The 144,179-nt window shown below is 40.9% G+C and overlaps 2 protein-coding genes across 2 annotated transcripts; one reads left to right on the plus strand and one right to left on the minus strand.

The window, feature by feature from the left end:
* Window positions 1-45,733: 45,733 nt before the first annotated feature.
* Window positions 45,734-48,874, plus strand: LOC309835665 (UDP-N-acetylglucosamine--peptide N-acetylglucosaminyltransferase 110 kDa subunit-like; the record flags this gene model as incomplete). Its single annotated transcript, XM_082675275.1, has 1 exon — window positions 45,734-48,874. One exon carries the CDS (start codon window positions 45,734-45,736, stop codon window positions 48,872-48,874), a length of 3,141 nt encoding a protein of 1,046 aa, XP_082531401.1.
* A 13,420-nt stretch (window positions 48,875-62,294) lies between these two features.
* On the minus strand, window positions 62,295-97,140 carry LOC309835249 (ferritin light chain-like; the record flags this gene model as incomplete). The annotated part of the gene is given in 4 exon segments (XM_082674663.1): window positions 62,295-62,764; window positions 62,767-62,837; window positions 94,650-94,886; window positions 97,010-97,140. Coding segments are annotated over 4 exon segments (909 nt in total).
* Window positions 97,141-144,179: the final 47,039 nt, after the last annotated feature.

Here is a 144,179-nt window from a genome sequence, read left to right on the forward strand (position 1 = left end):
TAAGAAGCACAAGGTTGAAGTAAGGAAGATCATTGTCAGTATAATGGAGGTGAAGTGGGTTCTGTTATATAATATTCTCAGCAAAAATTGACCTGCTTGGAATCATTGTGTTGATAATCCACAAGGATTCTCTTCCTCCAGAAGCCTTGATACTATATAAAACTTCTAAAGGACGCTGTCCTAGGACCCTTCTTTTAGTTTTCATATTTTGGGAAACATTTCTGGAAAATTCAAATGCTCGCAACCTGAAAGAAGCAATTATTCACCTGAAGCCTAACTCTGCTAAAGTTGAGTTGTCCGACCGTTACATGCTGATAGAACCCAAATAGCCTTGCAAAACAATGCTCTCTTATTGGATACAAGCATATAGATTGTTTAAGGTGTAGGTGTGTATGCAGTAAAGTGAACAAACAAAGAATCTTTGAGTTTCCCTTGCTGTTTTTTTTTATTTTTTCATTTAAGTTTCTATAGCGTATGCTAATAGCTCAGGGAAACCTCAGGTTAGTTTTAGGTCCACTCTTTACATAAATGTTGAAGTACTCGATACCCACCTTTTTTCTACCTTCCTTCTTTTCTTCCATCTTTCCTTTCTAACTTCTTATGATCCATTATACTTAATCCTGCATTTGCTGAGGTGGCAATTAGTGTAGGAAAATACTGTGAAATTTTGCTGTACAATGCATGTTGACCAAATTCTATATTGAGAAAAGGTCTGAATTTACCCAGAGTAACCCTTTCTCAGAGTCTTTGAATAAACGCCATAGAAAGTGGGCTATGTATAATATCCTGACAGGTATGTACAACTCATAGCAATTGCCCTAAAGAGCTTACCTAGCGTAGATGCATATGAATGCATTTAATGATTGTTTTATTGGCAGCAGTGCCAACATACACAGTCTGTTTTGTTTTATATCATTCTCATTACCTGCTGTTTACCACTGTATACATTGCTAATGGCGTGGTTTCTATGGCTTGTGAATTTCACGGCCAAATAATATGTAATTTATTCCACAATTCAGTGTAGAAGATGGAGACTCCATAGCTTTTCGTGTGCTCTTTGCCCCTTTGGAATGTATTACACTGAGATCAGGCAAAGTAATAAATTTATTTCAAATGTGCGTGATAGCTAAACATCAATTAGGACTGATGGGCAATATTTCTTCTTCCAGCAACATAACAGTTTTTAAAGTTTTTAAAGACTAAGCCATTGAACGTGGAGTCACTGAACATGGGAGTCAGTTCACTGGGATCCTTCTTAGAAAAATAAAGGACAACTTGAATTGGATTTGTGTGGCTTATTCAAGTAGTAACTAATCAGCTACATCTTGGTGAACTTAATTTGTCACAGTCGTTTGGTATTTTATTAACTCTCTTCCCCTTCTTCCCCCAACTCTCACGAGAATGGATCATGAATATCTTAAAACATATTACGTCATCTTCCATCCCTGTTAATCTAACTACAAAAGCACACTTTCCTTATCCAATGTAACTTACTGTCTTTTAGAGTGGCTGGGGTTTTAATTCTCTACAAAATTAAAACCAGCAAAGAGAAACATTTTCAAGGAGCCACCACATTGTAGCGCTTTAGAAAGAAGACTTTAGAATTAAGGGCAACTGTATCATTTTATAGCTAAAGCACCTGAGGCCTAAAGTAGGAAGGTAACCATCAAGGTCAGGGAAGGGGTGGAAGATCAGGTTTCAAGCTGAGGAAGAGTCTACAGGGACTCAATCTGAGCAGGTTGGAAACTGAAAGGAGACCACAAATGTTCTGGGAAGGCTGGCATCTGGCCTCAAGTGTGGGATTCAGACAGGGAGTGGGCCCGGGGGGGAACTGCGCTTCTGCAGTAGGGAGAGAAGTCCACCTCCCCTCCAGAAAGTGCCACTGACATCAGGGAGTTGAGGGGAAAGAGCAATGAATTCCAGTCCACCTGAGAGAGAAGGCCAGTTTGATTAACTCTGAATTTAGGCTTATTTCAGATACTTCTTGAGAAAGAACTTAGACAAGAGCAAGTCCCACGCAGCCTCTTTTAAATCCATGCCCAGTATTTTCTGGTGGAGCTGCTTGAACCCTCCAAGTGACTCCAGTATTTTAATTTCACTCTATATTTAATTCCGACAGTTCTATGATTGACTATTTAATGGTCAAATGAGTAGGGTCACAAAAGAGTGTGAATGTATTTTACAGGATGAGGATGGGCGGAGTGGAGCAGTCTGGAATAGGACACCAATAAAAACGGATCTTGGTAAAGAAGAACGTCTATTAGAGATGGAGAGGAATTCGCAAGGAAGTTAGTGCCTGACACCACGCCCTTCTCTCTGCAGGTTTAGAAGCTAGTTTCTAATTTTATTTTCATAGGAGATGTGCCTGTGATGAATTGTCTTTTACCTCCACACTATTTATCACATGGACATATTGTGAAGTTTGTGTGAGAGAAAGCAAGTATTAGAATGTGTCTTGCAAGGAGCTATAAACACTTCCTGGAACAATCTAGGGTAGAAGGAAAAGGAAAGGAAGGTGGAAACAAAGGAGAAAGACAGCTAGTGATGCTGGAGTCTCCCGCTGGGATTTGTGGTATCTCCTTTTGAAACTAAGTACAGAAAGTCAGACCTTGACTGATTGTTTCTTGATCGCGGTTTGTTTTCATTTTTGTTTTTTTCTTGCTCTCTCATCAGTTACTCCAGCCAGTGCCATGTCATTTTCAGTTTCAGTAAGCATGCCTGTCTTGTTTCCATTTGCATTATTCATGCAAACGTTGATTGAACTGATGACCCTGAGTTATCACGGAAACTTTAGATACACCAGTGGATACATTTCTTAATTTTAGAAAAAAATTACCGAGTGAAGGTTAAAATAACTCCTCTTAAATTTGTCATTTAAAAAAAAACTTTTCCTAACATACAATACTTCATTGCCTAATAATGCCAGATAAATGAAGAATTCCTATGAATTCATGAATGCAGGCTAGTCTGTATATTTTTTTGGCAGGTATGACCGTTACCGAGGGTAACGGCCTGGTTTGCTGGCCATGTCCTGTCTCCTAGAAAGTGGTACTTTCTGTTGTCTTTCAGTTGGTCCATTGGATATCAGAGGTGAATTTATAAAACTATACTTCCCTTTACACTTTACTTTGTTTTGTTTTGTTTTACTTGAAGTATAGTTGATTGACAATGTTGTGTTTCAAGTGCACAGCCAAGTGATTCAGATATATATATTTATTTTTTCAGATCCTTTTCCTTTACAGGTTATTACAAGGTGTTGAATATAGTTGCCTGTGCTATACAGTAGGCCCTCGTAGTTTATCTACTTTATATATAGTATACACTTACTTTGTATGATCCATGCTGGTCAGACCACATAATTATTTTCACTTCCGATATAATATTTTCTGGTCCAACCTCAAATCTTTGATGAGAAGATATTTTAAAATAAGTTTAGCATGTGTGTGCTCTAAATCCAACAGTAGTTATTAGAGATATGATTTTGCACTAGGTATTCCCCTCTTTTTTGTTCTTGGCCAACCTATTGAAAATTAGTTTTTATTTTCTGGTTGGTTTGCTAGATGTTTATGACTATAATAAAAGTCTTACATTTTGTCTCATATGTTAAAACACAATCTGAATTAGCAATGGATATTGTGCTATACATAAGGGCTGTGATATAAATATAGTTTCTAACTTCAAAAACATATAGCCTAGAAGGGAACACAGACACATATGCAGCAATTATGGCAACTGCATTTGTTTACTAAGTGAAATAGTACTGAGATGGATAAAGTGCTAGCAAGCCTTGAACAGCCAAATCAGCTTCAGAAACAGATGTGCAGTTCTTTAAAAAACCTTTTTAACATTTTTCCAGCTACATGTAGCATATAACTTAGCATAAAATCGGTATGGGTTTTATTTTAAGTAATTTAGCATTTTGACATCCTCATAATGAAATTAAATCCAAAAGGAGATTTCTTTCCATGATCTCTTGAAATGGTCCTTGATCATCCACAATATTTCCCATCATCACAAAGGTGGTACCAAGGGCAGGGAACTCCAACATTATTAAAGTTTCATAAAGCAAAGTGAATTTTAAGAATATAATGTCCCCAAACTGATAAAGGACTTGACAGATAATTTCAAGGGAAGCATAAATTATTTTCTGTTTGTCAGAGGGCAAAAATATTTAGGTTGCGTTAATGAATGGTAGAGTTTTTGAGTGGAGAGTGTCCTTAAAATATTATGTAGATCTGTACTGTCAACAGATGCTAGCCACGTGGCGTTATTTATATTTAAACAAATTTAAAAATAAGATTAAAAATTCAGTTCCTCATTTGCATTTGCCATATTTCAAAGATGTTTATTAGCTCCATGTAGCTGTTGAATACTGCTTTACATAGTACAGATATAGAATATTTTCATTATCAACAAAAATTTTATTGAGCAATACTAAAATTATACCCAGATATGCATAGAGAAGGCAACCAAGTCTCAAGGAAATAATATAACTTCCCCAAGATCACACAGCTGTGTTTTTAAAGAAAAACAAAATGACACAAAGGAAATAGTAAAAGAGGCATTAAAGAAACCCAGTAAGTTTCTGGAGCAGTCAAAGTAGGGTTTAAAAGTGCATACTTAGCTGTTAGCAGGGTTGAAGCTCTTGACGGTTGGTAAGATCTACCTGCCTTAATTTGGACATTAGCATTTTATGCAATGAATTAAAAGCAAAAAATAATTTCAACGAATGGCTACCAGCTCCATATTTTTAGCCACTGCTGTGCTTCCAGGTTATGTTTATCACTTTCATGTACAGGGCACCACTGTGAGATGTGACGGTTTATCTGACCCCAGAGAAATCAAGAAATCTTGTGGGGGTTATGGCTATATTTGAAAAGGTTGATTTTTAAAGGCATCATGCAGACTGGCCCTGTTTTAAAAGGGATTCCTGCCATCAAATAATCAAAATGTAAACTGTCTTCTCACCTTGCAAAAGTCAAAGATAGCCCCTGCATCTTTATTATTTCGTTGAAATCCAAATATTATTTTTCCATTCTCTAACTTGTTTTCCTCACAGTGTGATCAACTATAGCCAAGGAAGGAAAGGTTACATTTATCAGTCAAAGTTTGCTAAAGGCCCCCTAGGTAACTGAACCCTCAGGAGAAACAATCGTCATGTATTCTTTTTCTGTTGTTTCAGTATCTTCGTAAAGAGTCATTTCAATATGTTTATTTCTGTAGCAGAGGTTCTGTGAAGTACTTATCTTCATCAGAAGTGCAGAAAGCCTGCGAGTCTGTGGGTAAAGATGGGTAAGGAGAGAGAGGGAAGGAGGCTAGATAGAGGCTCAGTGCTGAGATAAGGACAGTGTTCTAAAGCCTCCTGGGGGTGAGGCTGGGGTGCACAAACACCCACGACTAATATAGACAGAAACTGAATCATCAAGGGGACGACCACTGTGAAGTCATGTGGTCACCTCTCCCTCTAGAAATAAACATTGCCCTCAGTAAGTCTCCCCCCTGCCCCAGAAGAGCATTAGGAAGGTCTGGAGAGGGGGATTATTGGCAGAAATGGAAAAAGCAGGTTGAAGGGATTAGCCTGGAGCAGAGAGCCCAAGAAACCCAAGCCAGTAGATGGAAGTCAGACTTTTCATGGAAGTCTCCAAGCCCACGTCAAGTTCTGGGACCACCAAGTACAAGTCAAAGAGTGCTCATTAAACCCCTTTGGGCCCCCACGGGAGTGGAGGAAGACTGGACAGAGAGGGAGAAGGGGCCATTGAAGGTACAGTATATACTATGGGATTTAACTCCTCAAAGGCCTCCCAGTACCTTCAGATCTGCTCAAGAATCCTTCATGTCCTGCTGGTTTGCAGTGAGTGGCTCACAGCTTCAAGGCCTCCTCTGCCAGATGGAGAACTATTTCAAACATCCTGCCTCTATTTTGTACTCTAGCAATGCAGACAGGAAACGTGACCCCATTTTCAGGTTCTAAAGAGAAATTCTAAGTACCTGAAAGACTGAGGAACATGGTGGCTTTTATTTAAGATGTGGAGATAGAGAGCACATACCTGGACTTGGGCCTGCAGCAGCACCAAATTGCACCAAGAGTTCCCTTTATTTTCTCTCGCATCTCTGTTCCTCCTTTTCTCTCTGCTGGATTAGCCATGGGGACTCCAAGTTCTTTCTTGTGTGGTCCTGGTACCAAGATTCTCCTGGGAATTATAAAGCTATTCACCTTCTACATCGAGCACTTCTTATTTTTTCCCCAGCAACACAAGTCATCCTTAAGAGGGGTCAGGGTGCTAGCTCTTAAATATATTTTAGGCATCCCTTTGTACATTAAATTCTCTTTCTTGGAGACTGCTCCTGACGTGGTGTTCACCGTGCTCCCAGCTGGCCTCCTGAAGTTCTGCCCTGCCTTCCCCAACAGGTACAGTTCAGGAGCTGCCTACCTCAGGGTGATAGGTTATCTTCTAGTTGCTTTATTCCTTTCCCTTTTATATTTAGAGAGTATAAGTGGAATACATAAACTTCTCTATGACCACAGCTTTATTTGCAACCCACAGGTTTTGTTATGGCATATTTTCATTATCATTGAATTAATAAAATTCTAATTCCCATTGCAACTTTATCTTTGACCTACATAATGATCAGAAGTATGTTTTTAATATCCAACTATTTGGTAAAATATTGGTTATATAGGTTTAAATTTCTTGCTTATTCAGAGTCTTGTGTTATAACCAGAATATAGTCAATTTTATAAATGTGCCATGTGCACCTAAAAATTTCTGCATAATATATATATTCCATCATTGTTGGTGCGGTGTTTTATGTAAATTTAGGCCAAAGTTTTTCATGATGGTATTCAGATCTCCTATAATCTGCTGATTTGTTGTTGTGGTTCTATGTTTCTGATCTAGGTAATTTAGATTTTTCTATTTCTACTTAGATTTTGGAATTTCCCTTCCTATATTGCATTGAAGTTTAGATTTATAATATATTCCTTGTAAAGTAACAGTGGGTTTTATTATCCTGCCTTATTGCCAGTGATACTTTTTGCTTTGAAATCTATGTTAACATTAAAAAATCTTCTTCAATTTTACTTATTGTTGTTATGACATAACTTTTGAATCCTTTCATTTTCAATCTGACTCTTGTCTTTTGTAGGTGGCATAGAATTATGTTTTTTGTTTGTTTCAATAATCCTTGTCCTTTAATTTGAGTATTTACAGTTAATGTATTTTCTTACAGACCGTTTACTCCTTGTTTACCGTTTGTCCCACCTTGTTATGTTCCTTTTGCTCTTATTTCTTCCTTTGAGATTTGTTCAAATTCCATTTTCCCTTACATTAGCTTGTTAATTTTACACAAGTAGCAGTTACACATGTACCATGACTTATTAGCTCTTTTACTGCTTCTCAAGCAATGCTGAGATCTTAAATTTCTTTTACTACTTTTTCTTCTTCCATTTGTTTTAATGCATTCTAATTTTTGATATATTTTATTATTACTCTTTTGTGCTGTTAGATTTTATTTAGGTTTATCCACTTATTTCCGTGATAACTCGGGGTCATCAGTTCAATCAACGTTTGCATGAATAATGCAAATGGAAACAAGACAGGCATGCTTACTGAAACTGAAAATGACATGGCACTGGCTGGAGTAACTGATGAGAGAGCAAGAAAAAAACAAAAATGAAAACAAACCGCGATCAAGAAACAATCAGTCAAGGTCTGACTTTCTGTACTTAGTTTCAAAAGGAGATACCACAAATCCCAGCGGGAGACTCCAGCATCACTAGCTGTCTTTCTCCTTTGTTTCCACCTTCCTTTCCTTTTCCTTCTACCCTAGATTGTTCCAGGAAGTGTTTATAGCTCCTTGCAAGACACATTCTAATACTTGCTTTCTCTCACACAAACTTCACAATATGTCCATGTGATAAATAGTGTGGAGGTAAAAGACAATTCATCACAGGCACATCTCCTATGAAAATAAAATTAGAAACTAGCTTCTAAACCTGCAGAGAGAAGGGCGTGGTGTCAGGCACTAACTTCCTTGCGAATTCCTCTCCATCTCTAATAGACGTTCTTCTTTACCAAGATCCGTTTTTATTGGTGTCCTATTCCAGACTGCTCCACTCCGCCCATCCTCATCCTGTAAAATACATTCACACTCTTTTGTGACCCTACTCATTTGACCATTAAATAGTCAATCATAGAACTGTCGGAATTAAATATAGAGTGAAATTAAAATACTGGAGTCACTTGGAGGGTTCAAGCAGCTCCACCAGAAAATACTGGTCATGGATTTAAAAGAGGCTGCGTGGGACTTGCTCTTGTCTAAGTTCTTTCTCAAGAAGTATCTGAAATAAGCCTAAATTCAGAGTTAATCAAACTGGCCTTCTCTCTCAGGTGGACTGGAATTCATTGCTCTTTCCCCTCAACTCCCTGATGTCAGTGGCACTTTCTGGAGGGGAGGTGGACTTCTCTCCCTACTGCAGAAGCGCAGTTCCCCCCCGGGCCCACTCCCTGTCTGAATCCCACACTTGAGGCCAGATGCCAGCCTTCCCAGAACATTTGTGGTCTCCTTTCAGTTTCCGACCTGCTCAGATTGAGTCCCTGTAGACTCTTCCTCAGCTTGAAACCTGATCTTCCACCCCTTCCCTGACCTTGATGGTTACCTTCCTACTTTAGGCCTCAGGTGCTTTAGCTATAAAATGATACAGTTGCCCTTAATTCTAAAGTCTTCTTTCTAAAGCGCTACAATGTGGTGGCTCCTTGAAAATGTTTCTCTTTGCTGGTTTTAATTTTGTAGAGAATTAAAACCCCAGCCACTCTAAAAGACAGTAAGTTACATTGGATAAGGAAAGTGTGCTTTTGTAGTTAGATTAACAGGGATGGAAGATGACGTAATATGTTTTAAGATATTCATGATCCATTCTCGTGAGAGTTGGGGGAAGAAGGGGAAGAGAGTTAATAAAATACCAAACGACTGTGACAAATTAAGTTCACCAAGATGTAGCTGATTAGTTACTACTTGAATAAGCCACACAAATCCAATTCAAGTTGTCCTTTATTTTTCTAAGAAGGATCCCAGTGAACTGACTCCCATGTTCAGTGACTCCACGTTCAATGGCTTAGTCTTTAAAAACTTTAAAAACTGTTATGTTGCTGGAAGAAGAAATATTGCCCATCAGTCCTAATTGATGTTTAGCTATCACGCACATTTGAAATAAATTTATTACTTTGCCTGATCTCAGTGTAATACATTCCAAAGGGGCAAAGAGCACACGAAAAGCTATGGAGTCTCCATCTTCTACACTGAATTGTGGAATAAATTACATATTATTTGGCCGTGAAATTCACAAGCCATAGAAACCACGCCATTAGCAATGTATACAGTGGTAAACAGCAGGTAATGAGAATGATATAAAACAAAACAGACTGTGTATGTTGGCACTGCTGCCAATAAAACAATCATTAAATGCATTCATATGCATCTACGCTAGGTAAGCTCTTTAGGGCAATTGCTATGAGTTGTACATACCTGTCAGGATATTATACATAGCCCACTTTCTATGGCGTTTATTCAAAGACTCTGAGAAAGGGTTACTCTGGGTAAATTCAGACCTTTTCTCAATATAGAATTTGGTCAACATGCATTGTACAGCAAAATTTCACAGTATTTTCCTACACTAATTGCCACCTCAGCAAATGCAGGATTAAGTATAATGGATCATAAGAAGTTAGAAAGGAAAGATGGAAGAAAAGAAGGAAGGTAGAAAAAAGGTGGGTATCGAGTACTTCAACATTTATGTAAAGAGTGGACCTAAAACTAACCTGAGGTTTCCCTGAGCTATTAGCATATGCTATAGAAACTTAAATGAAAAAATAAAAAAAAACAGCAAGGGAAACTCAAAGATTCTTTGTTTGTTCACTTTACTGCATACACACCTACACCTTAAACAATCTATATGCTTGTATCCAATAAGAGAGCATTGTTTTGCAAGGCTATTTGGGTTCTATCAGCATGTAACGGTCGGACAACTCAACTTTAGCAGAGTTAGGCTTCAGGTGAATAATTGCTTCTTTCAGGTTGCGAGCATTTGAATTTTCCAGAAATGTTTCCCAAAATATGAAAACTAAAAGAAGGGTCCTAGGACAGCGTCCTTTAGAAGTTTTATATAGTATCAAGGCTTCTGGAGGAAGAGAATCCTTGTGGATTATCAACACAATGATTCCAAGCAGGTCAATTTTTGCTGAGAATATTATATAACAGAACCCACTTCACCTCCATTATACTGACAATGATCTTCCTTACTTCAACCTTGTGCTTCTTAGTAAAGTTGAAAATACTGAGCCAAGAACAGACAGTGACAATGCCAGAGACTCAGATGTACCTATAGGTGCCTTCAGACAACATCAGCCACCCAGGCTAAAGTCCTGGTTTAAAACATCCCAACATGAATGCATCTCAAAAACCATATGCTGAGCAAGTGAAGCCAGATCAGAAGGGCACCTACTGTATTATTCAACTTACATGAAATTGTAAACTGGGCAAAAGTCATCTCTAAAGATAAAAAACAGATCCGTGGTTGCCTTGGGGTGGGAGATGGGGATACTTTTGCAAAAGCCTAGGAGGAAACTTTCTAGGGTTTTAGAATTGTTATCTATCTTTATGGGGGTGGTAGTTAAACAAATGTATACATTAATTAAAAGTCACTGAACCGTTGACTAAAAATGTCTGCATTTTATTGTATGTAAATGATACCTTAATAAGGTTGATTACAAAATGAACCAAAACCAAAACAAAGCGGAAGAAGAACCTCTCAAGACCTCAAAGGAAATACACTGTTTTCTTCCAGGGTACCAGACTGGAAATGAGGCATTGGTCTGTTCTACCCTCAGATTATCCCTAGGATTATCTAGTCTATTTTAAAGTACTAGAGTCCCCTATCGGGAAAACTCACCCCACGTTTAATTACTTTGATTTCTTCTCTGCCTCTTCTCCCAACACAGTGAAGCCATTCACGGAAGGAAAACCAGCTTTTTCCAACTTTGCATCACCACATATTCTTTCCAAAGCTATTATTTATGGAATGGAATTTGGCTACACTTTGTAAAAATCTAGCTTTTTGAGGCTTACAAATCTTAACAGTTAACCTATTGCCTCCACTGGAATTTGGAAAAAAATTATTTTGAAAAGGAATAGCTGAGACTTGACATTTTTTTTTTGTGATTTTCTCTTCCCCTAAGAGAGAGGTGAGTAGGAATGAGAAACACATACATAAAGAAAAATAAATTATCTTGCTGCCTTTGCATGGTTATAATTTAGAGGAGGCCCTTTTCAACAATAATCTATTATCAGAATCAATAAAATATAATCTCCATGAAGGCCAGGCCAGGATATTTGTCTCTTTTTCAGCAGATTGCAAAACAAACCACATTCATGGATATGCTTCTGGATGATCTTTGTAATACTGGAACAGTTGCCCATTTCCTCATGCCTCTTCACCTTAACTTCAACCTGGTTTTTCACCAATGACCTCACATTTCCTTCTCTATCACTTGGTTGTGGGCCTCTTTTCCAACTCCAACTCCAACTCACATTTCACTCTGGCACCAAAGGAAGACTCACACCTTCCTGCTTTTTAGTGATAACTCAAGGTCATTTCCATATTGTGATCACCCTGAAGAATAATAGCCAGACAATTGTTATTGCAGAGCCATCTGACAGTTTGTAGCTCTAAAAATTAACTAAGGACCGCATTTGTCAAAAATATCCTAGTTTAAGATTTTGGTAATACAGCAACAGTAATTCCGAAGTCATTTATGACAATCAGTGTGGGAAGCACCCTCCTTCAGGAAGATCCTTTGCCATACAATACTCTTTCCCTGTCTGGTAATAAGGAAGAATGGCCGTGGAAAGTAACCTTTTGTGGAAAGAAATACTTGGCTTTGAGAAGGCTTGAAGTTCATACATTTTTCTTGAATTAGATTCCCCATTAATTACTTTATCCACAAAGAGGTAATTATCAGAGTTATGTAAGCAATTAAGGAGAACCTACTCCACATTCTTTCAGCTTGTTGACCTTTCTCACTTTATTTCATGTGGCTATCTGAAACATCAGTGATTTACATGCCTTTTTTTTTTTTAACAGATTTCTGTGTGTGTGTGTCCCCATGATGAAAACATCATTAAAGTAAAATATCATGAATAGACTCTTAAGAAGCAGAGTGTACTTAAAGTCCTGGAAAATATGAAAGCACTAATATTCATGGACAACTCTACACTCTGAAAGTTACTCCAAATGTTGTTGATCTCTCTTTTGTCTAGGAGTTTTTCAAATTTTCTACCATGATCATTTGTTAGTTTTATAATTACATAATAAAGGCATTACATCATACAATCTTTTGTTATCCATTGCAGTTTTAAAACTATTCCTTTCCTTGTCCTCAGCAGATATGTCATAGATTTTTAGTACACAAGCAAAGACTTTCAACGTAACAGTACTTTATAGTGAGAAGAACTATACTGAGCTATCTCTATCCTAAGACAATACACTAGGAAAGCACTAGGAATTCTTAAGCACTAGGAATACAGAGACGATCAAGGGGTAAGTTCCTTGCCTTCGAGTATACATGATCATTATAGCAAATGCTTAAATAGCACTTAGTATATAACTCACCACAGCAGTCTTATTATCCTCCTTTTTAATAGGTGAGCAGAGGAAGCCACAGGGAAGTCATAGGGTAAAGCCAGAATTTGAACCTAGGTAGACTAGTACACTCTCCACGGCTTTACTACATTAAAAAAAAAATATATATATATAAGTTATATATATATATGTATATAACTCCAAGTATTCCAAAGTTACAAAACACTTATCTACCAAAACTCAAAAAGAAGCACACAAACTTGCATAGAAAATAAACATGTGGGCTTCCCTTGTGGCACAGTGGTTGAGAGTCTGCCTGCCTATGCAGGGGACACGGGTTCGTGCCCCAGTCCGGGAAGATCCCACATGCCGCGGAGTGGCTAGGCCCATGAGCCATGGCCGCTGAGCCTGCGCGTCCGGAGCCCGTGCTCCTCAACGGGAGAGGCCGCAACAGTGAGAGGCCCGCATACCGCAAAGAAGAAAATAAACATGTAAAAGTTCATAAATAAACCACAATATAACCTGCTCCACATAATATACTGACTGCAGTGTCCTGGGCCTCTCCCATCCTTAGGTAGCCAGAAATTACAACAAAATAATACTTTTCACCTTTGGAAGCCACACCATCTCTCATACCAACCAACCAGTTACTTCCTTAGAATTGGAAATTAACCTGAATATCATAAAATATATATATATAGCATTAGTGATGTAGAATCTTTGTTTAAAGACAATAACTTCAATAGCAGAGGGAACGTTACCACTGCAGGCTTCCGATAACCTCTATATTTCTCAGATTTCATGCTAAATCATAAAATGCCATATTGTGTCTGAAGCTATTTTTTCAATAGTCCATTTTCTTAAATGGACGAGCAAAGCCGTAAATACTGAGGAACATTTTGGCTCCCAAATCCTAAAGCCATTCTGATTATGCCTGGGTGATCATGGGGACGTCATCGGAACTACCAGAGGACTGGCTGAAATACCAGTGTTCTGGCCAGCTTACAAATTAGAAATTATACAGAATCCAATTTTATTTTTTTGTTAAGTAATTCCTATGAGGCTTTTAGGATGTCAGTGTAAAGTCCTTTCATGTGTAATCTTTATCCATTAGATAGGGAACAATGCCAATCCCTGTCATAAATACTTTCACAACCTGACACTGAAAATCCATTGCAGGGCATACGACCTGCAAATAGGATGTGAATCACACACATCCACTCATTCAGACAATCCACAAATACTCATTTTTAAGTCTACTATATGCCAATAATGTACCGGCCTCTCAGATGCTAAACCATGCTAAATGCTGAAACAGACATACTCAGTTTGGGCCCTCCTGGAACTTATTACCTACAGAAGTGCCTTCGTTGTAAATGGTCAGGTCTCAGCCAATGCTATTATCATCAGCAGGTGACCAAAGGATAGAGCTTGCTTCCCTTCAGAGGTACAAAACAGTTCTTACACCTGAATGGGATGCAAAGAATAATCTGACTTCTCTTCACCGGGGCATGAATTCAACTGTCCTTGCAGAAGAGATAACAGATGGTGTGAACCCCAGATCTAAGAAAAGGGCCAGGCACACGATAAGTATTCAGCTTTCAAAAACAAATGAACAATCACTTCCTCTCCTAGATCTTTACACCCTTCCTCTGTTGGGTACTTTCTCTCAGCTTATAAACATCCTCAAATATACCCACTTAAAAAAACTCTCAGACCTATGATTCTTTGGATATTCTTGTGGATAACCTAAGTCTCTACCATGCCTTCAAACACCTGTCCTCCCAAAAGCCCACATCTGTACCTTGGGCCCAGACCTATCTACCAGGCCCCTCTACCAGCACTGAAGATGAAGTAAGATCCTCTCGCCACCCCCAATCCCTTTCTACTGTGCTCTGTATCTCTCAAAAAGATGCAGCTGTAAACTGTCACCCACGCTTGCTGCCCTCCCTTTTCTAACTGGTCACCAGGCCTCACCCATTCTCTCTCAGATCTGCAAAACCCGGTCCCACCTTTTATAACTTAAGTGGGACCCTTAGATTACAATTCACCCTGCACCCAATCAACTGCCTTCCACATGGAGGTCCAAGTGAGCCTCTAAACCAGAATTCCATTTCACTGTTCTTTGGTGTTTCCCGCAGCCTTCAGGATAAACATCCAAACTTCTGACAGGACAAACAAGGCGCCTTTCTGTTGGGCCCCACTAAGTTTTCAGTATCGACTCTCATTTCTTTCCCAAACCCTGAGTTCCAGTCCTGTACATTAGTTTTGCCATATTTTCTTACATTTCTCAAACTTCAACACACACTGCTCTCTCCTGCCACCCCAGGAGCTTCTACATATCCTTAGAAAGGACGGCACTTCCTCCAGGAATCCTACCCTGAACTCGCCCTTCCAAGTTTCTGTGCTCTGCAAAGGGGAAAGATGGCAGGTTGGGATACATTAGGAGTTTGGCATTAACATATACACACGACTATATATAAAATAAGCAACAAGGACCTACTGCGTAGCACAGGGACCTCTACTCCATATCCTGTAACAAAGTGTACGGGAAAAGAATCTGAAAAGGAATGGATATATGTATAACTGAATCACTTTACTGTACACCTGAAACTAACACAATATTGTAAATCAACTATCCTCCAATATAGAATAAAAATTAAATCAAAGAAAAAAGAGATTCTGTGCTCTGTAGCAGCAGAACTCACTTCTTCCAGAGCACTGACTCCTGTGCTTGTGTTTACTTGCTGCCCAGTAGAAGGGGCAGAAGCATGGTCTCCAGCAGCCCTTGGTTCTGACAACTCATTCAAGTGCCAGGATACTTTACACACATAACCTGCTAAATTCTAAGAACCCACAGAAAGAGTGGTTTTTAATGTCATTTTACAAGTGTGTGGATTGTAGTGCAAAAGAAACCTGTCCAGGCCACAGAGAGCATAAGCTCTGGAATTCAAACCCTAAGCTGCCTTCACACCGGTGCTCTTTCCACTATATATGATACACCTATTGAAAAAAATTTTTTTTTTCCTGAGCCCCGTTTGAATGGAAAGGAAATGAAGCTGGGATATATCCATTTCCTAATCGCTTTGGTGTGTACCCGGCAAAGTCATTCAACAGACCAGGTAACATCTGTGCAACAATTAACAATGCTCCAAACTGTGCTAAGTGTTCTACTTTGTAGAGTCTAGAAGCATTAACACAGTGCATCCTTGTAACCGCCACGGAGGCTGGGTCCTGTTAAGCCCACGCTACAGATGAGAACACTGAGACCTTGAAGCCTTAAGGCACTCGGCCGGGGTCACCGAGCTGGCAGGAGTCCTAGGCCGCACGCCCCGTCTAGTGCACGCACACCCAGGCACTGGGCACCGGTTCTAGTGCCCACCCTCCACCTTTAACCATTTAAAACCCCGCTTCTCAGCGCCCACACGAGGGCCCCTGGAAGCGGGAAGTACAAACCTGTCTCGACAAGCCGTGGCTGGAAGAAGCTCTGGATACAGATCAGGGGCAGAGGGTGCTCAGGAGCGGCGCCCAGTCTACCCGCGGAGGCAGTCTGCGTTAAGTCCAGCAGGCCCTCCCTCAGGGAAGCCCACACGGAGGGCAGAGGCACTGAGTCCTGCAGCGCGCACAGGTCCTCAGAGCGCGAGAAGGAGTCGGCCGTGCTGTCCGGGCGCAGCTTCACCGAGTGTTCATGGCCTGAGCGCGGCCTCGGGGACGCTGGCTGCAGACAGGATGCCCACACCCGCCTGTGGGTCCCGGCTCGCCTCCCGGCCCCTCCGGCGCCCACCGCCCGGCGGCTGCGGCCCGAAGACATAGGGCCACGGGCCCCAGCTAGGCCGGGGCCTCCATGCCGCGCTCCGGAGCCCACACGCGGCCTGGTGTTGGCGCGGGCATCAACTGCCTCCCGAGCCGCGGGGTTGCGGTTTAAGCCTCCGGGCGGGCCCGTGGGGGCGGGGCTCGAAGACTTCTGCGCGCTCGCCGTGCGTCCGCACGCAGACCCGCCTCCCATGACGACGCGGCTTGAGGAGCAGCACGCAGACCCGCCTCCCCTGACGACGCGGCCCGGGGAGCTGTGTCAGCAGCTTCGAGACTACGGCAGCGCAAAAGGTAGGAGGTGTGGAGAATTTGGGGTTTCCAAAAAGCGTTTGCTGACTGATCCAAACAAAAGTGAGACATGGTTGTATCAGCGCATTTTAAAAGTAGTTAAACTCCCTCAAAGTGTCTCTGCTCGCCCCGCCCAGGAGAGAGCGTGAGCTCCGTGAGGGACGCAGGAAAGGCTGAGTGAACGTCTGCCTGTGGTCCCTTACCTGGTGCACGGGTGTGTGAATTTCTGCGGAGAGCTCTTAATTTCTGTCGTTTCTGCTGACTTGACACGGTGGTTGGCAAACGGTGACGTGTTCCGTGCATTCAGGACATGATCGTGGTTCCTAATAATCACTTTGTTTTGTCCTGACACCTCCACAGAGAATTTACTACTGAATATCCACTTTAGAGAAGAGAAACTGAGGCGTAGGAAGTGAAGTGACTGAGTAAGAGGAAGGACTCAGACAATTGGTGTTAGTAAATTAACCCTGCAAGGAGGCCGTTAGCCTGCGGTGGCTCTAGCGATGCGGCCGCCTACTTAAACCAACCAAAATCTAAGCCTGTCAGCGCCTCAGGGTGACGAACACCGCTGAGGACACCCAGTCACAAACCACCAACTAGGCGTTAAAGCCATAGCAAAAAACTCGTTTCCTTGCTTTGCTTCTGCCCTTTTAAAATAAACATCTCTGCAGGTCCTGTGGCTGGAGTGCTCCTCACCTCTTCCGCTTTGTGCTGCCTGAATTGAATGTATTTTTGCGCACATAAAGTGTTAAAATTTTAAATATGCCTCAGTTTGTCTTCTAAGATTGGCCGTAGAAGTTGGATTTGTGTCCAGTTTCTAGAGCAGTGGTCGTCCTCTGGTCAGGCCTTAGGCGTTACGTGTACAACGTTCCTCTTCTACCACCACCTTCTGGATGGCTCCACCCACTACCAGCTCCCACGCATCAGTTCCCCTAGGTGTGGTCGGCAATGGGTTTTACATGCAGCGTGCTCACATTATAACATAGCAGACACTCCTCCGTCCTCCAGCCAGCGTGTGAAGTGAAACATTACCATTCCTGTTGAAGAGTCTCTGGTGTGACCACTTTCCCAAACACAGCCACTCCCCAGCTGACCCTGGGTAACCACTCTTCTGAACTTAGTCTCCATCACTGGCATGGATGTCTTTCTATGTAGGCTACATGTTTAAGTATTCTTAAACTGCATATCGTATTCTATTTTGTTTTCTCTTGTTACTTGCTTTATTTAGTGTTATCTTTGCTAGGTTCATCCATGCTGACACGTAAAGATCTGTCTAGTTCATGTACTTTCCTCGCTACGTAGGATTCCCATGTAGGGAAATCCAATAATTTATATGTGCATTTTCCTGTTGATGGACATTTAAATTGTTTCGAATTTTAAGTATGAATTTCTTTTTTAAAAAAATTTTATATCCTTTTTAAAGGTTACTTTACATTTACAGTTATTACAAAATATTGGCTATATTCCCTGTGTTGTACAATACATCCTTGAGCCTGTCGTACACCCAGTAGTTTACATCTCTCACTTCCCCACCCCTGTATTGCCCCCTCCTCCCCCTCCGCACTGGCAACCATTAGTTTGTTCTCTATATCGGTGACTCTCCTTCTTTTTTGTTATATTCGTTCAATTGTTGTATGTTTTAGATTCCATTTATAGGTGATATCCTACAGTGTTTCAGAGTTCAAAAGACTCTCACGACAGAAGCCAAAAGGTAAGAGCCATTTTACATTGATAAAAGCATTTTAACTATGTAGAAGCAGAAAATGAAAAGAAAGAACTTTGCATTACATTTAATAAAAGCTTAGGGAGATCTTTGTGGTATATTAGTGAACTTATTTGTGGAAATTTAGCCATGTACATTGTGTTGGAGAGGCACCAAGAGTTCAAGGACTCTCAAATTTGAGTACACAATTGCCTTACTTGTAGGCATGGTGGCATCCATTTACATAACAATGACTTGGAGGATGTTGTGTTAGTCAGCTCTTGCTGTGATAATGCTTTGGAACAAATCGACCCAAAACTCAGTTCCATAAACAAGAATTTATTTTTCTTGGACCTATTGGCTAGCTGCAGTGGCTCTCTTTTAGACCTCTAGATGGCTGGTTTTGCCCCGTGTTTTGGGTCAGTTTGAGGTCTGTAACACACATGTTCCTCTGGAGCCCAACTGTGAGGCCGCAGCTCCCAGGCCCTGTCTTCTCACAAAGTTCACTGAAACATAAGAGGTGAGCCCAACTGCACAAGCCCATTTAAGGCCTCTGCTGCTCATTGAAGGCCATCATGTCTGCTCACACTTCATTGGCCAAAACATGTCACAGATCTAAGCTGTATTTAGAATATGTGTATTTGTTTAAAGTTGGGTGCCCTCACAGAAGAATATTGCCTTTTGGACAGTGTTACCTTAGCATTTTCATTGGCATTTGCAAACGTGATAAACGCCGTGTGCACTTTTTCACCTTTGAGAACTTTCTGAAATTGTGGGACCATTTCTATTGGAAAAGAGGAAGGTACACTTTAGAACTCAACTCTAGTTATGGCATTGTTGGGAGAAGAATTATTGAGATAAGGTCAATACAAGTGAAAGATTTGGGATCACATATTCATCATTAACATTAGCATTCTACAGAACATTCCTGGAGAATTGTGATGCTTGCTTTATGTGATTTCTATCATAAATCATTAGAATTTGACCAAGACACTTCAGTGAAACATACATCATACAGCACATCGCATTTTAGTTTTCCCTACCACTCCACAACTTGTCATCAATACTTCACCATAACTCAGAAACAGAAACTGAGTGAGTTCATTGTTAGCAGACGGGCTTCACAAGCAATACTAGTGGAAGTTCTTCAAATGATAGCAGACAGTAACTCAAGGCATACAAACAAAACAAAGAATGCTGACTAGAGCAGTTGTGTAGGGAATTATAAAAGATACTGTAATTTCAAATTTCTTCTCCTTTCTTCTCTTAACTAATTTAAAAAGTAAGTGCCTAACCAATATGACTATATTTGGATTGTTCTCTGTATAACATAAAAAATATCATATATTTGATGATATGGCACAACGAAGGCAGTGAGAACAAAGCTGTGTTAGAATAAAAATGACAGTAGATCATAAGCTGAATCCGCAGGAAGAAAGGAAGAGAACCAGAAATGGTAAATAGATTAACCCGACAAATTCAAAAATATTTATTTGCTCAACTTTCTTCTCTAAGCTCTTTGAAAAAATAACCTTCTGAGAAGTAATTATTATAATAATATGTTGTTAAGTATGTAACATATATAAATGTAATAAAAACAAAAAAGAGGGGAAGGCATACAGCTCTATAAAAGTACAGTTTCTGTTTCTATCTGGAATGAACCTAGTAAAAATCTGAAGAGATTCTGAGATGTATTCCATAAGCCCTAGTGCAGCCATTACTCAAACAATGTGGTTAAAAATCATTAAAGGAATTACATGTTACAGTAGGAAATATCTACTTACTATAAAAGGAAAATGGAGGAACAATAACAAAAAAGCAAAAACATGAGACATGTAGAAAACCAAAGGTAAAATGATAGACATAAATAAATCCTACCATATCAGTAATAAAAACTAAATGTAAATGAATTAAACAATACAATCAAAAGGCAGATATTGTCGAACTGGGTATTAAAAAATGTTTTCTATAGGAGACACTGCTTGGATTCAAAAGTCTAATGTGTACAAAGTAAAAGGATGAAAAAATATACCTCATGCAAATAGCAACCGTAAGCATTGCTGAAGTGGCTATACTAATACCAGAAAAAATAGACTTTAAAACAAACAAAAAGGTTACTAGATATGAAAAGGGACATTTTATGATAAAGAGAGGGAAGATACAAAAATCTTTAACATATTTGCCCTGAATAAGGTAAAACCAAAATACACGAAGAAGAAAATACCAAAATCCATGAAGAATTGAAGGAAGAAATAGATAATTGCACAACATTAGGTAGAGGCTTCAGTACTCCACAGTCAGTAATGGATAGAACAGTTAGGCAGAAGATCAACAACGATATAGAAGAGTTGGACGAGACTGTGAATTAACAAGACCTAATAAATGTTTACAGAACACTCAACCAAACAGTAAAGTACTCATCCTGCTCAACTACATGTGAAACGTTTTCCAGCATAGATGACATGCTAGGCTGTAAGAGAAGAGATTGAACCCCACATACATTGCTGGTGGGAATGTAAAATGGTGCGGCCATTTTACAAAACAGCTTGAGAGTTCCTGCAAGTGTTAAACATAGAGTTACCCTATGACCCAGCAGTTCCACTACTAAATATATACCTAAGAGAAATAAAAACTTATGTCTGCACAAAAGCTTGTACGTGAATGTTCATAGAAGCCTATTTCTAAAAACAAAAGGTGGAAATAATTCGAATGACAACCGGATAAATGAATAAACAAAATGTGGAATATCCATACAATAGAATAGCATTCAGCTATAGAAAGGAATGATCTATTGATCCATGTTACAACATGGATGAACCATGAAAGCATTATGTAAAGTAAAAGCAGCCACTCACAAAAGATCACATATTGTACGGTCCCATTTATATGAAATGCCCAGAATAGCAAATCTGTAGAGACAGGAAGTAGATGAGTGGTTGCCTAGGGCTGAGAGGGTTGAGGAGATTGAAAAAAGCTTGTTCATGTGTAATGGGTTTTTTGTGGGGGGACAGAAATCTAAAATTGGATTGTTGTGATGCTTACACAAGTCTTTTAGTGGTTACACTGAGAACCACTGAATTGTATACATTAAAGTGTTGAAATTATGGTATGTAAATTACATCCCAATAAAGCTGTTAAAATTATGATAATTTCATATTTATAAATTTGAAAATTCATCGAAAATGACAAATTCTTTAAAAATGCAAGCTAACAAGACTAACCCAAGAAAGAAAACATATCTCAAAAACCTATATCTACTGCAAAAGTTGTTTGTATAATTAAGTACCTTTACAGAAAATGATTTCCAGGGATAAATGGCTTTCCAAGTAAATTGTTCCAAATATTTAGGGAAGAAATATTGGTAATCTTACATAAAAATCTTCCAGGAAACAGAAAAGTATATATTGCTCAAAATATTTATAAGGCCAACATAAGCTTCAGCTCCAAACTGAAAAGAATATTACAAGAATAGAATCACAGGCCAGTTTCTCTTTTGAACATGCATGCAAAATGTGTAAACAGAAGCACAAACTGTATCCATGGTATGTAAAACAATCATATATCACAATCAAAGTAGCTTTATTCTAGTAATGCAAGGTTGGTTTAATGTTCAAACATGAAACTGATCCCAGGAATGAATTAGAGTGGGAAAAAAGTCATTTAAAACAGAAGTCTTGGGACTTCCCTGGTGGTGCAGTGGTTAGAACTTGGCGCTTTCACTGCTGGGGCCCTAGGGTCCAATTCCTGGTCAGGGAACTAAGATCCTGCAAGCCATGAGGCAGCCCCCACCCCCCAAAAAAAAGAAAAAAAAGAAGACAACCAGGAGAAGCACAAGATCGAATAAACATAACAGATAACACCTTATGAAAAGTAGGTGAAGATTATGGAATATGCTAAAATTTTAAAACAAAAAGAAACATTTAAAGATTCAAGAGGATGTGACAAATATTGTACATAGGCAAAAAATAAAATAAAATAAAATATACGGATGATGGGAGCCCAAAAATCCAGATGCCCATGTCCTGTCTCTGAAGATTCTCATTCCATGGGTTATGGATTTCCTCTATGTTTAAAAACCTACAGGTGTTATAAAGCAGAAACTAAACACCATTGTAAAGCAATTATACTCCAATAAATATATTAAAACACAACCAAACAAACCTACAGGTGATTCTGATATGATTCACAGACAATGTAAAGCTTCTGCTTTACAGGAAATAATACTTTTTATTATTTTGTTATTTTATAGTTATATTAACAGTTTGTACTATTGACCGGTAAGTCTGATGTCAAAATGCACTCCCCACTAGGGATATAAAAGGAACTAATAGTCTCTGCGGCTGCTTGGTGGCAGCATGCATGTATTGCAAGGGCAATTATTGTAGGAATCCAAATGAGTGGAACATTTTAGAATTGGAAGACTACATACAGATCATCTAGTCAAGCTTCCAACTATTATAGTTGTGAAAACTAAGGCCCATATAAAAGAAATGATTTATCTCCAAAGAGCGTTAGTGAAAGAGTATGAAATTAAAAATATCTCTGAACTTTTAATTTAGTGCTGTTTTTATTAATCTCATGTATTAGCTTAAACTTCAGTGTGACAGATTTGGGATTGAATTCTTGCTCAGATTTACTGATTGCATGCCTTTTAGTAAGTTACTAAAACACTTTTAAAAAAAAAGATTTATTTATTTATTTTTGGCTGCGTTGGCTCTTCCTTGCTATGCGCGGGCTTTCTCTAGTTGCGGTGAGCGGGGGCTACTCTTTGTTACGGTGCGCGGGCTTCTCATTGTGGTGGCTTCTCTTTGTTGCTGAGCGCGGGGTCTAGGTGTGTGGGCTTCAGTAGTTGTGGTTCACGGGCTCTAGAGTGCAGGCTCAGTAGTTGTGGCGCATGCTCTTAGTTGCTCCGTGGCATGTGGGAGCTTCCCGGACCAGGGCTCAAACCCGCGTCCCCTGCACTGGCAGGCAGATTCTTAACCACTGCACCACCAGGGAAGCCCTACTAAAACACTTTTAACTTCACTTTTCACATATGTAAAATGGTGAGCCTTGGCTGATATAGAATATGAGATAACCTAGCACTGTTCTTAACACATACACGTAGTTAACATTTTTTGGCTCTCATCCCTCTTAAACAGCCTCTATCCTCTTAACAATGAAAGTGTGTTTCAGCTAGCAAAGCACCCCAGAGCTGACCACATTCTGGCAAGAGATATAGGATTCTTTTTCTTGCTGGTGGTTCTTTATACCTGATATTTGAACTGCACTGAAACATGAACATCTCTTGTTTATACTGTATCAATGGATTGATGAATTTGATAGATGAATTTTTAAAAGTAATATGCAGGAAAAAAAAGTAATATGCAGGAATGGAGCTGCCTTACTCTCAAGAAATATAATTCGATAGTGGTGGCTAAAACGATAAACAGTGTTTGGACAGGGAGTCCATATTGAATGTGAACTACCTGTACTCCCATTCGTCTATTAAGAATAAATAGAATCCTTTCAAAATCTGTTCTAAAGCGCAGTTATTTCCTTCTGGCTCATTTAAGTTACCTGCAAGAAAAAGACAATCTCCTGAATCCTTGCTTAAAAGGCTTTTAATATAAAGCAGATAATTTTTTGCAACATTTCCCAAACTTTTCATTATCAAATTGCCTGAGGCTTCTCAACGATTATCATTTCACAACAATATCTCCCTTTTCACCTTTTTTAAAAGAATTGGCCTCGTAGATGTGCCCTTAAAACAGAGCTTCACTCTCAACTTATTTTAAATTTTGTATTCAAACAGTATGAAGAAAACAGGATCAGGGAATTCAGCCATAAAAGTGAATGGATTACTGATACGTGCTACATCATGGATGCAACTAAGTGAAAGAAGTCAGGCGCGAAAGGCTCTATATCGTATGGTTCCATTTATATGAAATGTCCAGCAGTGGCAAATCCATACACACAGAAAATATTATACATTAGTGGTTTCCAGGGGTTTGGAAGAGAGGGAAATAGGGAATGACTCCTCAAAATGGGTGTATGTTTCCTCTTGGGGTGATGAAAATGTTTTGTAGTTGGACAGTGGTGATAGTTGCACAACATTGTGACAGTAGTAAATTCCACTGAATGGTACAGTGAATTGTAAAATGATCAAAATGGTGAATTTTGTGTTATGTTCATTTTACTACAATAAAAAGGAGAAAGAATTAGGGAAAGACTTCGAGTTTGGGAAACTAAGGTGAACTGGTCAAGAAAAAGACAGCTCTACTGTTCAGTGTTCTCTCAGCTCTCCCAGTGCATTGATCCTCCGCAAAAAGTAGCCTGAACTTGTCGATGATAGTCATTCAACACAGTCCAGGGAAAAGTAAATAAAATAAAACCCAACTCTTCTTCTTTAGCACATCTATGAAAGGTTAACTTGCTGCTCAGCCACGTGGACATTCATGAAGACGTTTCACTTTAGGTGTCCTCTACTTCAGTACTTTACTCACAGCTCATTCACACATGTAGGCAACAGCATTCCTTAATTCGATGGAATCTGCAGTGCTGGTTGTGATGGGTCTCATGAAAAGAAAAGGGAAGGAGGAAAAAGCCTCCACATTGACTTGGTGGTCTTGACGAAATGGATGCAGAAGACAGCTTGAGTGTCAAACTGGAAACTGCTATTTTCCTTTTCCTTTTCTTTTTATCTTTCCTATCAGGTCGTCTGCCCACTTCCCACCCCCTTCTTTCAAACAGGAAAGACACTAATCAGCTGCTTTTTTGTGTTTTTGGCAAAACACCTATTGTTTTGCGTTTCTTGTTGTTCGGTGAACATTATTGTTTTTACTGCCAAATGAGCTTCAGTGGTTGATGTAGGGGGTCTCTTGGGAACTTAACTTTTTCCAGTTTAAGTGGAAAAACTTTTTTGTTTGAATTGGCTTTTACTGGGTGCTTCAAGGTTTGCTCTTGGCTCTTTGAAGGGGGACTGAATAGCACTGTGTTTCCTTTGAGGTTCCAATGAATAAAGGATCCTATGTCCTGGGCACTTTTTGTTGATTTTGCTGTGTGTCCTCTCTAGTAGCCAGATGCAGATTCCAGGAAAATGACATACAAATGAACATAAGTAATCTAATATTTTTACAATTTGCTTTGGCCATACTCCTGGTCTTACTCTACTTGTAGCAGATGGCTTTAAAGAGTATTAGCTATGTATATATTAAAAATAATATAAATATACCAATATTAAATATTATATTGATGTATAAGTGTAATATACTAATATTTATATTAGTGTATAACAATTATGTATTATATTAATATATATTTTTGCCTGGCATATATTATATACAAAATATATGAGTAATGAAATGTATTTCTATGGTTAATATGTTCATAATATTAATATGATATATCCTGTAATATTGATTATAAAACAATTATATCATAATATATAAATATATAATTATTATTATCTGATATAATACACTATAGTTAATATATTCTATATAACAATATATAATGTATTAGTATAATTGTATTATATAATATAAATATAATACATATATAAAACTATATATCTTTTAGTTATACATTACACATACGAGTATGTATAGCTATTTATAATTTTATTGACATAGGAATCTGGTCATCATAACAATTGATGTAAAAATATGCAATATTTTCAATCAAATGGGCCTTAACCTCACTACCTACACATAACTACTTTTAAAATCTTGAACCCTGTCTAACTCATGCTTCCATATCTGTCAACCCGCTTTTCTACACATGCACGTAGACACACGTTTATACACGATATATATGTATACTACCAGTTTTCAGTTCGATGTATATAAATATATAATATATAATTATATTCCTGTGTATGTATACAAATATAAATCAAAGGTATGTGTATAGGTATGTATTTCATATGTTTCTATAAATATACAAATAATGTATGTGTATATAAATACATGACTGTATACATACATACACAGAAATATACTTATTTAAACAAAAGGGACCTAAATATAGTTCTTTAAGAATAAAAAGTTATGTCTCACTGTTTCAGTAACAGTTTATAGTTTTCTACTGTATGTGCTTCTATAATTGTTATGAACATTTCGCATTTTTGTTGAATGTTGTTTTAATTTTTTGCCTTTTTTTGTTTTTTGTTTGTTTTTTTTTTGGTACGTAGGCCTCTCGCTGTTGCGGCCTCTCCCGTTGCGGAGCACAGGCTCCGGACGCACAGGCTCAGCGGCCATGGCTCACAGGCCGAGCCGCTCCGCGGCATATGGGACCTTCCCGGACCGGGGCACGAACCCGTGTCCCCTGCATCGGCAGGCGGACTCTCAACCACCGTGCCACCAGGTAAGCCCAGTTTTTTGCCATTATTAATGAAGTTCTGAAGAATACGGTGGGCAAGATTACTTGAAAAACTCTCCTAAAAGAAAAGGGTTAGGTATGCTAGGTTAAATGTACACAACTTATTTTTAAGTGCGTGGTTGATTTTGGAAGTGTGCAGTCGAAATTTCCAGGACCCATGAAGGAAGGGTGGTCCATGTGTGAGAGTGATAGCTCTATTAAGAGTGGATTGAAGATCTTGCTAGCTTAGAACAGAAGCTGGAAATCCTGTTTTTATGGAGCCAAATGGCAAATATTTTAGGCTTTGTAGACCAAAGAGGCAAAATTGAGGATATTATTTAGGTACTTAGGTAACCATTTAAAATGTTACCAGTTAAAACGTGAAAATTATTCATAGCTCATAGGCCATAAAAAATAGGCAGCTGTCTGGATTTGGAATACAGGCCGTAGTTGAATGACACACCTGGTGTAGAGACTTGTTTTTAAATGGCCATGACCACATGGGAGGCAGGAGGTAAGACTCCATCCCTACTAGATGGGAAGTTAGAACTAAACCTACCTATCCCTGGCTTCACCTGTAATGAAAGGGTGTGCCAGGAGAAAAAAATATCTGCTGGCAAAGGGAGACTAAGAGCAAATTCTCTTGGCCTCTGCTCTGGGTAGGAAACAGGTAGGAAATCTTGAGAATTCTGAACCGCAGATCTGTGTTCACAGTGTTTGGGTTGCAAATTTATTTGCGGTCTTGCAAACAGAAGCTAAGAAATTAACTTAAAATGCTCCCAAATCGGTGGTATTCCAAACACAAAACTAAACCCTTTCTGGAGAGGTAGACCTTCAACACAGGCCTATAGCGTTCCCACAGATAAAGTTTAGCTAAACGTGAGCTCATGAATGAAGAAATCAGCTACAAGTGGAGAGAATCAGCAAAAACAATCAATACCAGAATTAGATTCCCAAGGCCATCCATCAGATGTTGGAATAATCAGGTGCCAGGCAGAAAATATACATAAAACTAGAACTGAAACAAGGAGCGAGGATGTTTTAAAAGACTGGGTAGGATCTTTCAAACATTTTTAAAGTACATGTCATTGATAAAGCTAAAAACTCGAAGGTCGTGTAATACAGCAGATTAATCGTGGAGAAGAGTGAAATTATGCTGTTTTTAAAAATATGGCAGATCAGATTTCCTGCCTAATTATATAAGTTGATTTATCTTAAAAAATACACAGTATTTTAAAGACTTATTGGCTGTAAAATAAGTTAAGGGTATTTCAAAGGGCTTCTCTGCAAAGAGAAGTGAGAAGTAGCAAAACACAGAAAGTCGAGGGGAAAAAATGTCAGTATATACATTGCTATAGGGTCAACTAAGCCTTAGGCCAGCAACTGTGAGGAGGAGCTGACCCTTAGATACGTACAACTAAGCTGGAACCTTCAAAAAGTTCAACTATTTATAAGTAAAAAGATTTATTAAAATTAATAACCAAGTGTTTTAATTGACATCAGAAGAGTAAAACAATAAACCCTGAGAACATAGAAAAATAGACAATAAAGATATGAGCAGAACTTAATAAAACAGAAAAAAGTATAAAATTGAGGTGATTTAGTAAGTCAAAAGAATATTCTTTGAAAAGATTTAAAAAAACAAACTTTGATTAAGCAAAACAAAAATGTAAGTAAACAATATACAGAAAGAATCAGGACAGTGTTATAGCAGAGAGTACAAACAGAGAATATATGAAATGCCAGTAAATTTGAACATTTCTGTAAAGTGGACAATTTCCTAGCTCCTAAAGTTTACCAAAACTGACACAAGAGGAAATTTGTAGCTGGAGTTCTTGCACCAGTAAAGGAATTAAGTCAATAGTTTACAATCTTTCACCAAGAAAATACCAGACCCGGCCAGATCATTTGGGAGGTGAATTCTATCCAACTTCTGTTAAACAGATAACATCAATATTAACAAAGAAAAACTTCTAGGGAGTAGCAAAGGAAGAATGCTCCTTTATTCATCTTACGAAGTCTGTATAATCCTAATACTGAAAATAGATTAGGACTGTAAGGAAAAAGAAATTTACAGGTCAAATTTACTTGTAAATATAAAAGGAAAAATTTTAAACTATGATATTAGCTACCCAAGTTCACTAGAGTAAGAAAAAGCACGAGCAAGTTAGGTCATCCAATGTAGTTTAATGTCAAGAATATATATCAATAGATTGAAATCACCACATTTTATTTCTTTCATCTGTCTCTTTAAAAAATTGCTATGTACTTATATTGATCTCTCTTGTACTAGGCACTGTGCTAAGTCACTTACATATTTACTCCTTTAAACCTTCTATCATCCCTGGGGGAAAGTTCTATTTTGCTTCCATTTCTTAGCTAAGACTCTAACCCCCAGGAAAGTAAAGCAGCATTTGTAAGTTTTTGTGGATGGTCAGTGACGGGACCAGTACAGGAACATCCAAAGTCTGTGCTTGGAAACAGTGCCCCATGTTGACGCTCACATTACAGATGAAAGGAAAGGAACCATGCACTTACCATATAGATTAAATCTCACATTACAGGTTAAAGGAAAGGAACCATGCACTTACATTATAGATTAATACCCACATAACAGGTTAAAGGAAAAAGAAACATGTGCTTCTCTCAAAAGTTGTAAAGGAGGCATATCCATTTCTAAATATATTTCCCAATTTCTTTTGCTTGTTTTCTGACCTTTGTAGTGCATTTTGCCATGAGGAAGCTTTTAATTCTTACATAATTAAATGTATCCTTTTTTCTTTGTATCTTAGAAAGATATTCCTCATGAATAATTTATTTCAAGTCTCCCAGGTTTCTGATACTTTTACACTTTCATTATTTTTTCACTTTTAACTAGTTGCTGTGTCTAGAATTTAGTAATTCTATGATAGCCATATTTTCCCACTTTTGTTGAATAATTTTTGCTGCTGATCCAAAACGTGAATTTTATTTTAATCTCAATTCCCTTATGCTCTTGCATCTAATTTTAAGATGCTTCCTATTCCACTGGTTGTCTTGTCTATCTGAAACAAAATGCTACCTTAAAAATAATGTAATTATAATATAATAAATGTCATTAGTAAACATAATACAATATATAATAAATAGCATAATATAAAATAACAAAATATAATTTACCATATAACAAGGTCAAAGGAGAGCAAAAGTATACAATCACTTGAAATATCCCCCAAAAGATATTTTATAAAATTCAATATTCATTTGTAATTTAAAAGAAAGAGTAAAATAGGATTGATGAATGCTTCCAAAATAAGAAGAAATTATATGTCTAAAAGAGAAAGAGGTAAGTGATAGACTTTAGTAACACTGGCAATAAATGCAGGACAAGATGAGGATGCCTGATATAATGTTAAAGAAAAAGTATTATGTAACATTGTGTTTGCAGCACTGATGAGTTCAGTGAAAAGAGAATCTCATAGAAAAGAATATCTCGTTCTTCTTAATGTATGTACACTTGTCCATTGCATGAACATAACAGCTTATTTAACCAATATGTTACTGATCTGCATCTGGATTTCTAGGTTTTCATGGAATTTTATTATGCACAGTTGTTTCAAACACTAGGACTTCCTCTTATGTTTATATCTTCTGAAAGAAACAATATCTCCACAGATGATTTATCTGTGCTGGCTGCTAGCTGACTTTGGGTACTTCTCAGTTCTTCCCTTTACCTTCCTAGTCAATATGAAAAGGGAAGGCAAGAAGGTCTCCTGTTTAGAGACTGTAAAGATAGGTCTTGGTGATAAAGTCTTGGTGGTAAAGGCTAAAAGTATTAACCCAGAACAAATGTTTTTCCAGCTGTAACTGTGTGTGATTCCCTTGGCTTGATTCCATAGAGGATGTAAGACAAGACTGTAGAATCTGCCCTCAAAGTGCTTCCAGTAGGATGAGCTAAGTCACGTATGGTGGCATATCTAATTCAAGACAAAATATCACGTCTCCTTTTCTCTCCTGGCAAAACTTGGTGGAGTGAATGTAGAAGTCACTGTATGCTTTAAATTAAAGCAACACAATAAATCGTGTATTGGAAGGTGATTATTCTGGTCTCTTTGTGGAGACGAATTGGAAATTGTCTAGAAGAAGGAAAATTAGGTTAACCAAAGTTAAACTCATAAATAATTGAGCATTAATTAAATATCTGTGGTCTATGTTTCTCTTTGATCATAATTTCTCCCAGTTTATAGACCTCTCTGATACCTGATTAATCCTTGTCAAAGATGCAGTTAACAATGATTATTACTGTGTATTAGGTTTTGCCTGGGCCCTGAAGAAACTATCCTAAATCACCAGCTATGATTGTCACTTGATTTCCTCACAGAGAACAATTAGAACTCCTTGTCTTAAGTGGCTTGGGATGAGAAACTAGTTAGTCTCTTAGATACTGTTAGAGGACCCTACAGAGCCCATTGGTGAAAGTTTGGAAAACACTGGGCTTCTTAAAATTGATTCTTGTAGTGCTTCAGGAAAGATCACTGAACCAAAAGGATAACGGTATTTCTGGTTCTGTTGTTAGTGTTCTCCATGGAAACATTGCTGAAGCTTCTGGACTCAATTTCCTTCCCCATGTGTTAATGTCACTGAAAATATCCAACTCCATTCTATCCCCATATAACTTCAGAAACGAAGCAAAATGAAGACTCAAAATTCATTTCAAATAATGAAATGAATATATAACGTAGAATGGAACTGGGAAAATACCTGGTTTAAATTCTGGAAAGTACCAACTATACAATTCTGGATAAGTTGCTTCATCTTGCTTAGTCTTAATTTAATGCCCATCTCACAGGATGTTATGATGATTAATTTAATATCTTTGTATAACGTACAGTGTTATGTAATTTCTTGTTTTTCTTGAGTAAATTCATATCCTTAAGCAACTCACTGTAAACAGTAGTTACTTACTTGCTTAAATTACTCTTATCTTCTATTATCAGCTGAATTGTGTCCTGCTCAAGTTAATATGTGGACGTCTTAACCCCCAATACCTCGTAATATGACTGTATTTGGAGATAAGGCCCTTAAGTAGGTAACTGAGGTCAAATGGGTGGGCTCTAATCCACTATGACTGGTGTCCTTATAAAAAGAAAATATTAGGACGCAGACATGCACAGAGAGAAGATCATGTGAAGACAAAAGGAAAACATGGCATCTACAACCAAGAAGGGATACTTGAGAAGAAATCAATCCTGCTGACACCTTATCTCAGATTTCTAGCCTCTAGACCTGTGAGTGAGTAAATTTCTGTTGTTTAACCTCCTCAGTCTCTGGTACTTTGTCATGGCAGCTCTAGGAAACTAATACAACTTTTTATGGCCTCCTTGTCTCAAGTTGAAAGTTCAATATTTGGCATCATAGCTAGGAAACAAAAATATCATCTACATTCCTTGTTGTAGTCTTTCTTCCCCATTCTCGTTGCTAGTAATTTCCATATTTGGGTCTCTTTTCTGTGCCTTGTAAACAGAGCGTTACGCTCATTTCTGGTCTTACTGCTAATATACAGTAAATGTGCAGATACTGAATAGATTTTGGAGAAGTGCAGCATATAGTTGGCGCATGTGTGTATGTGTGTGTATTCATATAATTTATACTTTTTCTCAATTTTCTTCCTTTGGTGTGAGCTAAGATTCTCTGCTTTTGTGACGAGTACTCCTGAATACTAATCCCTGAATTTAATTCACCAAAAATTGCCAAAAATAATAATAATATGGGGAAAGAGAGAGTGATAGAGGGAGAACAAACAATCAGGCAAGGGCAGTACTGTGAATTATTAGGGTCTTATTAATAAGATTATGTTAGTCTAGAGGAAATGACCGTAAATATCATCAGTGAGCCCAGTTGGTCTTTACTGACTGCTAGACACATCCCTGAGTTCTGTTCTTAGTCTCCAACTGTATGATTACTACTGTCTGGAAGTATTATTTGAACAACTAAAGTCACTTAATGGAAAAGGAATATGTCTTTAGAGAATCAACAGTAATTTTTCTATCTGATTAAAAAGGACTGTTGACTGTCTGGAAACCTCAGTCATATTTGTAAGCAGGAAAGCATTGGCTATTAAAAGTGGATGATGTAAAGAGATGAGCAGAAACTTTGGCGATAGGTATACCTGGATTTAATTCTCACTTCTACCGCTTGGTAGCTGGATAGCCTTAGGCAGGTTTCATACCTCCCTGAAATTCACTTAATTCAGTCTGTAAAATGGCATAATAACTTATTATAGCATCCTTTTAGGAATTTTAAATCAGTTCTTGAAATAAAAGTACACAATATATAGACAAGTATGGATTCCTCAATAGGTGTTTGACCTTTCATTTCTCCAGTATCCCACCCGCATCAAATAAAGAAAAATACTTTTTAAAATTTACGAATATTTCATTGTTGTAAAGTTAAAGCCATAAAAATAATCAAATGGCCTACTATCATACCGTTAGAAGAAAAAAAAAAAAAGGTGTTCATGAGAGTTCCATATTAGAATACAAGTTTTCCTTAGGCACCTGTTTATGTATGCTATTCTGCTCTTTACAATAAATAATTAAATTTAAAAGACTTAATTCCTCACTTTTAAGACCTTATTAGTTTACAAATTACATATTGACCTATGCTAAATTTTATACCGACCCATGCTAATGAATTCAGTACAGAAAACAAAAAACACTGCACTAAAGCAAATTATATATATCTTATATATATATATATATATATATATATAATATATATATATCTTAAATGCATCTATATCCTACCGTGTCTCGTAAAGCATTGTGGTAACTCACCGGAATACAGACAATCAAATATAATGGCAAAAGCACTTAATATAAACAGTGCCAAGGAAACCTAGAAGATGAAGAAAAGATGAGGGAAATGTGAACAGGAGGACGTGTAGTTAATCGAGTTGTATGTTTTGACCTTAAGCTTCTCTGTGTGGGGACTTCCCTGGTGGCACAGTGGTTGGGAATCCTCCTGCCAGTGCAGGGGACATGGGTTCGGGCCCTGGTCTGGGAAGATCCCACATGCCGCGGAGCAACTAAGCCCGTGTGCCACAACTACTGAGCCTGTGCTCTAGGGCCAATGAGCCACAACTACTGAAGCCGCGTGCCACAACTACTGAAACCCCAGCTCCTAGAGCCCATGCTCTGCAACGAGAGAAGCCACAGCAATGAGGAGCCCGCACACCACAATGTAGAGTAGCCCCCACTCGCCCCAACTAGAGAAAGCCCATGTGCAGCAACAAAGACCCAACACAGCCAAAAATAAATAAATTTATTAAAAGAAAAAAGATTCTCTGTGGATAAAACAACATGTAAATAATTGGTTACAAAGCCACATTATTTGAAGGTGCCAGACTGCACATTAACAGTCTGACACAAAGGGACAGCACAGGAAAACTATTCAAAGACAAAGATTTTTAAATCTTTGCAGTTTGAAACCTTTTAGAGCAAGTATAATGAACTCGACACACATTTCAACACTCAACATGTTAATCGCATGTTCAAAGCATGTCTCAAAGTCATTGGAAATAGTTGCTGTCTCTGTCTCCGATATGTAAAACAGATCTGTGATGTGTAAAACTCAGGAGGTATTGATATCCACTTTTTGGCATCTGAACAGGAAACAAAGTTGTTTCGCAGTGATAATAAAGAATGAAGTAAATGCAACAGTCAAATAAAAGACAAAGTACTGAGGGAATGTATTAAGAAAACGAATCCAACTAAATTCTGGTGACCTGGGGCCTACGGTTGTACACACTGCATGGAAATACCCCAGCCTAAATACTGGCATAGGAGGAAGGATACTGCTAAGCCCATCACAGTATAATCCTTTTAAATGTCCCTTTCAAGGTTGTCTCCACTCAACACTGAGTATAGGAAAACTTCCCATCAGGCAGAAACACTGGCTGAGCAATGATTGACCAAGAAATTAACACACTAATGAATAAATGATGCTAATTTATTTCTATCCCTGAGAACGGGAAACAGCACACACTCTGTGTCAATGGTATGTCCTCTTTCCCACTTTTCTAAATGGTCAATTATGTTTTTCCCTTCATTGCTTTATATCATGTGTGGCAGGCATGATGGGAAATGCCTACCAATGGTTCTGTTATTGATTTCTACCTTCCTTTCACTGTGGCTAAAGAAGATACTTTGTATGATTTCAGTTTCTTAAAAATATATTGGTACTTGTATTGTGGCGTAACATATGGTCTTTCCTGGAGAATGTTCCATGTGTACTTGAGAAAAATGTGTATTCTGCTGTTGTTGAGTGGAGTGATCTATATATGGCTGTTAGGTTTAGTTGGTTAAATGTGTTATTTATTCCCCCTACCTCTCTACTGATCTGTCTAGATGTGTTATCCATTATTGAAAGCAAGGTATTGATCTCCAACTGTTATTTTAGAACTATCTATTTCTTCCTTCAATTCTGTCAATATCTGCTTCACATATTTGGGGGATGTTTGGTACATATATGTTTATAGTTGTTATATCTTCTTGATAGATTGAACTTGTTATCAACATATAGTGGCCTCCTTTTCCTCTTGTGATAGTTTTTGATTTAAAGTTTATTTTGTGTGATATTAACGTAGCCATCCCAGATCTATCTTCCTTCCTTCCTTCCTTTTTCTCTCTCTCTCTTTCTTTCTCTTTGTTACTATTTGCATGGGATATTTTATTCTGTGCTTTAACTTTCAACTAACTTGTGTCTCTTGAAATCAAATGAGTTTTTTGCGGGCAGCATATACTTGGATTATGGATGTTTTTAAAGTCCATTCTGCCAATATTTATCTTTTTTTTGTGTGTGTGTGGTACGCGGGCCTCTCACTGTTGTGGCCTCTCCCGTTGCGGAGCACAGGCTCCGGAAGCGCAGGCTCAGCGGCCATGGCTCACGGGCCCAGCCGCTCCGCGGCGTGTGGGATCCTCCACGAAACCGTGTCCCCTGCATCAGCAGGCGGACTCTCAACCACTGCGCCACCAGGGAAGCCCGCCAGTTTTTATCTTTTTATTGGAGAGCTTAATCCACTTACTTTTTCAAAAATTACGGATGAGGAAGAACTTAATTCTGTCTGTTTCCTGGTTGTTTTCTGTATGTCTTATGCATTTTTTGCCCCTCATTTACTCCATTACTGACTTCTTCTGTGCTTAGCTGATTTTGTTGTAGTGAACTCTTGATTCCTTTTTCATTTCTTTTTGCATATAGTCTATTGATATTTTCTTTGTGGTTATCAAGAAGATTACATTTACCCTTCTAAAGTTCAACCAGTATCATTTGAATTGAAACCAACTTCAATAGCACACAGAAACTCTGTTCCTCTACAGTTCCATTCCTCCTCCTTATATTATTGTTGTCACAAATTACACCTTTATACTTTGTGAGCCCAATAACATGGATTTATGATTATTTTATGCATTTGTTTTTTCAGTCATGTAAGAAATAAAAAGTAGAGTTACAAGCCAGTAGCACAATACTGGCTTTAGTATCTGCCCATATATTTATCTTTACTGGAGATTTCTATTTCTTTATACAGCTTCGAGTTGCTGTCTAGTGTCCTTTCATTTCAACCTGAAGGTTCAATTTAGCATTTGTCATAGGGCAGTGGTAGGAAGTTGTAAAACAAACGCCCTCAGCCTTTGTTCATCTGGGAATGTGTTAATTTCTCCCTAAGTTTTGAAACCAGTTTGGCCAAATATAGAATTCTTGGTGGACAGTTTTTTTCTTTCAGCACTTTAAATATGTCTGGCCTCTTGCCTCCATGGTTTCAGATAGGAAATTAGCTATGAATCTTTTTGAGGATCCCTGCTTTGTAACAAAGTTGTTTTTTCTTTCTCCTTTGGGAGTAAAGATTCTTTCTCTGTCTTTTGGCATCTGAGAGTTTGATTATACTGTTTCTTGTTGTGGCGTTCCTTGAGTTTCTCTTAGTCCTGAAATCAGGCAAAGATTTACAGCAAGCAAACACATACTGAACCAGGGAAGAGGCAATTTGAAAATGGCAGGAAAGCTTTGTGGCATTTTTACTTGCCCTTGCCCCATCTACTCTTAGTGTAGTGATGGTCTTAAAGTGGTGGGGTCTTAATGCAGTGATAGTCTTAAAGTAGCAGCAGACCATTCGTAGTATGGGGCCCTCAATCCTGCTTCAGGAGGGAGCAGAAGAGCCCATACTCTCGGATTATTATGTGTATCTGTTCTAACCTGTCTGGGAGCTACCTGAAGGACTGACACAAGATGCTTATCTCTGTCTTAGCTAACCTGGAACACAGTCTGGAAAAGCAGCGGTCATTGCTCAAAAAAAGTGCAAGGTGAACTGACAAAGCACAGATGGCTGGGGCGGAAGACTGTGCATTGAAATACAATAGACCACATAAGATGCAGGAGCAAAAGTTGGGGGAGATTCTTTGGGAACTTAGAACATACAAAAAGTACACCTGTGTCCAGAGAAATTAAGAAAGCCACATGCATACTCAAGATAAGATGCATGCTCTGAAAACACCAGAGGAGTCTCTAAGCTTTTACCATGGGCTGAGCCCTGAACTCAGTGCAGGTCAGCTAAATGTTGAAGGAGTGATCCAGCAATCTGCACAATGGGGAGAGGTGTGTGGTTTTGAGTGTGCATGTGGATGTGCTTGTGTATATTTGTTTTTGTTTGTCTTAGGTGCAGGAATTCAAGGACCTCTCTGTCAAAACATTAGCTAAACATGAACTAAAGGAACAGAGACTTCAGTGCCTACATACGATAAGGGGTACAGTCATTGCAAAACTAGTTTGGAAAGGTCCCTAAACAAACAGACTACTACAGCCTTCAACAATCCAAAGCCCAGAAAACCCTGGGAAAGTGGGAGAATCTGATTTCCATAGACACCACATTACAATATTTGAAAGCCAGATGTTCAACCAAAAAACTCACAAGGTATACAAAGACATGGAAAAGTATGGTCCATTTAAGAAAACAAATTAATTGATGAAACCATCCCTAAGGAAGCCCAGACTTTTCTCCATTGCATATTCTTGCCTCCTTTGTCATAGATTCATTGACCATAAGTGCATGGGTTTCTTTCTGGGCTCTCTATTCTGTTCCAGTGATGGATGTTTTTGTGCCGGTACCATACTGTTTTGATTACTGTAGGTTTGTAGCACAGTCTGAAGCCAGGGAGCATGATTCCTCCAGTTGTGTTCTTCTTTCTCAAGACTGTTTTAGCTATTCAGGATCTTTTGTGTTTCCATACAAACTTTAAAATTATTTGTTCTAGGTCTGTGGAAAATGCCCTTGATATGTTGATACAGACTGCATTGAATGCGTAGATGTCCTTGGGTATGATGGTCATTTTAACAATATTAATTCTTCCAATCCGTGACCATGGTATATCTTTCCAGCTGTTTGTGTCATCTTTCATTTCTTTTATGAGAGTCATATAGTTTCCTGGGTACAGGTCTTTTACCTCCTTAGGCAGGTTTATTCTTATGTATTTTATTCTTTTTTATGCGATTGTAAATGGGATTGTTTCCTTAATTTCTCTTTCTGATAGTTCACTGTGAGTGTATAGAAATACAAAATTTATATATAGAAATCTATTGTATCCTGCAAATTTACCAAGTTCATGTTTGAGCTCGAATAGTTTTTTGATGGTGTCTTTCAGATTTTCTATGTATCATGCCATCTGCAAACAGTGACAGTTTTACTTTTGCCTTTCCATTTTGGAGTCCTTTTATTTATTTATTTTTTCTTGTCTGATTGCTGTGGCTAGGACTTCCAAAACTCTGTTCAATAAAAGTGGTGAGAGTGGGCATCCTTGTCTTGTTCCTGATCTTAGGGGAAATGCTTTCAGCTTTTCACCATTGAGTATGTTAGCTATGGGCTTGTCATATATGGCCTTTATTATGTTGAGGTATATCCCTGTATGCCCACTTTCTGGAGAGTTTTTACCATGAATGGATAGTGAAGTTTTTCAAAACTTTTTCTGCATCTATTGAGATGACCGTATGGTTTTTAGTCTTCAATTTGTTACTGTGATGATAGGAGACCTAAGACAGCTACAGAGGCTAAGTGACCTTTCCTTCCCTGAATGGGTAGGTATCCTTGTTCTGCCTTCTAATTGAGTTAGTACCTGAGTAAAGAACTGCCAGGTGTCATTTAGTTCACAATACACTGCTGTGGCAATATAGAAATGAATTTGCCTAAGTCATTTGGCTTTTCTCAATTATAGTAAATGAATATACTGAATGAATACTTCAACTTAAGGAAATGTTCTTAAAAATATATTAATGTAGGCAACTTCAGTGGAGAACTGAAATCAAAACAAAACATTCAGATAAAGGGTTGAAATAAAAGTACACTCAGTTGTATCCAGTTTCCTCTTGTAAATCTCTCTTTTTAATTTGAGTGGACAGTCACTTGAGAATATCTGACTTGGGGCTAAGGAAATCTAAGCCTTCTTGGCCACACTGTATTCTCTTATGTCATTTACTAAAGACACCAGTTGGGTTGCTGAAAAAAGCGTGGGAAAAATCAATCCCTCACATCCAAAGGGCGGCTCTTGAAAATATGTGTGTTGTTGTAGTTATTTTGCTCTTCTGGCCTCAGAAGTTCTAATCTTAACCTTAGCCTCTCATGGAGAGAGACTTTGTAAACCAATTCCCACATGACTCATTATGTGACTGTTGAAAAAGAGAAACCTAGCTCTTTTCCTGTGCTTTCAACCAGTTATCTTCTTCAAAAATCTGTTTGGATTGTTATACCTTAATCTTGCCTGGCAAGGGACTTATGGGAAGGTTCTTATTGTTTGAAAGTTTGGTGCCAGTATCTGCAAAGAAAGAAGAAAGATGTGTTTATGAAACATCCCAATAGTGAAGGTGTGTGAAAGCAACTTTTGAAAAAGTTAATCTGTCAGAGTTTAGCCGTATTATTACATTTTATTTTATTCATTGAAAATAAATAATTATCAATGAATCCTTTCTAGATTTTCTAGTTTCCCAAAGTTCCCTGTATTCACATTCTAAGAGGAAAAACGGTATTTTAAGTCACTGCTCTCCACCTTATATTATTTATAATCACTCCTCGTGACCTCTTCCTTCCAAGAAACTTGATCCTGAGAAGTGTCCTTTGTTTGTCTTTGTGGAATAAGTGATGAGGATGCATCCTGGAGACCTGTGAGATGTTCAACTTGTGGCATAATGAAACTAGGATGGAGAGTTCTGGAAAGATCTGGAAAGGTGGCTGGTAGTGTGTGGCCAGATGTGGGAGAAGAGAGACGTACAGAGAGGGGGAGAGGAAATTTTCAGAGGGAGAAAATGAAACAAATAATTAAATAAGTTTTGTTGTGTGGTGTGGGACACAAGCCTTTCTCTCCCCCTTTCCTTCACAATGTCTTTGTTAAAGACTGTGTTTTTCATTAGTTTTACTAAGATAGGATTTGCCGTTTTGTTTGGATACTGAGAATGGACCCATGGAAACAGTTACATTTGGGTTATCTCTGACTGTCTTTAATGAAGAACATAAATATTGGCCACACTATCTATGCACATGCTATCACCATGCCTTTTTTGTTCTCTGTTCATATATCTAAGTCCTCTTCTTTCTTTAAGGTCAATCTCAAATCTCATCTGAAATGTACATTTATTGATAGATTCAACGCATAATGAACTGTCCCTTCTTTGTCCTCCTTAGGCTCTGATTATTTATAAAAACTCATTTTTGAACTTAGAGACTGTCCAATATGATATATTAGTTATTTCATCAGCATATGTTATATCCTCAACACAATTATACGCTTTTGTGGGGCTGGGATCATACATTCTGTAATTTTTCTCAGTTCTTACACTTACTTTGATAAAAAGCGCATTCATTCATCTAAACATCATTTATTGGGTGTTAATTAAATATCTCAACTCAGTAAATATTGTTTGAATGAATGCATGCATGAATGAGGGAGTGTGCAATAGGTAGCCTAATGTACCGCCCAATGTGAGAAAACCAAAAACATAAACACAAAAGCAAGCCAAAAAGTGGACCAGGACTTTCTGTAAAATATCCTGCTTTTTGTTGGATGATGCCATGAAAATCAAGATGCTCCTGAAAGGTCTTAATAGCTGACCAAGAATAGTAAACAATTGAAATTCTCTCAGGCTTCTTCAACCCTATCACTGGACACATTTATACCTCTCAGGAGTGGTATTAAAAGAAGAGATTAATAAAGCTTTTATAGATGAGTTGATAAATCTCTAAATATTTAAGTCTTCATTGCCTGCTAGGTTTTCTCTATTTTGGGTTTCCAAAAGATTTCAATAAACCACAGGATAATTAAAAATTAGACATTATCTTTCTTACCTTGATGTTTTTTGATGGTAAACACCTTTTTATTGTCTCCATAGTGCTGCCCAATTTCCACCAGTACAGTACTTAAGTGAATTTTGCTCTGGATGTTGAATATTACTTAAATAACTAAAGTAACTTCCTCAGAATTATTATTCTATTCTGGTTAGGATACTATCTGCTCTGGTTTGTTAAAATTTCCCTTTAGAGTGGTTTTAATTTTGTTTCTGATAGGGTCCTAGGATTTATTGCCACACCCATCCTGCATCTGTTTTTCTTTGAATTACTCTCCTTGCAGTTTCTGATTCATACAGGGCCTTACAGGTTAGTGACAACCTGGCCATCACAACGCTGGGAAGGAGAGGCCTACTTTTCAGAGGTGTTGATGTTTTCTGTACCTGAAGGTTTTCAAGAGATATCAATCTTCCTCACCACCTCCCTTGGCCCTCTTATTGGACTAAGCAGTTCCTCGTGAAATTTCTGTAGGATATCTGTACCAACTTCTCAATATTGTTCCATCCTGAGTCTAAATTCCTGGCCTCAAGGTAATGTTAGATTTCTAGCTCCAGCCCCTATTTACATAAGGCCTATACTAAGGAACGGAACCCACAGACATCAGTCCGCTCTTCTTTCTCTGGATTTAATTTCTCTGTTACTTTCTGAAACATGCAGGTGTTCCTTTCTTTCTTTTAATCTCAGCTATGTCCTTTTAACTTTTTCAAAATTGACCCAGAATTTACATGTGTCTTCAGTAAGAGTACATTAAATTGAGCTTAGTCTGCTATTCTACTGGCATATTTGAGATCCAGATAATTTGCTACTTAACTGGATTCAATGACCTGTATATTCCAGGCATCTAAAACTCAGCATGTTCCAAATTTCCCTCCTTATAGTTAGTAATTTTCTTGGGAATCTGGATGACATAAAATGGAATAAAGTTAGTGAGTGGCCCAGGAATGCCTGAAAGTTTGTTTGTCAGAGTGGCCAGGGAAAGTTAAGCAAGGAAGAAAAGCAAATGAAAAACAGAATCCCATTATTATGGCTGAGTTTACTCCCAGGATTCCATGCAGAGCTCTCTGTAGAGCTGGGTTGGGTTATAACTTATGCCAGAGCTCTACGTGGGGCTGACACCATCTCATGCCAAGCTCTCAGTTCTGGGCTAACGTCATCTCTTGTCCACTCTGTGGAGTGGAAACTTTGGAGGAATGGCCAATGTGTTCCGCGGTGTAGGAAGAGGGAAATTATGAATGTGACTTTCTAAATTGTGGAGGAACTAACCACTGTAAATGTGCCTTGAACTATGTTGTTTAATTTGACCAGTCAGATCAATGACTTCCCCTTGAATGAAATGCTGCTACGTATATGAGCAGAAAAACAAAACTGGTATAAGGAATAGATAGCTAGTGGGAAGCTTCCGCATAGCACAGGGAGATGCACTCGGTGCTTTGTGACCACCTAGAGGGGTGGGATAGGGAGGGTGGGAGGGAGGGAGATGCAAGAGGGAGGAGATATGGGGACATATGTATAACTGATTTACTTTGTTATAAAGCAGAAACTAACACACCATTGTAAAGCAATTATACTCCGATAAAGATGTTACCAAAAAAACTGGTATAAAGAGATGGAGAGACTGGGAGTCTTATTTTCCCACCAATTAACTTTGCCTCTGACCATGACCTTCCCTTTGAGTCTCCTAGACCTTGGGGATGATCGCAGCCCCTTGGGTTGGGGGACGGCAACCCCATCTTCACTAGAACCTCTATAGTTAACTTTGATTTTTCCCACTCCGTCTATCCATCCCATGTATGCAGTCAGACATTTGATCATGGACTTTTCCTGACAAAATATGCTTGAATATAACCATTTCTTTTCACTCCCACTGCTACTGCTATTGTCACTGCCTTAACTAGGGCTTTATCTTTAAGTTCTTTATATAAATAGATAAATATCTATATATAAATATAATATACAAATAAATAAAATATAATATTAATTCTGATGATTTTAAAGTCTTTTCTTGATAAAGACTTTTCCTGATAAAGACACACAATATCTTATATAAATATTTTTGTATTATCCGTTCTTTTCTTAGAATTTTAGCCATATGATTCTATCTCTTGGTTTGTCTAGAACTTTTTGATTGAATGCTGGCTATTTTATTTGGCTTTTTTTGTTTTTCTCAGTGCAAACGTTGTTTTGCTTCAAAATATTTTATTCTACCTGGAAGTAGCAAATCTTCAAATTACAATTTTTTAAATGCTTTCAAATATCAATACTATAGGTGTCACAAAACCTAGAAAAATGACATTTAAAAATGAACTACTGCCAGATGTGTCTCTATAAAACTTTTCCCCCACTCTTTTAGCTATATATTCTTTAACTGCCTCCTCATACGACAGTTTATGTATTTTCGAAATAAAATTTTAAGAAATAAACTTTGTAGTTTTTAGACATAGATTTCTTGTAGCATGGTTGATTAGAATTTGCTTCTAGTTATTAATAGTTTAGAAAAGTTTATTTCAGCTTCACAATTTATTATTGATAATGTCACATTAATTTTCGTTGTTAACTTTGAGAAAACCTCTATGGATTACTTCCTCATAAGTATTTACTATTATAAATGCATTACTGATTTCAGTACTGCTATAGGTTTGTGCATTACAGGGATTCTGATAAAATACTCATTCATACCATTCCATTGCACACATTGTTGATGGAGTATATTCATTCATTCATTCATTCATTCATTCATTTATTTATTTATTTTTGGCTGTGTTGGGTCTTCGTTGCTGTGCGCAGGCTTTCTCTACTTGCAGGGACTGGGGGCTACTCTTCGTTGAGGTGCACAGGCTTCTCATTGCGGTGGCTTCTCTTGTTGCAGAGCACGGGCGCTAGGCACGGAGGCTTCAGTAGTTGTGGCTCGCAGGCTCGATAGTCGTGGCTCACGGGCTCTAGAGCGCAGGTTCCGTAGTTGTGGCACACCGGCTTAGTTGCTCCGTGACATGTGGGATCTTCCCGGACCAGGGCTCGAACCCTTGTCCCCTGCATTGGCAGGTGGCTTCTTAACCACTGCGCCATCAGGGAAGCCCCTGGAGTATATTCTTGACAGAAGAAAATTTCCGTTTTGACTAAGCATTGATGAGAACTGAATCTTTGACTTATCTTTCACATGCCTGATGATTGAAATAATTTTCCACAGATTAGCTTCTGGTTTTGTACTTTTCAGTTCTTTTTTTCTTCTTCAAACACACATGCTTTAAGAGCTGTGAAGTGCAAGACATGGCTATATTGTAAGGTGGTTTTTGTCCTTATGCTTCTGTGTCTTGTGCTAGGTTAAGTCAGTAGAGTAGTCAGTATGAGTACTGGAAGTTATTCCTGTAATGCGATAGTATATAGTCAATTACATATGGCGGTGTCTGAAAATCACATAATAGCCTCACTTAAAACATCTCCTTAGGGCTTCCCTGGTGGCGCAGTGGTTGAGAGTCCACCTGCCGACGCAGGGGACACAGGTTCGTGTCCCGGTCCGGGAAGATCCCACATGCCGCGGAGCGGCTAGGCCCGTGAGCCATGGCCGCTGAGCCTGTGCGTCCAGAGCCTGTGCTCCACAACGGGAGAGGCCACAACAGTGAGAGGCCCGCGTACCACAGAATAAAGAAAATCTCCTTAGCCAGATTTCAAAAAAGCCTGTGGCCATTCCAATATGATCCAACATAGCGGAATATGATAGAAGGAAAATTGGCAAAGAAAGAGATGCTGGTCTTACCTGATGGAAGTTAAAATATCTCACTTTTGACAATTTTGCAAAAACTTATAATTCCATGAACTAATTTCTAGGGTTCTTCATAGGACCTAAAAAGGAACCCATAGAGTTGTGGAACAACAATAGAAGCTGCTGTGATAAGAAGCCCAGGCACCGCAACAAAGAGTAGCCCCCGCTCGCCACAACTAGAGAAAGTCTGCACGCAGCATTGAAGACCCAACGCAGCCAAAATAAAAATAAATAAATAAAGATAAATTTAATTTTAAAAAAGTAATACTCAGGTTTGGGGCATGAGAAGTATGATGAGGAGAAATTAGCTAATCCTTTCAGAACTTTTAAAATATCAAACTCAGTCTCTAAGATTTTAGCATTATATACAACATTGGTTACTTATTAGTGGTTTGGGAAGGCCAATTTAAGATTTTCTGATCTTACTGTATTGAAATTCACGGCCCTAATGTTTTCCACATTGACTATATGAATGATGAAGTAAAGTCAATCATGTATTTCCTTTCCAACTGGACAGAAAACAAAATTTTAAAAAGTGTTTGGACTGCTGACTTTTGATTTCTTCTAAGGCAAGTGTATAGGTAATTTTTATTCCCTGATTAGGAGAAAAATGGTGGAAGAGGGCAGGGTTAAGAATTTAAGATTTCAAGAGCGTGAGAGGTAGATGGCCAACCAGAGTTCCTAAGTTTCAGTGCGTGTAACTGTTGCTGCCGCTTAAGCCTGCCAAAGCAGTGGTATGGCTGCTGCCCTCGTATTTGCTACCTCTAGAAACATTCTTGCCAGTAGTGGCAGCAGCGGGACTCAATTACCCCCTTTTCTCACTCTCTCCAGAAGCTCCAGATGGCGTCTTCTGTGGGCAACGTGGCCGACAGCACAGAACCAACAAAACGTATGCTTTCCTTCCAAGGGTTAGCTGAGTTGGTACATCGAGAGTATCAGGCAGGAGATTTTGAGGCAGCTGAGAGACACTGCATGCAGCTGTGGAGACAAGAGCCAGACAATACTGGAGTACTTTTATTACTTTCATCTCTACACTTCCAGTGTCGAAGGCTGGACAGATCTGCCCACTTTAGTACTCTGGCAATTAAACAGAACCCTCTTCTGGCAGAAGCCTATTCGAATTTGGGGAATGTGTACAAGGAAAGAGGGCAGTTGCAGGAGGCAATTGAGCATTACCGGCGTGCATTGCATCTCAAACCAGATTTCATCGATGGTTATATTAACCTGGCAGCCGCTTTGGTAGCAGCAGGCGACATGGAAGGGGCAGTACAAGCTTACGTCTCTGCTCTTCAGTGCAATCCTGATTTGTACTGTGTTCGCAGTGACCTGGGGAACCTGCTCAAAGCCCTGGGTCGCTTGGAAGGAGCCAAGGCATGTTATTTGAAAGCAATGGAGACGCAACCGAACTTTGCAGTAGCTTGGAGTAATCTTGGCTGTGTTTTCAATGCACAAGGGGAGATTTGGCTTGCCATTCATCACTTTGAAAAGGCTGTCACGCTTGACCCCAATTTTCTGGATGCTTATATCAATTTAGGAAATGTCTTGAAAGAGGCACGGATTTTTGACAGAGCTGTGGCAGCTTACCTTTGTGCCCTAAGCTTGAGCCCAAATCATGCAGTGGTACATGCCAACCTGGCTTGTGTATACTATGAGCAAGGCCTGATGGATCTGGCAGTAGACACCTACAGGCGAGCTATTGAATTGCAACCACATTTCCCTGATGCTTACTGCAACCTAGCCAACGCTCTGGAAGAGAAGGGCAGTGTTGCCGAAGCAGAAGAGTGTTATAATACAGCTCTGCGGCTGTGTCCCACCCATGCAGACTCTCTGAATAACCTAGCCAATATCAAAGGAGACCAGGGAAACTTTGAAGAGGCAGTTCGCTTGTATTGTAAAGCATTAGAAGTCTTCCCAGAGTTTGCTGTTGCCCATTCAAATTTAGCAAGTGTATTGCAGCAGCAGGGAAAACTGCAGGAAGCTCTGATGCATTATAAGGAGGCTGTTCGAATCAGTCCTACCTTTGCTGATGCCTACTGTAACATGGGAGACACTCTAAAGGAGATGCAGGATGTTCAGGGAGCCTTGCAGTGTTATACTCGTGCCATTCAGATTAACCCTGCACTTGCGGATGCCCACAGCAATGTGGCTTCCATCCACAAGTATTCAGGGAATATTCCAGAAGCAATTGCTTCTTATCGCACTGCTCTGAAGCTTGAACCTGATTTTCCTGACGCTTATTGTGATTTGGCTCATTGCCTGCAGATTGTCTGTGATTGGACAGACTATGATGAGCGAATGAAGAAGTTGGTCAGCATTGTGGCTGACCAGCTGGAGAAGAATAGGTTGCCTTCTGTGCAGCCTCATCATAGTATGCTCTATCCTCTTTCTCATGGCTTCAGGAAGGCTATTGCTGAGAGCCATGGGAACCTCTGCTTGGATGAGATCAGTGCCCTTCATAAACCACCGTACGAACATCCAAAAGACTTGAAGCTCAGTGATGGTCGACTGCGTGTAGGATACGTGAGTTCTGACTTTGGGAATCATCCTACTTCTCATCTTATGCAGTCTATTCCAGGCATGCACAATCCTGATAAATTTGAGGTATTCTGTTATGCCCTGAGCCCAGATGATGGCACAAACTTCCGAGCGAAGGTGATGGCAGAAGCCCATCATTTCATTGATCTTTCTCAGATTCCATGCAATGGGAAAGCAGCTGATCGCATCCATCAAGATGGTATACACATCCTTGTAAATATGAATGGTTATACCAGGGGTGCTCGAAATGAACTCTTTGCTCTCAGGCCAGCTCCTATTCAGGCAATGTGGCTGGGCTACCCTGGGACCAGTGGCGTGCTTTTCATGGATTATATCATCACTGATCAGGAAACTTCACCTGCTGAAGTTGCTGAGCAGTATTCTGAGAAACTGGCTTATATGCCCCATACTTTCTTTATTGGTGATCATGCTAATATGTTCCCTCACCTGAAGAAGAAGGCAGTCATCGATTTTAAGTCCAATGGGCACATTTATGACAATCGGGTTGTGCTGAATGGCATCGACCTCAAAGCATTTCTTGATAGTCTCCCAGATGTGCAGATTGTCAAGATGAAATGTCCTGATGGAGGAGACAACGCAGACAGCAGTAATACGGCTCTTAATATGCCTGTCATTCCTATGAATACTATTGCAGAGGCAGTTATTGAAATGATTAACAGAGGACAAATTCAGATAACAATTAATGGATTCAGTCTTAGCAATGGACTGGCAACTACCCAGATCAACATTAAGGCTGCCACTGGAGAGGAGGTTCCCCGTACCATTATTGTAACCACACGTTCTCAGTACGGGTTACCGGAAGATGCCGTTGTGTACTGTAACTTCAATCAGTTATATAAAATTGACCCATCTACTTTGCAGATGTGGGCAAATATTCTGAAGCGTGTTCCCAATAGCGTACTGTGGCTGTTGCGTTTTCCAGCAGTAGGAGAACCTAATATTCAACAGTATGCACAAAATATGGGCCTTCCCCAGAAGCGTATCATTTTTTCACCTGTTGCTCCTAAAGAGGAACATGTTCGGAGAGGCCAGCTGGCTGATGTCTGCTTGGACACTCCACTCTGTAATGGACACACCACAGGGATGGATGTCCTTTGGTCAGGGACACCCGTGGTGACTATGCCAGGAGAGACTCTTGCTTCCCGAGTTGCAGCTTCCCAGCTCACTTGTTTAGGCTGTCTTGAGCTTATTGCTCAAAATAGACAAGAATATGAAGACATAGCTGTGAAACTGGGAACTGATCTAGAATACCTGAAGAAAATTCGTGGCAAAGTCTGGAAGCAGAGAACATCTAGCCCTCTGTTCAACACCAAACAATACACAATGGACCTAGAGCGGCTCTATCTACAGATGTGGGAGCATTACGCAGCTGGCAACAAACCTGATCACATGATTAAGCCTGTTGAAGTCACTGAGTCGGCCTAAATAATGACTGTGTGCACAAGAGAATTACCCTGTACCTGAGCCTCAACCTTCCGGGGGAAAGGGAACTACTTTTTCCTTATCTGTACAATACCATGCTGCAGATGGGTGACAGACAATGATAAGAAATAGCACAGCCAGACTTGCTTCCTGCATGATCATGATCACGATAGGGAGAGACACAAGAGATGGGAAACTGCTGTTCCACAAGGAGTCTCCATAGAATTTTGCAGCAGCCAGGTGTCTGGAAGGTCTGGAAGGTAAGTCTGGAAGGTCTGATCTCCCTTGGTCTTCCATGGGATGGATGGTTAGTGTGGAAGGGAGATAGAGATTGCCCAGCCGTTTTGTGATTATCATGGATTGATTGAGTCCTCTGAATTAATATTTTTCTTTATATTTTGGGTATTGGAGCTTTTAAAAATGTTTGGTTTCAGGTATTTTTATTCATGTGAAGTGTGTATGATTCTCTTGAGATAAGCTTTTAAGCTAAAATATTCCTTGTTTTAGTTTCTGAACTCGACAGATAAATGGGGACTTTGCTGGTATAGTCTTTTTATAGGTTTTGTAAACCACTTGAGCCTATATCAGTCATTTTAGTGTCTGACATAATGTTCGGAACTATCAGTGCTTTGTTGGTTTATAGATGATGGCTTAAATTCTTTTCCTGGTCCGTTTCCTTCTTCCCTTCCGCCCACTTTAAAAATTCTCCTGTAACTTGGCTAACAAAAAACCAAGTCTGATTCAAAACCTCCCAGAGTGTTTCTCTTAACCGCATCATCTGGTGCCAAATGAAGATTCTTAGGAGTGATTATTAATTCTGAAGGGCACAGTTGTGGTACTGTCACTGATGATAATAATAATGGATTTTTGGCCTAGAGTTTTGACCTATTTCACCAGTGTTTTACCGTTGACTGCCCCTCTATGCTGCTTCCAAAAGTCATAGTGTGTGTTGAGATTTTTACTTTCATTTCTAATGTTTGTTTGTTTGTTTTAGTGAGTCCTGTTCTACCTTTTTCTTTCAGCAGAAATGAAATCCCAGGTAAGTATAAGTATTCAAATATTTGATCAGTAAGTCACAGTTATCTCCAGTACATTAAATAACTTTCATCAAAAAACATGTTATAGGTAAAAAGCTCTGAAGGACCAGCTATGTATATGATAATTATGTTTCAGACCTTCTAGGGTATTATATATAATAACTTGTCTTCTGGACGTGGTCTTGAAGTCTTTATGGATTCAGTCTCAGTAGTAGCGAACTGCACTGCTACTTGGTTTGGAGTACAAATTAGACTTTAGCCCTCCTGGAGGTTGAGTTTTTGGTATTGAAAACCATAGGAATGAAATTATTGTATTTCAACAAAGGATCGAGGGCTTGAGGCTTAAACAAGGCAACATACGTGTGGGAAGCAGTCAGCCTTGAGGGCAGGTAAGGACATGCCAGGCATGCCGCCGCTGCTCGAAGGGACTGTCCCTACTTGTTCCCCTCCTTGTTCCATTCCATGGGAGATAAATCACCAGAGCCCAGAGATCAGAAAGAATGTAAAATGAGACAAGCAAAGCTGTCTCCCCCCTGCACATGCAGGTTATTTTTGATGCTTCTGGGTTTATGGGTTTCCTCCCAGGGAAGTTAACCTTGAGCCGAGACAGTCTGTAGATAATGTAAACCACCATCTGGCAACCTTCCGATTTCTAGTCTATATAATCTGCAACTGTAGCATAATAAAATTTGCCTTGCAACCATCAGTTGTCTTGGTCCTTCTGACCCCATCCGTCGGTGCTACTTCAGTTCCTTACCCCTTCCCTTCTGACCCTGGGCGGTGAGATCCTCTTTCTCCGGCTGGTCCGCGGCAAGTGGCACTCGAACAGGGACCTGAAGCGTGAAGGCAATTAAAAGAAAAAGAAAGTGCAGGTAAGAGAACCCTTATGCAAAATATGTGTGGCCACCAGTAAAAGTGAAACGAATAGAGGCATAAGGCAATAGTCAGAAGTAAAATAAGATGGGGCAAAAGGGCTCAAAGATGTATGAATTATTTGCTCAGGTTTTACTTTTGATGCTTAGAGCTCGGGGTAATAAAGTTTCTGAACTTTATTGTTGACTGAATTTTTACAGCATATCCATGGTGTATCTCCCTGGTTTCCTGATGGCGGCTCTGTTGACATAGAAATCTGGCAGAAAGTTGGAGAAGATTTAAAAAATTATTACGAGTCTCGAGGGCCTACTCATACTCCTGTTGTTACATACAGTTTGTGGAATCTGATAAAAATATGTTTAGATTCTTCTCATGATAGTGTTGATTTGAATGTAAAGTCAGAAAAACATAAGCCTCTGACAGAAGGAGAGACTGTATTATCAACTACTGTGTCGCCACTTCCTAAACCGAAAGAGCTAATTAATTTAAATATTTTAGATGAAGAGGAACATTTTGACTTAACAGATGAGGCTTGTAAACATAAAAGAGAGAAATATCCTGAGGATGATTTTCTAATGGCTGTGATAGATAAGTCAGTGAAAAAGCTGCAGGTTAATAAGGACTGTCTTCCTCAAAAATCTACATCTGTAAAAATGCTCAGTCCCTTGCAGCGCGCTGTACAAGGAGCAATAAAACGAGGAGAAGATCCTATTTTCTGTTGTCCCGTCATAGAAAGACCTGATCCTAATAATCCTCAACAAGCTACTAGGGAGCATCAGTCTCTCCCTTTGAAAGTTTTGAAAGATTGAAAATCTGCCTGTGCTCAATATGGGCCCACTGCTCCTTTTACTACTGCTATGGTTGACAGGAGAAGCTCTTCCCCCCGCTGATTGGAAGTCTATTGCACGAGCTTGTTTAAATGGTGGAGATTATCTAATATGGAAGTTTGATTTTTATGAACGGGCTGCTGAACAAGCAGAAAAGAATGCTGCCCATAATATTCCAGTTGATTATCATATGCTGATTGGGGAAGGACAATATCTTTCTTTACAAGATCAATTAACTTATCCCTTTGTTGCTTATCCTCAAATAAATCATTTGGCATTACAAGCCTGGAGGAAATGTCCTTCTACACACAAAACTGAAGATCTTTCAAAACTTAGACAGGGACCTGATGAACCATATGCTGATTTTGTAGATAGGGTGTCACAGGCGGTGGGGAGACTCATTGTGGACGGACTCACTGGTACAATTGTAGTTAAGCAACTTGCTTTTGAAAATGCTAATAATGAGTGTCAGGCTGCGATTCGACCTTGGAGAAAACGGGGAACATTGGAGGATTATATTCACCTTTGTGCAGACATTGGGCCTACTTATATACAGGGTGCTGCTGTGGCTGCAGCATTAACTAAAGTGGGGTTTAAAAACAATCAAAAGAAAACAAAGACTTGTTTTAAATGCGGAAAGGCAGGTCCTTTTGCTAGAGAATGTAGATCTTTTAATTCTAACCCTAGTCCTTCCTTCCCTACTCAAAAACCTCCAGATGGTCAGAAAATCCCTGGTTTATGCCCTAAATGCAATAGGGGAAAACATTGGGCACAAGATTGTTGCTCAGTGGCCCACAAGGATGGGCCACCACTGTCGGGAAACTCTTCCCAGGGCCTTCCCCGGCCCCAACAAATAATAAGCGCAATGTCTGTGTATCCTCCTCAAATTATCAATCAGACATTAACCAAAAACAAAAACATACAATATCCTCGCTCTCCAGAGCAACACCAGGAAGCGCAGGACTGGAGCTCAGTACCTCCGCCCGATATGTATTAACTCCTGAAATGGGTCCTCAGGCCCTCTCTACGGGCATCTGTGGACCTTTACCCAAGGGTTTGATGGGACTATTATTGGGAAGAAGTAGTGTCACCATGAAAGGTTTAACTGTTATGCCAGGAGTCATAGATTCTGACTACGAAGGAGAAATAAAAGTCATGGCACAAACTATTAAAAATATAATAACTATTTCTCCTGGTGATAAAATGGCACAATTGCTACTTTTGCCCTTTGTACCTCATGGACAAATTTTACAACATCAAAAGAGAGAAACAAAGGCTTTTGGATCGTCTAATGCTGCCTACTGGATTCAGAAGATAGGGAAAGAACGTCCAGAAATGAAATGAACCATTAATGGAAAGGTTTTTTCAGGTTTGTTAGACACTGGAGCTGATGTCTCTGTTATGACGCAGGTACACTGGCCTAAACGTTGGCCCATTAGTCCTACTATTACAGAACTTCACGGAATAGGACAAAGTTCTTCTCCTATGCAAAGTAGTCAGTTATTTTTATGGCAAGATAGTGAGGGCCATTCAGGATATTTCCAGCCTTATGTTTTGCCTGGGCTGCCTTTAAACCTCTGGGGCCGAGATATATTAGAAGAAATGGGAGTATTACTTTATAGTCCAAACTCTCAAGTCTCTAATATGATGTTGGATCAAGGATTTCTTCCCACAAAAGGGCTGGGAACAAATCAACAAGGAACTGTCTGTCCTATTGATGTGAAAATAAAAAATGATAGACAAGGTTTGGGTTTTTCTTAGGGGCCTTGGATTCTCCACTCACTGCTGATCCAATTACTTGGCTGACTGATGACCCTGTATGGGTGGACCGATGGCCCCTCACAAACGAGAAATGAGAAGCTGCAGAACAATTAGTACTGGAACAATTAGGGCATTTAGAAATTTCCAGTAGTCCTTAGAATACTCCTATTTTTATTATCAAGAAAAAATCTGGAAAATATAGGTTATTACAGGATCTAAGAGCTGTTAATAAAACTATGCTAATAATGGGAGCTCTTCAACCAGGCCTACCCTCTCCAACAGCCATACCACACAATTATCATCTTTTAGTTATAGATTTAAAAGATTGTTTTTTCACTATTCCTTTGTTTCCTGAAGATAGAAAACATTTTGCTTTTAGCTTGCCTGCCTTAATTTTTAAGGAAGCCATGAGGAGATTTCAATGGAAAGTATTGCCTCAGGGCATGACAAATAGTCCTACATTATGCCAAAAATATGTGGCTCAGGCCTTGACTCCTGTGAGAAAAAGGTTTCCATCGTTATATCGCATACATTATATGGATGATATACTTTTAGCCACTGATAATATTTCTTTATTAGAGACTGCTTTTCAATTTTTACAACAGTCCTTACAATCATTTGGCTTGGTCATTGCCTCAAGAAAACTTCAAAGACAATCTCCATTTTTATATTTGGGAAAATATATTGATAACACTACTATTAGGCCTCAAAAACTGCAAATTCGAGTTGATAATTTAAAAACATTAAATGCTTTTCAAAAATTACTTGGAGATATTAATTGGCTAAGGCCTGCCTTAAAACTTACTACTGCTCAATTACAGCCTTTGTTTGATATTCTTAAAGGTGTCTCAGATCCTTCTTCTTCACGCTCTATGACTCCAGAAGGATTTCAAGCTTTACAAATAGTCAATAGATCTATCAGTTCTACACAATTAACTAGAATTCATACTCACCTTCCAATTTTCTTAATAATTTGTCCAACTCCTCATGTGCCTACTGCCGTCTTATGGCAAACTGTTGGAATTATTGAATAGATTCATATGAAATCTACACCCTCTAAAGTTATTAACCCTTATTATGAACTTATTAGTAATTTAATAATGCAAGGTAGAACTAGATGCTTACAACCTATAAGTATAGAACCTTCTCAAATTATTATCCCTGATTCAGTTAGTCAACAAAATTGGCTTTTTCAACATAGTAATGAATGGGGTCTTGCTCTTGCAGGATTTTCAGGTACCTTGGAATGCCATTACCCTGCTGATAAATTGATCCAATTCAGCAAACTTAACTCATATCTTTCCTTCTATAATTAGGCAACAGCCTGTCCCTCATGTACCTTTGGTTTTTACGGACGGTTCTTCTTCAGGAGTGGCTACTGTAATCATTGACGACGGAACAAACCTCGTTAAAGAAACTTCCTTGACTTCAGCTCAACGTGTTGAACTGTATGCTGTCATTATGTCTTTTAAACATTTGCCTTCTATATCTTTTAATTTGTTTTCTGATAGTAAATATCTTATTAGCTTGTGATTTCTTCTGGAGACTGCGAGCATAGGACATACTAATGACCCTGAATTATCATCCTCTTTTCGTTTGCTTCAACAGCTTATTCGTTCCCATGATGATCCTGTTGCAGGTCTGTATATCCGTGCTCATTCTAACTTGCCTGGTCCATTGACTAAACTTAATGCGACTGCAGATGTTTTAACTCGATCTAAACGTGATCTTTATCCTGTACATTTTCCTCCCAAGAATAGAGTTGAAGTTACTCCTCCTCCTCAATCTCTTTTCCCTAAAACAGGACATGTCCCAATTTACCGTACTCCTCCTTTCCGTTCGTCATGCTGTCAAGAATGGCTAATATTCTGCATTCATTATCTCCATACTCTTGATACTCATGGTCCATGTCCTGGACACCCTCATATTATGGTAAGTTATGATCAAACTGCTTCACAAGCAGCACAGCAGTTGCACGCTTTACACCGTCAGTCAGCGGCTACATTACACACACAATTTTCCCTTACTGGTGAAGCCGCCCCACAAATTGTGAAGCAATGCCCACAATGCTTACCTCACCTTCCTGTTCCACATTATGTTGTTAATCCTCGTGGATTATTACCTAGACATTTATGGCAAATGGATGTTACTCATATCCCGTCTTTTGGGAAATTACAGTTTGTTCATGTCACTATCGATACTTATTCTGGTTTCCTCTGTGCTACAGCACAGACCGGAGAAGCTACTAAACATGTTATCACTCATTTATTACACTGTTTTGCTTTCATGAACCTTCCCAAAATTATTAAAACAGATAATGGGCCCGCTGCTTTTGCAACATTTTGTAATTCATTACAAAATTACCCATATTACAGGCATTCCATATAACCCTCAAGGACAAGGTATTATAGAACGTGCAAATAGATCTTTAAAGCTAACTATTGAAAAAATAAAAAGGGGGGAATTGTATAGAACAACGCCACATAACCTTATAAATGATGCTCTGTTTATTTTAAATGTTCTCACTGTTGACAAATTTGGCTGCTCTGCAGGGGGAAGGTTGGTGGCTGAGCCAAGATTGGTCTCTCAGTCTCCGGAGGTCCTCTGGAAAGATCCGTTAACCAGCACTTGGCGTGGTCCTGATCCTGTGTTGATTTGGGGACGTACGTGTGTATGTTTCCCAGATCAGCGCCTGGACCTCGCTGGCTTCCTGAGCGCTTAGTCAAGCAAATAGATGGCTCGCCACAGCTCACCTAGTTCAGAAGATGAAGAAGCTCTGCACCTCTCCTGAAAATTTGACAGTGTTGATTGAGAAAAAGAAGAAGAAGAGGAGACCACTTGCCAGGACGACTCAAAGGAGTGATGTTCCAACTTGGGGAAAAATTAAACAACTGGTTTCATGAGCTCAAGAGTCAGTGAAACAACAGAATAATCCTGTTACACCTGTAACTTTATTTTTGGCTATGTTGGCAACCATTTCATGTGTTCCCTCTGTTAATGCAGCAACTTACTGGGCCTATGTACCTGATCCTCCACTATTACAACCCATATCTTGGTCTGAAGCAGAGTTTCCTGTATTTTACAATGATAACTGTTTATGGGCCTCTTATTGGGAATATAAAACAAATCAATATGTCTGTAAATTATACTAACTGGTTTAGTACCCATCCTGTCTGTCTTAGCCCATTGAATCTGGAAACTGGATGTGTAAAGGCTATTAGTTATGAGCATACAGATGTTTATGAGGGAACGGATCAATCAATTAGTTTGTCAGGCTCTCCAGGCATCCTTCGTTTTACAGGAACCAACATTACTCTTACATGCCACGCTACCAGCCGACGAGAGGATCTTAAGGATACCATCATTTGGTATAAAATGGGCAAGCTATTAATATTAGAGGTCAAATCTCATACGCCTCACCACTTAGGGATTCCGCTATTACTATAGCCAAGGTTACAGGTGAAGATTCAGGAAATTATTTCTGTATGAAGCGTTTACTTGGAGGACAAGGGATACTTATAGCTGAACATAAGGTTACTATGCTTAACAGAAAATCAAAAAATCAATTGCCTCCCCTTATGACCGTTAACTTTCCTGGATCCAATTTTGAACATTGCAATGCATCTTGGAATAATAACCAAATATGGTGTACTATAGATTATACCAAGGTGTCAATTCTTATCTCTTCTTTTCCCATCATAGATAGGTTTATCACATTTCAAAAGAACTGGGATATATGGAAACTAGCTCTAACTTATTCCAATACACCTGTTATAACTTGTGTTGCTCCTCCATATACACGTTTGTGTGATTCTATTAACATTGGTAATTCTTCCAAAGGAGGATATAATATTAGCTGTGTTAATTGTATTTTTAGCAGTTGTATGTTCCCTTCTGCAGGAACGCAATCTGTGCTTATACTAAAGCAACCCATGTATGTTATGGTGCCTGTACATCTGAGAGAACCTTGGTATGAAGATACTGGAGTACAGGCATGGGTGGAACTCTCTAAAGCCTTGCAGAGAAGGAGACGTTTTCTTGGGTGGCTAATAGTAAGTTTACTTGCCTCAGCTGCTGTGTCTGCTACTGTGGCTACTGCGGGTATTGCTCTTTCAAAGAGTATTCATCATGCTCACTTTGCTAATCAGTTATCTCAACATAGCAGTCTTGCTTTATCTTTACAAAGTCACATATATTTACAGATTAATAACAAGTTAGATGAATTTAAAAACGCAATTTTGGGGATTGGAGATCAGATGGCAGCATTAAAATTGAGGATGTGTTTAGCTTGTCATGCAACGTATACATGGATGTGTGTTACTCCTTAAAAGTACAGTGATTGTATTTGGGAATGGGAAAAAGTAAAAATGCATCTGCTGAGTGTTTGGTCAGATAATAATATTAGTCTTGATCTTAAGAAATTAAATGCTGAAATTCAGGATATACAAAATGCACATCTTGATGATGTTTCGCCAGAAGATGTAATTCAAACTTTACTGGATCATTTAAAGTGGTTAAACCCTCAGTCTTGGATTACTGGAAGGTTGTCAGGATTTATTACCGTGGCCATAATTTGCCTATTATTGATAATAATCTTCTCATGTCTGTTTCGTATCCTCATGCAACAGTACACTACTCTCGGCACTAAACTTCATGGAATTATTTTGCAGCAAAAGTTAAAAAATAAAAATGGGGGACCTGTGGGAAGCAGTCAGCCTTGAGAGCAGGTAAGGACATGCTAGGCATGCCGCCGCTGCTCGAAGGAACTGTCCCTACTTGTTCCCCTCCTTGTTCCATTCCATGGGAGATAAATCACCAGGGCCCAGAGATCAGAAAGAATGTAAAATGAGACAAGCAAAGCTGTCTCCCCCCTGCACATGCAGGTTATTTTTGATGCTTCTGGGTTTATGGGTTTCCTCCCAGGGAAGTTAACCTTGAGCAGAGACAGTCTGGACAGTCTGTAGATAATGTAAACCACCATCTGGCAACCTTCCTTTTTCTAGTCTAGATAATCTGCAACTGTAGCGCAATAAAATTTGCCTTGCAACCATCAGTTGTCTTGGTCCTTCTGACCCCATTCGTCGGTGCCACTTCAGTTCCTTACCCCTTCCCTTCTGACCCTGGGCGGTGAGATCCTCTTTCTCCGGCTGGTCCGCGGCACACATGAATACGTTTTTGTCTTGCTGTACTGCACCTGTGCTGTCTAGTAACAGATATTTTGTCTGCTAGTAGTGTTCTAGATTATGTCTTTCCAAAGCGCTGAGGCAGTGCACCTATTCTGTAGTTGCAGCTGATGCCTGAATGTAGCCTAGCTGACAAATTATTGATTAATAAGAACTTGAATTTCTCAAAGATTTGTACTGTTAAACAAAATCTGAGCAAGGAGTCTCAAAAGTAATTCTTAGCCAGAATTACATGTTAATGAACCATTTAACAGTGTGAATCAAGGAACATCAGTGTAAGGATTTCTTTTAATTTATTTTTTACCTGCTTGAGATATCAGTTAAAGTTTGCCAGCTTGGTTGCAGATGAACGGACGTTTGAAGTTCACCAAACTACTTAATGTGGGATAGGATAATAGACTTCCAGCGCCCTCAAGACTGCGACCTTGCAGCCATTTTACATAGCACATCCTCCTCCTATAGGGATGAACCTTTCCCTGGCCCGAAAAGTAGCAGCTCTGTTGAAGCTTTGCTTATTGTAACAGGCTTTTGTTTCCAGGTTACATGTCTGTGGAAGACTTAATTCTGAATAGAGATATAGATATTACTGGAAACTAATTGTTTTTTCTATTATACTCTGATTTATCAAAAAAGTAAAACATTTAAATTGTGCTACAGAATTCAGAAGTTGTCTTGCAATCTTTAAACAATAAATGAATGAGTTGCCCTTAAAAAGAAAAAGGATTAAGCAGTTAAGCTGTTGGTCCCACATCAGACAAATTTTCCTATACCTTCTGTCAATATTGTTAACAGAGACTGTTATTTTATTAATCCTTATGATCCCATGATTCTTTCTTTCATGTTTCAGGGCACAGCAGGTGAGAGAGTGGATTTGTTAAGCTAGGTGGGTTTATCCTTCTTTTATGCGTTCATTCAATTTTATGTTCATTTACTTATTGTACACACATGGCAATAGAAGCTGCTAAAGCAATCATTGCTATTCTGCAAAACAACAAGGCACAGAAGCAGATGTCTTATTTCTGAGATTTCTCCCCCCAGGATTATTATGATTAAAGATCCTTTCCCCCACTCCCTGTAGAGGACAAGGGGCTGGCTGCTCGCTGGAGGTTTTTTAATGACTTGGGGAAAGGCTCAAATATCCCCCCATTATGGTAATCCACCCCAGGGGCAAACCACACAAGAATATTATGAATTTATTTTATTTTTCTATCCTTGCAAAGGTAATACTCAGCTCATTAGAATATGAAAACTATACTGTCAAATTTCAGAATTACATGGATGAAGAAAATCACCAAAGTGGCATCATATCACGTGTGTTATAGTTGTATTTAGTATATTGACTATATTAACTATGCTGTGTTAAGAATATATTGTATAACTATATATTGAAAAGGCAAAATGCTGTAACTTATTTCAGAGAAAATAATTATGTTGGCAAACCCCAAATTGTACACTGTAGACAGGTCCTAGGAAAAGAAGATTTAATTCATAGTGGACAAGAGGTTAGCTTCTGTTTTCAGCCATGTGCTATTTCAAGAATTAAACGTCATGAATAATACAGGATATAAGAGGAAGAGTCTAAAGACGGAAAAGCACATTTTGATTAGGAAAGAGAATTTATGGCTTAAGTCTTTTTTTTTTTAAGGAAAACTGCCTTATTACTATGAGATAAGAAAATTGTTTCCTTCTTTTCTTCCTTGCTTTCTTCTTTTTCTTTTTTTTAACCTTTTTAATTTTGGATATTTGACCTCTAAGCTGAGATGACTGAAAATGCCTCCTCTGGGCATCAACCTTTTTGAAAGACTTTTTCCCCCTCCCTAAGGGCTATTTGTCTCTTGGAGGCATTGCCTACATTACTCACCAAGAGGCAAGCACTTGTCCTTGCACTAAATGCTGACATCTCCTGATAAGAGGGAAGCTGCAAAGTAGAAGAATTGAAGGTCAATATGTTGATAGTGGTCTCAAGAGCATTGATGTACATTTGTGTATTGGGGAAGGGGAGAGAAGCTTGAGAGTGGGCCAGTGGGGAGGGGTAAATATTTTGTGATGCTGTCTACCTATGGGGCTTATAAAGTTTACAGCTGCATTAGGAGGACAAGCATTACCATTAGCATGAAAAGTAGGGCAGACCTCAGTTGCAAAAGCTTCTAGCCATACACACAGGGCAATACGTAAATGATACACCTTATTGCATTCACCCATTCACCCTCCCCTGTTCATGCGAATTGGAAATTTCAATCCATTTCAGAGAAGTAACACAACTATCGATCATTTTCCCTGGCACGAATCTTCCTAGAGCTCACGCACTAGCCCATGTGTCTTAGATTTAATATCTGCTCACTAGCTGGATTGAAGCCAAGAGGTGGTTCCCAAAGTTGCTGCACATTAGAATCACCTGGGGAACTCTGAGACCTCCCTGTGCCCAGGCTCCTCCCTAGACCTACTGAATCAAAATCTCTGGGGCTGGGACCCAGACACCAATGTTTTTCTTAAAAGCTCTTTAGGTAATTCAAATGAGCAGCAAAGCTTGAGAAGCAGCCCAATAACGGGAACAAACTTATTTCACACAGATAAAGTGGGGCAATTCATATGTTAAAAGAACATGAATATATGTCCATGCCTCTCTCACGCTTTGTCACAGTTTACCCTTCCCCCTCCCCATATCCTCAAGTCCGTTCTCTAGTAAGTCTGTGTCTTTATTCCTGTTTTACCCCGAGGTTCTTCATGACATTTTTTTTCTTAAATTCTATATATATGTGTTAGCATACGGTATTTGTCTCTCTCTTTCTGACTGACTTCTACACTGTTGGTGGGGATGTAAATTGGTGCAACCACTATGGAAAACACTATGGCAGTTGCTCAAAAAGCTAAAAATAGAGCTACCATGTGATCCAGCAATCTTACTCCTGGGCATATATCTGGACAAAACTATAATTCGAAAACATACATGCACCCCTATGTTCACAGCAGCACTATTTATAATAGCCAAGACATGAAAACAACCTAAATGTCCACTCACAGATGAATGGATAAAGAAGGTGTGATATATATAAAATGGAATACTACTCAGCTATAAAAAAGAATGAAATAATGCCATTTGCAGCAACATGGCTGGACCTAGAGACTATTATACTAAATGAAGTGAGAAGGAGAAAGACAAATACCATATGATATCACTTATATGTGGAATCTAGAATATGATACAAATGAACTTATCCATGAAACAAACAGACACAGACATAGCACACAAACTTGTGGTTCCCGAGGGGAAGGGGGAGGTGGGGGAGAGATGGATTAGGAGTTTGGGATTAGCAGAGGTAACCTATTATATATATGATGGATAAACAACAAGGTCCTACTGTATAGTACAGGGCACTATAGTCAATGTCCTGTAATTAACCATAATGGAAAAGAATATGAAAAATTATATATATGTATAACTGAATCACTTTGTTGTACAGCATAAACTAACACAACATTGTATATCAACTATACTTAAGTAAAATAAATTTTTAAAAAAGAAAAAAACATGAATATATATATATAGATATAGATATATATTTCTTTTTTTCCTCTTTATTCTGTTTGTGTTTCAAATAGGCTTTTTTTTTTTCCTTCTGCAAAAAGCGTTATTGTTTCCATTTGGTCCAAGGCTTGGGAGAGGGCTCGAGGGCGGTTACAAAGCTGCCTAGTAGCTGCAGAGCAGGGCTTCAGGCAGAAGCTCTGATGCCAGAGGGGCTCCTCAGAGGCCGCTGGACTTCAGAGACTCCTGTTTGTACTCGAGGGTGAGCCTTTCAAAGAGATACTCGCCCAGCACAGCCTGTGGACCAACCAGCCTGCGGAGGTTGGGCAGGTGGTCGCCCATCTTCTTGATGAGTTTCACCTGCTCCTCCAGGAAGCGGCTCTGCAGGAAGTCACAGAGGTGGGAGTCTGCGCGGGCGGAACCCAGGGCGCGCAGATCTGATAGTGCCTGGTGCAGGCTCTTCTCCCTAAGAATGGCGGCTTCCACAGCGTCCTGGGTTTTACCCCACTCATCTTGAGAAAGCTTCCGCGCATCCTGGAAGAGGGCGCGGCCACAGCACTGGTTTTGCATTTTCAAGAGACGCTGGGCGCCCTCACACTTCTCCTCAGCCAGTTGGCGAAAAATGTGGCCCACACTGTCCAGAGTCCCATTGTTGCTGTCAAAATAGAAGCTCAGAGAGAGGTAAGTGTCCCCAGATGCATGTTGAACAGGCGGTGGACGGCGGCCTCCACCTCGATGGAATAATTCTGACGAACCTGGGAACTCGTGGTTGATCAGTGATAAGGAGCTAAGCTCAAAAATCGGTGTTGGCCTGACCAGGAGGCTGAGGATAGCTGAGTGGCTGATTCCAAAGGTTGCGACAGGAAGAAAGGTTGGAGGGTGGTCGGGGGCTGGAGCAAGGAGCGTCCCTGGGTCTGTTCATTCCAAACACTGTTGAAGCAAAAGACAGAACTGCAGGACTGCCGAGCGCACTGCCTCAAATAGGCTTTGATATAAATGAACAAGAAGTCCAAACAAGGACAAAACTTACCCTTCCCCCCACCAAAATAGCTGACGATACTAGAATCTAGACCTGGGAAGGGATTCTTCCATTACTTTCTGAACATTCCAAGCCACTAGAGCAGTGGTTCTCAAAGTATGGTCACCTTGTAACCAAGCAGTACCCTATGGGGCCTTCCTAGGACAGACCCATCCCCCATATCCTCTGCTGTAGTTCCTCTCTGAAGTACTCAGATAATAGTATCTCAGGCATATTTCTTGAGTTTTCAGATGCTCAAAACCACCACCCAATGGAAGAAATTAACTCCTTGATGATCATGAGCACGTAGCCCCCAGACCTTCTGGCACCTAAGGATGGATAATGTTACCTGCCCTGTGGCCTCCACATCAACCAATCAGAGGATTGTGCACGAGCTGATCACATTCCCTGGGACGTCCCTCCCTCACCTGGCCTTTAAAAATGCTTTGCTGAAATCCTTTGGAGATTTCAGGGTGTTTTGGAACTCGGGCCACCCCTCTCCTTGCTCGATCCTGCAATAAACCTTTCTCTGCTCCAGACTCCAACCTTTAGGTTTGTTTGGCCTCTCTGTGCTTCAGACACACGAACCTGCATTCGGTAACAACCTGACCAGTTTTACCAGCGTCCCCTGATAATGTGTCAGATATTCAAGTTTTAGGGCCCTGTCCCAGCCCTATGGAATCAGCAGCTCTGGTGGGGCTCAGTGATCTCTGTTATAACAGGCCCTCCAGATGATTTTTATTCACCTTAAAGTTTGAAAATATCTGCATTGTCAGCTGGCCAAAGCGTCCACCAGCAGATGAAGAGGAGTGGTGCCTGGAAAAGATAGGGACCAGCCAAGGCAAGTACAGCAGCATTTGCCGTGGTAGTAATGGAGAATGCCTTTTCTCCACTGGTTGGCACAGACTAGGATCTGGGAGCAGTGGCAGGGTTATTTAGGATGCTTTACATTTCAATGTAGAGGGACCGCTGTCCTGGTTTGCCAGGGACTTCCCCTGTGTGAGCACTTAAAATCTCATCCTGGCAAACCCCTTAGCCCTGGGTTTGAAAAACATAGGGAATAACATGAAATTTAGGGGAAACATGATCTAGGTTTTGGGCGAGTCACAAGTGCTAATTAAAGGTAAGCAAGTATGGACAACACTAGCGTTCTTTAGCCCTTTGCGGGGAGGTAAATCTGATTGGGTGAAAGGACTTACTGTTAAGAGATCTTTGTAGAAACATCCCCTTCTGCTTAGTCCGCTGGTTCTCAGTTCTGGCTAGACATTGGCATCGTCTGAGGAGATTTAAAATGATTTTATTGGTCTACGATGACCAACCGTCAGTGTGAGGGTTTTTAAAAAGTGCTTCAGATGATTCTAATGCACAACCAAATTTAGGTGCCACTGCTTAAGCTTTTGAACCGCTGCTGCATATTTTCACCTCATCTTCCTATGAGAATATCCAACTGTACTTGAGGTTTTTTTTTTTTTTCTTTTTCTTTTTTTAACTGTCTTATTATAAGATTTACTGTCTTAAATAAGGTTGAATGTACAGAAAATCTTGCTAGTCCATCTGGTATAGCTGGATACTTAGAATAATATCGTTAAGATATATACCATTTAAGTATTGTGACTGGCCTTTTTTTTGAAGTTAACATATGCATTGAATTAGTATGTTCTCTTTTGAAGTTGTTCTGTTGGGGAGCTATACCTCTAATCTGCTGCCATTGCTAAATATCTGGACACCTCTTATTAGGAATTGCTTTTAGAAATCTTTAGGGATTAAAACCAAGATTGCTGTATTATTTGCACTGGAACCACAAAAACCTCACAGAGTTCCCCCCCCCGCTGTACCTTCTACCCCCATCTCTAACCCTTGGCAACTTCTAATCTGTTCTCCATCTCCACGGTTTTGTTATTTTAAGAATAATATGTAAACATAATCATGAATTACTTAATCTTCGGAGATCGGCTTTTCAGAATTTTTCCCTCGGCATCATTCCCTTGAAGTTCATTTCAATTTTTGCATATATTAATAATTTGTTCCTTTTTGTTGCTCGGTAGTATTCTATCATAAGATTTTATCACAATTTGTTTCAACATTCATCCACTGAAAGACATTTGGGTAGTTGCCAGTTTTTGGCTATTATAAATAAAACTGCTATGAACATTTATGTGTAAGTTTCTGTGGGAACTTAATTAAGTTTTTGTTTCTTTTGGATAAATGCTCAAGAGTACAATTACTGCGTTGTAGGGTGAATCTACTTTTAGGATTAAAAGAGACTGTCAAGCTGTTGATCAGAGTGGATAAACCATTTTATTTTCCCACCAGTGATGTGATATAATTTTTCTGTGTACTCGCCAGCATTTGATGTTGTCATTATACTTTAATTTTAGTTACTCTCTGACATCTCTTTATGGTCTTAATTGGCATTTCCCTAATGGCTAATGATGCTGAGCATCTTTTCATGTGCTCCTTTGCCGTGTGTATATTCTCTTCCATGAAATGTCTGTTCCTGTCTTCTGCCTATTTTCTAGTTGGATTTTTTTAAGTTGTTTGGAGAGTTCTTTGTATATTATAGATACAAGTCATTTGTCTCATATGGGATTTTCAAATATGTTTTCCTACTGTGTAATTTGAGTTTTCATCCACTTAAAAGGATCTTCTATGAAGCATTTTTAACTCATTTTGATGAGATCCAATTTATCAGTTTGTGCCTTTATTGATCATACTTTTGGTGTCAAGTCTAAGAATTATTCCCCTAGTTCTAGATGCCAAACATTTTCTCCTATTTTTTTTCTAAAAATGTCCTGCTTTTACATTTAAGATTATGATCCACTTTGATTTAATTTTTGTGTAAGGTGTGGAGGTTAAGGTTCATTTTTTGTTTGTTTGTTTTTGTCGAGGGATGTCCAACTGTTTCAGTACCATTTTTTGAAAAGTCTATTCTTCCTTGATAGCTTTTGCACTGCTGTCAAAAACAAGTTATATGTATTTATGTCAGTCTATTTCTGGGTTCTCTATTCCATTCCATTGACCTATGTATCTACACTCCATCATTACTGCAAAATCTTGAACTTGGGTAGATTAATTCCTCCCATTTTCATCTTCCTTTACAAGTTGTTTTAGCTATTCTTCAGCCTCTTCTTACCATATAAATCTTAGAATAAGCTTGTCTAGATCCACAAAAACCTTGAGGGCATTTTAAGAGTAATTGTGTTAAGCCTCTTAACTTGGGGAGAATTGACATCTTTATCATGTTGTGTTTTCTAATCCATGAACAAGGTGTGTCTCCCTATTTGTTTGGGACTTAAAAATTTTTCTTCATCAGCATTTTGTAATTTTCAGTCTAGAGGTCCTATAAATGTCTTATTGGGCTTATATTTAAGTATTTATTTAGGTCAGTTGTAAATGGCATCACATATTTTTATTTAAGCTTCTACACATTTGTTATTAATATATAATTTGATAAAATTGTGGTGATCTTGTACTCTAAATCATTTACAAACTAATATTATTTCTCAAGCTTTTTGTGGATTCCTTGGTATTTTCTCCATTTAGATTATCATCTCATCTTCAGATACAGACAGTTTTACTTTTCCTTATTCAGTATAATAGGATATATTACTATTCAACATTCAGTAGGATATGTTCCTTCCTATGCAACGTAGTAGGAATAGTCCTTTTATCTTTTAAATAAACTTTTTAAAAATTTAACTTTTAAATTTATGTATTTATTTATTTTTGCTTTATTTTCTTACTAGAACCTCCAGTGATATATTTAATAAAAGTGGTGAGAGCAGATATCGGTGCCTTGTTTCTGATCTTACAGAGAAAGCATCCAGTCTTTCACAGTTAAATATCATGTCGGTATAGGTTGTTTGTAGATCATCTTTATGAGTTTCAGTATGCTCCTTTTCTATTCCTAGTTTGCTTGGAGTTTTTTTTCTTCTTTTTTTAAAATCATGAATGGGATTGGATTTTGTCAAATGCTTTCTCTGCATTAATGGATAGGATCACATGACTTTTCCCCCTTAATCTATTGGATATGGTGGATTACACTGTTTGATTTTCAAATATTTAACCAACTTTGCATAGCTGGAATAAATCCCACTTGGTCATGGTATATTATTCTTTTCATATATTTCTGGATTTAATTTGCTAATATTTGGCTGAGGGTTTTTCAGCCAATTTCATAAAAAATATTGGTCTGTAGGTTTCTTCTTTCTATACTATCCCTGTCTGGTTTTGGTATCAAGGTAATACTGGCTTCATAAAATTAATTAGAAACTGTTCCCTCTACTTCTATTTCTTATCAAATCATGTAAAATTGGTGTTAATTCTTTAAGTCTTGGGTAAAAGTGAAACATCTAAGCCTGAATATTTCTTTTGGGAGTTTTTAAATGAAAAACCAGTGTTTCTAATGGTTACAGGAAAATTGAGATTATCTATTTCATCTTGGCTGAGTTTTGGTAGTTTTGGGTGTAGAAACATTGGCCCATTTCATCTACATTTTTGAATTTCTAGTGTAGACTTGTTCATAGTAACTTGTCCCTCATTAACCTGCAGGATATGTCATGGTATCCCTGGTTGCATTTCTGATATCTGTGATTTGTGCCATCTCTCTGTTTATCTTTATCAGTCTTTCTAGATCTTTATTGGTTAGATTGTTTATTTCAAAGAACCAGCCTTTTGTTTCATTGATTTCCCCCGCTATTTTCCTGTTTTCAGTTTCATGGATTTCTGTTTCATCTTTATTATTTCCGTCTTTCTGCTTGTTTAGTGTTTTTTCCTCTTCCTTTTTTACTATTTTAATATAGAAAATTAGATTATTGCTTTGAAACATTTTCTTTCCCAATTTAGTGCTATAAACTTCCCTTTCAGCATTGCTTTCACTTCATTCCGCAAACTTTGATCTGTTATATCTCCATTTTCTTTTATTCTATGCATTTAAAAATTTTTTCCTTGATGCTGTCTTTTTTACCCATGAGTTATTTGGAAGTGTGATGTTTAGTTTTCATGTGATTGAAGATTTTCCTGTTGTCTTTCTCTTATTGATTTCTAGTCTGATTCCATTATGGCTAGAGAACATACTCTCTATGATTTTAATTCTTTTAAATCTGCTAATGTTTTCTTATCGCCCAGTATATGGTATATGAGTGAATGTTCCATGGACACTTGAATATGTATTCTGCTCTTACTGAGTGTGTTCTTTAAATGTCAGTTATATCCTGTTGATTGATGATGTTTTCAGTTCTTCCATATCCTTGCTGATTTTTCTCTCTGGTAGTTGTATAAATTGCTGTGTTGAAGTTTCAAATAATAATTGTGGATTTAAAACTTTCTCCTTTTACCTTTTTCAGTGTTTCCTTCATGCATTTTGAAGTTCTGTTGTTTGGTGCGCACACATTTAGTATCACTAGGTCATCTAGGTGGATTATTCCTGTTATCTTTATGTAATGACCCTCTTTGCCCCTAATAATTTCCTTTGCTCTGAAGTCTACTTTATCTGATATTAATATAGCCATTCCTGCTTTTTCTGATTAATGTTCACATGATATATCATTTTCATCCTTTTACTTTGAACTACCTATATCATGATGTTTAAAGTAAGCTTCTTATAGACAGTATATAGTTGGATCATGCTTGCGATTTTTTAATCTACTCTTCCAATCTCTGTCTTTGACTTTGTTATTTAGATCATTTACCGTTAACGTAATTATTGCCATGTCAAAGATTTGGTCTACCATGTTATTTTTTGTTTTGTCTTTTACCTTAGTTTCTCAATCCTGTGTTTCTCTTATTTTGCCTTCTTGTGGGTTACTTAAACATTTTTTAATAAGTCCATTTTACTTTAATTCATTTATAATCATTTGTGTATACTGTTTGTATAGTTTTCTTAGTGGTTGCTTTTGGCATTACAGTATACATATGTAACTTATCATAGCCTACTGGAATCAGTGTTTTATTACTTCAAGTGTAGTTTCAAAATTTTACTTCCATTTAGGTCTCTTAATATTCCCCAGTTTTAAAGTATGATTTTCTGTAGTATTTCCTTTCTCTACATTGAGAACCCCATCAGACGGTGTCATCATTTTTGCTTTGACCATCATATAGAATTTAAGAAACTCATGAGGCTAATGATAGTCTCTTATATTTACCCCATTTGTTTTCACCCATTCCATTGTTCCCCTTTTCTTTCTGAAGTTCCCAGTCTTCTGTTATTGTTTATGTTTTCATAACAGTAGGTGATATCTTGGATTTCCAGTGCAACTGGATATGAGTTTCAGGAAACACTGAGCCTGGCTCACTTAATGCTACTGAGTTGGAGGGTTTGTATATGTTGGGCCTGTTGGCACAGCAGATGCTAGCAGATTAGACTAATGTTGATGGGACTAGTGCCACAGGAGGATGGGTTCCCATTCAGGCTATGCTGCTGCTACAGTAGATCAAGTCCCCCTCTACCCCAAGTGTGGGGCAGTGACCTGCTGCTGTCACTGCTTTGTATTAGGCTCCTTTTGCCTCAGGTGTGTGGTGGGATCCCTTGGAAGCTGCTGCTGCTGCTGTCAATCACAAGGTTAAATTCATTTCAGAAATACTTAAGTATAAATATATAGCCTGGCTCTTGTAGGACCTCTGTATTTTTTTAAATTGCTTTCATACAAATTATCCCAAATTTAGTGACTCAAAACAACGTAAATTTATTACCTTACAAGTCTGACTTTGGTCTCAATTGAGTAAAAGTGTTTGCAGGATCGACAGATGAATGGATAAAGATGTGGCACATATATACAATGGAATATTACTCAGCCATAAAAAGAAATGAAATTGTGTTATTTGTAGTGAGGTGGATTGACCTAGAGACTGTCATACAGAGTGAAGTAAGTCAGAAAGAGAAAAACAAATACCATATGCTAACACATATATATGGAATCTAAAAAAAACAAGAAAAAATGGTTATGAAGAACCTAGGGGCAGGGCAGGAATAAAGACGCAGCCATAGAGAGTGGACTTGAGGACACAGGGACGGGGAAGGGTAATCTGGGATGAAGTGAGAGAGTATATACACTACCAAATGTAAAATAGCTAGCTAGTGGGAAGCAGCCACAAAGCACAGGGAGATCATCTCTGTGCTTTGTGTCCACCTAGATGTGTGGGATAGGGAAGGGAGGGTGGTAGGCAGATGCAAGAGGGAGGAGATATGGGGATATATGTATATGTATAGCTGATTCACTTTGTTATGAAGCAGAAACTAACACACCATTGTAAAGCAATTATACTCCAATAAAGATGGTTAAAAAAGAAAAAAAAGTGTTGGCAGAGCTACATTCTTTTCTGGAGGCTCTTAGGGGTGTTTCTGTTCCCTGGACTTTATCCGCTTCCAGCGGTCACTTGTAGTCCTTGACTCAGAGTCCCCTTTCTCCACCTACAAACCCCAAAATGTTGCATCTCTCTGATTCTGCTTCTATTAGGACATCTCTCTCTTTCTCTTTCTACAGTTGGGAATGGTTTTCTGCTTTTAAGGACTCATTCAATTAGATTTGTTCCATGAGGTATTCCAGGATAATCTTTCTATCTCAAGGCCTATAACTTCAGTCATATCTGCAAAGTCCTCTTTACCATGTAAGGTAACATATTATTGGGTTCTAGGGATTAGGGTGAGGGCATTTTAAGGAGCCATTATGCTGCCTACCACACCCTTAACAAGTGACCTTGAGCAAATTACTGAGATTTTTAAAGCCTTACTTTCCTCAAACATAAAATGGAAAGAAACATAACTAGTTAATATCATGAAAGTGAAACAGTATATATGAAATCAACTAATTCAAAAAATAAGATTTCTTCTTTTTCTTTATGATTTGCATGATTCTCAGTTCAGTTACTTGAAGAGTTCCTTTTTCTTAAACAGAACTAAGGAATTTCAGGGTTCAGGTGCTGTAAGATTGTCTGAATTATCTGAGTAACAATTAGCTAAGCACAGGTGTAAAGCATTTGATTTACTCCCTGGTGTCCTTTATCTTCTCATCCCACTAAATCCATATCCCTTGTCTAGCTCCAGCCAGTAGAGTCAGAGCTTGTTTTACTGTTTAACTAAAGTTCAATTTAAATTTGCTCTACATCTCCAGATTCTCAGCCCTGGTTGCATATTATAATCACCTGGGGAGATTTCAAGACCTACTTGATGCCAGAGTTTTACCTATCATGGATATTTGAAGAGGGACCTGGAATGAAATGCTCTAGCTTATGGTTTGGGGAGCCAAATCATAGTCTACACTGAGCCAAATCATTTGCGAGATCACCTCTAAAAAGCAATTTATCTGTGGTGACTGATGCTCTTCCTTTGTCAGTATGCTTGTCCCTCTTTGGGGGAAAAGAAGAAGGGGAAAAAACCCCCAGCGGTTGGGCTCCCTGAATTATAACCTGATGCTGTTGAATTAGTGTTGGCTCAGAGCGCACATCTTCGGATACCCATTCTCTCTCCTGCTTCCTTGCATGAGCTTATATCCTTGGGCAGTTTTTCATCCACCACCCTCTTTTGCTTCTAATCTTATCATGTAAAGTCTCCCCTTAATGAAAAAGCATTTCATGAGACTTACTGGGAGCATAGGTCTGTTCCAGACCTATCCTATGTTAGCTAAAGCAGATATAAGTGATGTATTTTTGGCATTCATCCTTGTGGGTTGGAGAGAGAAGACAGAATTTTATCCTTTAGGTGTCATATGACTGGGCAAATGGGCTCATTCCCTCTACTGCCTACCATGTAAAATACTGAGGGTGTTACCTCTAGAAGGTATGTTCTAGGTATCAAAATAGTTCAGATAAGTCATATTTCTCAGTAACAGGTGACAAAACTATGGCTTAGGTGGTGAATTTTCCATGTCAATTTGTCTGGGCCACCATGCCCAGTTATTTGGGCAAATATTATTCTAGATATTTCTGTGATGGTGTTTTTGTGTTTTTTTTAATTTTCATGTTTTATTTATTTATAATTTTTGGCTGCATTTGGTCTTCATTCCTGCACGTGGGCTTTCTCTATTTGCAGCAAGAGAGGGCAACTCTTTGTTGTGGTGTGCGGGCTTCTCATTGCGGTGGCTTCTCTTGTTGCAGAGCATGGGCTCTAGGTGCACGGGCTCAGTAGCTGTGGTGCATGGGCTTAGTTGCTCCACGGCATGTGAGATCTTCCCAGACCAGGGCTCAAACCCGTGTCCCCTGCATTGGCAGGCGGATTCTTAACCACTGTGCCACCAGGGTAGTCCCTGTGATGGTGTTTTTGGATGAAATTCATAATTAAAATGGTGGTGGACTTTGAGTAAAGCAGATTATCCTCCATAATATGCATGGGCCTCATCCAATCAGGTGAAGCTCTTAATAAAACAAAGACTGACCTCCCTGTCACAAAAAGGAATTCTGCCAGAAGACTTACAGAAATTGAACTGCAACTCTTCCGAGAGTCTCTAGAAGCCTAACCTGCAGATTTTGAATTTACCAAACCTCTATTATTGTGTGAACCAATTGTTTAAAATCTCTCTCTCTTTCTCTGTCTTTATATAGATATGGATATAGATCTAGATATCAATATCGATATCTAGATCTATATCTGTCAGTATATATGGGCACATTGTATACACATGCTGTTGGTTCTGTTTTTCTGGAGAACCTTGACTAATACAGTGGGCCATACAAATAAAAGGACGAACCCAAGTTCACCCAGGTAGAAAGTAGTACAATGAGAACTGGAACTTAAGGCCTCATGACTCATTCAGCTGTGAACACTGACCCAGAACTGGGGTCCGCACACTCTGGCCCACTGATCAGATCTCGCTTGACTCCTGGTTTTGTACATAACGTTTGGCTTGAACACAGCCGCATCCATTCATTAACGTATTGTGCATGGCTGTTTCTGTGCTACAGCAGCAGATGGGCAGTTGCAATGGAGATGTATGGTACAGAAAATCCAAAATATTTACTATCTGACCCTTTACAAAAAAGATCTGCTGACCCCTGCTCTAGGATGCCATCTGATTTCTGATAGCACCGAGTAGAATAATTCATGCACATTGGGATAGATTGTTAATCTCATGTCCTCCTTAGGTCAAAGATCTCTTAAATGCTCACCCTAGGAATAGCCAGCTTGGGGAGCACTGTCTGAGGATGAAGAAATATTTCTTGCTAGGTCTTTCCAATCCACACTGCTCCCTGACTATGGTTCTTAAAACCTATTTTTTTGGTAAATTTTTATTGGAGTATAGTTGATTTACAGTGTTGTGTTAGTTTCAGGTGTACAGCAAAGTGAATCAGTTATACATGTACATATATCCACTTTTTTTTTTTCTTTTTTCAGTACGCGGGCCTCTCACTGTTGTGGCCTTTCCCGTTGTGGAGCACAGGCTCCAGACGCGCAGGCTCAGCGGCCATGGCTCACGGGCCCAGCCACTCCGCGGTATGTGGGATCTTCGCGGACCGGGGCACGAACCCGTGTCCCCTGCATCAGCAGGCAGACTCTCAACCACTGTGCCACCAGGGAAGCCCCACTTTTATTTTTTTTTTAGAGTCTTTTCCAAATAGCCCATTACAGAGTACTGAATGGAGTTCCCTGGGCTAATAAGAAGAGCAGGTTCTTACTAGTTATCTATTTCATGTATAGTAGTGTGTATATTTCAGTCCCAATCTCCCAATTTAGCCTCCCTGCCACAGTCCCCTGGTAACCCTAAGTTTGTTTTCTACATCCGTGCCTCTGCTTCTAAAACCTGTCTATTTTAACCAACTACCACTCATTGCTTACTGTCTCTGGCTTCATGTACTTGATAATAAATCTACTTCTTGTTCTATCCTGGATGACATGTTCCAAGGACTGAGATAATATCTTTTCTACATAATTTGTCCTTGATATTGTCTATCTTGGGGTCTTCATCTATGTCCCAAAGAAGACAGTCACTCTGTCTTCTAGTACTACTACTAATACCACATTTTATGGCATGAATTTGACCCAATGCACTGAACTATCCCTTTAGAAGCTGTACGCAACCTGTCACTGGGTTTTAGCACAGGGGTAGAACTCAGATTAGTGATCATATATAAACAAATCTACTTGACCAGAAACTTTTTGTCTCACCATTTATTACACAAGTAACTTCTGTCTTTGCATCTATGATGTAAATATTTTTAATTTCCTAAATTATCTGAAAAATTATTTAGAGCTTCCGTTTCAGTAGGCATTGGAATTGCTGTGTTATGACTATTTCATTATTTTATTTCCAAGTGTTAAATTAGGCTTCAAGCTTTGGCCAAGAGTAGACAGGAAAGGGTTTCAAAGAAATGAAGAGTGGGAAAGACTTCTGATGCAAGGGAGACTTAATAAAGATTTGATTTTGAATCAATAATTTATAATAAAGGTTTGAGTTTGAATCAATAATTTATGTCATTGCAAAATAGCTCCCTGGTAAAATTCCATTCTTTAGTAATCATTAAGTACAGAAATTAACAATCAAAATATGCAGTGATCTTCTTCATTTTCTAAAAACAAACCTATATCTAGATGAGAGGAGAATTCATCTCATAACTCAGGCTCTGGACTTACGACTCCAAGTCCTGTCTTCTTTCAACCGTACCTGCTAAGTTTCTGTCTAACTTCTTGAGCATGAGGTAATGCCGTCAGCTTTCATCCCCTTCCTCAGTATATAGCTTGGTAAGTATGAATAAGGGATTTAAAACTTGAGAACCTGGGTTCAAATCTTGACTCTAAAAATTTACTTGTTGAGTACTCTTGAGCATGTTATCTGTTTTTGCCTCAGTTTTCTCATCTATAAAATAGAGATACCATTACTTCTCTCAGAGAGTTGCTATGAGGGTGAAAGAGAAAATTCATACAATGCAAGAATTTATCAGTTCTTGGAACACAATAAGTACCGAAAAATAATGTTAGCCTTTATCAAAGGCCCCCTCATTTTATGGATAATATAGATTAGTTTATATAGGTCTAATATTTACATATACATAAACATTTTGTACCTATGTGTGTGTATACGTTCTTCTTAGAAATTGAGCAGTCAACATTCACATCTAAAAATCTGTGCTCTGTAAAATGTAGATCTCCTGTGTACAGACACAGTGCTATAGTTATCTATTGCTACATAATAAAGAAGTCCAAACTTAGTGGTGAAATAAACAAAAATTTTAATATGTGCCCAGATTTTGTGGGTCAGCAATTCAAACAGTAAACAGAGGAGATGGCTTGTCTCTACTCCATGACTGATGTCTGGAACCTCAGCTCATGAGGATTCAGATGGCTGGGGCTGGAATCATCTAGATAATTTTAATTCACACGTCTGGCCCTTGAAGACTGGGCCCAAAAAGGACTGTTGCCTGGAGTGCCTATAGATGGCTGCCCAGGTGGCTTGGACTTCTCATAACGTGGTAGTTAGGATTCAAGATAGAGTATTCCAAGAGAATGAGTGTCCAGGGTTGAAGCATTCCACGAGAATCATGCAAAAGCTGCATGACCTTTTATGACCTAGTCTTAGATGTTACATAGCATCACTTTCATTATATACTATTGCAGGTGTTGGAGACCTTTTTCCATAAAGTGTCAGACAGTCAATATTTTAGGCTTTACAAGCCATAGTCTCTTTTGCAACTACTTAGCTCTGCTGCTGTGATGTGAAAACAGACACAAACAATACATATACTAAGGAACATGGGTGTGTTCCAATAAAGCTTCATTTATAAAAGCTGGTAGAGGCCTAGACTTGGCCCACCAGCCATAATTTACTGACCCCTGCTCTATTGTTTGAAGCCATGGAAAGCCTGCCTAAATTCAAGGGAAAATGCCCACATCTGGATGCGAAGAATGGCAATGAATCTGAGACCCTGTATTAAAACCACGACATATGGGATATTTATAAGAGGATCTGTCTGCATACCTTGTTTCTCCCATGTATGGTGGATATGAGGTATTGGGACATCTTACATCTCTGTAAGCCTGGGTCAGGGTCAAAGTTGGAATCTGAACTCAATGACCTTGATTTCTGGAATAACTGGTAACTCTAATTATGATTTGCTTACACTCCTTACCCCAATAAATATACCACAAAAGATAGATTTCAAGTAAACAATTGCTTTATGGCAGATTTTTATTAAGTCTCCATTGACTGAATTATTCCATTTTGGTTGGAAAGCATGAGTTTTGTTTCTTTCCTAAAGAGATCTGCAACTTTTCAGATGTGGCATTTCATTCTACTGAGAGGATGATGTAGGTTTTTATAAACGGAAAAAGCAGGGCAGGCTGAGTTCACTCAGATCGTACTAATGCTTACAGGAATAACCAAAACTGGAACACAGGCTTCCAGGTTTTCCTATCCTGTGCTCTTTCCTGTAGGTGCCATTGTCTGCTGGGTCTGGCAGTAATAATTTCTGACCTTTACCTCTCTACGCTATTGTGTAGTGGTTTTGGGTTTTGTTAACTTTCCTATGAGTTTGTACTAAATTGTGTCCATAAAGTAGGCTGAATTCCTCAGGGAAGGATGATAGCTGTTACTGTGTTATTACTGCAAATGTTGTGTTGGTTACCTTTTTTTCTTTTCTTTTGTCCAGTTGTATCCTGAACTTAAAAGTTATATTATCCAAAATGAAAGATGTGCATCTGGTAGAAAAGACTAATTTAAGGGATGAAAATTCCTGATGATTGCTTCAGTCAACCCTTAATACACACCGAGCTTCATTAGTAAATAGACAACTCTCAGACCATTCCCTTGGAAGAGGTCGCATAATCAGCCTTTGTGTTGATTTCGCATTCTGTTCCGTAGAGACAGAACAAATTAGAATAATTAGCTGGTACAGGAAAGCACAAAGAACTTTCTTCTGTGTTTGTGATGCATCCCGTAATAAGGGTTGAAAATGAGACTGGAGGTTAGAACGTGAAACTCAAAAGAGCAAAGCAGAGAGGATATTGTTTCTTTGAAAATATTCTTTCAGTGTTGGCCCAGAAGAAATATGAAGCTGAGGAAATTTTTTTTTTAATGATGATTTTTGTGTTGATGATGTGAGTGTGGAATTAGTAAGAATCAGGAAGCAAGCATCCTTTTCCACCAAGGACTTGGGAGCAAATGAAACCATAAATACTCCCCGCTCTTGGAAACCCTTTTGGAGCAGTAATCAGAGAAGGGTAAAGGCAAAGCCTCAGGGCAGAGGTGTTCAGAGCAAAGGGATAGGAGGAGAACAAAAGGAGAGTGGATATGTTTAGAGCTGTCATTTTGAAATTTACCTGCTTCAGATTCAGTGCTGCTTTGCTGCTCTGTTGGTCCAGTGGAAATCCTCAAAGCAGGAGCAGCCGTATTTTAAAATAATAAGGTTAGAGCAAGTGACTTTAATCCAGGTCTCTTTAGCTCAAGAGCACAGAGGAGAGTATGAGGAAAGAGTGAGGCCACAAGGAATTGTTCACTGGATAATTTTCCCCAAACCTCACTAACTGGGAGAAACTGACCACTGGATTATGTGCCTTGAAGGAAAGCAAAAATGTTGAAAGCAAGGAGTGTGGAGCTTATTTAGAAAGCAAGCTGTATCATTTGGTCACCTGCTGATGATAATAGGATTGGCTGAGACCTGACCGTTTACAATGAAGGCACTTCTGCAGGTAATAATTTCCAGGAGGGCCCGAACTGAGTATGTCTGTTTCAGCATTTAGCATGGTCTAGCATCTGAGAGGCCGGTACATTATTGGCATATAGTAGACTTAAAAATGAATACTTGTGGATTATCTGAACGAGTGGATGTGTGTGATTCATATCCCATTTGCAGGTCCTGTGCCCTACAGTGGATTTTCAGTGTCAGGTTGTGAAAGTATTTATGACGGGGATTGGCATTGTTCCCTATCTAATGGATAAAGATTACACATGAAAGGACTTTACACTGACATACCAAAAGCCTCATAGGAATTACATAACAAAAAATAAAATTGGATTCTGTATAATTTCTAATTTGTAAGCTGGCCAGAACACTGGAATTTCAGCCAGTCCTCTGGTAGTTCCGATGACGTCCCCATGATCACCCAGGCATAATCAGAATGGCTTTAGGATTTGGGAGCCAAAGTGTTCCTCAGTATTTACTGCTTTGCTAGTGCATTTAAGAAAATGGACTATTGAAAAAATAGCTTCAGACACAATATGGCATTTTATGATTTAGCATGAAATCTGAGAAATATAGAGGTTATCTGAAGCCTGCAATGGTAACGTTCCCTCTGCTATTGAAGTTATTGTCTTTAAACAAGATTCTACATCACTAATGCTATATATATATATATATATATATATACACATATTTTTTATGATATTCAGGTTAATTTCCTATTCTCTCTAAGGAAGTAATTGGTTGGTGGGTATGAGAGATGGTGTGGCTTCCAAAGGTGAAAAGTATTATTTTGTTGTAATTTCCAGCTACCTAAGGATGGGAGAGGCCCAGGACACTGCAGTCAGTATATTATGTGGAGCAGGTTATATTGTGGTTTATTTATGAACTTTTACATGTTTATTTTCTATGCAAGTTTGTGTGCTCCTTTTTGAGTTTTGGTAGATAAGTGTTTTGTAACTTTGGAATACTTGGAGTTATATATATAACTTATATATATATATATATTAATGTAGTAGTTAAAGCCGTGGAGAGTGTACTAGTCTACCTAGGTTCAAATTCTGGCTTTACCCTATGACTTCCCTGTGGCTTCCTCTGCTCACCTATTAAAAAGGAGGATAATAAGACTGCTGTGGTGAGTTATATACTAAGCACTATTTAAGCATTTGCTATAATGATTATGTATACTCGAAGGCAAGGAACTTGCCCCTTGATCGTCTCTGTATTCCTAGTGCTTAAGAATTCCTAGTGCTTTCCTAGTGCATTGTCTTAGGATAGAGATAGCTCAGTATAGTTCTTCTCACTATAAAGTACTGTTACATTGAAAGTCTTTGCTTGTGTACTAATAATCTATGACATATCTGCGGAGGACAAGGAAAGGAATGGTTTTAAAAGTGCAATGGATAACAAAATATTGTATGATGTAATGCCTTTATTATGTAATTATAAAACTAACAAATGATCATGGTAGAAAATTTGAAAAACTCCTAGACAAAAGAGAGATCAACAACATTTGGAGTAACTTTCAGAGTGTAGTGTAGAGCTGTCCATGAATATTAGTGCTTTCATATTTTCCAGGACTTTAGACTCTGCTTCTTAAGAGTGTATTCATGATATTTTACTTTAATGATGTTTTCATCATGGGGACACACACACACAGAAATCTGTTAAAAAAAAAAGACATGTAAATCACTGCTGTTTCAGATAGCCACATGAAATAAATTGAGAAAGGTCAACAAGCTGAAAGAATGTGGAGTAGCATCTCCTTAATTGCTTACATAACTCTGATAATTACCTCTTTGTGGATAAAGTAATTAATGGGGAATCTAATTCAAGAAAAATGTATGAACTGCAAGCCTTCTCGAAGCCAAGTATTTCTTTCCACAAAAGGTTACTTTCCACGGCCGTGCTTCCTTATTACCAGACAGGGAAAGAGTATCGTATGGCAAAGGATCTTCCTGAAGGAGGGTGCTTCCCACACTGATTGTCATAAATGACTTCGGAATGACTGTTGCTGTATTACCAAAATCTTAAACTAGGATATTTTTGACAAATGCGGTCCTTAGTTAATTGTTAGAACTACAAACTGTCAGATGGCTCTGAAATAACAATTGTCTGGCTATTCTTCAGGGTGATCACAATATGGTAATGACCTTGAGGTATCACTAAAAAGCAGGAAGGTGTGAGTCTTCCTTTGGTGCCAGAGTGAAATGCGAGTTGGAGTTGGAAAAGAGGCCCACAACCAAGTGATAGAGAAGGAAATGTGAGGTCATTGGTGAAAAACCAGGTTGAAGTTAAGGTGAAGAGGCATGAGGAAATGGGCAACTGTTCCAGTATTACAAAGATCATCAAGAAGCATATCCATGAATGTGGTTTGTATTGCAATCTGCTGAAAAAGAGACAAATATCCTGGCCTGGCCTTCATGGAGATTATATTTTATTGATTCTGATAATAGATTATTGTTGAAAAGGGCCTCCTCTAAATTATAACCATGGAAAGGCAGCAAGATAATTTATTTTTCTTTATGTATGTGTTTCTCATTCCTACTCACTTCTCTCTTAGGGCAAGAGAAAATCACAAAAAGCAAAAATGTCAATTCTCAGCTATTCATTTTCAAAATAATTTTTTTTCCAAATTCCAGTGGAGGCAATAGGTTAAGATTTGTAAGCCTCAAAAAGCTAGATTTTTACAAAGTGTAGCCAAATTTTATTACATAAATAATAGCTTTGGAAAGAATATGTGGTGATGCAAAGTTGGAAAAAGATGGTTTTTCTTCCGTGAATGGCTTCACTGTGTTGGGAGAAGAGGCAGAGAAGAAATCAAAGTAATTAAACATGGGGTGAGTTTTCCTGATAGGGGACTCTAGTGCTTTAAAATAGACTAGATAATCCTAGGGATAATCTGAGGGTAGAAAAGACCAATGCCTCATTTCCAATCTGGTACCCTGGAAGAAAACAGTGTATTTCCTTTGAGGTCTTGAGAGGTTCTTCTTCCGCTTTGTTTTGGTTTTGGTTCATTTTGTAATCAACCTTATTAAGGTATCATTTACATACAATAAAATGCAGACATTTTTAGTCAACGGTTCAGTGACTTTTAATTAATGTATACATTTGTATAACTACCACCCCCATAAAGATAGATAACAATTCTAAAACCCTAGAAAGTTTCCTCCTAGGCTTTTGCAAAAGTATCCCCATCTCCCACCCCAAGGCCACCACGGATCCGTTTTTTATCTTTAGAGATGACTTTTGCCCAGTTTAGAATTTCATGTAAGTTGAATAATACAGTGGGTGCCCTTTTGATCTGGCTTCACTTGCTCAGCATATGGTTTTTGAGATTCATTCATGTTGGGATGTTTTAAACCAGGACTTTAGCCTGGGTGGCTGATGTTGTCTGAAGGCACCTATAGGTACATCTGAGTCTCTGGTATTGTCACTGTCTGTTCTTGGCTCAGTATTTTCAACTTTACTAAGAAGCACAAGGTTGAAGTAAGGAAGATCACTGTCAGTATAATGGAGGTGAAGTGGGTTCTGTTATATATTCTCAGCATAAACTGATCTGCTTGGAATCATTGTGTTGATAATGGACAAGGATACTCTTCCTCCAAAAACCTTGATACTATAAAACTTCTAAAGGACGCTGTCCTAGGACTCTTTTAGTTTTCATGTTTTGGGAAACATTTCTGGAAAAATCAAATGCTCGCAACCTGAAAGAAGCAATTATTCACCTGAAAGCTGACTCTGCTTAAGTTGAGTTGTCCGACCTTTACATGCTAATAGAACCCAAATAGCCTTGCAAAACAATGCTCTCTTATTGGATATAAGCATATAGATTAAGATGGACGTGTATATGCAGTAAAGTGAAAAAACAGAGAATCTTTGAGTTTCCCTTGCTGGGTTTTTTAATTTTTTCATTTAAGTTTCTATAGCATATGCTAATAATTCAGGGTAACCTCAGGTTAGTTTTAGGTCCACTCTTTACATAAATGTTGAAGTACTCCATACCCACCTTTTTTCTACCTTCCTTCTTTTGTCTTCCATCTTTCCTTTGTAACTTCTTATAATCCATTATACTTAATCCTGCATTTGCTGAGGTGGCAATTAGTGTAGGAAAATACTGTGAAATTTTGCTGTTCAGAATGCATGTTGACCAAATTCTATATTGAGAAAAGGTCTGGATTTACCCAGAGTAACCCTTTCTCAGCGTCTTTGAATAAAGGGCATAGAAAGTGGGCTATATATAGTATCCTGACAGGTATGTAGAATTCATAGCAATTGCCCTAAAGAGCTTACCTAGCGTAGATGCATATGAATGCATTTAATGATTGTTTTATTGGCAGCAGTGCCAACATACGCAGTCTGTTTGGTTTTATATCATTCTCATTACCTGCTGTTTACCACTGTATACATTGCTAATGGCGTGGTTTCTATGGCTTGTGAATTTCACGGCCAAATAATATGTAATCTATTGCACACTTTAGTGTAGAAGATGGAGACTCCATAACTTTTCGTGTGCTCTTTGCCCCTCTGGAATGTATTACACTGAGATCAGTCAAAGTAATAAATTTATTTCAAATGTGCGTGATAGCTAAACATCAATTAGGACTGATGGGCAATATTTCTGCTTCCAGCAACATAACAGTGTTTAAAGACTAAGTCATTGAATGTGGAGTTACTGAACATGGGACTCAGTTCACTGGGATCCCTTCTTAGAAAAATAAAGCAAAACTTGAATTGGATTTGTGTGGCTTATTCAAGTAGTAACTAATCAGCTACATCTTGGTGAACTTAATTTGTCATAATCGTTTGGTATTTATTAACTCTCTTCCCCTTCTTCCCCCGACTCTCACGAGAATGGATCATGAGTATCTTAAAACATACTAAGTCATCTTCCATCCCTGTTAATCAAACTACAAAAGCACATTTTCCTTATCCAATGCAACTTACTGTCTTTTAGAGTAGATGTGCTTTTTTTTTTTTGCTCTACGCGGGCCTCTCACTGTCGTGGCCTCTTCCGTTGCGGAGCACAGGCTCCGGACGCGCAGGCCCAGTGGCCATGGCTCACGGCCCCAGCCGCTCCGCGGCATGTGGTATCTTCCCGGACCGGGGCACAAACCCGTGTCCCCTGCATGGGCAGGCGGACTCTCAACCACTGCGCCACCAGGGAAGCCCAGAGTAGCTGTGCTTTTAATTCTCTACAAAATTAAAACCAGCAAAGAGAAACATTTTCAAGGAGCCACCACATTGTAGCGCTTTAGAAAGAAGACTTTAGAATTAAGGGCAACTGTATCATTTTATAGCTAAAGGACCTGAGGCCTAAAGAGGGAAGTTAACCATCCAGGTTAGGGAAAGGGGTGGAAGATCACGTTTCCAGCTGAGAAAGAGTCTAGAGGGACTCAATCTGAGCAGGTCAAAAACTGAAAGGAGGCCACGAATGTTCTGGGAAGGCTGGCATCTGGCCTCAAGTGTGGGATTCAGACAGGGAGTGGACCCGGGGGGAACTGAGCTTCTGCAGTAGGCAGAGAAGTCCACTTCGTCTCCGGAAAGTGCCACTGACATCAGGGAGTTGAGGGGAAAGAGCAATGAATTCCAGTCCACCTGAGAAAGCAGGCCAGTCTGATTAACTCTGAATTTAGGCTTATTTCAGATACTTCTTGAGAAAGAACTTGGACAAGAGCAAGTCCCACGCAGCCTCTTTTAAATCCATGCCTAGTATTTTCTGGTGGAGCTGCTAAACCCTCCAAGTGACTCCAGTATTTTAATTTCACTCTATATTTAATTCTGACAGTTCTATGATTGATTATTTAATGGGCAAATAAGTAGGGTCACAAAAGAGTGTGAATGTATTTTACAAGATGATGGTGGGCGGAGTGGAGCAGTCTGGAATGGCACACAACTAAAAAGGGATCTTGGTAAAGAAAAACGTCTATTAGAAATGGAGAGGAATTCGCAAGGAAATTAGTGCCTGATACCACGCCCTTCTCTCTTCATGTTTAGAAGCTAGTTTCTAATTTTATTTTCATAGGAGATGTCCCTGTGATGAATTCTCTTTTACCTCCACACCATTTATCACATGGACATACTGTGAAGTTTGTGTGAGAGAAAGCAAGTATTAGAATTTGTCTTGCAAGGAGCTATAAACACTTCCTGGAACAATCTAGGGTAGAAGGAAAAGGAAAGGAAGGTGGAAACAAAGGAGAAAGACAGCTAATGATGCTGGAGTCTCTCGCTGGGATTTGTGGTATCTCTTTTTGAAACTAAGTACAGAAAGTCAGAACTTGACTGATTGTTTCTTGATCACAGTTTGTTTTCAGTTTTGCTTTCTTCTTGCTCTCTCATCAGTTATTCCAGCCAGTGCTATGTCATTTTCAGTTTCAGTAAGCATGCCTGTCTTGTTTCCATTCACATTATTCATGCAAACGTTGATTGAACTGATGACCCCGAGTTATGAAGGAAACATTAGATACACCAGTAGATACATTTCTTAATTTTAGAAAAAAATGACCAAGTGAAGGTTAAAATAACTCCTCTTAAATTTGTCATTTTAAAAATACTTCTCCTAACATACAATACCTCATTGCCTAACAATGCCAGATAAATGAAGAATTCCTATGTATTCATGAATGCAGGCTAGTGTCTATATTTTTTGGCAGGTATGACCGTTACCGAGGTTAACGGCCTGGTTTGCTGGCCATGTCCTGTCTCCTAGAAAGTTGTACTTTCTGTTGTCTTTCAGTTGGTCCATTGGGTATCAGAGGTGAATTTATAAAACTATACTTCCCTTTACACTTAGTTTTTTCTTTTGTTTTGTTTTACTTGAAGTATAGTTGATTGACAATGTTGTGTTTCAGGTGTACAGCCAAGTGATTCAGATATATGTATTTCTTTTTCAGATCCTTTTCCATTATAGGTTATTACAAGGTGTTGAATATAGTTGCCTGTGCTATACAGTAGGACCTCGTAGTCTATCTACTTTATATATAGTATACACTTACTTTGTGTGATCCACGCTGGTCAGACCACATGATTATTTTCACTTCTGATATAATTTTTTCAGGTCCAACCTCAAATCTTTGATAAGATATTTTTTAGCATGTGTGTGCTCTAAATTCAACAGTAGCTATTAGAGATATGGTTTTGCACTAGGTATTCTTCGTTCTTTTGTTCTCGGCCAACCAACTGAAAGTTAGCTTTTATTTTCTGGTTGGTTTGCTAGACGTTTATGACTATAATAAAAGTCTTACATTTTGCCTCATATCTTAAAACACAATCTGAATTAGCAATGGGTATTGTGCTATACATAGGCGCTGTGATATAAATATAGTTTCTAACTTCAAAAACATATAGCCTAGAAGGAAACACAGACACATATGCAGCAATTATGGCAACTGCATTTGTTTACTAAGTGAAAGAGCACTGAGATGGATAAAGTGCTAACAAGGCTTGAACAGCCAAATCAGCTTCAAAAATAGATGTGCAGTTCTTTAAAAATCTTTTTAACATTTTTCCAGCTACATGTAGAATATAACAGCATAAAAACGGTATGGGTTTTATTTTAAGTAATTTAGCATTCTGACATCCTCATAATGAAATTAAATCCAGAAGGAGGTTTCTCTCCATGATCTCTTGAAATGGTCCTTGATCATCCACAATATTTCCCATCATCACAAAGGTGGTACCGAGGGCAGGAAAGTCCAGCATTATTAAAGTTTCATAAAGCAAAGTCAATTTTAAGAATATAATGTCCCCAAACTGATAAAGGTCTTGACAGATAATTTCAAGGGAAGCATAAATTATTTTTTGTTTGTCAGAGGGCAAAAATATTTAGGTTGAGTTAATGAATGGTAGAGTTTTTGAGTGGAGAGTGTCCTTAAAATATTATGTAGATCTGTACTGTCAACAGATGCTAGCCACGTGGCATTATTTATATTTAAACAAATTTAAAAATAAGATTAAAAAATCAGTTCCTCAGTTGCATTTGCCATATTCCAAAGATGTTTATTAGCTCCATGTAGCTATTGAATACTGCATTGCATGATACAGATATAGAATATTTTCATTATCACCAAAAATTCTATTGAGCAATACTAAAATTATACCCAGATATTCACAGAGAAGGCAACCAAGTCTCAAGGAAATAATATAACTTCCCCAAGATCACACAGCTATGTTTTTAAAGAAAAAGACACAAAGGAAATAGTAACAGAGGCATTAACGAAACCCAGTAAGTTTCTGGAGCAGTCAAAGTAGGGTTTAAAAGTGCATACTTAGCTGTTAGCAGGGCTGAAGCTCTTGATGGTTGGTAAGATCTACCTGCCTTAATTTGGACATTAGCATTTTATGCAATGAATTAAAAGCAAAAAATCCTTTCAGCGAATGGCTACCAGCTCCATAGTTTTAGCCACTGCCGTGCTTCCAGGTTATGTTTATCACTTTCATATACAGGGCACCACTGTGAGATGTGATGGTTTATCTGACCCCAGAGAAATCAAGAAATCTTGTGGGGGTTATGGCTGTATTTGAAAAGGTTGATTTTTAAAGGCATCATGCAGACTGGCCCTGTTTTAAAAGGGATTCCTGCCATCAAATAATCAAAATGTAAACTCTCTTCTCACCTTGCAAAAGTCAAAGATAGTCCCTGCATCTTTATTATTTCGTTGAAATCCAAATATTATTTTTCCATTCTCTAACTTGTTTTCCTCACAGTGTGATCAACTATTGCCAAGGAAGGAAAGGTTACATTTATCAGTCAAAGTTTGCTAAAGGCCCCCTAGGTAACTGAACCCTCAGGAGAAACAATCGTCATGTATTCTTTTTCTGTTGTTTCAGTATCTTCGTAAAGAGTCATTTCAATATGTTTGGTTCTGTAGCAGAGGTTCCAGTGAAGTGCTTATCTTCCTCAGAGGTCCAGAAAGCCTGCAAGTCTGTGGGTAAAGATGGGTAAGGAGAGAGAGGGAAGGAGGCTAGATAGAGGCTCAGTGCTGAGATAAGGACAGTGTTCTAAAGCCTCCTGGGGGTGAGGCTGGGGTGCACAAACACCCACGACTAATCTAGACAGAAACTGAATAATCAAGGGGACGACCACTGTGAAGTCATGTGGTCACCTCTCCCTCTAGAAATAAACATTGCCCTCAGTAAGTCTCCCCCCGCCCCAGAAGAGCATTAGGAAGGTCTGGAGAGGGGGATTATTGGCAGAAATGGGAAAAGCAGGTTGAAGGGATTAGCCTGGAGCAGAGAGCCCAAGAAACCCAAGCCAGTAGATGGAAGGCAGACTTTTCATGGAAGTCTCCAAGCCCACGTCAAGTTCTGGGACCACCAAGTACAAGTCAAAGAGTGCTCATTTAACCCCTTTGGGCCCCCACGGGAGTGGAGGAAGGCTGGACAGAGAGGGAGAAGGGGCCATTGAAGGTACAGTATTTACTATGGGATTTAACTCCTCAAAGGCCTCCCAGTAGCTTCAGATCTGCTCAAGAATCCTTCATGTCCTGCTGGTGTGCAGCGAGTGGCTCACAGCTTCAAGGCCTCCTCTGCCAGATGGAGAACTATTTCAAACATCCTGCCTCTATTTTGTACTGTAGCAATGCAGACAGGAAACCTGACCCCATTTTCAGATTCTAAAGGGAAATTCTAAGTACCTGAAAGACTGAGGAACATGGTGGCTTTTATTTAAGATGTGGAGATAGAGAGCACATACCTGGACTTGGGCCTGCAGCAGCACCAAATTGCACCAAGAGTTCCCTTTATTTTCTCTCGCATCTCTGTTCCTCCTTTTCTCTCTGCTGGATTAGCCATGGGGACTCCAAGTTCTTCATTGTGTGGTCCTGGTACCAAGATTCTCCTGGGAATTATAAAGCTATTCACCTTCTACATCGAGCACTTCTTATTTTTTCCCCAACAACGTAAGTCATCCTTAAGAAGGGTCAGGGTGCTAGCTCTTAAATATATTTTAGTCATCCCTTTGTACATTAAATTCTCTTTCTTGGAGACTGCTCCTGAGATGGTGTTCACCGTGTTCCCAGCTGGCCTCCTGAAGTTCTGCCCTGCCTTCCCCACCAGGTACAGTTCAGGAGCTGCCTACTTCAGGGTGATAGGTTATCTTCTAGTTGCTTTATTCCTTTCCGTTTTACATTTAGAGAGTATACTTGGAATACATAAACTTCTCTGTGACCACAGCTTTATTTGCAACCCACAGGTTTTGTTATGGCATATTTTCATTATCATTCAATTAATAAAATTCTAATTCCCATTGCAACTTTATCTTTGACCTACATAATGATCAGAAGTATGTTTTTAATATCCAACTATTTGGTAAAATATTGGTTATATAGTTTTAAATTTCTTGCTTATTCGGAGTCTTGTTTTATAACCAGAATATAGTCAATTTTATAAATGTGCCATGTGCACCTAAAAATTTCTGCGTGATATATATATTCCATCATTGTTGGTACAGTGTTTTATGTAAATTTAGGCCAAAGTTTTTCATGATGGTATTCAGATCTTCTATAATCTGCTGATTTATTGTTGTGGTTCTATGTTACTGATCTAGGTAATTTAGATTTTTCTATTTCTACTTAGATTTTTGGAATTTCCCTTCATATGTTGCATTGAAGTTTAGATTTATAATATATTCCTTGTAAAGTAACAGTGGGTTTTATTATCCTGCCTTATCGCCAGTGATACTTTTTGCTTTCAAATCTATGTTAACATTAAAAAATCTTCTTCAATTTTGCTTATTGTTGTTATGCCATAATTGTTGAATCCTTTCATTTTCAATCTGACTCTTGTCTCTTGTAGGTGGCATAGAATTAGGTTTTTTGTTTGTTTCAATAATCCTTGTCCTTTAATTTGAGTATTTAGAGTTAATGTATTTTCTTACAGACCGTATACTCCTTGTTTACTATTTGTCCCACCTTGTTATGTTCCTTTTGCTCTTCTTTCTTCGAGATTTCTTCAAATTCCATTTTCCCTTATATTAGCTTGTTACTTTTACATAAATAGCAGTTACACATGTACCATGACTTATTACCTCTTTTACTGCTTCTCAGGCAATGCTGAGATCTTAAATTTCTTTTACTACTTTTTCCTCTTTCATTTGTTTTAATGCATTCTAATTTTTGATATATTTTATTATTACCCTTTTGTGTTGTTAAATTTTATTTAGGTTTATCCACTTATTTATCCTTTCTGTTATACATAATTCTTTATAAAGTCCTTATTTTCATCTGTGATAATCTTCCTTCTGCCTGCAGGTCTCCCTTTATAATTTAATTCAGTCAGTTCTGATGAGAAAATATTTTCTAAATTTTGTTTGTCTGCAAATTTCCTTATTGCATCTTTCCTTCCAAACAACATTTTCTCTGCCTCTACAATTCCCAATGGGCAGTTCTTTTCTTTAGCACTTAAAAATGTTATTCCATTATTTTCTAGTATCCATTCAGTTTCACTGAGAAGTAAGCTGTAATCTTAATCCTATTGTTCCTTTGAAAGTAATCTCTCTTTTTCGTTGGGCTGCTTTTAAGATGTCATGTTTTTCTTTGCTATTCATGAATTGTACTGTGGTGATCTTAGGTGTGGTTTTCTTTGTATTTGTTCTTGTTGCGCTTTTTTAGTGCTTATTGAATTTATGGCTCCATATATTCCTTTTAGTTTTAGAGAACTCTCAGCTGTTAATATTTCTGAAATATTGTTTTCATCCCAATCTCTGTCTCCTTTTTTCTTTGGACTCCAGTTTATACATATGATAAAAATGTTTACTGTGGCCCATATGTCTCAAATGCACTTATGTGTACTTTTTATTCTTTTCGTTTCCCGTGCTTTAGTGTTAATATTGTTACTACTCTATCTTCCAGTTCACTTACCTCTCTTTACCTGTGTCCAATCCATTACCAAGTTTTAAATTTCATATAATTTTTAATTCTATCAGTTCAACTTCAATCAGTTTATAGTTTCTAGTTGTCAAGTTAAATTCTTCACCTTGTCATCTATTTTCTTGAACTTGATAATATTTACCAAAATATGTAAGATCTTTAATGTTTAGGCCATCTATGATTCTGATTCTGTTTTGTTTTTTATTCTAATTCTCCTTTTCTTGGTAGTCTTGGTGGTTCTTCAGTGAATACCAGACTTGGGATATGACAAGTTGTAGAGAATCTGAATGACATTACAGTTGCCCTTTGGACAACCTGGGTTTGAACTGCACAGATCCACTTATACATGGATTTTTTTTTTAATAAGTAATACAGTACTACATGAGCTGTGGTTGGTTGAATCCTCAGATTCAGAACCACAGATAAGAAGGGCCGACCATAAAGTTATATGTGGATTTTTGACTGCAGAGGGAGTCAGCGTCTCTAACTCCTACGTTGTTCCAGGGTCAACTGTATTTTCTTGAGGAGAGAATTTCCTATTCTTAGGTAGGGAGCAGAGGGGAAGATCACCTCAGTCACCTGGACCAACTTCATACTCATTTTTCTTCTTTATAAGGTTCAATGTAGATGTTGCATCAACCTTCCTAACACACAGACACACAGACACACACACACACACAGACACATAGACACACACACACACACACACACATATGTAGAGACTTCCAATGTCCTAATTCATATCATTAGTTTTCCATTGGGCCACAAATCTTTCATAGGTTCTGAACCCCAATTTTGTCTCTTCAGCATTATGAGCCAACTAAGTCTTTGCTTTGACTTCAGTTAGCTTTTGTTTGACTTCTTAGCATCTTGTCTTGTCTACCTTTTATACATGGAAAATACTGCAAGGGAACACTGTTGCTGAATCCAGCTCTGTTCTCTGAATCTTTACTCTCTCTGTGATTTTGGTCCTTAAAATTCTAGCTGCCTTGTTATTTCTCAATTCCAACTCTGCTTTCCTTAGTCCTATGACATTGTCCTAAGTTCTACTGGCTTTTCTACCTCTTAGGAGCCACATTTGGTTTCTCAGACTTTTGCTCTTCATCAGTAGTTTCTAAATGACTGGGCTAGAAACGCATGTGCAGAATATTGTTCTCACTTCAGTGAGTTTCTTTCTCTATTTTACTTTTCTAGGTCATGGCTACCTCAGTAGCTTTCTAACGCTGACAGTCAAATGTTGCTTATGATTTATCTGGCCTTTCTAGTATGTTTTCCTAAGGTAAACTGATATAGTTGGAAACAGAAGTTCGTACCCACCATTTAAAAAATTCTGTTTTGTCTTTCTATGAATTCTCTTTTTGTCCCATCTTCTGTCACTTTTTCCTACCCAAAATTCCCATTCTCACAGATAGATTATTTTAAGATTAAAAATTATTATTAAGCTAATATGTTAATTTTGAAAGGAATTAATTTTGCTTTGAACAAGAACACAGATTGGTGAATGGAACATGGAAGAATCCTTAAGACCTTTTTCATCTCTAAGAGTAGTATACAACCATCGGTACCATCATAAGTTTGTCAACTATGGAAGAAAGCAGTCTTTATAAAATCAGCATTTTTTTTCTTATTTTTTTTATTTTTTTGGGTGTCACCAGGAGTTGCCTTAGACCACAACTCCTGGCAACACCAAATATAAATGAACCCTGTTACCCATGGGCGTTTACTTGGCTCTGCCACCCTAAGATTGGCCTCCTGGCTCCTTAACCCCAGGGGACTCTAAGCCCTGGGCCACATTCTTGAACCCAAGCCCTGCTCCTCTGTCAGTGGGCAGAATAATCCTAATACCCCCTGGACCAGGGACTGGGCACATGGCCCACATCTACCACCACACGGGTCAGGGCGAGAGGGAAGAGGGACCTTGACATTCTCTTCTGGTTTCCCTCTGGGGCTTGGAGTCAGATCCAGGCAAAGACCCCTCCCTTCCGTGTGGAGCTCCTGGCCCCTCATTTGCAGCGCCCAAAACCTGCCTCTGGGGAACTCCTCATTTTGCTCCTTTCTTTGGCTGAGGGTGCTCAGGAAGGAAGCACTGCTGAGACCCAGAATCCCAGGCCAGAAGATGCCCAACAAAGTAGGCTAGGCCAGCCCCAGCACATGATACCGGAACTCCCTCCTATACAAGACTGAACTCATCACACAGATGGGGAAACTGAGGTCGAAGAGGGCAACGGCTTACTGGTGGAGCCTGGAGCAGAGTCTCTAATGGACACATTCCATGTTACCACCAAAACATGGGATTTCTAGAGTGCAGCTCACCCCGTGCTGACCCCCCGTCTTAGCCTGGCCACCAAGGTCTCGCCTCCATAATCCCATCCCATGACACCCCCTTCCTGTGTCCCACACAACAGCCAGATTAGACCCCTTGCCCTCAGGCTGTCGTTCACAGGGCTCCTTCTCCCCGAAGCTCCTTCTCCCACCTCTGCCTGCCCAAGTTCAACCAGCCTCTTTAGGGTCCGGCTCAATGCCAGCTCCTTCGTGAGCCACCCAGAGCCCTCATGCTCCTCTAACCTTCCGAGGTGCTTTGCCTCCACCCTCATACCCCGCGCTCTGTTGTCCACGTGAGCTGTGGTTACGGTGTGTGAGCTTCCTGAAGCCGCAGACCACCTCCCCTCTGGGCCCCAGCACCTGGCGCAGTACCCAGCACTCAGTAGGTGCTCAGTAAAATCTCCTCCTCATCTGATGCCCTGCCATGTCCTACCAATAACTGACAATGATGGCTATTGTTTATCGAGCATATACCATAAGCCCGGCTCTGGTTCTGTCTCCCATCCTCATGTGATGGACCCAGGTCACAGAGGTTGTGTGACTTTCCTGAGGTCACAGCTCTGGAACTGGAACCCCACTGGTTCTTGTGCCTATATGAGTCTCCTTTCCTTCCCACTCACCTCTTCTAGGTCAGACCACCATCATTTCCTCACCCTGTCCTGTCACTAAAGACTTCCCATGACTCCTTGTAGCCCACTAGACAAAATCTAAACCCCTGAGCATGGCATCTAAACTCTGTGACATCTGGCTCCTTCCCTCTTTGCAGCTTCTCCTGTAGTCTCTGAGCATCATCTCAGTTTCCAGCCTACTGTACCTTGATTTACTTGTAGGCTCTGCACATGCTCTGCCCTCTGCCTAGAACACCCTTCCCCTACTTTTCCTCCTGTGAACTCCTACACATCTCTCAACATCCAAGATCAAGGGTTACCTTCCATTCTAGTCAGATGAGACAAGCAGCAAACGAATTGGACACAAAATTGAGAGCTCTACGAGGGAAGGACCTGTGTCATCATAGTATCCCCAATGCTTAACCCATAATCAGTGCTCAGTCAACATTTGTTGAATGAATAAATGAATACTCTACATATTCTTGTTGACTACACGGAGAAATGGCAAAAGAATACAAGGCCACAGTATGCAGGGCTGGAGGTGGAAGGGAAAACACTGAGGCCAGGAAGGCCAAGGACGTGGTGGAGTACAGTGACAAGTACTTCAGGGGCTGCTCTGCAGCAGAGCCACGCTCTTGGCAGAGGGAGTGTTTGTGAGAGACAAAGGAAGGAAAGTGATGGTGTGAGGGAGGCTCTGAAAGTATGTGTGTGTGTGCACGCACACGTGCATGTGAGAAGGCGGTGGGGATGTATGCGGGGGAGTGTGCGTGTGTGAGTGTGCTGCATTTGTGAATCAGTCTGTGAGAGTGGTGCTGAGGAAGTATGTGAAGGAGCACGTGTACGTGGCTTGTGGGTCTGTGGCGGAGAGCCCGTGCGTTCTATTTGTGCATGGGGGTCTGCGTGAGAAGGCGAGGGTGTGGGCCACAAAGGCTGTGCCGGAGGTTGTGCATGTCTGCGGGGCGAGGGGGTGGGGACAGTGATTGAGAAAGACAACAAGGAGGGGACACCTGAGGGGGGTGTGAGGGAGAAACCGTAAGTGTGTGGGCGTGGAGGGTGTCGTGAGCACGTGCAGGAGGAGACGGTGTGACCGTGAGTGTGCACGACGCGGAGGGTAAGGTAGGATGTCAGGGCGCTGCTGAGGGTGTGGCTGCATGGCCTCGGCCACAGGCCGGGAGCCAGAGGTGGGGACTGGCCCTGGGCCCAGGGTGGGGGGCTCTGACCGAGCAGAAGGTTCCTCAGAGTTCTCCCTGGAGCCACGGGCGCCAGATCACCACGTCCCCAGGTAGAGAGGTCGAGCAGGAGGCCCAGATGTGTGTGTGCGCCTCACATTTTGTCCACAGCAAAACCTCTGGGCATTTGTCTTTGTCTGTGTCCGGGTGTGCACGCCTGTGCTTGTGTGCGTGCTGCCGGCTGTGTGTCTGTGCCTGTCTTTGTCTCTGTATGTATCTGGGCCTTTGTCTCAGTGTGTGTGGCGGTTGGTCTAGGCTTGCCCACAAGACTGTGTCTGGGGTTGTGTGTGTCTACGTGTATCTGTGCCTGTGGGGCACCGGGCGTCCTTGATCTGTGCATGTCTAGGTAAGGCTGCGAGCGTCCCCCTGGACCGCCTGTTTGTATCTCTGTCTGTGTGGCCTTAGTGTGAGTGGGAGAACGTTGTGCTTTGGAGACTGTGGATCTAGATCTCGGTGTATCTTTAAGTGTGAGTGTGTGCTTGTGTATCTGCATGTGAGAGTCTGCCATGCGTTGTAGCATGGAAATGCTTATGTGTGTCTGTGGAAGGTGCGTTTGTGAGACCAAGGATCTCCGTGTGTCTCTGTGCCTCTGTGTGTGTATGTGTGTGTTGGGTGTGAGGGGTTTGTCACAGACTGGTGAGCAAGTTAATCTCAGACTCCGTGACACGTGGAATAAAATCACGCTCCCATAATGGAAGAGAACCAACTCTTCACCCTCTGCCCTGGGGGAGCCAGTGGGGGCCAGGGCCAGGCTTAGGCCCCTATGCAGGGCCCCCTGTGGCCTCAGCACCCTACCCCCGCCTCTCCTCTGCCACACCAGGCTCATTCTGCCTCCAGAGTGCCCCGGTGCCCACTGCTGGCTGGGCTAAGCTCCAGGACATGTGACGGAGCCTTAGAGGCCTGTCCTGGGCCCCCCCAGCCCCACCCACTGCTGAGGAGGGCCCTGCCCCAGATGGGAGGGCAGGTGCAGGAAGGAATCTTTGGGCCCCTCCTCCTCCCGGAGGGGAGGGATGAGCTGCAGGCCCGACCTGGATCTTCCATCTCTCAGCAACAAGATTCCTGGTGAGCAGGCTGCGAGGCTTGGCAGGGCGCCTGCCGGAGACCCGCCCTCACCCGCCAGGACGCCTGGGTCCCCAGGGCCGGGCAGCAGCGGGTTCTCTGGGGAGCTAGGAGGGCCCCAGAACTTTAGGCTACAGCTGCCCGGGACTATGGGAAAGCCAGACCCTTCCAGGCTCCCACCCCCAACCACAGACGGCTCCTCAGCCCCCCAGGCAAACCGCCACCCTTCTTCTGGCCTCTCCCCAGCCTCGGCCTTTGCTTCAGAAAGCAGACCAGCCACCCAGCACCACCCACTCCCTACCTGAGCCTCAGCGCACACCCAGCCTGAGTTCAAGACCTCACCTCTGGGTTTGAGGGCTCTCAAGGCCAGGACTGTGCTGCTTATCTCAGAATGGGGCTTCTGAGGACAGGGCCATGTGTCCCGCAGCTGTGAAATCCCTCTTGGTCTTAGCACTCCTTCCTGACTGAGCAGTCAGGCACCAGGAGAGGATTTCAAACCCAAGGCTGGGGAAACTGAGGCAGTGAAGCTCTCTGCCCTGCCTACTGTTATGAATCAGAGGCCAAATCCAGTAGTCTAGACACACAAGTTCTTAATTCTGTCCAGCAGCAGTGGCTGCAACTTGTTCTTCCCCATAGGGGGTGCAATTTCGGGGGGGGGAGGCATCAGTTGGAGGGAGAGGGGAATGGGCAGGTGGACCCCCCTCAACCCTCAGACTTGGATGAGCAGCCGGAGAGCAGGTTTGGTAAGAAATTAAGGTCGAGGAGAAGAGAACCCAGACGCTCCAAGATTTATGACCCTAATTCTTCTCCCTTAAATTCCCCTCCAAGCCCCCCAGCCCTAGCCTGGTCCCTCCAGGGTCATGCTGTGGCCCCAGGCCAATGTCAAGGCCTTAACGCATCCATCAGTTGTTGCCAGGGAGTTTCCACCCCAATGGGTCCCAAAGGGAGGAGATCAACTGACACTACGGGCCCAGACTGACGGGGAAGGGGCATGGCCCTAAAGAGGTGGCCAACAGCCCCCTGCACCCTCCCAGGATGTAGGGGCTCACAACCTCCAGGAAAGAAGCTAGGCTGGTGGGTGGGTCCAGGAGGAGGTGACCTCCCAGCTCTGGCACCACTCCCAGCCCTGCCCTTCCAACAGGCCAGGAGACCTGGGATCCCACGGGGCCCTACAGCTTACAGGGTGTGTGGCCTTGGGCCCTTGCTGCTCCTCTCCAGGCCTCAGCCTCCCCACCACACAATGCAGGAAGTGGTCTGGATACCCCAGGCATCCCCCTTCAGCTCCGCTCCCTCAGTGCTAAGCCATGCCCTCTCTCCAGTCCAGGGGTGTCACCTAGAATCTGGGCCAGATGGGGTGAGGCTTTGGCAGTTAACTGGAGGAGCCCCTGAAGCCACCCAAGTCAGAGCTGAAGAACGTATGGTGCTCACTCCTCCACCGCACATCCATTTTCCAGAAGAGTGAAACTGAGGCCCTGAGAGAAGGTCGGGGTCTGCGCCAAGACCTGAGTGTTACTGGTGGGATGGTTAAGAGCACGGGCTCTGGGGACAGAAAGACTTAAGATTAAAATGTCAGCTGCAACAGAAACTTGTTACGTGAAGTCCCTTGCCTTCTCAGCCTCAGATTCCTCATCCATAAAATGGGCAATAGTGCCTCCCTCCTACGACTGCTGAGTTGAAATAAGAAAACGCATGTAAAGGGCTCGGCCAGTGTAGCCAACGCTTGGACAATGGTTAACTATCATGACTGTGGGTAGTATTAACACAAAGCCAAGTGGCCGGGGGGAAGGGTAGGTGGGGTCCCGACCTGGCTCATCCTCCAGACCAGGAGGGCCAGCCAAATTCCTCAAAGCCCCCCAGCTGTCTCCCCTCTTCGTTAAAGGCCTCTCATTAGTGAGCCTGGGCACCTGCCCCCCAACACGTAATAAGCCTCATTAGTATCTTAGCCCCAAGCTCTGAGCCCAGAGTCTGTGCATGTGCACACGCGTGAGGGTGGGGGGCTGCGACAGGCCACCAGCCAGGAGACAGCATCCCCGCCAACCACACCCCCTGCCTGTCATCAGCAGGGCCCGTCACCACCCAGCTTGTCACCTGCCTGCCTCGCACCCGCACCACCTGTCACCCACCCAGCTCGTCACCCACCCAGCCCATCACCTGCACCACTGTCACCCACCCAGCTCGTCACCCACCCAGCCCATCACCTGCACCACCTGTCACCCACCCAGCCTGTCACCGGAGCTGCCTGACAGGCCTCTGGGTGGGGGACAGGAGATGGGGAGGAGAAGACCACAGGGGTGTGGAGCTGGGGGCCCCAGAGACCCTGTAAGACCCCCACTTCAGCTCGGCATCCTGCAGCATCGCCATGGCAACGTCGCAGCCGCAACCACTTTCCCAAACATCCCCCCCTGCCCCCCAGGCCCTGCTCTTAGCTGAGCTGAGGCTGAGAAGAGCCTTGACTGACAGCAGAATGGGACAGGAAGGAGCTGCTCATCAGCTGGCTGGCCTTGGCCATCCCTGCCCTCTCTGGACTTGGTTACTCCATCTGCAAAATGGAGGGGCTGGAACTGGGGAGGCCCCTGTACAGCGGGTCATCCCTTCCCAGCCTGGATTTGCTGAGCCAGTGGCCAGTTAACCTGTGAAGGCTGGTGGGGGCGGGGTACAAAAGGACAGGGGGTTCTGGGTTCTTCCACACTCCTTTGCCCTGGCCCAGCTCACACAGGCTGGGCCTCTGGCCCAAACTCACATAGCAAAAGAGGAGGAGCAGGCTGGAAGGCAGAGGGGCTCTGCCACAGGACTGCCAGCTGGAGATGATGCCACAGTGGGTGACCCAAGGTGACCCACATCCAAGCTGCATTATTTATAAAACCCAGAGCTCCTAGCAGAGCAACAGCTGCGGTGCTGCCCCTCCAGGGGGCACAGGCAGCGGTGGAAGGGTGGTGCCTCCCCGAGGGAGCCCCCTGGGGTCCCGGGCTCCCTCCACAGCTGGCTGGGGCAGGGGCTGAGGTGGGAAAGGGGCGGCTGCGCCATCCTTCCCCTCCCAGCCCCTTCTCCTCTCCTCTCCTCCCCTCTCCTCCAGGCAGGCAGGCAGCGATAGGATTACTTCTGCATGACTGCCCGCTCCACAGGGTTTCAGAGACCCTCCTGCCTGCAGCAATCTAAAATTCCTGTAGCCCGGCCTCTCTCCCCTTCTCCCCACAGTGAATGCTCCAGCTTCTACCACAGCGTGCCTGCGGCTGCCACCACCACCAGCGAGCTGGCTGGGCCCCCAGGTCCCCGGAGCCACGGGCAAAGGTAGGCCCATCCTCGGGGTGTCCCTCGGAACCCTCTGAGGCCCAGGCCCTGGCCCATCCCCTCCGGCCCCTGGTGCCCATCCAGCCCCACAGGGCAAGGCTCAAGCTGGGGTCGGGCCTGCCAGCTTTGCCAAGGAGGACCGGCACATACGTGCAAACACACCTGGTGGGTCCTGGCGTGCCTGGCCACATCCTCTGCTGCCAAAACCTGGATGTCCCCACCTCTGCTCTAACCGCCCCCTCCCTAACCCTTGCTACCCCTGGGGTGGGCAGACAGCTGGGCCAGACCAGCGCCTGTGGCTCCCCAGGGCACAAGAAGCAGGCAAGAGATCGATCCACTGAATTTTTTAAGGCTCTAATGAGCCTGCCTCCCCAGACTTGGGGCCTGGGACACAGGCGATCTCTCAGGGACCCCTCCCTCAGCATTGCAGTTGCTTCCTCTTTCAGGTCTAGGGGGTTGGGGCACCTTTCTAGGACCCTTTCCCCCAGCAAGAGAAGAGGCACGAGGGGCCCCTGGGAAAGAGATGGGATTGGGGGGCTGTGAGCAATACCCAGAGGCCCCCCCAGTCTCCCCAGCCCTAATGCAGGCAGAAGCAGCTCAGCCTCTAAATCACTCCCCTCACGCTGCCCTCTGAGGCGGATTCTGTGCATCTGTAATTAGGGGGTGGAACAGATGGTGGAGATTCCGTTTAAAATCATGCATCTAGTAAAGTAACCTTCACTGTTGGAACTGACTCCCAGGGAGACCAAGCCCCAAGCCCGGATCTGGGGGTGGGGTGGGGTGGGAGGGGAAGCATATCAAGCCAGCACCTTCTCCATCTTTTTTTCCTGAAGCTCCAGACCCAATGTCCCCCTCAGGTGAGCCCAAGAAGAGGGCGATTTGGCAAGCACCTGAGAAACTGCAGGCTGGGGGTAAATCCCCCTGCCCAGACACCCCCACCCCCACCCATACACGACAGAGTCAGGGCATGGCTGGGTACTCAAGAGTTCTTGGCTGACACACCAGGATGACCAGGTGCCAAGAGCCCCCAAAGAGGCTCCAAACCCCCAAAGCCCAGGCCAGGGTGCCCAGAGCACAGGGTCTTGGGTGGGGCAGCTTTGAACCAGATGTACAGCCTCACTGTCCAGGAATGAAAGGCCTGGGGCAATGAGGGGGGGTGGAGATGCCTCCCCAGGCAGAGGAGGCTCTGGGAAGTGGGGGAGGACCAGGCAGCCGAGAATGAGAGAGAGCACCGAAGAGTGGGCCAGTGTGTCTGCAAGGCTGAGGCTATCTGGGGGGAGTTTGGGGGAGGGAGGCTGGGGAGGACAAGGTGGGGTGGGGGAGCGGTGATGGAGAGCGCTGAGGAGGGAGGCTGTGCTGGAACGTGTGATGGTGGGAGTGCGGCTGCAGGGTGAGGTGTGGGCGCAGGGCGGAGCTGCTCTGAGGGGTGACTGGGCTGGGGCCCTGTGTGTTTGTGTATGAGTGCGGGACTGGTGTTTGGAGAGGGGTGGGGGCTGTCCCTGGGCCCTTGGATGGCTGAGGAAAGTACTGGAGCTGGAGCTTGCTGGGGAACACACAGAGGACTGCTTGTTTGCGGAGGTGCTGGGATCTGGGGTGTGTGTGTGCATGTGCGGGATGCGCATGCACGTGCACGGCCTGGAAGGTACGAGAAGCTGAGAGGACATTACTGTTCAAAGATTCACCGTGTCTGTGTGTTTGAGGTAAATGGTGTGGCTACAGGGGTGTCCTCCTCTGCGTGGGTGTTGAGGCGGTGTGTGTACGTGTATGTCGCGGGGAGAGTTTGGAAAGGTGTAGGGGGCTGTATCGGTGTGTCTGGGGACGTGATGAGCTGCAGCGGAGGGAAACGCTGGGGCCGTCGGGAGAGCCTGTGGGTGTCTGGTTAGGTGCTGGGACTCTGAGAACCTGAGTGTGTGGAAGGTATTAGGGCTACAGTAGGGTCCTGGGTGTATCTGGGGAGGTGCTGGGATTGGAGGAAGAGTTGATCTGTTTCAGGATGTGGTAGAAGCCTTGTGTGTGTGTTGGGGTGTCTGGGGGTATATTGGGGGTCATAAACATCTGGGTTTTGGTTAAGTACTAGGGCTGTAATATGTGTTTGGGTGGGTAGGCATGTGGTGGTTGTGTGTTTGGGGGCGTGCTGGGGCTGTGTGTTTAGGGGTGCTGGAGCTGTGAGTGGGGAAGTGGTTGTGTATTTAGGAGGTACAAGGGGCTGGAGTTGGGCCCCTGTGCCCAGACAGGTGATGGGGCTGCAGGGTGAGGGCGGGTGCCCCTCTGAGGAGGTGAAGGGCAGAGTCCTGGCCTTTGCTCAGGGGCCCACCTGGGGGCTGCCCGCTAGAGCCCCTCTGCCGGTGGTGCCCGCCCACCCCCAGACCCCACGTCCGGGTGTCGAGACAGGCAGTCCATCTGTCTCTTCCTGTGCCCAGGCTGAAGGAGCAGTGCCGCCTCCTCGCTCCCTGGGGGGGCGGCAGCAGATCCCAGCCCACCCATCTGCCTTCAGATGGTCGAGGCAGGAGCCTCCACAAAGCTGCCTGGAGGGCATCCCTGTGTTTGAAGAGGCACGGGCTGGGGGGTGGGGGGAACTGCACAGCAAACAGTCCTCGTGGAGGCTCCTTTGAAAACCACTGACGCCAGGAGAGACCAAGAGGGAGGACAGGGGCGGGTATGTCTGTCCTTGTACGTCGTGCGGGTCAGCGCCCAACTGTGTGCCTTGGAGCCCCTTCTCATGTGTTCATGCCGGTGGCCTCTGTTCAAGCAGCATCCTTGCCTTGGAAAACAGCCCTCCAACCCAGGCTACGAGCTCACAGCCTCACACAGGCAGCTACCCCCTCATCCATGCACCCTGCCTACACTACACTCACACGCAAACATCCCCCACACCTTCACATCTGCAGAACACTGCACCCTGGTACACATGCCCCTCAGCCCCAGAGTCCCAGTCCTTCACATGTGTACGCCCATGACACACACCCGCACACTGCAAAGCCAGGTACAGCCACATGCACCTGTCACATATGCATGCCTCCACACAGACATACCCGACAAGTAGCTGTCACACCCACACCCACACACTCCACACACCTTGGGGAGTGGATCTCCCTGTCACACCCATATCCCACCTCATATGCACTCAGTCTCTCTCATACACATTGTAACAGACACTCACCATCCCTTATACCTGTACATACGCGCACATGTTTGTACACGTGCATACCCACTCTCACCAGCTCTCAGCTCTTTCACACCAGCCAGTTTCTCTGTGTCCAGGCCAGGCCCTGCAGGAAGGCTGCCACCGGCTGAAAGTGTCTCCTGCCTCCCTGCCCTGCCAGCTAGGTCAGAGTGGGGGGCATACCCCCCCACCATGACACCATGGCTCCCTGGGAACCCTGATCTTCCCCTCCAGAGAGAAAGAGTCCTCTCTCGGCTCTGGGGTGACTGCCACTGTTGTGTGAGAGTGTGACTGTGTATGTGTGTGTATCAACATGTTTTGAGAAGCCACGATGAGGCCTGTGTGTCACTGCCTGTATGGGTAAGAAAGCATAGGGACAGGTTCACCGGTTATGTTTGTGAGATTCAAGATGAGTGTGAGAGCAGAGACATGTATGCCACAAAATGTGTATTTGTGAGTGTGTGTGAGGCCAGGCCCCTGTGGACAGGCGTGAGTATGGGGGGGTGCACTTACACAAGGAGACACACAGTGAGTGTGAGTGGGGAGTGAGTGGGAAGTATTCTGGGATATTTTCTGAGAGAAGGGGTATGTACATTTGTGAGTAGGGGTCAGGGCTACGAGAGGCACCCTCCGCAACTCCCTCCCCCTACAAAGAGATCAGGGGAAAGGGGGAATCTGGGGGGAGTGAGTGTGTGTGTGTGTGTGTGTGTGTGTGTGTGTCTGTCTGTCTGTCTGTCTGTCTGTCTTCCTCTCTCTCTTTCTCCCTGACCTCTTTAGCAGCTGGAAACTGAGCCGAGGGTGGAAGGAATGGAGACTTGGCTGGCCTGGGGGTTTGGGGAGGGAAGCAGGAGAAAACACCTTCCAGATTCTCATCAAATCCTTGTTTGTGGTTTGTAGCCTTCAGTCTCTCCTCTCTCTTTCTCTCGGTCTGGGTTTCCCCCTTTCTTTATTTCTTCCTGCCCCTCCCTCTCTCCCCCTTATCTCTCCTTCTCCCATCTCAGTCACCTTGTCTCCCCCCTTGGATCTCCCTGTCTCCAAGTCTCTGTCTCTGCCTGTCTGTTACTCTCTCCCCAGGCCCTTCCATTTTTCTGACTCCTGTCTCTGCCAGCACCTCTGTATGTCCGTCTCTCCCAGTCCTGGTCCATCTGTCTGTCTCTCTCCGTCTGCCTGTGCGTGGGTGTCTCTGTCCATCTGCTCCGCCACCCATCTGTCTGGTTGTCTGTGCTAGTCCTTCTAGCACAGCGAGAGCGAGTCCTTCTCGCTCACCAAGACACCCTCCCCCAGGTCAGCAAAGGCTTCTCCTGGCTCAGGGGGCGGGGAGGGGGTGCAGAGCTGCAGCTTCTGGAAGCTTCAGTAGCAGCTGGCTGAGCTGGGAGTTCGGGGCCAGCCAGCTGCAGAAGTGGCCCCTCCCCTGGGCTCCCAAGCCAAGGACCCCAGAGCAGAGAGAGGAGAAAGCAGGGCCTCACTGCAGCTGAGTCTGTGTGTGCGCGCGTAGGGGGAGGCAGGGGGCCTCACTTTGCCTTCACTTCACCGTTCCCCCCAAAGCCAGGCCCTGTAGGAGAGGAAGCTTCAGTGCCCACCTCCCTCATCCCCTCACCAATGGAAGAGATGCTGGGGATCCAGGAGGGAAAGGCTGGGCGATGCCAGGCCTTGGACGAAGCCATAGCTTCCTGTCAGATGGGTGGGAGGGGGGCTCCTTCCCTCCTCCCTCCCAGGCAGTCCCTGGGGATCCCTCCAGTGCTGGTCCCAGCTCCGGACACGAGGGGCCCCATAGGCAGTTCTCACCAGCTCCCACAGGGACCATTCCTACCTCCCAGCTGCCCCAGAACCTCTGACCCACAGGGATAAGGCGGAGGGGGGTGGATCACAAGGGTGTCTCCTCCCTCCCCAAATGGAGGTTGGCTCTGGACATCTGGAGTTCGTGGCCCTGTCTACGCCCTGGCCATCCTGAGAGGCCCCAGGCAGTCCACCTACCATTGCCAGCCCGGCACCACACACACACACACTGCACCCCAGCACTCGTGGCCCACCACCGCCACTCCCTGGCCCAGCAACTCTGAGGGCTCAAGAGGAGCCCTACCGCGGAGACCTGCACCCTACACTGACTGGTGGCAGCCTCCAGCAGGGCCCCCGGCACAAAGCCAGCAGCTGGAGGAAGTACCCCCAACACTTCCCAGGAAGCTCTGTTCCTCCCTCTCTAAGAAGAGCTCACAGTCCAAATCCCACAATAGATGGGGAAACTGAGGAAGGGATGGGATGACACAGTCAGTCATTCTTCCTGAGACCCTGGGGTGGGATCATAAATGAGGAATACGGAATGAAAAGGATGCCGCAGGGGCAGAATCTGGCTCCTTCCTGACCTGCCACGGGCAAAGTCCATGTTGGCTGCACAGCCCTGCACAGCCCTACCGCTGAGCCAGGGCCAGGGGCTGGCTCCCTCCCTCTCCTCACTTCTGAGCAGCCCTCCCTGCCCTCTCCCTCCCAGCTCTGGCTCTCTCATCCTCAGCTCTTGGAAGCCTGACTCACTGTTTCCCCTCCTCTCTCCCCTCCCTCCCTCTCTCCCGGCAGCAGCGCCTCCCCCTTCCCTGGGGGGGCTCTGGCCACAAGGGTGCCCGCCTGCTCCTCTCCCCAGGCTCTGGCCCCCTCCGCACCCAGGAGTCCCCCCGCAGCTGTTCCAGCTCTCTAACTACACAGAGGTGGACGGAAAGAGCCTAGGTCCCAGGCAAGCAAGGGGAGGGGGCCCCTCTAGACTGGATTTCCTCCTGTCAAACAAGGTGGGGGGGATCCAACCGGATGACACCCCTGGTGTCTCTAACAGTCCTAATGTTCCCCGCTTTTAAAAGTCCGGTGCCTCCTGACAGAGCGCCCACAACCTGTGGGGTGCTGTACCTGCCTCAGGCTCCGCCCCCAGGTCCAAAGAAGAGGTCGGCTCTGTTCCCAGACATTTGGGGAGTGGGGAGACACTGCCCTGGGGCAGGAGCATTAGTCAAGTGACCCCTGGAATCCCCCTGTCTCCCTGTTCTCCCTCCTCCTGTGGGAGAGCTTCCTTCTCTCTCCCACCTGTCCTCCTCCCTTTTCCCAGAGACCTTTGCTTGTCTCTCCTTCAGATACTATCCTAGCAGCAATTGATCTTGGGTGAGAGGCTCTCAGTGCCCGCTCATTTTGGGCTGTGGGGTGGGGAGTGGCACATGCCTAGGCCTTCTTGGTCCCCTGGATGCCATCTCCAGGGGCTGTGATCCTGGCTCTTCTCCTTGACCGTTTTCTCTCTCACCCCCTCATCACTGGCTTCTGTCACCATCTTTTCCTCTTTCCACCTCACATCGGGCTCTCTGGGTCTCTTTCCTCCCCACCTCCCCCAGCTCTCTCCCTGGGGGGCCCATCTGCTGACATTAGCAACAATGTTACCGTTGCTCCCCCCCTTCAGTTCCCAGCTCCACCCCATCCTGGCTTCCCCTTCCCCAGCTCTGTCCCAAGAGACCCAGGGGACCCAGAGGCAGAGCTGGACTCCATCCCATAATGGTGAGTCTGCTTGACCTCACTAATCACACCAGAAGTGCCTGGGCATCTGGTATGAAGGCATGGCACCCTGTGGTCTTGGGTGGCTGGCCTGAGGCACAGAGCTCTGTATTCCACAAACCAAAAAAAAAAGAAGTTGACTTGGGGTGGGGCAGAGCAGAGAAGAGGGGAAGTGAGGGGGATCAGGTTTGCCTGGAGGAAGCCCCTGTCCAATGGGGAACAGAGGCGAGGAGGTAGTGGCTCGAGCCAGCACTCCAGGCTGATAGAGAACAAGCAATGTCCCTCTGGGGCTCTGCCGGTCCAGATCAGCCCCCCCTAAAAAAAAAGGTCTTCTGCCAGGGACAGTTTGCCCCGCAAGCCTCCAGCACAGCCACACCAAGCAGGTAAAGATCCCGCGTCTCTGTCTCTTAATCTCCTTTAGAATCCAAACCCATCCTCCCTACAGTACACCTCCACTTAGCTCAGCAGGGGGTTCCATAAGCCTCCCTGCCCCAATCTAACCAGGTGGAATGGGAGGGGACAAAGCCCCCCAGCTCCCAAGCCCCCTCACCAAAGGCCCCATCAAGGGCTGGGGAGCAATGCAAAACAATCCTGGAACCCACGCACCTTCAAACTGAGAAGCAACCCTGTCCATCCACAGCACCTCGGGGTGCTGGGGCTCCCTGCCCCCACGACCCTGTTCCAGAACCCCCAGCCCAGCAACCATAATAAACAGCAAGCTCTTTTTCTTTATGACACCAAATTCCTCCAAGCCGAACAGCTCCTTCCATCACTACCTCAGCCATAGATCACATTAAAAACTCACGGAGGGCAACTTAAACACATCACATTTGTTTCTCTCTATATTATTTCAAAAGTAACGGCATTAAAAATGGATTTTACTACAGAAAATAAATATCAACACGTGGGCCGGGAGCCCAGGCAGGGGGAGAGAGCCCACCAGGAGAAGGTCCCTGAGGGCTTGGGCACAGCTTAGGCACTGACCAAGGAGGTGGCTGAGAGGACAGACTACACCTGGGGTGGGGTGGGGTGTGGGGGGAATGCCTGGGGAGGGGGCAATGCCCGCCCACCTGGGCACCTGCCCCAATGCCAGACCAAGAGGGACAAGAGTCACTGGTTTGAACTGGTCCCCCAAAGCTCATGCCCTCACTGATCTTTGCAACCTCTGGAGGGTAGGAGCTCTGGGGCAAGAAGTTCACTAGTCTCTAGGGGTTATTCCAACTATTGACACAGCAGAAGAAAAAAATGAATTCAACTTACTATCCAGTTTGATTTTCCATTACTATATAAATATACATCTGCTCAAAGGAGGGAGATGGCAAGCTGCAGGCACATGCCACCTGGGGGGTCCCCCTGCAGCTCACCACCACAACCCAGCCTGCCCCTCCAGGCGGCAGGGGTGGGGGCTGTGTGTGGGTGGGGGACGACCAACTGGTAATCTGTCACCTACAGCCCCAGCTCACACAGCTACACACACCGGGCCACACGGAACAGGAACAAGCCAACAATAGAAACACCCCAAATGCTCCTGGCAGGACTCTGCCCAGGCCCGGGCGCATGCCCCCGCCCCGCCGGCGGCAGCAGCAGCAGCAGCGGACGAAATGTAGCCACCCTGACCCGGAGGCAAGCTTGTCCTCACACCCTGAGCTCTGCACAGGGAACTGGGGCCAAGTCCCGCCTGACACCAACTGGTCCGGCGGGAAACGCCTGCCCAGCCAGACAGGCACAGGCCCCCCAAGGGTCCCTCCTTGTGCTCAGGGGCCAGGCTGGTGCAGCCTGGCCCTACCTCCCAGGGTGACGCCTGGGCCCAAATTCAGCTGGCCCTGCCAGTCAGGCACTGGTGCAGAACGGAGGGCACCAGGCTCAGCCCCGCCCAGCCCCAGGGCCCCCAAGCTAGGAGGGAGGGGGGACTCCCCACCCCTCCACATCTGGCCCTGGCCCCCAGGGTCTGCAGTAGAGAATTCCCGCCCCCGCTTCTCTCTCTACCTCCTCCCTCTCAGTGCCCGCTGCCCGTCTCAGGGACGGCCCCAGCTCCCGCCTCCGGCCAGCAAGGCCCACATCCTTCCTCCCTCAGCTGGCCCCTTCGCCTGGCAGGAGGCTGGGGGGCCAGGCTGCTGGGGAACCCCTCCAGCTCCCATCAGTCTTCATCCCCAGCCCCCAAACTCTGGGTTGCTGTCCCTTTTCCTGTAGAACACGAAACAAGGTTATTTCCTAGACTCAGAGCCAGCCCTCTGCCCCTCTGGCTCTGCCTGGGGACCAGGACCCAGCAGGGGAATGTGCCCTTAGCCAGAAAGCAGAGGGATTCTGCAATTCACCCCCAGCTACCGGCCCAGGGGGCTGACAGCTGTCACTCAGCACCCCACCCCCTGGGGAAGAGGGGGCCGATTCAATCAGAGCCTCAGAGGAAACGCATTGATAGGCGATTATTTATTTATTTATGCAATAGTGAGCCGACTTTGTTCACCAGGTAACCAGGCACGCGGCCCAACCCCTACGGCCCTGGCCGCCCCCAAATCCCTCCTCCGCCCCACACCCGCTCCGGGTCATTAGGTCCCCGCCTCTCAACTCCCAGAGCACCAGCAGAACCTTGGGATTTGGGGGTTGAAGGGGAAGGGCTCCTCCTTCCGCAGTCTCCCCCTTTCCCAGGGCCGTTCCTAAAATCCAGCCTTGTTCTCCGGTCCCACGGTCCCCCCCTTCACCCACCCCCGCCACACACTCAGCAAGCTGGAGAGCAAATTGCAGTTTTAAATCCAAAGACGGAGGGAGGGGGAAGGAGGAGGGGGCGCGCAGCAGCGCTGGGCGCGCACCTCGCCCCCGAGCCGGGGGAGCCGCGGGGCGGCCAGGAAACCCGGGAACCCCCCCTCCCCGCGCCCCCTCCTCGTCCACCTCCCCCTCCCCCTTCCCGGCGCTGCCTGCCAGGCTTCGAGCCCAGCCCAGCCGAGCCGCGGGCCCCGGTGGAAACAAAGACCGATCGCACCGCGGGCACCGCAGCCACGGGGTCCGGCGGACCGGACCCGGGCGCGCGGAGGGGGCGCAGAGCACCCTCGGTGCGCTGCACAAAAGAGCCCGGCCGGCCGGTCCCCAGCGGGGGTCTAGTGCTGGAGAGGAGGGGCCACTCACCGGAGTGCTGGGCTGCCGGCCCCGTTGGTCCGAGCCAGGCGAGGGGCTTTGGGGGGCGTCTGTCTTCCGGCCGCGGCAGCGACGCGGGCGCTCGGCAGCTTCGCCGCTCACCCTAAAATCGAGATCATATTTCCCTTTAAGTCCTAACACTATGATAATATAATCTCAGTTATGGTATAAAGCAGGTAACTGATTTGAGAAGGGTACTGAGTTTGAGGACATATTGACTGATTCATTCCACAAATACTTTACTAAGCGACTATGCTAAGGGCCTGGGATCCCATGAAACAAAATGCCAGCAGAAGTGAATCTCTTTAATGAAACAAAGTATGTGGAAGACAAATCATTAAATGCTTACTTACAGTAAAGCATGCAATGTATCCTGAAATAGGATATATAAATGACTATATGTCCAGGGCTTGCCCCAAGAGCAAGTCTTCTCTAAATGGATTATTTTCTTTTCTCTTTCTTTACCTTGTCTTCCCCACTTATACCTCTACTCTCTGCTTCAGTGAAAGATATTTCTCCTTTCCACTTCTAGCTGAAAAAACAAAACAAGTCTCAGGTGTCAATTTACTATGTAACTGTGGGTCCCTCTCTGTATTACAAAACAAGACTCAGGGGCCAGTGAGTCCTGATATCATGACCTCCAAAAGGGTCACAAGGGATCTCTGAAAATTTCAATAGTTTTAGTGTCTTTTCTACATCTTTTCCAATGATTCAGGTATGGAGGTTTCTATATCTTGGGCCTAGAATTCCTTCTACTGAGTGGTGAGTCGATGTGGTTTTAGTGCTTATATCCTATAAGTTCTTTTAATTAGTGTCTTATAGCCTCCCAAAGTGTTTACATATATATATATATATATATATATATATATATATATATATATATGACTGGCCACCATTTAAAATGAAAAAAATAATTTACATTGCTACTTATCCTCATTGAGTTGCCCATTTAAGAAGCAGAACTACACTGTCAGAGCATCCACTTTTGTAATACCTTAGCCATAGTATTTTAACATATATAGTAGTTCTCAATATTTACAGTGTATTGGAAGCACCATATTAGTCAGGGTACTCCAGAGAAACAGAACCAATAGGAGATATATAATAAATATAATGTAATATATGTAATTGCTTTAACATATGTAATTGCTATTAAACATATTAAATATTAAATATATTGTATATGAAATATAAGCTGGAAACTAGGAAATCCAGGGGTGTAGTTTGCAGAACTGACGTAAGCCACAGTCAGAGGGCAGGGGATCAGATCAAACACTCAGGCAGAGAGAGCAAATTCTCCTTTCCTCTGACTTTTTATTCTTTTGGGGCCCTCAAGAGATTGGATGAGGCCCACCTACACTGGGGAGGGAAATCTGCTTTACTCCATCTACCAATTCAAATGTTAATCTCATCTGGGAACAGACCCACCCAGAAATAATGTTTAGCAAAGTATCTGTGTATCTCAGAATATAGTTGAATTGACACTTAAAAATTAACCATTACATTCTGCAAACCTTAAAATATACCAATGCCTCAGTCCAACCCCCAGAAATTCATATTTAATTGGTATAAATTACAGGCTGGGCTTTAAGATTATCAAAAGCTCCCCAGGAGATTTTAATGAATCACCAAAAGTTAAGAACCATTAACATCATAGAATATTTCTTTCTTGATGAGAAATCAAAATGCTTCTCACTTTTAGCGTTGATGCCCTGGGAGAGATATTATCTACCTCTGTAAGGTGCCTTCAGAGTATCCCACTGTACCCCATGTAGTCAGTATTTTCAAACAGGCCACTGCAAACATGTGCCTCCAAGTCTGGTAAAAGTCAATCCAAATATTTTTCCCCAATATGTTAGTAGATGGGTAGAATTTCTTTTATGATCACCACGTTGTATGGTAGGCATAATTATTCCCATGTAGAGGGTGAACTGAGATTCAGAGAAAAATAGGGGTGCATATTGCCACAAAGCTAGCAAATGTAAAAAATTAGGAAAAGGTCAAGTTTTCTGATCCGAGTTAAATAAGTAGTAGGTATCATTATTTTATTTATTCCACAGATACTACTGTCAGGGGTGAGTAGAAAAAAAGCAAATGAATAAAAATGTAGTCAGCCTATGAACGGGAAGATTAGCTAGCATCCTTCACACAAAAGACCTGATATGTATTCGGCCACTAGAGAGGTTTAGTCAGCTGTATTTACAGTCCCATAAATGGAAAGAAGCATCATGACAAAAGGAAATTCTATGAATCCAGGAAAAAACACATCAAATTAAATAAATAATTCACAGGCAGAGCGAAGATTACAGAGTTGGCTCTGATAACAAAGTATCTAAAATAAGTGGTGATGTGTTTCTCCAACCACACAGGCTGCCAGTCCAGGTGCAAAGGAAAATAAATAAAACTATTATAGATCTAGTAAGAGTTAAACAGACAATAAAAACCAACAATGGCGATGAATTTTAAGTTGGTGATTCTTTGAACAATCTTCAAAAGATTTCATTTGCTCTGTTAACGCAATGTCAAGTCCATTTTAGAAATAAAAGAACATTTTTCTGCTTGCTAGAGTTTAGACATAAATCCTCAAACTGTATTAAATCAAGATGCTTCTAGAATCATAGCGCTAAAGATCATCAAGGATTATTAAAGAACTATAGTCACTCCCTCATTTTACAGGTGAGAAAACCAAGGTGGTAAATGACTGTGTGATGGCCTTAAAGTCCACATGATTCCCATCAGTGGCCAAAACAAGATTAGAATGCAGGTCTCCCATTTCCTCTTCACTTAATTATTCATCATTCTTTAGTCATTTTGAGCACAACTAGTGCACTGCTGTTTGAAACCTGACCTTTCCAACGGCAGTCAAAATGCCATACTTTAATAGTGCTTCCATTGTCTTTGACCAGAATATTAAATAACTGGCAATCATGTTCTGAGCTTCTTTCCAGATGAATTATATGTTAAGCTCTATTTCAATATTGATTTGTAATATACTTTAAAGCATGTTGATCTTCCTCTGGTCTCTTCTTACAGTTCTGAGCTACATGAACGCTAGAGTTCCTAAAATTTGTGATTTTCTGAATGGCCATCTCTACTATGTCCACCAACCCAACAACAGTCACTGCTTGTTGCTAGACAGAAAAAAAAAGTTAATAAATTTACAAATGAAATCCTGTGTTCGTTTTTTTTAATGAAAAACAGAAACCTATTTCATTTAGAATCTAAACCCCAGAAGCATACACAGGGCTTAAAGAAATGTATGATTCTTCTATGGAATATTGGAGAATTCTTGTTTAATCAATGGAAGCACATCGTTAGTTTACTCAGGTCCCTAAAAAGGCGGAGGACCTCACTTAAGAGAAACAAGTGACTATCTTAGTTAATGTAAATAGAAATGCATTTCCAGCTTATTTATGGTTGTTCATTTCTATACCATACAGTGGTCTGTTTCTCAGGACATCAGTATAAAAGGCAAATTGATAGGTGAGAAGGGTAAGTGGTATAATAAAAAAGTTAAAAGCATGGGCTACATGACATGGACAAGTTACTCAGCCTTTCTAATCTTCCATATGCACATCTATAAAACAGGGAATAAAACATATTACAAAGAGATATGCTTCTCCTCCCACCATGCTTTGGCCTTCACATGTTTGGGAGGCATAGGAGATCCAGTGCCTTTCCCCTCCATCCTATTCTTGGAAGAGGAATTGTTAATGTTATTGGTCAGTAACCAGAACATCTACGGAGCAATGGGTAGAATTATTACATTTGAAAGTGACAAACGTGTCACATGGTTCTGTCTCAGTAGCTCAGCTTATGATTCACAGAATAAGGCATGTTAGCTTAAGCTTGTCCCATGACCTAGTCATCTGTGATTTGGGGGCAAGAGAGAGAGAGAAGGAAAGCCTCAATTAGAATTCCTAAATGAAGTAACAGCGGCTAGCTCACTAGTAATAAGTAATAGTTTGGTCTTTTCTGATGATCGTTTCTTGTGTATGGATCCCTTGGCAGGAAACTTAACCACCCACTTCAGAGGTCTGTTATGAAGTCCGATATGGTATAAAAAGTGCACAGTGCAGTGCCTCATATGCAATAAGCTGTCAAAGAATATTATCTAGATGACCTTGGATTTGCACTTAAATGTTTGTTATTAAATCAGTTTGCATGGGACTAGTATCCAGAGCCTCAGGATAAAGTAGATTCATGTGAGTTAATAAATGAAAAGTTCTCTGAAATTCTAGATGGCAGGTCATGCTAACTCAGGTAAGTAGAAGCTGGTGGCTGGGCGTTCCCTCAGGACACGTGTTTTGATGGAATGAGGACTCAGGGTGTAGAAACCAGCTTGGCAGTGGATGGTAAACCATTGCCCAGCACATGCTGCCTCCTGTTAAGCAGAAGGCTCTCACGCAAATTGCTTTCCGAATCATTAGCTGTCGGCAACCCTCATCTCTCCTCCTGCAGCTGTTCTTTCTGATTTTGCCTGCAAACTTTTCATATTGGGCAGGCTCCCAAGCCAAACAAGTTGCCCCTCTGCAGGCTTTGTTCCTGGGGGCGAGAGGTGAACCTCACAGATAAGTCAAAGTAAGGATGCACCATGGACTAATACACACTGAAGGAACAGACTCCTGTAAGCTAAGGTGATGAATGCCTTTGAAAGTAATTTTCATGCGACTTCCTATGAGAATGTCAGCCAGGCTCCAGAAGTTATATGCTGCAATTTTAAAATTATATGCCTTTGTAGACTTCTAAAGCTTCTATCAGCTAAGAAGTATCTTTTTTAAAAAAGAAAATATTTTTATACAATTTTAAAGACTACTTTCCATTTATTACAAAATATTGGCTATATTCCCCCTGTTGTATAATACATCCTGGAGCCTACTTTACACCAAATAGTTTGTACTTCCCACTTCCCAATTCCAACTCTTAAATTGCCTTTCCCCCCTCCCTCACTGGCAATTACTAGTTTGTTCTCTATATCTGTGAGTCTGCTTCTTTTATGTTATATTCACCAGTTTGTTTTATTTCTTAGATTCCACATATAAGCGATATCATACAGTATTTATCTTTCTCTGTCTGACTTGTTTCTCTTAGAATAATGCCCTCCAAGTCCATCCATGTTGCTGCAAATGGCAAAATTAATTTCATGCTTTTTTATAGCTGAGTAGTATATATATATATATATATATGTATGCAAATATATAAATTTAAATTATATATATATACATACATATATATATATATATAAAATCTTCTTTATCCATTGATCTGTTGATGGACACTCAGGTTGTTTCCATGTCTTGGCAATCATAAATAACGCCTCTATGATGCTGCAAACATTGGGGTGCATGTATCTTTTTGAATTATAGTTTTGTCTGGATATATGCCCAGGAGTGGGATTGCTGGATCATATGGTAATTCTATTTTTAGCTTTTGAGGGACCTCCGTACTGTTTGCCACAGTGGCTGTACCAATTTATTACATTCCCACCAGAGGAATGTGTGGGAAATCTCTGTACCTTGTGCTCAATTTTACTGTGAACCTAAAACTTAATTAATTCCCAGCAGCATTAGCAAATAAGACCATGCATTTTTTTAAAAATCTTTTTTTAAGGCATCGTAAATATTTGCTGAATAAAATGAGAAACTCTATCTCGATTGGGTGGATTAAATCAGCAGAAACTAAGCTCCACCTGTGATTTTAGCAGCTGAACTGGTTGAGAAATTCAAAGCAGAACAGGCACAAGTCCTCTCTGAACAAGGTAAGGTACAAGAAAAGGAAGGATGGATGTTGTAGGCAAATCATAACACTCTATCATGGCTAAATATAATATCAGGAATTAAATAACTTGAAATCATATAAAAATTTCCTTTACTCGTATGCCCCCTCCCGCATAAAGTGGAAGGTGAGCACAAATGTAAATCAAGCAGGCAGAGGCTCCCACTATCTTATATATGAAATCAAAATTTTAAAGTGTTTTCTTCAGAATCCCTTTTGCCTGGGTGCAGAAGGAAAAGTAGCTGATCAGTGCACCCAAAGGTAAAATGAAAAATAGTAAAAGAAAGTTCTTCTACATTTTTGAATTTAAAATCTGAAATACATTTCTTTAACACTCTTCTTATTTATACCCATGTACCTTAAAAACCAAAATTAAAATTAAATTGTATTAGAGCAGAGGAGCAAAAATTTCCAGCCAATCCAAAGGTTAAGTGGTGCCTGATACACTGTTTGAATAAAGTTACGAATCCATATCCAGACTCAGCTAGAAAATTAAAGCGTGCTGTGATCACTCGGTACGAAGAGGGGTCATGGCAATTGATTTTATTTATACACACTTTCATACACAATAATTTATCAAATTTGTCCTATGCCACTTTCCATGCTTATTTAATCCTCATTTAATCTCTACCAAATGAATACTGTGAAACATGTTTAATCATTATTCCCATTTCCAAGATGTGGGAACTGAGGCAGGAAGTATGGTACATCAAAATTCAGAAAGTTTGTCACTCCAAATATATCCAGGTCTAGCTCTTTAACCTGTATAATAGTCTTTTTCTCTTTTCCTTGCCGTGTGAATCTTTCATCTTCTCCCACTGTCAAATTGAAGTGTTAACTCTAACCTCTCTTGACCTCCGCTATCCACTGAAGGATGCCTTCTGGCTTCCTAGAAAAGCTTCACCATTCTTAGCAGAGTACTTGAGATCTAGCAGGTGCTTTGTTAACTGAATGAGTTAATAAACATATAAGAGAACCATTTAAGGGATGGAGAAACAGGCTCTGAAAGATTAAGTAACTTCCTTCATGTAAGGGGTCAAGCTGGAATTCAGATTCTGAAGCCCAAGTGATCATCCTCAGAATAATCTAAGTTATCTTCATTGGGATAGAATATGCTCAGTTGCCGGGGACCGGCCCCAGCTGGACAGGTTTCGCCCAAAGGGGAAGACGGAGTCGGCGTGGACAGAACACAAGACACCTCAGAGGATGCAAGGATCTGACAAATTTATTTTCAAGATTCCAAAAGCTTTTATACTATAAAGTGATCTCATTTTTAAATTCAACATCCTCATTCCCATGCCAAAAACTCCCCCACATAGGCCACAAAACAAAGGTAATTTACATCAGCAGATTGATTAAAACAGATTAGGTAATTTTCCCATCGCCCAGAGTCTCTTTCATCTCCCGTGGTTAGGTACATGTTGGTCACATCTACGTCAGGAACACAGTCTGCGGTTTTTTCATTCTTCTCAGAAGATTAAGGTGTTCTTGTACCTGTATGTTCTTGTTCAATCAGCCAACTATTCAAAGCACAAACTCAAGCACATTATTCTTTTAACAATTATAAATATTTACAGACTATTTTCTTCTACCTTTATGATCAAAACAAGGCACTAAATTATACAAAAAACAATTCTACTTATAAAAGGTTACCAAGTAGCCTACTCTATCTAATTTGTTATGTATCCACTATAGCATAAAACCTTCCCACCACCATACCCAAAAATTTCCTAACCTACCTCTACCTCCCCAGAAAGGCCATAACTCATTCAGCTTGTTTTCTAAAGTAGGCTTTTGCCACATGAATGCTTCTATTGTATTTCCTTAAACCTAAGGCCTCAACCTGGGAGTGAAAATTTCAGGCATATTCATTAAGGAAGCCGGAGTAATCACAATCCCGCTTAATTTTATAGGTAGGGGTCTTTCTCTAAACCCTCCATCAAAGCTGGGAATATTTATCACCTAAAACAAAAGCAGGGGGGGGAGCAAGGGGAACCATACAGAGGAGAGTTTTGCTTCTCCATAGAAAAAAGCTGTGGTTCACGGAGGAAATGGGAAACAAAGCCCTGCTGCGGCGGGAGAGCAGCTGCTATTGGCCAGGTCTCTTGTCTGCTACCTGGGTTCCCATCTGAGCTGGGCGTGGGAATCGAAGCAGCCATGGGGACAGGAGACCTCCCTCAAAACAGGTGAGGGTTCAGGCCCCTGCAAAGTTGGGGGGGTGAGGGTCTGTGCCCCACCTCTGTTGGCCCCCAAGTTCTCTCCTGATGGCCCCTCTGCGACTGTGCCTGTCTTAGGTTGTTCCTTCCCTGAGGAATCTTACCCGTCTCTGGCTAACCAGCCATCCTCCGGGGCCAAGCAGGGAGATGTGAGGTGTGTGAATGAGCGAGGTGCAGCGCCTCCAGAGAAGGTCAGTTCTCTGTCACCTTGGTAGCCTATGCCCCCGTGGCCTCCACGCCCAGCACCTGCCCTGGGATTCCCTCGCCAACTGGCGGGGCCCCGGCTCTGGTCACATGTCTTCGGGAACCCAGGTTTCTCCTCCAGGGAGAGCCCAGCTTACAGCACTGGGCAAGAGAGACCGATTGCACGGCACCAGCCACCAGGAGGCCTCAACCTCAGTGTGGGCAGGAAAGCCCAGGCACCAGCCTTGGGCAAGGAGATTGTGAAAAGAGAGCGCCTCTTGGCAAAAGGGCAAGAGGGGCCGTTGCAGGACAGAGGAAGGAAGAACTTCCATCAGCAGGAAGTCCCAGGGAGGGAGAGCTTTCTCTGCCCAGGGATACCAGGCTCTTGGCTCAAAGCAACTCCATGTATGGGGCATGATATAAAGATATGCCCCCTAGCCACGGTAAAAAAGGGAGCTGCTCTTCATGGAACAACAGGGTAAGGGGAATGTAAAAAACCCTGTGTTCAGGAAGCTTTGCTTTTCCAATTTTATGTCTGACAGCATCAGCTTTGCAGAGGAGAACTTTGCCTCTCCATATTTGTGCCTGATAGCATCAACTTTGCTTGACACTACGGGTCTCGTCTGTGCTGTAACTCAAAGGCACTTCCTATACGGCTCCCAGCACTCAGTCTATATCCCTCACTAGACTCAAAGGAAAAGAAGGCAGTACTAGGCACCTAATGCACTTCATTTTGGGTAAATTTTTCATTTATGCAAAAATACTTGTGTAAAGATAGACTAAAGCCTTAAGCTTTCCCTGCTGGATTCCCTGCTCATCTGTGAGTACTCCTGTGCTGAAAACTTGCCTAACGCACTGAATGACCTTGACCAAGCAGCTTTCCTTTACAGCCTCCATTTTCTTTTCTGTAAAATACTGTTGACAGGACATGTTCCACCTGCCTCATAGAAATGCGTTTATAAAGCACTTTGGAAAGCATGAAGTTTTCTTTTTTTTTTCTCGGTACGTGGGCCTCTCACTGCTGTGGCCTCTCCTGTTGCGGAGCACAGGCTCCGGATGCGCAGGCTCAGCAGCCATGGCTCACGGGCCCAGCCGCTCCATGGCATGTGGGATCTTCCCGGACCGGGGCACGACCCTGTGTCCCCTGCATCGGCAGGCGGACTCTCAACCACTGCACCACCAGGAAAGCCCAAGCATGAAGCTTTCTTCAAAAGCAAGCAAGTACTTTAAATGTCATTATTACAGGACTCCTTAAAAGGAGCCTTTTTATGGTGAAAAGAAACCTTAGCTTATCAATTGTGCAACTCAACCACAGAAAATTTAAGGCGGAAAATGCATGACACAATAATAATTCCAAATAAATCCTTCTAATAGTTAAGTAAAGAGAAGTCAAAATTCTTCTCTGGACTATTCTGATTTCATACAAAGGGCATCCCTTTAGAAGTTATGGAAGTTCAGATACAGAGCCTCAAACTCTAGATTGCAACGTGACATTTGTTTCTGAACTTCTGCTGCCAGTCTTGCTAACAGTTCACTTGCAATGTAATATATTACTGCATTTCATTTCTAGGCAAGAACATTATTTACTCACAGAAGAAATACTTTCCTGAGGAAAGACTGTCTTTGGAAACTTTCAAGGACATTTGAGAAATGCTTCAGCCCAAGCCACAAAATTATGAGCATGCTTTTGTGCCTCTCTGTTCCCAGGGCACCATTTTAAAAAATCTTTCATTTAAGTTTATTGCAAGCATCCATCTTCCCTTTCCAGAAAAAAATAGCAATTAACACAACTTCATTGATTTCCAGTTTTTCTAGGTGTCATTTCATAATGCATATATTGTATGCAGTTCACATCATCATTTTCATTGCTTTCAACATTTTCCATGTTGTCTCCCTACCTGAATTGTGACTTTTTGTATGGAAAGTTTTATTTATCACTTGCATCTTACTTTGAATAAATCTGAAATCAACATTCAGGATTATTTATTTTTGTTTTCTTCAGTATGTTTCTAACTTAGCAAGCTATGGGTAAAAATGCCATGTAAAAACAATATGTAATATTTACATAGAGCCCATGGAGTGAACATAGTCCTAAACTCTTACCAAATCCTCACCAGACCCTATAAAGTAGGTACTATTAACCCTGTCATTTGATAGATGAGAAAACTGATGCATAAACTGGTTAAGTAACCTGTCTGAGGTCAGATAGCTAGTGATTACTTTCCCCATCACCGCCATTGTTTAGTTAATGCGTCCTTCCCATCTCAGTTCAAATGGCACTGACACAAAAAAGCCTTTCTTTGACCTCCTGAAAATACTGGGTCTCGTTGCTTTTACAGCATCATATGTTTATTATTCATTTCACATATTTGTGTGATTATCTAATTATATTTGAACGTATTTTTCCTAAGGGTAACTCTAGTCCAGCTGTGCTTTCCAAATTATGAAATCCGGGACTACGTGGGCTATGTCTGTTTTGCTTATTACTGTAGTTTCAGTATTTGGTGCATGGTAAGTATTCAGGAAATGTGATGGATGGATGAATACAGGACTTTGTAAGAACAAATAAATAAATGACTGGATCAATAAATTTGGTTGATCATAACATAAACAACAGTGCCATGTTAAAAGTTTTCTCTGGGTCTATACACAAACTCTTCTCAGACAGGGTTCCTGTTTGCTGTCTACACCACCAGTTGGAAGAGAAAAAAGCCAATCAAGGTCTGACTGTCATGTGTACAGGCTGAAGCTGATGCATTAGGTTGAGAGACAGGGTGATTTAGGAATAATTTTACTTCTGGCTGAACTATATATAGAACCAAGTCTTACGTTATAAAAAAAACCCCTACTTTTAATATGATTGTGTGAAGAATGAAATAGGAGCATCAAGCCCATTAATTGAGATATTTAATTATATTGTCCCATTTCCACATTCATTTCCATGAATTTGGATGCCATTAGGTCAAGCTAACCCAAGCATTTACACCACCATGATAAATAGTGAAATATCAATGGATACACAGAAAGAAAATTTCCCAAATTTAGCAGAGAACACATTAGCATGAACTTGTAAATTTAACATTCAAGTTCACTGGCGCTTAGAGAACCAAGTGACTTTTGTTAAAGTAAGAAACTTTATGACTATGTGAGGACATGAACATTGAGAAAGTGCTCCCTATTTTAAAACCAGGACATTAGAAATATTTTAATGAATTTATTTTTTGCACATCTGCCATCTAGGTGACAGTAAAACTCAATATTTATACATTAGATTTTTAAAACATTGTGCATATATACTGTATACTGCTACAGAATATAAGTTGCCCCAAAATCTCCAAGATACAATATGGGATCAAACAAACAAACAGAATGACAAGAAAAACCAACTGTAATATTTTGACACCTCTTAATTATTAAATAATTACGTTTAGAGAAATAAAAGTTAAAACATTGTGCTCTGAAGAGTATTTAAAATAGGAATGAACCTTCAAGATGGCAGAGGAGTAAGACGTGGAGATCACCTTCCTCTCTACAAATACATCAGAAATACATCTACATGTGGAACAACTACAGAACACCTACTAAACACTGGCAGAAGACCTCAGACTTCCCAAAAGGCAAAAAACTCCCCACGTACTTGGGTAGGGCAAAAGAAAAAAGAAAAAACAGAGACAAAAGAATAGGGATGGGACCTGCACCTCTGGGACGGAGCTGTGAAGGAGGAAAAGTTTCCACACACTATGAAGCCCCTTCACTGGTAGAGACAGGGAGCAGTGGGTGGGGGGAAGCTTTGGAGACACGGAGGAGAGCACGGCAACAGGGGTGCGAAGGGCAAAGCGGAGAGCATCCCGCACAGATCGGTGCCGACCAGCACTCACCAGCCTCAGAGGCTTCTCTGCTCACCTGCCAGGGCAGGTGGGGGCTGGGAGCTGAGGCTCAGGCTTCAGAGGTGAGATCCCAGGGAGAGGACTGGGGTTGGCTACGTGAACACAGCCTGAAGGGGGCTAGTGTGCCACAGCTAGCTGGGAGGGAGTCCAGGAAAATGTCTGGATCTGCCTAAGAGGCAAGACACCACTGTTTCGGGGTGTACAAGAAGAGGGGATTAATAAAGCACTGCCGAAACGAGCTCCAGAGATGGGCGTGAGCAGCGGCTATCAGCGCGGATCCCAGAAACAGGCATAAGATGCTAAGGCTGCTGCTGCAGCCACCAAGAATCCTGTGTGAAAGCACAAGCCACTGTCCACACTTCCCCTCCCGGGAGCCTTTGCAGCCCGCCATTGCCAGGGTCCCGAATTCCAGGGACAACTTCCGCGGGCGAACGCACAGCACGCCTCAGGCTGGTGCAACATCATGCTGGCCTCTGCTGCGGCAGGCTCGATTGCCCTGCACTCCGTACCCCAACCTCCCCCCGGCCTGAGTGAGCCAGAGCCCCCGAAGCAGCTGCTCCTTTAACCCTGTACTGTCTGGGTGAAGAAAAGACGCCCTCAGGTGACCTACACGCAGAGGCGGGGCCAAATCCAAAGCTGAGCCCCAGGAGCTGTGCAAACAAAGAAGAAAAAGGGAAATCTATCCCAGCAGTGGAATACCTGAATAGACAATGAATCATCCCAAAATTGAGGCGGTGGACTTTCTGTGATTTTTGTCTGTATAGCTTTGCTTATACCATTTGTCCTATGGTTCTGTCTGTACGTCTTTTGTTTCTTTGCTTTTTAGTACAGTTTATAGGGCTTGTTATCATTGGTGGATTTCTTTTTTGGTTTGGTTGCTCTCTTCTTTCTTTCTTTTTTTAAATTACTTTTTAATTTTTAAAAAATTTTAATATTTTTTATTTTAATAACTTTATTTTATTTTTTACTTTCTTTCTTTTTTTCTCCCTTTTGATCTGAGCCGTGTGGCTGACAGGGTCTTGGTGCTCTGAAGGGTGTCAGGCCTGTGCCTCTGAGGCAGGAGAGCCAAGTTCAGGACACTGGTCCACGAGAGACCCCCCCAGCACCACGTAATATCAAAAGGTGAAAGCTCTCCCAGAGATCTCCATCTAAACGCTAACACCCAGCTCCACTCAACGACCAGCAAGCTACAGTGCTGGAAACCCTATGCCAAACAACTAGCAAGAGAGGAACATAACCCCACCCATTAGCACACAGGCTGCCTAAAATCATAATAAGGTCACAGACACCCCAAAACACACCACAGGATGCGGTCCTGCCCACCTGAAAGACAAGATGCAGCCTCATCCACCAGAACACAGGCACCACTCCCATCCACCAGGAAGCCTACACAACCCACTGAACCTACCTTAGCCATTGGGGGCAGACACCAAAAACAGCAGGAACTACGAACCTGCAGCCTGCAAAAAGGAGACCCCAAACACAGTAAGTTAAGCAAAATGAGAATACAGAGAAATACACAGCAGATGAAGGAACAAGGAAAAAACCCACCAGACCAAACAAATGAGGAGGAAATAGGCAGTCCACCTGAAAAAGAACTCAGAGTAATCATAGTAAAGATGAGCCAAGAGCTTGGAAATAGAATGGAGAAAATACAATAAACGTTTAACAAGGACCTAGAAGAACTAAAGAGCAAACAAACAATGATGAAGAACACAATAAATGAAATTTAAAATTCTCTGTAAGGAATCAATAGCAGAATAACTGAGGCAGAAGAACAGAAAAGTGACCTGGAAGATAAAATAGTAGAAATACCTACTGCAGAGCAGAATAAAGAAAAAAGAATAAAAAGAATTGAGGACAGTCTCAGAGACCTCTGGGACAACATTAAACACACCAACATTCGAATTATAGGGGTCGCAGAAGAAGAAGAGAAAAAGAAAGGAACTGAGAAAATATTTGAGGAGAATACAGTTGGAAACTTCCCTTATATGGGAAAAGAAATAGGCAATTAAGTCCAGGAAGTGCAGACAGTGCCATACAGGAAATATCCAAGGAGAAACATGCCAAGACACATATTAATCAAACTATCAAAAATTAAATACAAAGAAAAAATATTAAAAGCAGCAAGGGAAAACAACAAATAACATACAAGGGAATCCCCATAAGGTTAACAACTGACCTTTCAGCAGAAACTCTGCAAGCCAGAAGGGAGTGGCAAGACATATTCAAAGTGATGAAAGGGAAAAACCTACAACCAAGATAATTCTACCCAGCAAGGATCTCATTCAGATTCGATGGAGAAATTAAAACCTTTACAGACAAGCCAAGGCTAACAGAATTCAGCACCACAAAACCAGCTTTATTACAAATGCTAAAGGAAATTCTCTAGATAGGAAACACAAGAGAAGGAAAAAACCTCCAACAGCAAACCCAAAAGAATTAAGAAAACGGGAATAGGAACATACATATCAATAACTACCTTAAATGTAAATGAATTAAATGCTCCAACCAAAGGACATACACTGGCTGAATGGATACAAAAACAAGACCCCTATATATGCTGTCTATAAAGGAACCACTTCAGACACATACTAGGGACACATACAGACTGAAAGTGAGGGGATGGAAAAAGATATTCCATGCAAATGGATATCAAAAGAAAGCAGGAATAGCAATTCTCATATCAGACAAAATAGACTTTAAAATAAAGACTATTACAAGAGACAAAGAAGGACACTACCTAATGATCAAGGGATCAATCCAAGAAGAAGATATAACAATTGTAAATATTTATGCACCTAAAATAGGAGCACCTCAATACATAAGGCAAATGCTAACAGCCATAGAAGGGGAAATCAACAGTAACACAATCATAGGAGGGGACTTTAAACACCCCACTTTCACCAAAGGACAGATCATCCAAAATGAAAATAAATAAGGAAACACAAGCTTTAAATGACACATTAAACAAGATGGACTTAATTGATATTTATAGAACATTCCATCATAAAGAACAGAATACACTTTCTTCTCAAGTGCTCATGTAACATTCTCCAGGATAGATCATATATTGACTTGTCACAAGTCAAGCCCTGGTACATGTAAGAAAATTAAAATCGTACCAAGTACCTATTCTGACCATAATGCTACAAGACTAGATATCAATTACAGGAAAAAAACTGTAAAAAATACAAAAACATGGAGGCTAAACAATATGTTACTAAATTACAAAGAGATCACTGAAGAAATCAAAAAATACCTAGAAACGAATGACAATGAAAACACGATGACGCAAAACGTACGGGATGCTGCAAAAGCAGTTGTAAGAGGGCAGTTTATAGAAATACAAGCCTACCTCAAGAAGGAAGAAACAACTCAAATACACAATCTAACCTTACACTTAAAGCAAATAGGGAAAGAAGAACCAAAAAACCCCCAAAGTTAGCAGAAGGAAAGAAATCATAAAAATCAGATCAGAATTAAATGAAAAACAAATGACGGAAACAAGAGCAAAAATCAATAAAACTAAAAGCTGGTTCTTTGAGAAGATAAACAAAATTGATAAACCATTAGCCAGACTCATCAAGAAAAAAAGGAAGAAGACTCAAATCAATAGAATTAGAAATGAAAAAGGAGAAGTAACAACAGACACTGCAGAAATACAATGGATCATGAGAGATCACTACAAGCAACTCTATGCCAATAAAATGGACAACCTGGAAGAAACACACAAATTCTTAGAAATGCACAACCTTCTGAGACTGAACCAGGACGAAACAGAAAATATAAAGACACCAATCAGAAGCACTGAAATAGAGACCGTGATTAAAAATCTTCCAACAAACAAAAGCCCAGGACCAGATGGCTTCACAGGCGAGTTCTAGCAAACATTTAGAGAAGAGCTAACACCTATCTTCTCAAACTCTTCCAAAATATAGCAAGGGGGAAACATTCCCAAACTCATTCTACAAGGCCACCATCACCCTGATACCAAAACCAGACAAAGATGTCACAAAGAAAGAAAACTACAGGCCAATATCACTGATGAACATAGATGCAAAAATCCTCAACAAAATACTAGCAAACAAAATCCAACAGCACATTAAAAGGATCATACACCATGATCAAGTGGGGTTTATCCCAGGAATGAAGGTATTCTTCAATATATGCAAATCAATCAATGTGATAAACCATACTAACAAATAGAAGGAGAAAAACCATATGATCATCTCAATAGATGCAGGAAAAGCTTTCCACAAAATTCAACACCCATTTACGCTAAAAACCCTCCAGAAAGTAGGCATAGAGGGAACTTGCCTCAACATAATAAAGGCCATATATGACAAACCCACAGCCGACACAGTTTTCAATGGTGAAAAACTGAAACCATTTCCTCTAAGATGAGGAACAAGACAAGGTTGTTCACTCTCACCACTATTATTCAACATAGTTTTGGAAGTTCTAGCCACAGAAATCAGAAAAGAAAAAGAAATAAAAGGAATCCGAATTGGAAAAGAAGAAGTAAAGCTGTCACTGTCTGCAGATGACATGATACTATACATAGAGAATCCTAAAGATGCTACCAGAACACTACTAGAGCTAATAAATGAATTTGGTTATATAGCAGGATACAAAATAAATGAACAGAAATCTCTTGCATTCCTATACACTAATAATGAAAAATCTGAAACACAAATTAAGGAAACACTCCCATTTACCACTGCAACAAAAAGAATAAAATACCTAGGAATAAACCTACCTAAGGAGACAAAAGACCTTTATGCAGAAAACAGTAAGGCACTGAGGACAGAAATTAAACATGATACAAACAGATGGAGAGATATACCATGTTCTTGGATTGGAAGAATCAACATTGTGAAAATGACAATACTACCCACAACAATCTACAGATTCAATGCAATACCTATCCAACTACCAACGGCATTTTTCACAGAATTAGAACAAAAAATTTCACAATTTGTATGGAAACACAAAAGACCCTGAATACCAAAAGCAATCTTGAGAAAGAAAAACAGAGCTAGAGGAATTACGCTCCCAGGCCTCAGACTATGTTACAAAGGTACAGTAACCAAGACAGTATGGTACTGGCACAAAGACAGAAATATACATCAATGGATCAGGATAGAAAGCCCAGAGAGAAACCCACGCACATATGGTCACCTTATTTTTCATAAAGGAGGCAAGAATATACAATGGAGAAAAGACAGCCTCTTCAATAATGGTGCTGGGAAAACTGGACAGCTACATTTAAAAGAATGAAATTAGAACACTCCCTAACACCATACACAAAAATAAACTCAAAATGGATTAAAGACCTAAATGTAAGACCAGACGCTATAAAACTCTTAGAGGAAAACATAGGCAGAATACTCTATGACATAAATCACAGCAAGATCCTTTTTGACCCACCTCCTAGAGAAATGGAAATAAAAACAAAAATAAACAAATGGGACCTAATGAAACTTCAAAGCTTTTGCACAGCAAAGGAAACCATAAACAAGATGAAAAGACAATCCTGAGAATGGGAGAAAATATTTGCAAATGAAGAAACTGACAAAGGATTAATCTCAAAATATACAAGCAGTTCATGCAGCTCAACATCAAAAAAACAAACAAGCCAATCCCAAAATGGGCAGAAGCCCTAAACAGACATTTCTCCAAAGAAAATATACAGATTGACAACAAACCCATGAAAGGATGTTCAACATCACTAATCATCAGAGAAATGCAAATCAAAAGTGCAATGAGGTATCACCTCACACCGGTCAGAATGGCCATCATCAAAAAAATCTACAAACAATAAATGCTGGAGAGGGTGTGGAGAAAAGGGAACACTCTTGTACTGTTGGTGGGAATGTAAATTGATACAGTCACTATGGAGAACGGTATGTCGGGTCCTTAAAAAACTAAAAATAGGACTACCATACGACCCAGCAATCCCACTGCTGGGCATATACCCTGAAAAATCATCATTCAAAAAGAGACATGTACCAGAATGTTCTTTGAAGCTCTATTTACAATAGCCAGGACATGGAAGCATCCTAAGTGTCCAGCGACAGAGGAACGGCTAATGAAGATGTGGCACATATATACAATGGAATATTACTCAGCTGTAAAGAGAAACGAAATTGAGTTATTCATAGTGAGGTGGATGGACCTAGAGTCTGTCATACAAAGTGAAGTAAGTCAGAAAGAGAAAAACAAATCCCATATGCTAACACATATATATGGAATCCAAAAAAGAAAGAAAGAAAGAAAGAAAAAATGGTTCTGAAGAACCTAGGGGCAGGACAGGAATAAATACGCAGACATAGAGAATGGACTTGAGGACATAGGAAGGGGGAAGGGTAAGCTGGGACAAAGAGAGAGTGGCATGGACATATATACACTACCAAATGTAAAATAGACAGCTAGTGGGAAGTAGCCACATAGCACAGGGAGATCAGCTCAGTGCTTTGTGACCACCTAGAGGGGTGGGATAGGGAGGGTGGGAGGGAGATGCAAGAGGGAGATGTGGGGATATATGTATATGTATAGCTGGTTCACTTTGTTATAAAGTAGAAACTAACACACCATTGTAAAGCAATTATACTCCAATAAAGATATTTTAAAATAATAATAAATAAATAAATAAAAAAAATGTGAATGACTGTTTTACATGTGGTTCATCACAAAATCATAAAAGTGCAATTCTCCATTGTATATGTTTAAGAATATATTCATGATGCTGACTAAGGTCCTCATATGACTGTGGCTTTGGTCTTGAAACATGGAGAAATTTTTTCTTGAATTTCTATCAAACACAACTACCCAGCTGCCATTAACAAGTGATGTGCAAACTCAGAGAGGGTCAACGGTTGTAGGATTTGGGAAAATTTTCTCCATTCTGTGAAGTGTTGAAGTCATTTATTGAACACCCACTAAGTGTAAAACAGGGCAGGATACTAAAATACTGAAAAAATGGACAACATATACTTTAAGTCTTCAAAGAGGTGATACTAACATTAAAACATGTGAAAATAACCAACAAAATGAAGAGTGCTATACTATCATTTTAGATAACAAATATGTGAGTTAAAATACATTTCTATGTGATCAAATATAAGCTGTTATTATTAAGGATTGACAACTATATTTGTATTGAGGAGAACTGTATTGAAGCAGCCTATGAACTTATTAATGGTTTATTGATTGATTGACTTATAGATCTTGGAAAGCAAAAATTTTCTTAAGGTCAAGTTGTAAAGGTAGGAAAGTAAAGACCATGTAGGATTTAAGATTGTGAAGAAGTTGAAAGACTTCCTAGGCAGATGAAATAGGGATATATTGGAATATAAGGAAAAGAACTTGTACTCCAGATAAGTGAATGCAGTTGGGTGAATGGATATTTGCTGTATGAAAGAAGTGGGGAGAACTACTGGAAGTGGATTTTGGTGGATTAGAGTATGAGTATCTTGAATGCCAAACTAGGGGATTGAGATTCCACCTGGCAGGCTGTTTTTGAAGGATGGCATGCTCAGGAAGCCAGGGCTGAGTAGTTCATTGCTAGTCATAGTCAGGGACTCAATCATTCAGCATGGTTGTCTAATTTTTCTACTGAAGGAAATTCATCTGAAGAAAGGTTGGGTGGAAGACTGTGACGGGCTGAAGACCACTTATCCTTACCATTACTACTAAAATCACTAAAATGCTAAACCTTTAATGGAACAGCCTTCTGGCTTGACTAGGAACACTACTTCACAAAGAAAGGATGAAACCAAAAGGTTTATCCAACTCAGACCTAGAAGTGGGGAGAATGGTGGGAAGGCTGCAAATAGTCAATCATTTAATACTGAATGGAGAATTAAGGACTCTAGAACTAACCTTTGGAGAAAAGTAAGAACAGAAAAGATAAGATTTGGAACACTCATTATTATTCCTGTTTTCATATAACAGGGTTTCTTGTCATCCAACTATTTGTTATCTACATCCTAATGTTAAGGTGTCTATAGATTCCAGCCCTTCTAAGTCAGCAAACTGCTCAACCTGTTTCAGAAAATTACTCACTGATGGATTCATAACATAAACATAATACCGTATAATAGAAATAAAATTCAAATCAACTTTAAAGTGAAATTCTGAATTTTAAAGATATAGTATCATGAAGCCATTGTAAATAATACCAGAGATCTGCTAGGTTAAACATACAAAGCCATTGATAAATGAGGATGTGCAGTTAACAATTTAAAGAAGAGATACAATAGAAGTAAAAGAAAAAACAATTGAGTATCAAATAATTAAGAGAAGGCCTTGGAAAACTGTTGAATTTTTACCAGAATTAGCTTGTTTGAGCTGCTAACATTGAACATGCAGTGAAGGAGAGTTTACTGTCCCATAAACCAGTTTTGCTGAAATAATCACTCGAAACAGAATGTAATTCTTTTTTTTAATTGTAGCACTTGTGCTTAATTAAAATTTAACCTAAATTTTACTGGCTATAAGAGAAAATATACTGGATTCGTTTATATAATAACATATTTTGACATAAATTTCAAATGAAAATTATTTTCAAATGTATTTTCAATTACTCTTCAGTCACTATTTACAGATGATTTGAAGTATATGGATTTTTTTTTTTATGTACAAATCATCCTTGAAAAATAAGGATTCTTTTACTTGAGTAGGACTTATCTTAATCCAGAGATCAGATCTAGGTCCAATAGACAAAATTTTAAAACTTAAAAATTTCTAATAGTAAAAGGCACTTAAAAAGTTAAAACCTCCTAACAGACCAGCATTCCGACTATAGAATCAGCTGATTTATGGGTAGTGAGCATTTTGTTATCAAAATACTCATCCACAGCTGAGTGAGCCTATAGCATGGATACATGGTAGATTTCTGTACCAGAAATTGGATGAGCTTGTGTGTGGATCTCCTTCCAAATGCTAAGATTTCAAGGGCTTAACTGAGACCAGAACAGCATTTTCCAAAGTTGCTAGAAACAAAGAGTCCTTTAAAATGTTCCACTGACAAAGGGTTGTAGAGCCAAATAAAGTTTAAAAACACTTCAGACCAAACTCTACTTAACAGTGAAATTCACAGAGCACATTATAGCTCATTCCACATCTCAAAAGTCCTCCAGTCACGAAACATGTTTAAATTTCCTGAACCCAGGATTTCTCAAGTTTATTTTACTACAAAATCCTTTTTCTTACTTTTTTGTTCTTTTTTGTTGACTTCACATTCACTAATGTCCCATGGGAGCATAGGTGATATTCAAAATATTTAACAAACTTCAAGTGAAGGCACTAAACAATCAGAAGGCTGTCTGACTAATTAGAATGACCGTAAAACTAGTGTTCTTTGGATCACTATTTAGAGGAAAAATCTGGTTTAAAACTGAGATCTTAATTGATAATCTAATGCCATCAATCTGCAAAGTTGCCTTAATTAGTAGGGTTTTTTTTTCTTGTTTTTGGTTACAGTTGCTGGACTTAAAATGTAGCTGATATAATGTAAATCATTTCAAAAAGGTCAAATGTATGATGTCACATGTTCTCTAGCATCAAATCCATTTCACTAAGTCTAAAATAATCTCTTTCAAGAGACGCAATATTTTTTTAACCCTGGAAGGTTCGGTTCTAACCTTAAAATAACTTAAAGACACTTTTCAAAACTAAACTAAAAATTGAAAAAATAAATAATAAGTAGAAAAGGGCAAGAGCTAAAGTAAAAGACATTTTCACTGGCCATTAAAACAATTCTCTTCTTAAATCTGATTTTTAAAAATTAATAGAAAAGACTGGCAATTAACTTATTTTCCCTGGTGACTACTGCCTGTTTGGGGTGATACAAACATTTACCTAGATAACTGTGCTTTAGGAGTAATAAGAATTATATGTTTGGTCTCTGTCCCAGTTTCTGCCAGAGTTTTTAAAACCCTTGGGATTTCCTAAGAGATGAGATGATAATGATGTCTTTTGTTATGTTAACAAGGTGATCTTTGGAAAGCACCTAAGGATGGGAGCAGGCAGCCTGTGGAGCCAACCTTGTGATTAGAGGTTGGAACTTTCAGTCCCACCCCCTTGCCCTCAGGGTAGGGAAGAGCCACTCAAGATTGAGCTCAATCGCCCATGGCCAATGAGTTATTCAGACACGCCTGTGTACTGAAGCTTCCATAAACCCCCAAGGACAGGGTTCAGGGAGCTTCCCAGTTGGTGAGCACATGGAGATTTAGGGAGAGTGGGCTCCATGCTTTCTCCCCATACCTCGTCCTATACATGTTTTCTATCTGGCTGTTGCTGAGTTTTATCATTTTATAATACACCGGTTAATCTAGTTAATAGAATATTTCTGTGAGTTCTATGAGTCACTTGGGCAAATTAATTAAAGCTAAGAAGGGGGTCGTTGGAACCTCTGATCTGTGGTACAAGGGTCAGAAGCACAGGTGACAACATATACTTGGTGACTGGCACCTGAAGTGTGTGTGTGCATTCCTGCTGGACTGAGCCCTTCCTTCACATGTGAGATCTGATGCTATCTACAGGTAGATAGTGCCAGAATTGAGTTGAATTATAGGACACCCAGCCGTTTGAGCACTGCTACGCTCTCTCAGTGGAAATGGGGTGCTCAGGACCACTTAATGCTTTCCAGGCTCTGGCTTCTGTGAATTCATGACAACAGTAACCTCTGAAACATACACATGTACCTCTGCCACAAAAAACTTCTGATAGACACATAAGAAATGAATAAAAGTTGCTAAGAAAGGGGGTAAGGGACCTAACGTTGGTTGGATGAGGGGCAAAAATATTCCAGAAGGAATTACTACTACTATTTACCTTTTGATAGTATGTGATTTTTAAATATGTGATCTCATTAGATTTTCCAAATACAAATAAACAAGATAATTATCATTTGTTTAAAAAAAGGCTGAAGAAAATGTAGTTTTATATACTTCAGAAAAAAGAAAATTGAGGGAGGATTTGATTATAGCGTTCAGTAGGCCAAGAAATGTGAATAAAGAAAGAATTACTATAAAGGGGCCAGAAAAATGATTTAGGAGACAAGACTTTAGGAGACACTTTCTGATAAGCAGAGCAGTAACTCTTGCCCATTTCCTTTGTTTTTGGCCACGAATGGTTAAAGGCTCCTGTGAGACGGCTACACGGGGACTAGTGTCCACATCAAGTGGATAGCTTAGATTCTGATACCAACTACTGGAAATTATCCAGGGCCCAGTAAAGAAGTACTGGTAAGCTGCAGTTGCCAGCACGGTGCTTGGTAGATGTAAATATTTGTGGGTCTGCTAAATTAACGGTAAGACTATAATTCATAATATCTTGCACACAAACTAGATTGGTAAGTTTTCAGTGGATGACTTTATTACCATTCATAACTCAGTTAGATGGAACAGTACTCCTCAATGATTGAGAAATCAATCTTCCTCAATCTTCATGTATCACCATCTGCAAACATTGCTCTCTCTCACAGATTACCTGCCTTCAGCTATGGATGAGACAGTGAGATGCATTTCATTCTCCTCTTCCTGGACACACAGAACAATGACCTTTTCTAACCTCCCTTGGAGCCAGGCAGAGGTCAAGTTTTTGCATTCTTGTTGAAAGGGTATGGGTCTACCACTTTCAGGCCTGGCCAGGAGATATTATGCATGATTGCCCATGTTCCCTTCTGCTGTAGTTTAGGTAGTCATGCATTTAAGACAACACCTCAAGGTGGAGGGGGCATGGGTTCCTGATTCACTACTTGAAAGCAATCTGCTAAGAATGAACCACCTAATTCACACTGGTCTCTGACAAGAGAAATAAACATTTATTAAGTTAAGACACTTGGCTTTCAGGAGTGTTTGTTAGACTACCTAGCATCAATTACCTTGAGTAATTCATTGCTAAACTGGTACACTGGTAATAACCACGGACTAGTGATGAGTCTACTTAATTCCAATCCTCTCCATTTCTCATTGCTGATTTACTCTATACTCACCAGAAATTATTTTTCATAGGACTTCCTGATGACCATGTCAGTCTAGAATTATCCATAGTACCTCTATGTCTATCTCTTCCTCCAATTCAACTTCCCAGTAGGGGACCTGGCATTACCCCTCTGTGTAGATACAACCATGGAGGATCAGGTCCTAACGAGAGCGTATCTAGAAGGGCCCTGTTCTGCAAGGTTTATGGTTTATTTTGCTATACCTTGGATTCATATGTTGGTTTAAAATAAAAAGTGACATGATTTTTGAAGGCTGAAGCTGAGTGGCTGAACCAAATTTCTATAATCAAGGTAACATATATTTTCCCCCTGAGTCTGTACTAGGTCATTTCTTAAAAATTATTTTTTCTATCCTATGAATCTATGTGTTTACATAAGCATTAGCTATTATTCCCAACGTCTATGTTATGGACGGAAAATAGGATTCTTCTCGTGTCCCAACTCAAATCAAACAGTAAAGTATTGTTTACATTATACAAGGTTTACATTGCACAGGACTGTTTATATTCTACAAGGATCCCGAGGTCACGTCTAGAACCAATGGGAAAAAATGTCATAATAGATTAGTAAGGACTGTAATGAAGATGGAAGGGAAAAGTGGTGGCATATGTGCTAGGCATTTATTTCCCCAACTGAGGTCATTTCCTTGTCATGTATCACAACGCTACTGTAGTTGCTCATGTGCTGCAATCCACTGCCCACCCATCCACCCATCTAACATTTTTGAGGACGTAACCTGTGCCGAGGACTCTACTCTCTGCCTGAAAGGCAAGTGAAAAATACAACCCAGGTCTTTCCTGAAAGAGCACATAAAGGAAGACTGATCTCTGAATAGTAAGTGACACAAGATAATGGCTGAATGGGTGGTTTCTTTTATCGTGCACTTGCAGGATAGAAAGCAGAGAGAAAAATAGCTCCAAAGAGTTGGACATTATCATTGATTTTCGAGTGACCACCAATTAAAGAGCATGCTTAGCAGCTAGAAATGAGGACGTCATTAGATGACTACAAGAGCCAGACACTTTCAAAACTTTCCCCTAAACTTGCAGTTCCATTTTCATTTCATGAAGAGACAGCTTGGGAAGTCGGAGGTCACGCTCTTGTATGTCCACAACAGGGATGATTTAAGGCACCGGTAAGCTCCTGCTGAGCTGCCACCTAAGGTCATACGACTGTGAATCATGGCGGGATATAATGACTTGGGCAACATTCTTTCCTGCAAATACGTACAAGATGGATGGTGAATAGTATTGAAGTATAATATATGGTGCCGATCATGAATTTAAATTCCCTCAGAAATGGAGGAGAAACAATTAGCAAAGGGCATTCTTGACTTCGTTGAGCAGCAATGCCTCTCTGACTCCTGAGACACTCATTTTCAGCAGTCAGGCCACAAGACGTGTCTTCAATTTCTGCAAAATCTAGTTCTAGCTAGATTTTGGGAACTAATGGGAATATGATCTTAATGGATGTCTCATGTTTCTCATGCAGTGTGGCTGTGGAAGTTTATGGGATGGAGTCAACAAAAAAGACAGGTCCTTTTTTACAGCATTCTTTATATCTGTTCAATCTTGTCACTACCATAGTGTCCTACTAAAAGGACGTTTCAGGGATTGTGTGAGGCTTGGTACAGTGTGTTTTTATAGTCAGAGTGGGTCAGCGGATGGAGAATCACATGAGAGAAAACAAGAGGATGAGGTGCTATTCCTGGCTCCAGCTTCACCTCAGAGAATGACCTTGGCAGAAGCACTTAACCTCACTTTGAATCTTTGAACCTCAGTTTTCTCATCTGTGAAATGAGGAAAAGAACATCTGCCCCTTTGCTCCCTCTCAGGATTCTTGGAGGATTAAACAGATCAGGGCTATAACCTGAAGTACGGTGAACCCATGAGGAAAAAAATTAGACATCACTTAACTATATAATATTCTTTTTAATCATTACTAATTTCCAAAGGTGAAGAAAACCTTGTTAAAAAAAATATGAAGCTGATTGTTTTTCTGGAAACAAAATAAAGGCTCAACTAGCAACCCTGCATTAAAAAAGAGAACCTGAAATGCACATTCCAAATCTACTTCGAGACAGAAAGACCCCCAAATTCCATCCAGTTTCCTAAGATTTTTCCACTATAATTTTTTTTCGTTATTGTCTTCTTCATAAAACGTTAGTTATATTTTGGGGGTTTGCTATTGCACGTATATAAGGAAATCGTCTTTCCAATTCACTAATAAAAAAGGGAGTACAGGAGAGAAGAAGGAAGAGAGGGAAGGAGGAAGGAATAAACAGAGAACAAACCCACGTGGCTAAAAGAAGCTGACCTGAGAAGACAAAACAATTCATAATTTAAAATACTATATAATACAAATGAAGTTAAAGATGTGTTTGCCCAGAAGAGGACTGACTTGAAGTAAACTGATATGATTTGCTGGATAACACCCTGTATTTCCCTGCTTTAGTGAAACAGTCAGTCATAGAAGAGCTCTATCTACAGGGAAATTATGAAAGAAATAATCTTCATTTCTCCATGATTCTTTAAAACCAAATTGGACTTTATTCCTTCTTATTTCTCTCTCAAACTCCACTCCTCGACATAGAAAATAGCATTCTGGAATGACTTAGAATTAGAGAGCAGTCAATATTTCGTGATTTTAAGGTTCTTCATTAGGAACAATGTGAATTTGGGCCCAATAATCCTAATTCTAGCTTTTTCTTTAGTTCTATAGTTCTATTAGGCCATGTTGTTAGAGCACTGTTCACACTTACTGCCAATAGTCTCTGGATTGGAGGTCAAACTGTTACTTACCTTCTTCAGCATACCCTTCAATGATTAAATGCCCCCAGGGACTTTTAAGAATCATTTTCATCTTGTAAATATTTTTTAATTGACATCTTAACTTTATAGTTGCTTCCCCTGTGAGGGAAAGAGACTAGGGTGATGGAGGCTTTTTGCTTCTTACTTTGTATTTTTTCAAGTACTTATTACTTTTTAAATTAAAATCAAGGAACCAGCACAAGAATGCTAGTAAGGTATGAGTGAGATGTAATGCTTGGTGTGCATAAGGGTTCAACAGTCCACTGTGAGAGTGCAGCCTGTTGAACAACCTCAGTGATAAGTGGGAACCACTTGTCCAAGACTATTTTATTTAAGATGCAATACTCAATTCTATCCCCTTCAATACATTTTAAGTACCCCAAGCTAGAATAATGGGGCTAGAGGTGCAAGAAGAATATTATACCAAACAGGGGCAATATAAAAAAACATTACAATCAAATTTTCCTTATTAAAAATATAAGTCAAAAACCTAAATACACTATTATTCCACAGAGTTTTAAGGTATATTAAAAACATTGTGATAGGATGTTTCAAAAATTATGGTACAATCCCCTTCTGACACCCTCATTCCTGAGTCACCACTTCAGCAGGACTGGGCTTTGGCATACTCAACCCACGTGATGAGACAATAGCAAAAGAGCTTGATGGCTCAGTTGTCGAGCACTAGCCCACTAGGTTCTGAAGACAAGTGGACCAGGTGCTCCCACTGTCCATGCCAACCACCGAACCTGTGAGTGAGGCTGTCTCAGACCAGCTCTCACTCAGCTGATCCATCAGTTGATTAAAACTGCATGAAGGAGCCCAGATAAAACCAAAAGTAAAACACTACCCAGATGAATCCAGTCCCAAATTGCCAAGTAATTGCTATTTTAAGCCACTAAGTTTTTTGTTGTTGTTGTTTTGTTCTTTATATCTTTATGGGAGTATAATTTCTTTACAGTGGTTTGTTAGTTTCTGCTTTATAACAAAGTGAATCAGTTATACATATACATATGTTCCCATATCTCTTCCCTCTTGTGTCTCCCACCCTCCCACCCTCCCTATCCCACCCCTCTAGGTGGTCACAAAGCACCAAGCTGATCTCTCTAAGCCACTAAGTTTTGAGGTGGTTTGTAATATAGCAAAAGCTAATCTATACTATAATACGATTTGGTCAAGTGGGTTTATCCTTGAGAATGCAAGGTTGGTTCAGTATCAGCCAGTCAAATCATGTGATTCACTATATTAGTTAAATAAAAGGAGAAAATCATATCATCATTCTTTTTAGATAGAAGAGATAAAAAGCATCCCATGAGGTTCAAAATCTATTGGGTAGGGTAAATTTTATAAAACTAGATCCAAATAATAACTATCTTTCCTTGATAAAGGCTATATACCAATAATACATGGCACATGTATACACTAACAAAAATTATTATACTACTAATTTTTTTAAAAAATTAGCATTTCCTTTATGGAGAGAATTGAGATAAAGATTTCTAACATTACTGGTCTATTGGAACCAATCTTTTTGGAGCTGTGTATTGAGAGAAATAGAAAGAGAGAGAAGGTTTAGAAGAATACAGATACAAATGTCATATTTATAGATTGCTTTGATTATGTATTTCATTGGAAACACAGGAAAATCAATAAGCTATTAAATCTAAGAAAAGAGCTCAACATAGGGGCTGGAAAAAAATTAATACACCAAAATCACTTGCGTTCCTCCATAGCATCAATATCTAGATACAATACAAGATGAATTTACCACAGTAACAAAACCTATAGAGAGTATGGGGTTTCACCTAATAAATTATGCAGAAAATCTTCATAATGAAAACTTTATTAGAGGACACATGAGTAAAAGAAATATATATCACAGGTATGGATGAGATGACTTACTATAATAATATAAATGTCCTTATATTAATCTATAAAATTAAATGCAACTGTAATAAAAGGCCAAGCTCGTTTGTGTTTTTTTTTTTTTTTTTTTGAGGGACAGCATAAAAAAGTGATTCTAAAATGTATCTGGGGGACTTCCCTGGTGGTGCAGTGGTTGAGAATCCGCCTGCCAATGGAGGGAACATGGGTTCAATCCCTGGTCCAGGAAGATCCCACATGCCACGGAGCAACTAAGCTGGTGCACCACAACTGCTGAGCCTGCACTCTAGAGCCCACGAGCCACAACTACTGAAGCCCACGAGCCTGGAGCCTGTGCTCCGCAACAAGCAAAGCCACTGCAATGAGGAGACTGTGCACCACAACAAAGAGTAGCCTCCTGCCCCACGCCTCGCTGCAACTAGACAAAGCTCACATGCAGCAATGAAGACCCAACGCAGCCAAAAAAAAAAAAAAAAGAGCAGATTGCTCTATCTCCTATAAAAACATTAAAATAAAATAAAATAAAATGTATCTGGAAGAATAAAGTTCTCCATACAGCTAAGGTAGTTTTGAAAAATAAGCTCAAAGTGGAGAATGTGCCCTATACATTAAGATCTATTGGGAAGTCATGATAGATAAGAACTGTGTGATGCCCTTGGAAGAAACAGCAAACAAGAAAACAAATCAAACAGGTGGCTTAGAAATACAGCTATATACAGATAGGAAGTTGGCACATGAAAGAGATGGAATCATAGTCCAATGGAGGAAGTTGAATTACAGCTTTTGGGGAAACAGTCTCATTTTCAAAAGAGATATGAGACTGGATCTTACCCTAGTGACATCACTTATGTTGTACCCAGTCCTATATAGCTCACCTAATCTTCACAAAAAAATCCACAAGGCATAAACTATTATCCTCATTTTACAGGTGGAAAAACTGAGGTATGAGAGATAAAATGACTAGCCTAAGAAGTACATGGTGGAGCTGGAACTTAAACCCCACAGAAATCATTCTATTAACCATTATGTTATATAATTCCACCTAATGTACAAAACTAAAATACAATAGTTTTAAGATCTAAATGTGAAAAATAAAATCTAGAGAGAATAAAAGAAATTGCAAGGTAATATATTTGTGATTTCAGGGTAAGAGATGAAATAGATCTTTGAAAAATAAAGAAGCATACATTGTATGAAGCAAAAGTGATGAATTTAACTATATTAAAATTATAAATTTATTAATATAAAAAATCTGATTTAAAAAAATGGGCAGAAGAGCTGAATAGACATTTTTCCAAAGAAAACATACAGATGGCTAACAGGCACATGAAAAGATGCTCAACTTCACTAGCCATCAGGGAAATGCAAATCAAAACCACAATGAGAGATCACCTCACACATGTCAGAATGGCTATCATAAAAAAGAACAAAACTAACAAGCCTTGGCGAGGATGTGGAGAAAAGGGAACCCTGGTACACTGTTGGTGGGAATGTTAACTGATGTAGCCACTAGAGGGGTGGGATAGGGAGGGTGGGAGGCAGACACAAGAGGAAGAAGATATGGGGACATATGTATATGTATAGCTGACTCACTTTGTTATAAAGCAGAAACTAACACACCACTGTAAAGCAACTATACTCCAATAAAGATGTTAATAAAAACAAAAACAAAACAGAACAACCATATAATCCAGTAATTCCTCTCCTAGGTATATATCTGAAGAAAACAGAAACACTGATTTGAAAAGATGCACGCACCCACATCCAGTGTTTGTAACAGCATTGTTTACAATAGCCAAGATATGGAAGCAACCTAAGTGTCCGTCAAGAGATGAATGAATAAAGAATACGTGCCATATGTACACAATGGAACACTGCTCAGCCATAAAAAATGTTAAATTTTGCCATTTGCAACAACATAGATGGACCTGGAGGGTATTATGCTTAGTGAAATAAGTCAGACAAAGACAAATACTGTAATGATATCACTTATAAGTAGAATCTAAAAAATAAGACAAATGAATGGATACAACAAAACAGAAAGAGATTCACAGATATAGAAAACAATCTAGTGGTTACCAGTGGGGAGAGGGAAGCGAAAGGGGCAAGATACAGACTGGGAATTAGGAAGTGCAGACAACTTATGTATAAAATAAACGAGATACAAGGATATATTGTAGGGCATGGGGAATATAGCCAATATTTTATAGTAACTTTCAATGGAGCATAATCTATAAAAATATTGAATCACCATGTTGTACACCTGAAATTAACATAATATTGTAAATCAATTATACTTTAATAAAAAATTAGAATTTTATGTACAATAAAGGATACCAAAGTCAGACTGAAAAGCAGTTGATGGGTAGAAGACATATACATTATCTAAAACCCAATAAAGGACTCAACAACTGAATACAAAAACTTCTACATCTCTAAAGACACACAATACTCAAGAGAAAAATGAGCGAAGGTCATGATAGGCAATTCACAGAATGGAAAACATGAATAGCAAGAAAGTATATGAAGACCTAACTTTTCTAGAATCAGAGCAATGCAGAATTAAAACACCTTACTTCATATGAATCCACACATGCCAAATTTCCAGAAGTTAAAATGCAAATTATGCCGTGGAGCAACTACGCCTGCGCACCACAACTACTGAGCCTGCGCTCTAGAGCCTGGGAGCCACAACTACTGAGCCCGCGCGCCTAGAGCCTGTGCTCCGCAACAAGAGAAGCCACTGCAATGAGAAGCCTGCGCACCGCAATGAAGAGTAGACCCCGCTCGCTGCAAATAGAGAGAGCCTGAGTGTAGCAACGAAGACCCAATGCAGCCAAAAATTAATTAATTAATTAATTTTTAAAAATGCAGATTAACAGCATGTGGTGACAAAGGATATGGCAAGAGAGAAATTCCAAGTATTGCTGGTGAGGGGAAAATGGTACAGCATTTCTGGGGAGGAATCTGTGAAATAAGGCATATATATGACTTCTACCTCAGCCATTCCACGGCTGCACTGTTACTCTGCACTGTTACTCAAGGGGATATGTGGAAAGAGTGTATTAATGCTTTATGGTGGACATAAAGTGTTGAAAATAGCCTAAGTATGTATCACCAGGGTAATGGATAAGTAAAACACGGTATTAACATATGGTGGAATATTAGACAGTGGCCAGAAGCAATAATTTCTATGGAGCAGCACAGACAAATTTTAAAACAATAATTTTGTGTAGAAAAAATAAAAGAATAGGATGTGATTTTTAGTCGATACTACTTTTGCAAAAATTAGAAAATACAAAACAATTCGGTATTTCAAATATATACATATGTTTAAAATAACTATGAAAGGTGAGTTGGGAAATTACATATTAAATGGCCCAAATGGTGCTATATAGGGAAAAATAAAGGAAATAAATCTGGCAGAGGGATGTCGGGGCCAAAACCAATCTTAAAAGTATTAGAAAATAGAGTGACCATACACACTGATGATAGAGTGACATGAACTGAGGCATATGGTCCCTTTTGAGTAAATGCCTTAAATACAAACTAAAAAAATAATGTCATAAGATTTACAAGCACTATAAAAATACTTAGCAGTATTGCAGTAGACAGTAGAAATATATAACCTTTCAACTTAAATAAAAACAAGACTGATGAAATATCATCTTTGTTCCCATGTCGTCCATGCTAAGGAAGAAATAATAAATCAGCTTTTAAGATAGAATTTTTTACAATGAGAGATAAAAAACAAACAAAAAGAAACCCTGTTTATCCCATGAAGGGAGAAAAAAACAATTTGAAAAGTCAGAGTAGAACTCTCTAAGGACAATATTTAACATCAATTTTTCTAAAACAGAATTTTAAGAAGCTGGTTTTGAATTGTTTATAGAGTTTCTAATTAGCATGCTGAGGAAATACAGGGTCCATCTTAATCCAGAAGCAAATAAAAAGTTCTGACTCTTAAAATTCTAGGCTCTAGAGTAGGTGCGTGCTGGTGTGCTGGTGTGTATGTGTGTATGTGTGCACATTTGCTGTGTGTTTTCAATAAACTCAAGAGTACATAAGGGTGTATGTTATTACATTGTAACAATTCTTGAGCAAGTCTAACGGAAGGTCAGTAGCAAACAAGTAGATGCCGCTTGGGTGGCCCCCCAAACTCTCAGGTAATGAGCAGATCTGGCTTGGCAATCATGTTCTGCTTTTAGACATAATGCATTTTTATGTTCTTGTTAGTATTGAAAGACTAACTTCAATATTCTGCAACTGATGAAATGGACAACAGAGCAGTAACCTAGAGTTTACACGTATTTGGGGCAGTAAAACTTTAGTTCTAGATTTAACTTGGATTTTAGTCCTAATTTAACTTGGATTTTCTACAACGCATTTTTTTTCTATAAACTGGAGGTATATACCACCATAATCCTAAAAAACCTGTGACTTTGGGCTTCAGGGGTCTAAGCCTTCTAAGTGACTGAAAGGTACAACTGGATATTAGACCTGTCTAAAAATTGTCCTTTTCTGTCCTCACATACAAGGGTTCAGCTTGATTTTTGGATAGCTGTCATTAAAAAAAAAAAAAAAAAAGTGCAAAGAGCTAACGCCTTTTGCTACAAGACAAAACAATTTCTCCTGGACATGCAGTAATAGGAGGCAATGCCATGTGTTGGAAGCATGCACATATTTTATGATAGATATTAATCTGGAGGTTAACAGCTAGATGCTCTGGTTGAAGTAGTTTATTTCAAACATACATATAATGTTAACCCACTTTGTAACAAAGCCTTCAACATTTCATAAGCAAATTCGTTTTTCTTTCTAGTTTAAGCCCAAGGAAATCCCTATAAGTCTTGTCTCCAAAGAGTAAATATAACGAATTCATAAGATTAAAGAGTTCTTATCAATTGTATAAAAAACTAGAAATGTACTAACTAGACAAAAATGTAGACGTCTAAGAGAACGTCCAACAAATAGAAAAGTAGAGGACTGCACTGAGATTGCAATCCTGAGAAAAATACATTATTTCTAAATGAAAAAGTAAAAGGAGATAGTATAAATTAAAGCCAGAAGAAAATTTAAAACCTACAAAAATATGAGTCAATAGAAAGTTAAAAACCCATGAATTTTACTATATACCCAAAGGCTTCACAAAAGAAAATAAAACAAACAAAAGCCAGAAATATTGTTTTCCCCAAATTGTACTACTACCTGCTTATTGCTTCAGTGGTAAGAAGAAAAATTATCTTCAAATAGTTAAATTGTATACCTACTTATATTTTAACTCTTAGGTGGATCTTGTTATATAATATATATGATCTTTAAAGAAAACTTGTTGATTGTTTATTTTGGCATCTCTTAGGAAATTCCTATTTAATTAGATAAATCTCCTTAGATAACTCTTAAATAAAAATAGATGCAAATACAGTATGTTTCATATCATTCATTTTAGACCTCTAAGAGTTGGAAAAGCTCAACCTGGAGAAGAAACCAGTTTTATTGAGGGAAGAAACTACTTTCCAGTTTAGAAGAGGAGGGATTATCCCATTTCTGTAGAGGAAGCAATCAGGAAGATACAAAAAGAATGATCCTTGCCTAGTGCTAAGGCCAGAACTACTGTGCATATTGTACCAGATCTTGTAAAAACAGCCACTGTGCTGGCACTCACAGGCCTGGGTCATGGTGTGTTCAACAATAAAACTTTGTTCCAAAGGATGGAACTCCTTCGGGCCAAAAAGCTTTCACCTGCATTATTCCATTAACCTCACTGTTTTGTTATGGGAAATGTGTTTATTTTTTGAAATGACATTGAAATATATCCTTAAAAGAACACTTTAGGTCTCAACAAGATTCTCTTCTCTTTCAGCCAACACATTACCTTTTAGAAATCAACAGTCTACTTCTTTCTTTAGATCATCACATTTCAAAGCTGTAGCAGCTAATAAATGTTAATAAAATTTTTCCAAAACTGCAATCTCCCTAAATTTCTATGCTGTCTTCTTTATCCTGCCTTTTCAAGGTAAAGGTGTCTTTCCAGTTTTCTTAGCATTATCAGGATTATGGATTTTGTTCATTGTTAAAGTTCATTATTTATGGACATAAGTTAATGTAAATGCAAAAATATCTCGTATTATTCACAAGCTGGCTGACTTAAATCACTCGCTCTTAAAACAACTTTACTGCTCTCCAATCTGTTCAAATGCACGGAAATATAAATTCAGGATGATGCGGCTTTTCTGCAATGCTTTCTTTTCAGGCTGCAGTCTACATGACAGCGTTATACCTTATCCTTGCTGCTGTTGTTGTTCTATCTATAAAATCTCTCTTGAAGACCCCCAAAACAGCTTGTAATTTAAACTTTTACTTTTGGTGACTCACTGTTTTCAAACTGCCATCTCTGACCATATCCCCCTTCCAGGGGAATTTATGCAGACTCTTAACCCATAATTGCTTTACTCTTTACCTCTATTTCTGGGTTCTTAAATTAACTCTTACATCAGTGTTCTTCATTACTCAAATTATTTTTTCTTAAGAACTTTTCCTGGAAGTAAGTTCATGCTATTTTTGACAAGCAAACATTTGACCTCTGAAGGAATTCTTATGGTAATGGGTTTATATCCCAAATGCACCACCAAAAATCTTTGTGACCTTGCATAAACGTCCCTTACCATTTCAGGTGCTATCTTTGCTTGACTCCAAAGTGAACTGATTAAACCTATGAGCATCTTGCTGTTATGCAATTTTGCCTCAGTTTGGTCAATGAAACTCTCAAAAATCCATCAGATTTTCATTATTTTTATCATTAGCCTGTTTGTGTAAAATAAGTTACCATTTATGGAGCCAGTGTTCTCCTTTATTCCGGCATCCAATCATTGTAAATATTTCTCATGGACACATTCTTAGAAGGCCTACGAATAACCTGGCCTCTTACTGATTCTCCCTTTTGGAGTCTTACTAGCCAGACTTCCCCAATAACTTTCAGAGAGAGTTTTCCCCCTTTCCGGGTCTTCTTTTTGAATTCTATACGCCATAGAACTTTCAAAAGTCATCACACCAATACTAATATTACCACATGCCCTCCAAAAAGCTCCAAGCTGTTTATGCCTATTCATTAAGTTAATACTTTATCAAAACTTGTCCAATTGAGTAGTTTTAGCACAGATATTTTACACAGTTTAGCACAGACATGCTCTGTTTAAGGCTGACAGATCCATTAGGAATTAACTTTCTGGTACATTTTCCCTCTGACATTTTCCTCACAACTGTGTTTCCTCATAACTGAGCCATCAGTTATCTCTTGCCTATAGAAAGGCAGATAAGAGAAAAGAAAGCTAAGTGAGAAAAGATATGTAAATAGACTAGCACAATATTGGACACATAATAAGTATTCAATAAATGATAGCAAGTATTCTTACCCTTATCCTCACATTAGTTTATATGTATTAAAAACTGATTACTGGACTCAACTCTTACTTCCATTGCTCATTAGATCCTCACAGAAACCTTGGAGGAAGCGAGGTTTTATCCCCATTTTACAGG

This window comes from Grampus griseus, assembly GCF_964374135.1.
Source record: "Grampus griseus genome assembly, chromosome: 17".
Lineage (NCBI taxonomy): Eukaryota > Metazoa > Chordata > Mammalia > Artiodactyla > Delphinidae > Grampus > Grampus griseus.